Below are 107,986 nucleotides of genomic sequence, written 5' to 3'. Positions count from 1 at the left end.
TGCCTCCACACCATGCCCCTACAGGCCTGGGGGAGCTGGGCAGCCACACACCCTGCAATTAGCGTCCAGCTGGTTAATTAAACCCCAGGAGGAGGGGTGTGCACGGTGTACCAGGGACATGGTGGTCCCCGAGAGCTGGTGGGCTGGGCAGGGGGCTGAGCCCCCACCTGGGGAAGCTCGTCCCACCCCATCCAGGTCCCTGCTGCCCCTCGGCCATGGCATTAAACACACACATAAGAGAGAAGAAAACAAAAAAAAAAAAAAAAAAGAGAGAAAAAAAAAAAAGAAAAAAAGAAAAAAAACAAGATTCGGCCTTAAAATAGACTTCCCAGGGTGGAAAATCGCAGGGGCTAATCTCGGAAACTTTATTAAAAGCAAAAGGGGAGAAAAAGAGAGAGAGGAGGCTTGGGGGGAGAGAGGGAGTAAGTGGTTTCAGCCACTCGAAGGAAAAAAAAAAATCCTGATTTGATTTATCTGGGGAGTGTGAACACTAAATAGAGAACAACGCCTGAAGTGTGAATTATTTCCTATATTAACACAGAGAAAAACTGATAGCCTTTTCATGTCAAGAGAATAGCGCGGAGGGGAGGGGGGGGGGCTGACATTGTTCAATCTCTGGGTTTGCTCACTCTTTATCAGGCTGAGATCAAAATTTATTCCCAGGATGAGGCCTGCGGCCCGGCTGAGGCCCTAGAGATTTTTAAGGGCCTAATTAAGAAAACAGGATGAAAATGGCGAAATAAGAGGGCAATTTACTTCTTGCAGAATAGGGAGATCAAATCAACTTATGAGCAATTAATGTGCACAAGGAGAGAATAAAGGGATGCCGGGATATGGTAGAGGGCCTCATTTTAATGACATGCTCTGGTGTTGGCATAGAGGATTACTCTGAAGGTCAGATGTAGATTGAAACGACCTTGCAGATTCTTAACCCTCCTTCCAATTAACAGAACCAACTCAGAAATGCAAAAGAGCCTGGCTTGGAGCACTGTCATCCCTTTATGTTCAGAAGGGAGGAGGGAAAAAAAAAAAATTATAAAGGAGAGAGAGGACGAAAGGGGGTTTCCTTCGCCTCGACAACAGCTGCTGGAGACGGGGCTCGGGCGGGCGGGAGAGAAGGGCTCTTAATTACAGCGTGCGAGCCACCCGCAGAAAGAAACCGGTGTCGGGGCTGCGAGTGGGATAGAAAGGGAAGGAGGGAGGGGATGGAGGGATGGAGCCAGCCGGGCTGCGATGAGCTGCAAAGGGGCTCTGCGCATGGGCTGGGATGGATGGATGGATGGACGGACGGACGGACGGACGGACAGATGGGTGGACAGGCTGGCAGAGCAGTGGGGATGGGCTGCAGGGCTGCTGCTGCTCCTGGTGCTGCCCGTTTGGGTGTAGCCAAATTTATTTTTAATTTATTTAGCCAAGTGTTCGGGTGTAGCCGAAGCTGTCTCAGCACCCGCTTGGATGTCCTCGAGCCCTGCAGTGGTACCGCTGGCTTTGCTCTCTTTGGGACTGTTTTCCATCACCCCACGCGATATCCCGGGGTGTTTTTTTGGGGGGTAGGAGGGAGGGCAGGCTGCAAATAGCCCCAGCAGTGCTGTGCCCCACTTGTGTTTCCCATGGGCATCGCCTGGGTCCTTTGGGGACAGCCGTGTCCCCCAGCTCTAAAGGGGCTCTCAACATGGGGCTCATCCCCTGGTTACCCTAAAAAGAGAGAAGAGGAGAGGTGATCCCTCATCCCCAGGTTCAGGGCAGGTTCAGGAGCATCTGAGAACACCCATGGGGGCTCGCAGGGCTGGGGGACGAGGGCTGCATTTGGGGGGACGTGGTGCTGGTGGCTGGGCAGGAGCAGGAAGGCTGCACAGGGCCTGAGCAGCCACAAGAGAGAGCCAGACTGTTGCTGGAGAGCCCCAGCTCCCTGCCGAGCCCAGCTCTGCCTCCAGGTTTGGCTGGGGAGGGAGCCCAAAAAAGCATCCCTGGCTCCCCAGGCTGGGGTGCACCTGGAGGTGCTCAGGGGTGGCAGCATGTCCCCGGCTCTCCGTCCCCATGAGGCATCCACCCAGCAGTGAATCCTCTCCTCCTCTCTCTGGGATGCTTTGGGGCTGCAGAGGGACCTGTCAGGACGAGGCACAGCCGGTGAGCCACGGTCCTGGCCCAGGACGTGCCACCCCGGGTGCCACCTCTGCTGCCACCAGCGCCCTGTGCCAAGGCCTCCCTGCAGGTCCCTCAGCGCTGCCAACAAACTTGCCCGGGTTTTAAAGCCCCTTGAAGCTGCAAATGTGACTTTCTGAACGCCTAAAGCCCTTTTACCTCTGGGCTGAGCCACAAACTGAGCTGCAGCAGCTCGGTGGGCAGCCAGGACAGGATAAAACCCCCTGCGAGGCTGAGCTGTGGGCACCGAGCCCCACGGGAGGACGCGGCCGTGTCCTCCCTGCTCTGCTCTGTGGGCAGGGGGCTGGGGCTGGGGGGGGCTCTGCTGGGTTTTTGGCCAAGCTGGGTTTGTCTGAGAGCAGCAAGGTTCCTCGTCCAGAGCCCTGTGACTTCCCCAGCACCACCCTTCACGTGCAGCTGGCCAGGCGTGCGTCCAGGTCCCCTCGCCAGTGGCGCTGGGAGGTTCCCAAGTCACAGGAATTTTCCTAAAAAAAGTTTGCTCGAAGAAGGCGGGGAGGGAAACTTTAATAAAACAGAAGGTTGGCTTGCTCCTGGCCCCAGCCCCGAGCAGGGCAGCCCTTCCCCAGGATGGAAGCAGAAGAGCAGCAAGGAGCCTGCGATGGGAGCTGGGGGTGGGCGGTCGGGGGCTTTCCCTGCTCCACCCCAAATCTCAGCCTCTATGGGATGGGTGTGGGGCTCGGCAGCAAGCCTGGCACGGGCCCAGCCGGCCCTGCAGTCTGGAAGCCATCCCCTGTCTCGCTGCTGGGCTGGTGCTGAGTTTTCCTTCCCCCCCCCCCATCTCCTTTCATTTCCTTTCTGGCTCTCGCCGAGCTCCTCCCGTGCTCCGAGCTCCTGGGGCTGCTCCTGCGCCTCCGTTCCCACCTGGAGCCCGAGCCGGTGACGTGCTTCGGCCGGGGGTGGTTGTGGCAACGGTTGGGATGAGCTCAGAAGGAAGGGCTGGCTTTTTTTCAGGTGGGGGAATAGGCAGCTTGGCTTCCAGAACCCCATACAGCTCTTTGCAAGCCAATCTGTGCGTGCAATAAAGGGTGGGAGAGGGGGAAAGCTGTGATGTCCGTCCAGGAACAGCATCCAAGGGGAGGGGGCGAGGTTGGTCCCTGCTTCTGAAGGGTTACCCTGGATGTGTTTGGCCTGTTGTTTTTCCTCCAGCAGCTTTTCAGAGCTGCGGGGAGCCCTTGCAGAGGGTGGGATCGCTGCTGGGATGCCTGGTGCCTCGGCGGGAGCAGCCGTGTGCCATAAGCCAAGGGGCAGGAGAACCTGGGCAGAAGGACAGGGGCTGGCTGGGCGAAGCACTGCAGGGAAAAAAACACCTTGGGAAGACATAAATGAGGTGCAGGAGGCAGATTGCAACTTGCGGGGAAGGCCATGGCATGCCTCAGTTTCCCTGCAGCCGGGATGGTGATGCAGAGGCTGACACGGGGGCAATGCCACGGCGCTCGCTGTGGTGCAGAAGGCAGCTCATGTTGGTTTGGGGGTGCCAATCCTCCAGGTTTGAGTCCTGCAGAGCGAAAACCCAAGCCCCTGGTCATGTACAGCCCCATATGCTGCATTTAGTTGAGACGAGCTGGGCTCCCCCTCCCTGGTGAGGAGCAGAGCAGCAGGAATTTGCCCCCCTCCCAGGTCTCCGCCGCAGCCAAGTGGCCCCGCTCCAGAGGCAGAGTTGGCCCAGGATCCCCAGTGGGCTCAGGAGCAGCAGCCCAGCTGGATTTTCCATGCCTGACGCTGAATTTACAGCACTGGATGCTGGAGATGTTGTGGGCTGGCTGGTGGCTCGAGCGCAGTGTCCCTGAGACAGCAGCAGAGCCCGGTCCCTGCACCCAGAGCTTGGCACAGCGTGGCCCCGAAATGGGGAAGGGGCAGCGGCTGCAGGAGGGGTGGTTCGAGGCATGGAGGTGTCGGGATCCAAGGGGCTGGGACCAGTTGCACCCCGTTTGTCCCAGCGTTTAGAAACCCCCTTGGAAACCCAGTCCCCTCGTGCAATTCCTGCAACCCCCACCCCCCGAAGTGACCACCACGGGCACGCGGGGTGCCCCTCTTCCAACAAACCCAACCCCAAAGCCTTTGGCAGCCTGCTTTTCCCAAGGATGCTCCGTTTGGGATTCCCCTGGATCCTGCCCTCGGATCCCTGGGCTTTGGGCTGTGGGGACCTTGGAAATTGGGAATTCCTTGTCCCGAGCCCCTTTGGGGTCCTGCTTTGGGTTCGTGCATCTCTCAGGCCACTGCGGAGTTCTGCCTCTTCCCCCGTGCTCCGAGCTGGTTTAATCAGCTCACAGTTTTCATTTCGTGCCTTTCTCTCTCTCCTTTTTTTGAGGGGGCAGTGAAATTTATACAATATTTAAGCAGCATAGTAGAGTCCTGGAAGATATTATTAATGTAAAAGGGACAGGCTGGAAATGCACTTGAACCTGGTTACAATTAGAGGGTGATTTTTCTAAAGGTCAATGAATTCAGATAATATCCACAGGGGGGAAAAGAAATTTAATACCTTTTTAGTGAATTAATTAATTATAATATTATATCGGCTTGGGGTTCTTTTCCAGAGTGATTAAGGGAACGATCTGTCTTCGGAGAGGCTGGGGGAAGTCAGCGAGCAAACCAAAGACTGACAGAGGGGAAGGGAGAGGGGGAGAGCCGGGGAGAGTTTAATGGGAGAATAATGGAGCCTTTTCTTCCCTTTCAAAACTTACTGTATTTCCAGGCCACATGATCCCTGCCTGCTGGGTCCAGACCCTTTCCTCGCAGCCTCTCCAAAGGCCGTCCGAGGGATTATTTTGTAGTTTTATCTTTCCAGAGTGGGTTTGGATGCTTCAGTTGCATTAAGTCTCGGAAGACCTACGTGGCACCCCTGTCCCTCGCGCCACCACCTCCGTGTCCCTCAGAGGGGGTCTTGGTGGGTCCGTGCTGGGGACACGAGGTCCCCCGGAGCCCCCCGAAGCTGTGTCCACAGCATGGGGCTGCTCCCAGCAGGGCTGGTTTATCCGCAGCCCGAGCTGAGGCTGGAATTTACACTCAGCTAATCCAGCCAGCCCCAGAAATTAATTACAGTCTTGTACATTAAAAATTAACATAACCTTTCTGGATATATGTTCTTAGAGCACAGGAGCGGGCCAGAGTCCCTCAGCCGCCTGTAATTGGAGCTGCTTTCCTTCTCGTTCTTTCTTTTTTTTTTTTTTTTCGCCCCCCTGTTTTTTTTTTTTTAAAGATGTGGACATTTCGAGTCATTAATCACGGAGCCTGGTGGCTGGTAAAGTTGAAGAGGTTTGTAATTGCCTTGTGTCCTGGCTGCGGGAAGGGGTGGGAGGGAAGAGGGGCGCGCCTGCCCTCGGAGGGGCAACCCCGGGCATGTGGAGGTGCCAAAATCCCAGCAGGATTTTGGAGCTACCCCCGGGAGGTGAGCTGGAGGTGGTGCTGCTGCAGAATCGCTCGGCCATCTCTGCAGATACGATTCCATCAGGAAGGGGGAAGAAAGACCAAAGAAACTTGGGAGGATCTAATGGGTTTCTGTGCCGTGGGCTGCAGGCATCCGGCCCCAGGAGATGCAGTTTGGGGTAGGAGTGAAGCTGGGGGGTGATGGATTTGGGGGCTGAGCACCGGCAGGATGCGCCCCCATCGCTCCTCTCACAGCTCTGCTTGTGCATGGTGTGGTGGGGGGGTGCTTAGGGTGGTTTGTGCCTATCTTTATCATGCTTCCAAGCACGGTGTGTGATAAGGGCCAGCAGGGCATCCCCGCAGGGGATTTGCTCTCACGCAGCAGCAACGCGTGCACGGGGCTCTGCTCTCCTCCCCACCTCCCTTGACCAACATCTCCCTTACTGGCCGAGACCTCCCAGCAAAACCCAACCCAAACCCAAGCATCGTTCAGCCCTCGGCCAATTCCATCCCCTCCAACGGGGCAAAGCTCCTGCCAGGCCCCTGGGCATGTTTTCTCTCCTCTTTCCCCATCTCAAACCCCCCTCATCCTCTTTCCCCAACACCTCAAACTCCCCTCACCCTCTCCCAAACCATCCCTTTTTGCCTTCCTCCCCCCCCCAGCATCACCACCACCACCACCACCTCCCTCAGCCAGCCCGCCACTGCCGGGAGAGCCGGCTGGCTCCCATTGTGCTATCTTTGGGTCCTAAATTAAAATTTATGACATCTTGAAATGAGCAGTGAGGGTAATTTTGCTTCTGAGCGAAGATGCTAATGAGTCCCCTTAATGGCGTGAATAAGGAGTTGACGGGTCGTGTGTCACTTTGCGCAGCCCGTGCTGGTGGTGTAATGGCCGCAGTAAGTGTCTGTAATTATACCCTGTCTCGCTGTATTTTGGCAGCCGTTGTGGGAGAGCAGGCGGCTCGGCGGCGTGCGAGGCTGGGGGCAGGGAGAAGGGAAAAATCCCAGCCCCTCCCGAGCTCGTCCCCTCTGCCTGGGGGCCTCGATGGGCGCAGCTCCATGGGGGTGAGCGCTCTGCTGCTGTCCTGTGTTGTCTTTTCCCCTGGGAAACAAGGGCACGGTCCTACACGTCCCTGTCCTCATCGCCAGGGCTGCAGCAAGGTGCTGGGATGGTGACAACCTGTTGGACCCGAGCGTGGGACAACCCTGCTCAAAGCCACGGGGTGACGCAGGGTTTATTCTCACCTACCCCAAAATGCAGGGGTCTGGCTCTGCCTGGGGCATTCCCTCCACTGAGACCCCCGGGTGCTCGGTGCTGCCCTGGTCTTTGCTTCCTGGCTGAGGTCTGATTTCATCCCTGGGGTTATTTGGGGTGATTGGCCTGACCCTGCTTTAGTTCCTTGGGTACGTTTGGTTCTTCCACGTACTTCTGAAAGCCTCCCGTGGAGATGCAATCCTTGTAGGGACAATAAATTGGCTCCTGGTGCTCTAGGGGGTATAAAACCACCCGGGTTCCCCTGGGCAGAAGCAGAGCGAGGGAGGGCTCCATCTCCTCCATCTCCTAGGGATGCTCTGCTCCTTCTGCCCTGCTCCAGCCCTGTCCTGTGGCCTGGCAGAGATGCTGCCTCTGCCTCTCACTCTCAAAACTCCCAGAGACAATAAAACCTTCCAGTCCACAGCTGAGTTTATCATTTCGTGGTGATATCTGCTTGGGAAGGGGTTGGCTGGTGGCTGCTGGGGCCAGCTGCCAGGTTCGGGAGCTGCTTCTCCTCCCAGCTGCCGCGCTGACACATCGGAGCTTGCGCGCCACAAGCGCACCTTTGAGACGGGGCGAGCTGAGAAATCGCGAGCAGCTGGCTCTGTTTCTCGCGTCTCTGGGCTCGTCAGCCTTCGAGCTGCTTGCTCGAGGATGATTTACAAGCTGCAGACTTTCCCTGGTTTGTTTCTCTAGGCGGGTTTTTGTTTGTGTGCCTCCTGGAGCCCTGAGAGCCCTGGACGTATTTCTTCCTCTCCTCCCCCTGCCTCATCCCACACCTCCCCTGGCGTGAGGAATCCCGGGGTGATCCCAGCCCTCGGATGGGGGCACTGGGGGCAGCAGATGGGACCCCTCACTTGGGGGGGCACGGCTGCTGCTGCTGTGGGTGGTGGGGATGGGAATTATTCGCCCCCCATCTCCCCATCCCTCCTTTATGTCTCTGTTCTGCTGTGCCATCACCAGGCACCACCTTTGGCTCCCCAGGACTTTTGGGGACCCCATGCTGTCCAGGACTTTTGGGGACTCTTTGCTGTCCCCTCCTTGTGGCAGGGGGGAATTGGAGCTCAGAGAAATGACCAAAGCTGCCCCGAGGTGTCCCATGGGGACACGGGGGGTGCCCAGGGGGAAGCACAGGTCACCAATCTGGAAGGACGTGGGTTCAGCTCCGGCACCGATGTGGCCGTAAGCAAGTCACCGCTGTCCTCAGTCATAAGAGAGACAGATATGAGAATTAAAGCACTTGGGAGCACAAATTACTGCAGCTGCGGGGGCTGCGTGCTTGCTTTAAAGGAGCTGGGAGCTCCTGGCAGGCGAGGAGGCTGCGCGGGGGTGCCGGTGATGCCCAAAGCCAGGAGGGCATCGGGGGCCCTGCACCACGCAGCCACGGCGAGGGGGCTTCAGCACCCCCCGGGGGAAGCCGAGCTGTGCCACGTCACCGCCTGCAGCATCCAGAAACGTGCCTGGTCCGGGGCTCCGAGCGACGGCGGTGGATTAAAGGACGATATCAATAAACCCCGGCGAGCTGTGAGCAGGCTCCGACGAGGGCTGCTGGCAAGCTGGCTGCTTCCCTGCGCCGGGGAGAGATCATGACCACTGAAATATTGAAGTACTTGCATATAAACTGCGCTTTCAAGTATTTTTGACAAGGGTACTAATTAAATCTTAATTGACACTGCACTAATTAGCTTCTTAATTACATGGAACCACATAATTAGCAGCACACTCTGTGCTAATTGTTAATTAGGAAAACCAGGCTTCCCCCTATGTCCCCCCTTCCCCTCCCAATCCCTCCCCTCCTGTTGTCGCTTTTAACTAAAGAGCCTCTGGTGGGAGGAAGAGGAGGAGGAGGAGGAAGGGGGGAGGCTGTGCCCCCAGCACCCGGGTGCTGGGGCTGGGGCTGGGGCTGGGACTGGGACTGGGGCTGGGACTGGGGCTGGGACTGGGGCTGGGACTGGGACTGGGACTGGGACGCGTGACTCCAGGTGGAGCTTGGGCAGGGGATGGGGCCGTGCCCAGCCAGGGGTGAGAGGGCACCGAGCGCTCGTTAGGGGTTGTTAATGATCAGGCACGAGTGACGTGGCATGACCACACTGGGGATGTCCCCAGGAGGTGCTGTGCAAGCCACGTTCCTGCACCTTGCTCCTGGCATCCTTCCCCCAAGAGGCAACTTTTCCCTTTTGGCAAGTCCGTCCCCTTGCTCCCTTCATCCCCTTTGGTTTTTCTCCTTTTCCTTCCTTGCTCCACCTCTCCCTGCCAGGCAGCAGTGCTTGCTTGCCTGTTATCACAGGGGCAGCGCCGCTTTGCCTCAAGCAGACCTTTCTCAGCCCAAATTCCCCCTGAGCTCAGCTGGCCGCCTGCTTTGGGGATGCTTCAAGCAGCACGCTTCCCTGCTGCGTGCCCACCTCAGCTGTGGTGGCTTTGCTCCCCTGGAGGATTTTCATTTTTTGGCTGCTCTGTGCCCCTCTGGCGTGCAGGGGCAGGGTTTGTGTGTGCCTTAGAGCCAGGCTGGGCACCGTGATGAAGCTCCCTGCTTGGTTTGGGAGAGGGATTGTTCTGTATCTGGTTGTGCCACTGCCACACGGGATGATGCTCTGCAAAGTTTCGCTGCTCCAGAGCCTGCTGCACCTTGCTGTGCTTGTTACCCTGCCCAGCTGCTCCCCAAAACCCTTTGGCCACCCGTGGATCACAGCCATGAGGCGATGCCCTGAACCCCAGTTTGCCATGCCCCAAATCTGCTGCCTTTGACTCGTCTCCCTGCCCTAAAACTGCCCCACCAGCACCCAGCCTCACCCACCAGCACCCATCCTCATGGCCGGAGCGAAGCCCAAACCCCCAGGCTGCAGTTTTGCCAGGTCTCTCCCTCTCTCTTGTTTAATATATATATTTTTTTATTTTTTATTTTTTTTAATAGTGCAGTTTTCCAGGAATTTTTAAAGCAGCTTAACACCTGCCGTGGAGTTCGTCTTTCACGAGAGCCCAGAGGAGCGCGGTGCAGCTGGGAGGGCACAGCCCCCTGTTTATGGGGAGAGAGGCGGAGGGGAAAGGAAAATATCTGTGTTTTCACCAGGGAAAAAGAGGAGGAAAAGGGAAAAAAAAAATGAAGAGGTGAGAAAATTGCTCACATTTGACAAATCTTTCTAATTAGGGGCCAATTATGTCCTCAGATTCCTAATTGGGATTCCGGCAGGTTTTCAGGCTTGTAGGGTAATTACAGGCTCGTAATTCTATTAAGATGGAAATTTGGGAGAAATACCTTATCATAACATTTAGATTTTGCCATCTGTGTTGACGGGCGGGAAGGGGGGTGCTCGCACTCTGCGTTTGGGAGCCCGATGCTGCACTGCTGCCTGCCAGCGCTGCCAGGGGCTGAGCCTGGCTCTGGGGGACAAAACCAAGCGGGGCAGAGGGGGCTCAGCACCTCCTCGGTGCCTTGGGGGCTTGCTGGGCTCTGCAGGGTGCTGGGAGCGTGGATTTAAGCACAGATCCCCAGGGTTGTGCTGGGATGAATGTGCTGAGAGCCATCCCTGTCTCATCCATCTCCACCTCCCTCATCTCTGAGCATCGCCTGGGTGTTTCTAAACAGAAATAACCGCGATGATCCCCCTGCCTCCTTCCCCATCTGGAGAAGAAAAGGGCTCAATTAGTCCCCAGGCAGTCCCGATTTTCATTTGCACTGATGTTCACTTGGCTGGTGGGACCGCAGCTTTAACCCATCCCCACGCAGGGCTGGTGCCTCCTGGAGCATCACCGACCTGGCAGCCAAAACCTGGAAAATGCTTTTAAAAAAAATGCTTTATTTAAAATAAAAAATAATGATCGCCGACATATTTTGTTTCAACAACTGCAATATTTCCCCTTTTTTTTCCCCTGCTATATTATTTGCAGGAGCTGTGTGACCTGGCTCAGGCTCACCAATGGTTAGGGTTGCTGTGCCAGCACCCTATACCATGGGGAATTAGGGGGCTGGGGGTCCAGCTGCAGGGGCACAGGATGCAGGGTGAGGTGCCAGGGATTGATGCCCATGGCACGGACAAGTGCCTGGAGCCCCCGGGGACCCCGTGTGCAGCCCCAAATCCAAAACATGCCAGAAAATCCAAGTTTCTCAGTGGGAAATTCCCTCCTCTCTCCCAGAGCGGAGGCTGAGCTGGCGCTGAAGCTGCATTTTCTGGCTGGTGCCGTTGCAAACCGGGGGGCTCCTGCTCCGTAGGGGGAAATACTGAAGGTGGGAGCTTCAGGGTGGAAGCAGGAGCCTTCTGCTCCATCAGTGGGTGCAGCAGCCCCGGCGGAGAGGACAAAGACCCGCGTTGTTTCCTGCCCTGATTCGGAGAGGTGCAGCTGCACGTGCCGTGGAGCCGTGCCCAGGTGGGTGATGGGGACGTGGGACAGGGGTAAAAGATTTCACCCAGCTGCTGGGACACCTCTGCCACCCACCCTGCTGCAGGGCCGGGGACGTTCGGTGCCAGCCGGGGCTGCCAGGTCCCCACGAGGGCACAGCTGCAGTTTGGGGCTCCCCGCGTTGCGGCGCTGATATTTCTTTCCCCTTGGCTCGTGAAGCCAGCTGTGGGTAATTATTTTAATCTGTGTTACTGGGCGGGAACGCAGCTTCTTCGGGATCTGCGAATTTATACTAACACTGAAAAAAAAAAAAAAAAAAGAGAGAAAAAGGAAGAAAGAAGAGAAGAAAACCCTCCTCGCCGTAAGAGCCTTGCTTGCTTTGATCTTTTGTCTAAGGCCTCTTATCGGGACGAGAGTAGGTTTACATGCTGGAAGATAGGGGAATAATACTCAGCAGAGATAAGCTGCAGCCCTGGCTCGCCTTTGTGTGGCAAATTTGATAGTACTGGGAAAATGTTTACTGGGAGACTCTGGGAGAGAATTAGTCCCCGGTGCAGCTGAGAAAAATAATTGCTTTGCATTGTAATTAACGGGTTCGGGCTCTGCCCCCTGCCCCCGGCTGGGGTTGCGGGGAGGCTTTGCTTTGCGGGGAACCCTTTGGCATTCCTGGTGGAGCCCAGGGTGTGGTGATGGATGTGTCAGGGTGCCCCCACCGCTGTGGGGACACAGCCAAAAATCCTACAGAATGGCTGGAGGGAGCTGCAGCCCCTCAGGGCATCGCTGGTGCTCAGCGGGACCACCTGCAGCTCTGCTCCGTGGGCACGGGGAGATGGAAGCGTTGGGTTATTTTGGTAAGGATGAATGGGGAAAGGGAAATGTTGGCATCTAGATACAATCCCTGGAGCGTTGTCACCAGCTCCAGGGTTGCAGCAGGAGCCACGTGTCGGAGCAGGGCTTGAGGTTTCCCTTTGGCCACGTGCAGCCCCGCTGGAGCATCCCCAGCAGCTCCCAAACATCCACAGAAAAATCCGGAGATGAGGGAGGAGGAAAGAAAATCCTGCTGAATGTCTGCAGTCCCCTCTGAAGCGAGTTTCCCAACTCTTACAGGTGCCAGGAGGAGTTTCCAGCTGGCTCCATCAGCATCTCCAGGCATTGCCTGGCAAGGACATCATCCCCCCAGGGGTGGGGGCTCAAGGGGATGCCCAGGGGTCACCGAGGAATGGTCCCCCCCTGCCCGCCACCACGTAATCGGTTCCCTATTAATCTGGCATTTTATTATTATTATTATTGTTATTATTATTAAACATCTCTCTTCTCCCAAATCATCTCATAGCTGTGGCGAGGTCCCTGGTAATAGCTCCATAAATTTCAGCCATAAAAAGTAATGGAGGGAGACAAATGAGATAATTAGGAATAAATCTTGGCGAGGTCTCTATTCATCAACATCCCCCAGAACCGGCCAATATTCCAAATCATTAGCAAAGCCCGTAATTAACAAAGAGCCAAGGCTTCCAACGTTAATAAAGCTCTCTCAACTCTATATTATCAGGTAGCGGCTGACGAATCAGCCCTGTTAATATTATGGCCTTTGTTAAGGATCTTCTTTCTTTCTCCCTCTTTTTTTTTTTAAAGCTAAGAACTGTGTCTTTTTTATTATTGTTATTCTGCTAAATTTTAATTAGATTTTGCATGCGCATCTGTAGCGGGGAAGCAAGGGGACAAAAGGACAGGGTTTTTTTTTTGTTTTCTGTTTGGGGATAGCAGCAAAAGAACTTGATAGATTATTTTTTTCCCCCATCTTACTACTTTTATCCATTGCTCTGCACCCCCACCCTTCTGCAGGGAGCAGTCCTCATGGTAGCAGCCAACTTTTTTCCGTTCAACCTGGCACCAGATGCCCAGAAACCCCCCCAAAACCATCTCCAGGAGGGGTAGCTGCAGAGCAGCAGCAGCAGCATGAGGACAAGTCCCTCTTTAACCCCCCTCTTTAAAAATGCTGGTGGGTTTATGCCCCATCAGCGTTTTTATTTTATTAACCAGAGCGCTGCTGTGCTTACGCAAACAGCAACAGGAAAAGGGAGAGGGGTGGGGAGGGCGGGTGGCTTCGTGCTTCAGGCTTGCACAGGGGAGCACAGCAGTGCAGGTGAGGATGGGGCTGTAGGAAACGCTCCTCCCTGCCCTCCAGCTTTCCCCTCATGCCTGGACGAGCTCCTTTTAAGAGCTGGTGATGCCTGAGGTTACCCCTGGGAAAGGAGAGAGCTGTTCTTAGGGATTTTGATGCTCCCCCAACACTGCTGCCTGCACAGGGCAGCTACGTTTGTCCCTTTTTGCTTGGTTTGCTGGGATGATGCAGAGGGGGGCTGCTTCGTGCTGTCTGAAAGCCACAGAGGGAAAGAAGAAAGTGAGAAAACGCGGTACGTGTCCTGGCAAAACTCTTCACAGGACAAAAGTCAAAACTCCCCAGATCTGGAAAAAGCAGCAGCAAGGAGCTGAGCCAGCCCCCAGCCAGCCCCAGGGGCGCAGGGCACCCCTATCTCAAAAGCCAAAGCCCTGAGGTGTTACGTGCTCTGAGAGCATTTCTCACCTCTCTGCAGGGGGGTTTGTTAAGTGAGAATTTATCAAGGGCTTTTTTTTTTTTTTTTTTGTACTTTGTGCAACCATATCGGGAACGGGCGTTTCGTTACGTTCCTGCCCTTTTTACAGCACCAGATCGAGCCATCGCCAACAGCAGCCTCTGTTGAACGTGAAATAGTCGGGACAATAAAAAAAAAAAAAAAAAACTTTATTGAAAATAATTCAATGTAAACATAAAACCAAGGGGACATAAACCACAGCCTGGAACAGAGCAAGCTTTACAGGGCGTTACCGTGTTATGCACGCCCAGCAAACCCCAAACAGGGCTCAAAGGGACCAAGGGGCGCCCAGCAGGGACAGTCCCAGACCCCAGCACGTTCTGCTTTGTGCCCAGCGAGTCCTTGCAGAGGCCACGGTGATCTCTGGAGCAAGCCAGCCCGTTAGAGTAGGGGTATTAAGCATGAGGGGTGTTCGTGTCCTCCCTGGAAGGAAGGGGTATCGATACTCCTCCCAGGAGGGGGGGATCGGAGGTGCTTATGGGCAGCACAGAGGAGCATTGACCCAAAAATGGTCCCTGGGGGGTCCGAGCCAGGATGTGCCCTGCCAGGCAGCCGGGGCTGCTGCTGGGCTGCTCAAAACTGTAAGTAGGAAAATAATCAAAGGGCTATTTATGTGCCGTGGCCACAACAGCTTCCCCTTTACAGCCAGGAAATACTGCCTGGGATGTAAATGTTCACCTCCCTTATTTGCTTCCTTTCTCCCATGGGCGAGTGTTTGCTCTCAATTAGGAGGCTGTAGGAGAGCCAAAGGCTGGTCTGGCAGAAGGACTGCGGGACTGGGGCACCGAGAGGGGTTTTGGGGAGAGGTTTCCTCCTGGCACAGCTCAGGGTCATCCCTGCACAGCCTGGAGCAGAGGGGCTACCCTGTGCTAGGTGCTCTGCGGGGCCTGGATGCCAACACCGATATTTTTAATTAAAAGAGGTTGGGTGGGAAGGGGAGAGGGGTTTTCAGTCCTACTTGGTGCCTGAGTGAGGTGAAAGGAGCTGGCTCTGCTGTCTGCCATTCGGAGCTGTGTCCACAAGGCCAGCCTTGCTCTGCGCTCCGGTACGAGGGGATAACGGTGGCTGGAGCATGCACGGAGCTGCTCTCACTGCAGGCTTGGAAAGCACCATGTAAATCAAAAAACCTCTGGAACAGCCCCACTACAGGCAGCGGTGGCTGTGTGGTTGACACAGAGGTGCTCAGTCCCCCAGTACAAGACGTGGGGATGGAGGATGCAGAGCTGGGGGCCGTGGGCACCTGGTGTGGTCCTGCACACCAGCCAGGTGAGGGGAGCCCCAGATCTCTACTGCTTTGGAAACAGCCCTGAGGTCAAGCTAGTTTGGCAAAACAGCCCATGAGCAGACCTGTAACAGGCACTCGGGGAACCCCAGGTCCTTCCAGAGGCTGAAGTTTTCCAGGAGAACAGAGCCACGGGGCACCACAGGAACCTGAGTGTGCCCCCAGCCACCCTCCCCTGCTTTACAGGGGGAAGGGGAGCACGTGCTTACCTTGGCCGCTCACTGCAGTCCATCCCACTGACCCCAGCAAAGAGAGCCTTGCCTTGCCGAGACCCTTTTATACCCCAGTCCCTGGGCAGGTGGCTCAATGCAGCCTCCAACATCTTTTTTAATGTCTCTTACAAGGATTTCCCCCAACAAGGGAATTGTCTTTTGGGCTAGAGGCTGCTTCAGATCAAATGCTGTGACGTCTTGGCTGACCTGATGGATGGCACCGAGCGGGGCAGATGCTGAGCAGTAAAAATGGGACGCTCGTGCCCTGATTTCCCCCATGAGGAACCGACCAGAGGCCGGGCAACTGGGCCCAGTACGAGCGTGACTGGGAGCAGAGGCCAGCCCTTCACTAGAGGGCAGCAGCATGCCAATAACTTCAGCTCCAAATCCGTGCGATTGGGGATTAAACAGGTGGGAGCGCCCAAGGAACTTCACACCTTGGTCAAGCTGGCATCGAAAGGCAGCGGCTCGGGTGGAAAAGGCCAGGTCTGGGATGCCCAAAAAGCCCGGCTGTGATCTCAGAGCGTGGCCGAGCCCGTGTTGGGTGCGAGGGACAGCCTTTTGCTTTGGGAAGGAGCCCTGGAGCAACGTGGTCCGGTTGCTCACGACATCTGGAAACCATCTCGGAGCAGCTGATGCGCAGCGAGGGGCGAGCGGCGCGATGCTCGCACGGCCAGCAGAGGCTGAGCACAAATGAAAGGCAGCGCGGCGATGGCCGGGGTTGGATTTATTGCAAAGCAAAAAAAAAAAAAAAAAAAAAAGAAAAGAAAAGAAAAAGGCAGCTCGGAGGCGTGAGGTTACTCGGGTAATCGCCAGCACAGGCTGCTCACCCAGCAGCATGTGCGTGTTATGAGAGTTCCCTTCTTGCTGCCAGAGTCTTGAGTAAAATGACTACGATGAGCAGCAGCGAGATGCCTTTCTGCCCAAAAAGTGGCACGAATTACACAGCCTCAAGCAGCACCCGGACACCCGGCGGTGCTGAGCACGCAGGCACACTGAAACCCTGATCCTTAAATGCAAAATATTTTGTGGTCCATAGTCTGGAAGAGGCACAGGCACTAAAGAACTTGAGAATCAACAGGGCTTGGGTGGAAATGGAGCTTGGAGCCACCAGCCCCATCTCCCTCCAGCACCAGCAGTGCTGGCAAATAATTAACACCGAATGGTGCAGGGGTTGGCTCCCGGATTGCTGAGGGGCTGCTGAGCCCTGGTAATTGCAAACGAGAGGGCAAAGGGGACGTCTCCAGCACGGGGAGGGGAAAGCAAACAAGGCTGGGGCATCCCAGTGCTCGGGAAAGCCACCCAGAGCCAGATGAAATCCAGAGCCTGCTGCTGGGACGAAGCCTCCAACAGCAAGATAACGCGGATAGCAGCACCGGGGAGGGCGCGTAAAAATGTGCACGAGCAGATGAATGCATAAAAATATCTCTGTGTGTGTATATGTGTGTGTGTTTGGCTGTATATGTGTGTGTGTTTGGCTATATATGTGTGTGTGTGTCTATATATATGCAGAAAGGGAAATATATATATAAATACGTGTCTGTCTGTATACACACACACCCCTGCCAGACTCTCTGGCATCTCGCTGGGTCCGTCTCACGCACACACACGAATGGATGGAGGAGGCAGGGGGCTCGGCTCGCCACCCCCCCGACATCTGTGCACACAGAGAAGTGCAGTGGGTGTGAGCCGGAGCCCACACGAGGCCGAGCACGTAAAGAGGAGCGAATTTAATGCGTGGGAGGCGCCCGGCTGCCTCCTGCTCTGTCACGCACGTGTGCGCGGCGTGTGCCAACTTTCCCTGCTCTGGGAGGGACGAGCGCTTTGGTCTCAAAAAAAAATAATAAAATAAAACAAAATAAAAAAAATGGTGCCGCTTTTTTCACTCTATAACTCACCGCGGCCGTTCGGTGCGTTTCGGTGTGGGGTTAAAGGTAGGGCTGGATTTTCCTCCCCAGATATTCCCGTTAATGGCTTTCAAATGTTGGCATCCCCAGCGGGTGCCTGCGCATGTGTGTGTGTGTGTTGGCTGCCGGCGCTGTCTCCCGGCACGGCGAGCTCCCCAGCTCCCAGATATTTCAGCTAACTCCGTCTCCTCTCCGGTTTCAGCTGCGTTTTTAAAGAAAACAACTCCCACCGACTGCAGCAGGAAATCACTATTTGGGTTTATGAGGCACCTCTTCCTGACGGGCTGCGTGGAGACGGCTCTGCTGGCTCTGCGAGGTTGGTCCCTGGCCCGACAGTGTCACACGTGGACCCTCAGCATCGGAGAGGGACAGGGGGACACGGGGAAGCCACTCCTGCAAGGGCTGCAGCTTCTGCCAGCAGGAAAGAAGGAGATGCTTGAGCTGATCGAGCTTGTATCAGCTCCTCAGATGAAATAGGGGAGAGGAGAGGCACAGCGGTGCCTTTGGTGCACAGAGCTGTGTGCATCGAGGCACTGAAGGTGTGAGAAACGTTAGTCAAACGAAAATAAACTCACTCTGAATTTTGTTGGCCACCTTTCCCCTGCTCTGCACTTACAGAGGACCCAGGACGTGGCTCTTAGGTAGGGACCTGGGGGATGCAACCAGCCCGGGACAGGACGTGTAGCAGCAGCGCTGCTGGGGCAGGATCCGGCCACCCCGTGGCTGCTCCCTGGGTGTCTGTGCCCATGGGGACCTTGGTCCGGCTGTGCTGCACACCCTGCCTTCATCCCATGGTGTGTCCCTGGGGTCTTGGTGGTTTTTTTGGGGGGCAAAGCCCTTTCCTGCCCTCCCTGCTGGGTGTCTAGCAGCGTGCGAGAGGCTCGCGGGGCTGCTCGGCTCCGCTCCGCTCCTCCGCAGGCACCCAGCAGAGGGTTAACACAACCCCTCCTGCATTTTCCTTCTCCAACTTGGTAGCAAGGCAGAATGTGGAGATATATGGTCTCCGCTTGGGTCCTGGCCCCCGAGGCTGGCTGGAGGAGGCAGTGCTTGCAGGCAGCTTGCTCTTTGGCAGCGAAACCCTCCAGTGGTGGCCAATTCTGCACTGCTGCACATATCGCCGAGCTCAGACGGCTTCTGCACCCCCCTTCCCCAGGGAAAAGAGACATTTCTGGGTAATCCCCGCTGGCAACAGCAGCGTGGGGCTGTCACACCCTGCTCCCAAAACCCACCATCACGTGGAACAAAGGGGCTGGCACCCCAGGAACCGGCACCGAGGGCCCCCCTTGGCACAGGTACGTGCACGGCACCAGGACACCGAGCAGTGATGGTGAACACAGGCTCCTAGGGGGGGTCACTGCCCAATAAACTCTTTCCAGCACCTTGCACTCATGCAGGATGGCAGTGGTTAGCCATCACTGAAGGTCCTGGGATTTTTCCTCCCGCTCCTTGCAGGTTTGGGATCAAAGGCGAAAGCAGCGCCGAGCAGATCCCGCGGGACGCCAGGGATCTTGGAAAGCGGGGAAAAAGTGATGCTGTCAGGCCCGCGGCCTCAAGCTGCTTTTTTGGGGAAGGGTGAAAGCGAGGAGAGGAGCTGGTGGACCTGCAAAGCTAATTCCTTCCAGCTGTTGTCAGTCTGGCAGGCTCTCAAAGGAAGTTTAATAGACTGCAGTTGGCTCCCCTCGGCCCGTCCCCCCATCGCCGCACTACGAAGGCAGCCCAGCAGAATTGGGGATTACACGAGCTGCCGCATCTTCCAGAGCCCTAGTTCTAGGGTGGTTTTTTTTTTTTTGGTTTTGGCTCTGGCAGGGTTTTCGTGTGTGTGTGTGTGTGTGCACGCATGCACACGTGCGATGCTGTCCTCTCGCTTCCTGCCAAACCTGCCCCTGTGGTTGCGGTGTGTTAGATGGGGCAGGGATTGCACGGGGCTGGGATGGGGAGCGTGGAGCAGGAGTGGGATCAGGAGCAGGAGTGGGATCAGGAGCAGGAGCAGGAGTGGGAGCAGGAGTGGGAGCAGGGACAGGACTGGTGGTGAGGAGGAAGGAGGAGACGGCTCCGTGGGCCTCCTTGCTGGAGCGCGCCCCAGTCCGCCGTGTGAACAGGGAGGAAACAGGATGAAGAAAGCATTTGGAGTGGAAAAATAAAAACCCTCTCACTTGCTTTATTGATTGTGATTGTAGACAGAAATAGCCCGGGCTGCTGAAAGCAATCACCACCGAAGGAGCAGAGGCGCATCCGCGCCGCCCGTCCCCCCCCCAGCATCCTCCTGCTGCCCTCAGCTATGGGGCCAGAGGGGCTCAGCCGTATCCTGATGGGTGCTGCGTCCCTACACACCGTGCTGCCCGCTGACAACGCTTGATAATAAACTTCCTTGAGTAATATGTTAAATGTCCCAGCCATAATAAATTGCCTGCAGAGAGAGGCAAACGAAAGCCCCGAAGGCAACGAGTGTTGCAGCTCTCCCTGCCCTGGGTGAGGTTTTGGGGAGACGCTTTGGGTTATCAGCAAAGGGATCAGGGAGCAGGGAGGGCAGGGGTTACCCCAGCAGCACAGCCCCATATGGGATGAACAATACACCCACCACGTACTCCCCAAACAGACCCAAGTCACTTTGGGAGCCGGTCACCGAGCTTTAACAGAGTGAAGCTATTACAGGCACTCAATAGTTTAATGAATTTTAGCCCATTTCAGTGAATTCCTTCGGTGAGGACCCCATTTGGGCTGGGGGGAGGACACGGATGAGCCCGGGCACCCAGCACAGCCCAGTCTGCAGGGCCAGCACCTGCCTGGGCACGGTGTGACGGCGCCCAGCTCCCAGCAGCTTGCAAGGGAAGCGTGAAAACCAAGTGCTGGCAGGAGAGTAATTAGTTAAAAACTGAGCACATCTGCTGTTAATTAATTCCCAGGCAGGAGGGTTAACCCCTGCCTCCCCCTGGTGCTCTGCAAGGTGCACGGCCAGCAGCAGCTCGCATCCAGAGGAAGGTTTGCACTTTGCTTCCCGAGCCCTTGCCAGGCGCTTGGGCAGCTCAGCTCCCTCATTGCCACATCCCCGTGCCCCCGAGCCAATTTTCAGGAGCAGCTGGGGTATGAGCAGAGCAGCCAGCGCTGCCCAGGGTAGCACATGCTTTTTTTTTTCCAAACCCAGGCTTGGAAAAAAAAGGGTTTAAAATAAAAATCTGGCCGTGCCCCTGCCAGTGCCCAATAAAGCCAGCGGACGTCGGCCTCCTGGGGGCAGAGCATCACTTGGCAGGGCTGAGCTGTGCCTTTGGGTAGCCCTGCGGAGTCACCGGGTGCTCTTTTATTTGCATTTTTTTGGAAGCAGCCCTCACTAAAGTACATTTGTAGGCGTGAATATCACATACACTCAGCAGCACATCATGCTCCGCGCAGAGCCTGGCACTGCTCCCCCCCTCCAGCGGTTGAAGACCTGCTCCTGGGGGGCAGCGTGGGATCGCTCCCAGTTCCAAAGGGCTTTTGGAACTGGGGAAACTGGGGGCGTGGGGTGCGTGCCACCCTCCCCACAGGGAGAAGGAGGATCTGGGACACATGCGTGCACGGCACTGCCAGCCGCGGGGCCCTCCCGCACCGGGGAATCTGTTCCCCATTAAGCGGCTCCGGCAGCAGCGCTCGTTACCGCGGCTGGTGGGGTGCTGCCAGCTCCAGCCTCCCTAATTAACACCACGAGTGAGGCCAGGCTGGGGAAGGCCGGCGCCTCCGTCCCTCCTTGCCAAGGATGCGAACGGCTTGGAGCCGAGCCGCAGCCAGAGCCTGTGGCAAAGCTCCCACCGGCTCCGCGATGGGGCCCCGCTCCCGTCCGCGTCCCGGGGCAGGCAGCAAAGTGCAGCCCCCCCCCAGTTCTTCGTCCTGGGGCTCAGCTGAATTTTGGGAAGGGTTTGAGGCTGGATTTGCCACCCTGAGTCCCATGGGTGGGGTGGAGGAAGGCTGCTCGCACCGTCCTCTTCCCCTCCATGCACTTGCCCTGCGCTGGGCTCCGGCCGCCTTGCGCTCACCACTAAAAATAGGTTTCATGGCTGAGCCGCAGCCCCGGAGGGCAGGCAGCCCAGATCCCAAACCAGCCTGTGTCACCGTGACCAACTGACCCATTTGGCCTCGGCTTTTAAGCATTTTTCCCTCCTTGCTCAGCTGCAGCCCAGCCAGAAGCCTCGCCGGGGCTGTCGGGACCCCGAGGGGCCACGAGACTTTGGGGGGGGTCAAAATCTCTTGCTGGCACGGCACGGCACGGCATGGCAAAGCGTGGCATGGCACGGCACGGCACGGCATGCTCCACGGTCCCTAGACAGGGCTGGGTGGGTGGCACGAGAGCACCCAGGCCACCAAATTTGGCTGGCTGCCACCTCCCGCAGCACCCCCCAAACCCCGGGCCCTCTGCGCCCTCCCAGCCCCACAGCTGGGAATTGGCATTTTGATTTTCTCCTGTAAGGACCCCGTGCCCCTGCGGGAAGTGAGGGGTGAAGGGCAGAGCTCCAGGGCTGTCACCGAGCCATCTCAGGGGCTGGAAAGCCTTGCAGCCCCTGCCCGAGCCCCCATGCCCTGTGGTGGGACGAGGGGACACGGCACAGATGAGGGGACACGGTGCAGGGATGGGGGGCACGGTCCCCCCTGGGAGCACCTCGAGGAGCGCATGATGCAGCAGCCCCTGGTCAGAAATGAAGAAAGACCTTTATTTACAGTAACAAAAGGGACCAAAAAAAATATATATATAATAATAATACCATGACACTTATTCTCCCTCCCCTTCTCCCCAGCTCTCCAAGGGGACGTGCTCCACCCTCACCCAGCCACGAGCCCCGTCCTTGGGGTGACGGCAGCTGGGGGTCATTTGGCCCCAATAGACCCACCGAGGGATGCTCATGGGGTTGGTGCCAGCTTGGCACAGCTGCACCGGCCCCGCAGGAAGGGACCAGGCAGGGGTGAAGGCACTCGGCTGCAGGGGGATCCCCGCCGTGGGCCGTTTATTGCACTTGGCTGCCGATCTCAGCACTGGGGAGGTGCTGGGGGGCGGCGCTGCGTCCCCGTAACACCAGTCCCGCAGCCTGGCTGAAGGTTTTGGTGTCCGTGGGGTCCCCCCGGGGAGCTGCACCCAGTCTTGGAGGGTCCCAGGGGTGAGGATGCTGCAGGCTCCCCTTTGTCGCCGTGCCCGGAGCAGCTTCCTCGGGCAGCGGGGGCGCGGGATGGGAGCTCCTGCGCTCGGCTCAGGTGGCAGGGTGCTCCCGCGACCCTTGGCGTGTGGGGAAGAGGTAGAGCCCGAAGGCACTGTCCCCAGACAGGGTCTGAGCGGGCTCAGAGGCTCCAAGGACGAGGTTTGCAACGGGGGAATTGCGCTCTCCTCCCTCACCAGGCTTGGCTCTGCCTCGCGCCCGGCTTTCCCCACCGGCGAGGCTCAGGGGCTCTGCAGGAGGGGGAATCCCGCTCCTGCTCGTCCTCCCTCCCGCTGCCCCCAGCCCTCAGGAGGAGAAGCAGAGCCCGCAGCACTCCATGCAGATCTCCAGGCAGTCGGCTGACTCGCAGCAGGCGTCGATGATGCCGCAGTCCATGTCGCAGGGCAGGTCGCAGTCCGCGCACTCGCCCGAGTTGCAGCAGCAGCAGCAGATGCAGGAGTCCTCGGAGGTGCAGGAGCCGCAGGTGGCGCAGTCCAGCACGATGTTGCAGAGGGTCAGGAACTCGCAGAAGAGGCAGGAGAGGATGCAGTGGACGCAGCAGTCTGCAGGGGAACAGGGCAGGGAGGTGCTGACACCCCAAGATGGGCCGGGGCAGCACCCGGTGAGCAGACGCTGAGCCCCCAGAGGATGGAAATTCTCCCCTGGGAATTAAGGGATGGGAAGGGGCCGGGAGCCCAGCACCGCTCTAGGGATCTGCCTCAATGCCTGGGCACCAGCTCTGCTGCCTGGGACATGCCCAGACCCCAAAAGAGACCGATTTTGGGGGATATGAAATGACCCGGTCAGCGCCAACCCTGGGGAAGAGCAAGAGGTGCAGACGCAGTGGGGTCCCAGGAGGGGAGCAGGGCTGACACCCGGGGTCCCGGTGAGCTGGAAGGGTGCTGCACGAGAAACCCCAAGGGATGCGGGGCTGGAGGAAACCAGCTGGGAAGGGCCCCCCCTTGGGGAGAGCCGGTACCTTCTTGCGCCTCGATAGGGATGTGGGACGAAGCCGACTTGGAGCTGCCCTTGCTCTTCTTGCTGCTCTGGCTGTTGATGGAGTGGTGGGACTGCAGCTTACGGTGAGGCTTCTGCGAGCTGGGCAGGGGGCGGAAGACCCCGTTCCCCGCGTCCCCGAGGGCACCTCCCGGATCCGGCCCTCGCCCGGCCCCGTTCTGCAGCAGGTGGGTGCAGGGGCCGGGGGGCTGCGGGGCTGCTCGCACCTGGGGCTGGCCTGGAGGGGAAAGCAGTGCGTTACCATCGGTCCTGCCGCCCCTGCAGCACTGTGAGGGGGAAAAAAACGTGGTCCTGGTCCCCGTTCCCTGCCACTACACGGGGACCTGGTCCCCAGCTGGGCACGGTGCGGCCCCGTAGCGGTCTGAGAGGAGGGAGAGGGAAAAGGAGCCGCTGGCTGGAGGGAAGGAGGGAGAAGCAGAGCAAGAAAGGGAGGGAGGGATGAAAAAACAGAGCAAGAAATAAAGGCTTGGCGTGCAGGACGTGGCGCAGCTGCCAAAACTCAGCGGAGGACTTGGGGAGGAGGTCCCCAGGGTCCCGGCATCGCCAGCGCAGGCAGCAGGGATGGAGCCACCGGGGGGGGGTGACCGGCGGCACGGAGCGACGAGCTCCCCTCGTGCCGAGCAGGGAAAAGAAGCATCAGCCCCTGCTAGCACCAAAAGGAACCCCAGGGCCATGCCGCCGTCCCATGGCACAGCCCCCGTGCTGCCCGTGGCCGTCCCCAGCGCGCTGCGGGCAGCCAGATAAGGCGAAGCTGGAGAGCTCAGCACCACGGCCGCCTCATGAATGGGCTCCCCAGCCTCTGGCTGAACTTTTCTGCTGGAGGAGGGAACAAAGATCTGCTCCGGCTGCCTCTGCCTCCAGCCCTCGCATGCTGGTCCTCGCTCCTGCCCGGTGCCGTGTCCCCCCCGCGGACACGAGGCCCAAGGAAGGGGGCTCGAGCGCTCGCCCCCCGGCGCAGCAGCTCCACTCGGAGGCACAAATCACCCCCTGCTTTTGCCAAACTTTGATTTTTTTTTCCTCTCCTGCGCCAGTAAACAAGGGATGATTCAGCCCAGAGGCTCGAGGGCAAAGGCACCTCTGGCCGCCGGGGAACAGTAGCTGCTTTCTGCGAACCGTGGCCACGGGGGTCCCACAGGAGGAGGGGGCACGGCCGAGCTCCCCCCTAGCACAGCCCCACCACCTCTGTCTGCACTGGCAAAAATAGATGGAGGCTCGAAAACCACAAGTGTGTGCCCCTGCCCCTTCCAAAAAGGGAGCTGGGCTCAGACCGCGGAGGGAAGTTTATGGGAGTTTGGGTGAAAACTGCACGAAACGCGCTGGGGAGGGAGCTGGAAATAGGCAGGGCTGAGCTGGAAGATCGGGCTGAAAGCAGGAGGGGAGAAAGAGTAAATGGACCTTGGATAAAACGGGACGTTTCTCCCCAAAACCTCCCGAGGCCCCAAGTAGATTCCTTTGGTTTCCAAGGGGCACCCCCCAAGGTGCCATCGTGCACAGGGCTGGGGGGGATGGTGGCACCTGGGGCTGGCCAGAGCCATGGGGAGGGGACAGGGACAGAGCCCAGTGCAGCCACTCACTGGCCCGCAGGTTTGCCTGCTGTTCTTTATGTTATGATATATATATATTCTTTTTTTTGAGAAGCAGCAGGGCTTACGGCAGCACGGAGTGTGCTGGGTTTGGCGTTCTCCATTTCGCTGCATTCCTCAGATTAAACTGTTTGTAAATCAAAATCACGCTCCGGCTCCAGCCAGCAGCAGTGAGGGCCAGCCAGCCGTCCCCCCCCCCACCTCTTCAAGCCACGAAAAAGAGCTCCCATTTCTCAGGGGGGCCTACAGCTCAGAAAGCTCTTCTGACATCTTCAGCCTGGGGCCACCAGGAGCGATGCGGGATGCTCTGTAAGGCGGTGGCACGGCTGGGAGGAGCAGCCCATGGGACAGATCCTGCCTGTGCTTAACCAAAACCCTCCTGGAAGGGCGAAACTTCGTGTTTCACACCAGGGGGATGCTCCTTGGGGTGGCAGTGGCCCCGCATGGGCACACCACCAGCGTGGTTTGGACACCCTGGAGGATCCCTGGGGCTTGGTGGGTGGATGTCTGACCCGTAGCCGTCCTCACCCCGCTGCCACCCAGCTCTGCCAGAGGTCCAGAGGTGCCACCAGCAGGGCTTGGAGCACCTGGCACGGCACCGATGGGGAAAATTGCCCTCCAAAATCAATGACAGCCCCACCGACCACAGCCCCAGCCCTCCCTTTGCACCCGAGCAGGCTGCAAAGCGAGGGCTGCCGGCGACGATGCAGGGAGCTGAACCTCCTGGGGAGGAGATGGGAAGGAGCCGGGGGGGGTTCCCTGCACCCCACGCCCCCGGGTGCCTGCGCTCCTCCCGGCCCCGGGGCCCGCGGCGTGGGGAGGGGGCTGCGCGGGGCCGCACCACGCGGGGCGCAGCGGCTGCGGCGTGACTCAGAGGTGCAGAATGTCTGTGGGCAGCCGGCCCAGCTCCCAGATGCTTGCAAGGGCTCGAGCTGGGGCTGAGGAAACGTGCGCTCGCCTCGCTCCACGTACGCCGCGCCGGCAGGAGCGCCCGCGGTGCGCCGCTCCCCCACCTCCTCCTGCCCGCTCGGCGAAGTTTGTGGCCCCCTTCCCACTTTCTGCTCGCCCCCTTTCCACCTTCTCCTCTCTCCCCCTTTTCCCACCCTCTCCTCTTGCCCCGCGGGGAAGCATCAACCCGCTTTCCGCCCCTTGGAAGGGAAAGCTGCGCGCTCGCGTCCAGCGATCGGGGAACGGCCGCGTGCGCCATGGGCAGCCTGGGAGCAAAATCCCAGCAGCCAGGCTGGGAGCCAGGGAAGGGCTGGATGGCGTGGCTGCAGGAGGGGCTGGCCCCCAGCCTCCCCCCTCGGCCAGCTCTGCTCTCCCAGCCCCGTAACGGGACCCAGAGCCATGGCCCCCAGCCCTGCTGTTAACCCGGTGCGCCCCAAATCTCCTCTCAGCCCCCATTTCTCCCCAAAACCAGGGGCTGCTCGCTGCCACCCTCGGCTTTCCCCAGCTCCCGGTGACTCACGCTCAGCCCCAGCCTTTTCCTTTGATGTGGGGAAGAACAGAGCGAGGAGGAGCCGGCTTCCCACCGCCGCTGCCCGCCTCGTTAATCAGCCCCATCGCTCATTAACGGGCCGAGCCCTGCCGGGGAGCGTCGTGGAGGGAGCACTCACATGTCACAGCTTCGGGAGCGCCCGCGAGCTCGGTCCTGGCCGGTGCCGTGCCGTTTGTCAGCACTTTGTGGGATTCCTCCTCGTCTTCTGGGCACTTCTCCTGCCTGGGGGCCGCGGGGCGGGCGGGGGGCCGGGGCTCCGCTGAGGGGGCCGCTGGCGAAGGGCGCGAGGTCTCGCCCGCCTCTGCAAGAGAAACGGGGTTGGAGCCGAGCGCCTCGGGGTGCCACCAGGATGCGCCCCCCTTGCCATCACGCCCGCTGTGCCAGACCACGCCAGGGGTTGTGTTTTGGGGCATAAAGCAGAGCCATCTGCCCCCAGTACACGGCTGGGGGGACAGAGGGACCGTCGTGAAGGATTTGGGGGGCCACTCACCCTGCTGCAACACCAGCGGTGTGCGGGCACCCTCCCCAAACTCCCCAAAGTCACAGATTCCTTCTCCAAAAAAGAGGGGAGCAGGTTACACGCAGCCTCCCAAGCAGTTTCTCCCCCCATTCCCATGAAAACGGTGCTGTCTTCCCCACGGGGAGCTGGCTGCCACCCCCCCCCCCAGTCACATCCCATTGCTCTGGGACAGGAGCAGCCCCCAGGGACTGCAAGCAAAACCCCAAAAGCTGGGGATAACCCCAGCAGCCTCACGGGGACAAACCCCAGCATCCCACATCCTCTTGCAGAAGCGGTGTGCCCGGGGGGGGCTGCACGGGGCTCGGCGCAGAGCTCTGAGCCCCCCCAAGCCCCCTCCTCCTCCCCGGCCCAGGAATAGCTCCCGCTTGCACCACAGGGGCTGGGCTGCACTTTTTATAAAACTAAATTATAGCCTGGGCGAAGGGAGGGAGACCAAACACCCGTCATTTTCCCAGCTATAACAAGAGGCCCTACATGCAGGCAGGCAAGGAGGGGGGGGGAAGACGGAGAGCTGGGCTGCTTCGTGATGCTCGATATAACGAGCAAAATATTCCTGCAGGCAGGAGCTGGGCAGGAAGGCGAGCAGACCGCACACGTATAATTATAGGGACTATAACAAGAGGCCCTACAAGGGAAGGGGGGGCACCACCCGCAGTCCTGGGGGGGCAGGAGGAGCCCGGGGTTGTCACAGAGGGGCTGCAAGGAGCTGGCAGCGACGCTCGCCCAGCCCCACGCGTGCATCCCCCTGCCTCAGTTTCCCCCCTGCAGAGCTCGGTGATCCAGCCCCAGCTTGGTTTCGGGTTTCCTCCCCAAGACAAAAATCCCCTGACGGAACAGCTTGATGCGACTTGGCAGGAAAGGACGAACCTGCCTTGGGTTTTTGTTTTACAAACCACCTCCCGGAGCTCCAGCACAGAACTGCTCCCTGGCCCCAAAAGTCACCTGGTGGAGGAGGTTTTTTTTTGCTGAGTAAAACCTGCAGAGCCCTGAGCGTGGCTCTCCTGCAACCGTTCCCACAGGGGTGGCGATTTTGGTGCTCGACCGAGGCAAACCCACCAGTTCCAGCTGAATTTGTCACAGAAACCCAAAAGGAGTGGGAGCAAGCAAGCCCCGGAAAGAAACACGTTCCCTGAGAAAGCCCGGGGTGAAAGGGAAGGGAGCAGGCTGTCCTCTACCCCCAGGTATTTGGGCATAGGCGTGGTGAGAAGGTGAATAATAACCACAGGTTGCTGCATCCGAGTCCTCTGTCATGCCCCGACCTGGACCGGCCTGAGTCAGCCCCGCAGGGTTTGGCCCACGCCTGATCTCACGCCTCTTAGCACCAGACACGAACGCCCCGATATCTGGGCAGCTCCAGACAGAGCCCTGAGCCCGAGATGTGCGATTTGGAGCCGTGGATGGAGGGCACGGCTCCAAAAAGTCCCCGGGAAGGGGGTCGAGGTGCTGAGCATCGCTGCGGCCGAGCTCTCTGCAGGCAACGCTTCCCCTCCGGGTAATTACCCCGCACACGCGACCGCAGCGAAGGAGGGAGGAAGCTGGCGATGAAATTACCTCCCACTGGAACGAGCTGGCCAGGAGAGGGACAGAAATAGACGGGAGAGAAATTCAGGTAAAGCTGGTCCCATCCCTACTGCCCCAGTCCGTGGGGTGAGGAGCACGAGGAAGCCTCCTGGAAAATCCCTGGGGGAAACGGAGGTGACACGGGGAGCTCGCCCCGGGGGCTTTAGGAGAGCAGAGGTGACACGGTGTTTAAAATACCAGCTGGGGCTTCAGTAAATCACTGCAGTGCCATCGGGTACACGTGGATTTAGGGAGGCCGACGGATGTGGAGCTCCTCTGCAAAAGCCCCAGGAAACCGCTGAGCTCCGGTGCCCACCGAACAGCCCAGGGCTTGGGAAAAAAAAAAAAAAAAGGAGGGAGAAGGGGAAAGAGCTGGTGGATGTCAGAGAGCTGTGAGCTCCCCTGGCCTTTCACCGAGGATCTCACAAGACTTTCACAAAGCTAAAGGCACAAAATGAGAGTTTTGGGACCAAGGGGAAACCGGGATTGGGATGGACCCCGTGCAGCACCTCTGTGCTGGCTAGGGGTGAGCACACGCATGCCTTGGAAACGCGTTTTGTTCCCAACAAGCTCTCAGGCCTGAGCTGACCCATCTGCAAAATCCCTGGGCACAAGCAGGAGGACACGGCAGCATCACAGCAGCCGCCCAGCAGCACAAACAAGAACCACTGAGCCCAGGGTGACTGCGGGTGTCCCATGGGTGGCTTTCCTTCGTCCCCGTGGTGCTCAGCCCCCCAGCTGGCAGGCACGGAGGATGTGGGAAGAGGCGACGCCGCAGCTGCATTTTTGGGTTAAATCCTCCCAGGTTTTCCCATGGCTCCCCCTTGGGTTTTCTCAGCTGCAGCCGAGCGCTAGGGACGAGCTGTTCCCCCCGCCGGCTGAGCGGTGCCTTTGGCTGCAGAAAGGGAGAAATCTGGTGGCAGGAGAGGGCCTCGGACACATCTGGAGCCACATCTGAGCTCTTCGGGATCTGAGGAGCACCCAAAGCTGGCACCGGCTGACGTGGAGGAGCTCAGGAGCCTCGTGTCTCCTCTCCCTTTCATGTCCCAGGGCAGGGAAGTGATGGTGTTGGACGGAGACACAAACAGAGACGGTCTAGTGAGGCATTTGCCATGAACAACACGCTACCTCGCAGCAATATTTAGTTTGGGAGCTGTCTAATCTGCTTCGTGCAGATAAAACGGGCGTGTAATCTCTCTTGGTTTTCCCTTACACGCCGCCTGTCCCAATCAGGTGCCTGTCTGACCTATTCGGGGGATATTTCAGAGCTTGATTAAGTGGTTTCAAGTGCAGAAGAGACAGCGCTGAAGCAAATCCTTCCAATCCCACGAGCCAGGCTGGCGGAGAGGAAAGCAAAATCCTGGTTTGAGAGTTTGCTCGACTGGGAGAAGTCCAAATGGCTTATTTACATTCAGTCTGAAATTAATGCACTAAAGCATTTCGCATTCAATGATATTCAGGGAAAGGAAGAGGAGGGCGAGGGGGAGGAAAGGCCCAGAAGTCGAGATGCTCCTGTGCAAGCCCTGGCCGCATCCAGCAGAGCTCAGCTCCCAGCTTCACCCCCCTGCAGCTCCCCATTTGCCCCCGCGCTCACCTGGGCCGTGCTTTGTAAAAACATTTCAGTCCCGGGACAATGAGGAATCCGGTGAGAAAAAAAAAATAAAAATATTGGTTTCTATGAAAAGTTACTTCCTAAATGCAAAAAAGCAAAACAAAGCAGGAAAACCCACAAAACCCCAAATAGCTTGCCAGCCTGGGAGATGTTATTATTTGTTATTTATAGCCAGTGGGTGGGTAGGAAGAGAGGAATTTTGGGCTGGCCAGACGGGCAGGAGCAGCGTCCATCCCGTCCATCCTCCTGGCACAAGGCAGGGTCACAGCACCTGGGCAGGAGCAGGGACAAAACCCCACAGGTCCCACTCGTGGCCAGGACCACGCTCAGCAGCCTCGGACCTGGGCTGAAAGCACACCACCAAGCCTCTTCTCCAGCTGCAAAACCCTCCTGAGAGTTTGGGGCACAGAGCCTGGGCCTGGCTGTGCCTACAAACCCGTCACCCAAAGGGCACCGTCCACCCAAATGGCTCCTGCCAAGGAGGCACCGACCACCCTAAATCCCTCCTGGAGTACCTGCTCCTGCCCAAAATCTGCTGGTGAGGATGCGATGGTGGGGCAGGAGTGATCCCTTGTCTCCTAAAGAGAGGAAGAGCATGACTTGGAGCCGCGTCACACAACCAACCTGCCCGAATATCTGCAAGAAGGGAGCCCAGGGAGGGTGAGAAATAAATCACTGCAGGAAGCATCCGTCACTGTGAGCAACGCTGGGGAAATATGCCTCAAGAATATATTTAACATATATGTAAAAGGTGGCATTCAAGACCCCTCAGGGGCTGCAGATCCAAGGGAAGAAGCAGTCTCCAAGCCCCAAAGCCCTCGGACTAAACTGGAAGCCGTGGGAGAACGCAGCTTGCCAAGGACACCCACGGACCCAGCAGGATTAGGTTCCTGCCCCAGCTCTGCCTACGGAAACCAAAGAGCATCGTGTTGCATCCCAAACATGTTGTGGGGTCTAGGAGTGGAGAAAAAGGATGGAGAACAACAAAGGGTGAAGGAACCAGTCTGGGATCGAGTCAGCTTTCATGGACACCAAGGAGCACCGTGGTGGCTCAGTGCTTCCTCACTGAGCTGGCCAAGGGGACTTTGAAGCCTTGTAGGATGGGGAGGAGGTCCTGAGACGTGCAAAGTGTCCCTAAGAGCAAGCAATTATCCCTGAAGCCTGGAAAGCAGCGAAGGCGATGCCTATCAGATCCAAGGAGATTCTGGGAATTACAGAGCAGCGAGCCACACCGCTGTGCCGGGGAAAATTATGGAGAGTCTAATTAAGGACCATGCCAGTACAGTAATTGCGTAACCTTACGGGGTCAAACCAGCACAGGTTCTGCCAGGAAAAATTTGTGTCTTTCTAACCTGTTAAGAGTCCTTAAAAAAAAGTTAATTGAAGAGCAGATAAATGCGAGCTGGTGGACATCATTATTAACAAGAATAATAAATTTGCACTTATGCAGCACCTTTCATCCGGAGATCTGCCCAGCCTACAGTTTTAAGCCTGTGCCCATCACACGTTCCCCAGTCTTGATGAACCTCATTTTAGCACAGCCACAGCTCTAAGGCAGCATGAAATAGCCTTAACGCTGCTTGGCTCAACAGGGAAGCTGAGGCAGAAGGGATTTGCTCAAGGCAACACCGTACGGTGACGGAGCCCAAAATGTTGCAGTCGTGGTGCGCAGTCCTTGCAGCGGGCTGCGTGCTTGCAAGGTTGGGGCTTTTCCTAAGCACAGACACTAAAGCAGCTTTGAAGGAGCTGCAGCGAGGTGAGAACAAGCTCTTCTGCAGAGGTCAGGGCACGGCACACGGGGCAGCAGCGTGCTGGCTCGGCGAGGCCGTCCAACGATGAGCCATTTGGGTGGAGCGAGTAATTAACAGCTCCTGGAGCCGGCGAGCCGACCCGCTCCTCGTGAGGTGGCCCTTTGGGAGAACACGCCGCCCCAGCAGCCCAGCCCTGGCACTGAAAGTGGCTGAACCGGGCGGGAGCTGTCCCGTCCCGTCCCTTCCCATCCCGTCCCGTCCCTTCCCATCCCGTCCCGTCCCTTCCCATCCCGTCCCACCCCGTGCGCCGCATCCCGCACCAGGGAAGGAGTCGGTGCTGCAGCCAAGAGCCTCCTGTGCTCATGGGGGGTGACCCAAGGGAAAACAGGACTGGGATGGAAGCACGTCCAGAAGCTGCTGCGTGCTCCCTGATATGTCCCACTGCAGAGCAGGACACTCGTCCCAGCAGGACAGCACTGGAGCGAGGGGGTGACCGTCCCCAAAGTCAAGCGCACGAGGCTCAAGCGGGGAAGACGCTGCCAAAGCCTGGCTGAAGGTGAAGCAGAGCTGTGGCTGTGGTGGCTGAGGAAAGCCTCAAGATGGATATTTGGGGCACAAAAAAAGTCCCATTAACCCATTTCTGCTGATACCCAACAACTCATTTCCACCAGCACAGCCTGAGCGGGCAGCACAGCGCCCGGAGCATGTGGGAAGGACCGAGGTGTCCACATGTGGAGCCTCTCCCACCCCAAACCCAACACCCTGGGTGCTGCTGCCCGCACCAGGAGGTATGGCACGAGCCAGGCAGAGTTCTGGGAAAAAATCAGGAAAATCACAGCAAATGCCCAGAGGAGAGTTGAGGTTTCTGCAGCTAACAGGCTCGGGCGAGCGCTTTCCAAGGAAATTCAATTAGGGGCTGGAGCAGCAACGGGATGCTCGGGTGGCAAGCGGCACAGCCCCGAAGGGCCTGCTTTGTTTTGCTCCAAATGAGAAACATTTGAAAAAAGCCAGAAATCTGATTCTTGGCTCTTTTTTTTTTTTTTTTTTTTTTTTTTAAAGATTTTCTTTTTTTCTGTTTAAAGAAAAAGGAAAAAATCGAGTGTTTTCATGAGCAGACAAGTAACTATAAAAGAAAAGAGAAATGAATCTTTGGGTGAAAAAAAATGAATCTAGGATTTAAAAAAAAATCTTTGGGGGCTTTTTTTTTTCCCCTCCTTTTTCTCCTTTGCATTTGCTGTGCACAAATCTGCAACGAGTTTCATTTAAATCAGTGCTAGGATTAACACAAACCCTTTTATATTGACCTCGGGGGGAGGGGGGGGGCTTTGTTTCTCCCACCTCTCCGTGCAGGACTGAGCCCCAGCTCCTGCCTGGCCGGGGGGCTTGGGACAGCACCCAGGGACAGCGCCCAGCACCCTGGGCTCACCGAGTGGAGCTTTGCTGCCGTGAGAGCTGCCTTGTTTGGGGCTCGGCCTCATGTTCCACCTCGGGGCAAACTCCTCGGGAACAGGCAGAAAGAATTAAAAAACAAAACCAACCAAAAAGAAAAAAAAAAAAAAGAAGAAACACAACAACGAGAAGTGCCTGTGTGCGAGCAACGAGGCGCAGAGCTGCTGGCGCCTGCGGCTGAGCCTGGACGTGGGCACGGAGGGGGGGACGTGGAGGTGGCCCCACGCAGAGTTTGTCCCGCTGGGAAGGGTGGTGGGAGGGAGGAGAGGCAGCCTGCAGGGCAAGCTGTTCCTCCTGGAGGCAGTTTTGGGTCCAGCATCCTCACATCTCTTTGCTCCCCTAAGGGCAGCCCCGCTCACTGACCCCCGTCCCCCTTCTTCTGCCTCCCCGCAAAGGGAAGGAAGCACAAACCCAGTCCCGTCAGCCAGAGGGGTGCTGGTTTCTCCTGTTTTCAGCTAATTCCTCCGGAAAATAATTACACCCCACATACTTCACGTGAGCAGACAATTGCCTCTTCTCTCCGAGGCTCCTCCGCAAACTGCCTGCGGCTATTCCGAGGGCCGGGCTTGCTGCGTGCCCGATCCCCCGGGCAGGAGGAGGCTGCGGTGGCACGGGGCCCATCCCCAGCCATGCCAAGGAATAAAATCCAGGAGCAGAACTTCCTCTCAGGCTGGGAAACGAGACCGAGCACGGCGACACCATCCCAGCTCTGCCCACATCACCCTGGTTTAACCCAAACCCCTCCAGCACCTCGGTTTCCCCGTTGATTTTTCCAGGCTTGGCATCGCCAAATTTTCGGGTCCGATTTGCGAAGGGAGAGGAGCGAAAATTCCCAGGCTCCACGCTGCGTGACAGAGCCCCTGGAAAGGGCCCAAGAGATAACGCCTCTGCGCTGCAGCGTCACGAGGCCAAGCCAGCACCAAGCACAAAACGGCCCGTGTCCATTCATCCCTCAAAAATAATTAATTAATTTAAAAAATGGTGCGAGCAAAAAAGCCCGAGCTCACGCCATGCGCCTGGGAAGCTGCTCTCTGGAGCCCTCCCGCCGGGTGAGGAAGGATGGGGAAGTTCTCTCGGTGTGGGACTGGGTCCCTGGAGCCTGGGGGGGGGTGGAAATTGGGGTGTCCTGGAGACCCCCTCTGCATGCCCCGGCTTTGAGGAGGGTATAAAGGGGGCAACCTTGGAGCAACTCCGCTCAGGTTTCCTCTGTGAGAGGAGCTGGGGAGGAGGAGGGTGGCGTGGGTGCTGGTTTGCACCAGGGTGCACCAGGTTGGGCACCCATGGGTGCCCCCAGGCTCCCTGACGTTGCCCAGCGAGGGCTCACAGCCCAGCTCCTACCCACCCAGCCTCCCCGAGCTCCCCAAACCTCATCGATTTCTAAACCACTGTTTAAAAGCACGCTTGATCTCACAGCACTGAGTGCACGGCGCTCCCTTTAACCCCTGGCAAGGGCACACAAAAAAACCTTTTTGCACGAGGCCGGGGCACGATCGCTTCCCCATTTCCCACCCAGAGGGAGCTGGGGGGTCACCAGCACGGGGCAGCCCCTGCAGCCACTTCACCCCAACCCCTGCAGCACGAGGAGCTCAGCCGGGAAGCGGAGCCAGCAGCAGCCAGCTGGAAACACAGGGGGAAGAGACCAAGAGGACGCGTGCTCCAAAATCTGGGCCCGGTTGTGCCGTGGGCCAAAACCAAGGGGAGCGACCAAGCGGCGCTCGCTTGGGCTCGGCACATCCCCGCGCCCGGTGTCACAGCACCCAGCTCCTGCTGCTCAGCCCCCAGAGCTGCAGCTTTTTTTGGAGAGCAGGCAGAGCCCGTCCCGGGCTGGATTTGGCCCCTTTTGTGTCTGCTCGGACAGCGTGCGGCGGGGAGTTTCACCCCGTGCCGTCGCCTTCCAGCTCTGGCTTTTTTCTCTCCCCGTTTGGGCTTTCGGCACGGGTTTGCCCTTGAGCCCTAGGCAGGGACCGGCCACCACGGGTCACCAGCACAGCTCCCCAGCCCCGACAGTGCCACCCCAGCATCTCGAGGGGCCCAGCTCTGCCCTACAAAAAAAAAAAAAACCGTCCCCCAAACCCTTCCATCCACTTCTCCACAGCCTGATCCTGCCCCGCTGCCTCCTTTTGGCCAGGGGCCCCCAGGGAACTGCTGTGCACCCCCAACCCCTCTCGGGGTGCTGCCATCGGGGCTGCACCACAGCCCTAACCCCTTGCAGCTCCCCCCCTAAGGCACATTTTTAACCCCTTCAGCTTGTGTCGGCCCCAGCCGGGCCCGTGCACTTGGCAAAGTGACAGGAACCGCTGCGAAGTTTGTGCTGCGAGCTCCCCCGGGGGCTCGCCTGCATCAGCTGTGCTCGCACCGAGCCAGGCGTGCACACACGCACGCAGGCGGGAGCGGGGCCACGCGCACGGCCGTGCACGCGCACACGCACACGCACACGCGGACCCTCCTGGAGAAGTCCACGGCCCCCCCCCCTCCCCAGCTGCGTGCACACACGTGTGCGTGCACACGCATGTGCAGACGGACACATGGACACGCTCCCAGCCACACGGCCGCACACGGCCACACGCTTGCACGCGCAGAGCCCTGCACACGCGCACGCTCTGAGCCATGCGCCCCCCCCCCCCCCAGACCACGCACGCCCCGGCCACGCACGCACTTTCCACCCCAGCCCCCCCAGACCATGCACACACCTCACCAGACCCCCCCAGACCACACGCACACACTCCCACACTCTCACACCCAGAAGCCACGCACCCCCTCCAAGCCCTGCAGCTCCTCGCAGCCCCCCCAGCCCACCACCCAGCCCCCCTACCCACGCACACACACACACCTCTGCACGTCCCAGAGCTGTGCAACCCCCCCCCAGACACCCCCAGCCATGCACCCACACACCCATTCCCCCCCCGGACACCCCCAAACACACACCCCTCCCACTCCCCCTACATCTCCACACCCCCCCAACTGCGCACCCAGACACCCCCAACCACACACGCACACACTTTCCCCCCCAGACACCCCCAGCCATGTACCCCAACACCCCCAAACACACCAACACACACTCCCCACTCCCCCTACACCCCTACTCCCCCCCCAAACACCCCCAATTGTGCACCCAGACACCCCCAGCCACACGCGCACGCCCTCCCCACCCCCAGCCACCCCCAGCCACGCACCCCAACACCCCCAAACCAGCATCCTAACACCCCCAAAATCCCCCCCCACTCCCTCTACACCCCCACTCTCCCCCCAGACACCCCCCCATGCACCCAAACGCCCCCCCACACTCTCCCCCACTCCCCCCCCAACTCCTCCTTTCTCTCCCCCCTCCCCAATACCTGCCGGGGGCGGCTCTGCGCGGCGGGGCTCCGGGCGGCTCTGCCGGTGGCTGCTGGCCTGGGACATCGGAGAGGGGCCGGGCGCTGCTCGGGACACTCGGCTCATGCACGGCCCCCCCCGGCCGCCCCCTCCGCGGCCCCCTCTCACCTGGGCCCCCCCCGGGGGGCAGCGGCTCAGCCCCGCACCGCGCTGCGCCCCCCGCGCATCCCTTTGCGCTCCCGGCTGCGCGCACGGGACCCTCGCGAAGCGCTGGTTTTTTTAAAAAAAAAAAAAATGTTTTTTTTTTTTTGTTTTGTTTTGTTTTGTTTTGTTTGTTTGCTTCCCCAATTCCTTAAAAAAAAAAAAAAAAAAAGCCGCGAGAACAACCAACCAACCAACCAACCACCCGCGTCAGCCGAGCAGCTCCGTGCAGGAGGAGGAGGAGGAGGAGGAGGAGGAGGAGGAGGAAGAGGAGGGGGAGGAAAAGTTTCTTTGGGGGCTGGAGCCGGGGAGGGGAGAGGCGCAGGGCAGGCAGAGGCTGCCGGGCCCCCGGGGCCAGCCTCCGGCCGGGGATTTTTCGGCCTGGGGGGGGTGGGAAAGCGGTGGGAAGAAACTTTTGGGGCTGGGGTTGGGGAGGTGCCCCCGCCCCGCGGCCCGGCTGCGGAGCCAGGAGGGTCCCAGCGCCTGGCCGCAGGAACACAGCCCCCGGAGAGCCCCCCCCGACCCCCCCGTGCCTCAGTTTCCCCACGTGGAAGCAGCCCCCAGAGCGAGCCGGGCTTTGGGGCTCCCCCCTCCCAGCATCAGGATTTTCCAAGGGGGACAAACCAGGGTGTGCTGCGTCCCTGCAGCGACCATTCCCCTGCAAGACCCGGGGGGGACATTTTGAAGGTTGATTTTTTTTTCTTTAACAGCCTCACTTTTTGCTGCTTTCTATCCCCAAAGCGTAGGGCTCCATTTTGCAGTCTGGAGCTATGGCTGCAGGATGCTGGAGCAGGGCCGATGGAGCGGGGTGACACCCGTCCCCATCCCTCATCCCACTGCCTGGCGCTGCCATCGCCCCGCTGCCATCCCCTGCCCCGTGCGTGCAGCTTTTAGGGTGTAGAGGGGTCGGGGGGAGGTGCTGGGACATCACCACCGCAGCCACATGTAAAGGAAAGGACTTGGGAAGGGGAAATGAGGGGGGCTGGAGGGACCTGAGCAGCTCAGGCACTTTGTGAACACCCGGAGGATGGAGAGGGGGCGAGACCGCAAAAATCCACTCTGCTCGAAGGCAAGTTGGCACTACCAGGGTTTGTGCTCCTTCCAGGCCTGCACCCTACAAAACGGCCCTAAAACCCTCACCAGCAGCATCCTGCCCACCCCGCTGTGCAAGGCACTGCACGTCGTGCAGGGTGCCCTGGGGAGATGGGCACCCTGACACCGACCCCCCACGCACAGGGTGCAGCGTGGGGAGCACCACGGGGCCACACGCCCACCCTCCTGCCCTCTGCACCTTCACCGGGGGCGCAGCGTCTAATGGCACCGTGCTGCCCCATCCTTGCCCCCCCCGTTAAACCCCGATTTCCACGTGCAAGCAGCACCCAAGCTGGGATCAGGGTGTGCTCACACCGGTGCATGGGGCCGTGGGGTGTGCCGGCATCGCCGGCTTCTGAGGCAGTGCCTGAGTCACGGAGCGGCCCCGCCAGCCCCGCACGCTGCCGTCGCACATTCCTGCCTGTTTCCCTGCCCTCTGACACCCGCCAGCCCCAGGGGATGTGGCACAGGCCAGCACCCAGCAGGGCCCAGCAGCCCCAGCATGGCCCAGGAGCAGCCGGCGGGGAGGGGGGAAAGAGGAGGGCGGCTGCGATGCTCTGTCTGGGGGGGCGCCCGGATTTGGGAACCCCGGGGCCACGTGCTTGGCTGAGGATACGAGGCTGCAGCTCAGCACTTGCCTCCGTGCTGACAGCTGGGGCTGATAACCCACAGGAAGGAATTTGGGAGTGCTGGCGAGGCTGAGCCACGGCTTCGGTGGCCCAGCACCACCCCTGGGTCCCCGCGGTGGCTGCGCAGGCACCAGGGCTTTGTAGGGTTGCTTTGTAGGGTTGCTTTAACTTAGGGACTGCAGCAAGGTGGGGGAGAGCGCTGACTCGAAAGCTTCTTTGAGGACACAGAAACACGAACCTGACTTTGGGGCTCCTGGGGCCTGATAACCACCCCCCATGGGCTGATTACTGGGATTTAGGGGTGAGCAGCCCCAAGGCTGGGTGCACCCTGGGCAGCTTTAGTGTGAGGGGACATGAAGGGCACCCACTGGATGGAGGGGACAGGGCTTTACCCAGAGCTGCCCCACAGCCGTGCTGCTGCCTGCCTCCTCTCCTGGGCATCCCTCAGATCCTCGGTGCCCCTTGCAGGGACGTGGGGACACGGGGACAGAGCCCTGCTCCCCTTCCTAACGACACCAAAACCAAAGGCAGGATCCGACACCCCACACCAGCCCTGCACCCTCCTTTCTTCCACCACCCAAATCCCTTAGCCACAAGGCGAGCTGCCTCCCCAGTACCTGCTCCTGGTGCCTGGGCAGGATACATCCCATCTCCGTGCTGCCGACACGAGGGCTGGCAGCGGGGCTGCTCCCTGCTGCCTTACCCCAAGGCTCTGCCCTCCTCTGCCAGCCCCCAGGCTGCTCTGCCTCCTCCCCTTGGGCTTTCCAAACTTCTCTCTCCATCCCACGTTCACCCAGCAGCACGCAGGAGGTGACATTTGGCCAGCACAGCCCCAGCCTTCCCCAGACCTCTCATTAGGGCTGCGGCGGTGACGGTTTGAGCACGTCACCGAAGGCACCCGGTGGGGCGAGCGGCTCGGCCGGCCCTGCCACCACTCTCCCACGGGGCACCCTATAAAAAAAAAAACAACCATGGCCACTCTGCACTGCAGTTGCCCAACGGTGACAAAACCGGCCCCAAAATCCCTCCCTTGCCTCGGGCAGGGCCGTGTACCCCACGGGCCCGTCCCCGTGCTGCAAAGCCCTGGGGAGAGGCGCGGAGCCGTCCTCGTCCCAGCGGATGCAGGCGGGCAGGAGGCGTGCAAACGAGTCCAGCCTGTTCTCGCTCCTGGGTTAGCTTTACTCCGCGGTGCCAAGCACTCAGCGAGCCGACGGGAGTGTTTTCTTCCCGTAAAAAACAAGTATTTTTGCTCGGAGCGTTGTCCCCTCTAAAGAAAACATCCCCTGAGCAGTTGTTGGCAGGGCGCTGGGGTGGGCAGGGGGAGGTTTGCGGGCGCCGTGCCGCAGCAAAGTCAAATCCTGCAGGGAAAATACACCCGGGGCTGCTGCGCCCCGAGGAGCTGGCTGGATTTTGGAAAACAAGGCCGGTTATGTAGGTGTGGGACTTCACTGACCCACATTCACAAGCATCTGGCAGCAGCCTCCGCGCCGGGCTCGCACGGGGCGGCCGCGGCCAAAATAAATCCTCCCCAGCGCTCCCGGCTACGGGGTCTGCACCCCAGCTTCTGCCCCACTCCACCCAAAAAATAACCCAGTGAGGGGAAAGGGAGAGGAGATTTTGGGCAGCTGAAAAGCCCCCCCTGACCTTTCCGACTCGGCAAGGATTTAGAGCTAAGCCCCAGCTTCGCAGCTCACCGGGGAGGTTTTGCAACACCCGCGGGCGGCTGTCCCGCGGCGGGCCCCGTGCTGGTCCGAAAGAAAAACAAATAAATAAGAGAAAAAATGCGTGGATCTGAAAACAACAACCAAAAAAAAAAAAAAAAAAAACCAACCCAACGCCCCCCTGAGCCGCGCCGTGCGGTCAACCTGCCGTGAATGGGGCCGTAGATTTCGGCTGGGTCGCAGCACAGAGCCGGGCTGTGCAGCCCGAGCCGTGTTTGCTCAGGGCCCAAGCCACAACCCCCCGATCTGCCGAGCAGAATTACCCGCGGCTGGGCTCATACACACACACACAAAAAAAATATCTCGGCAAAATAACCTTCCCAAAAGCAGGCGGGAAGGGGAGGAGGGGAGCCCGCTCCGCTGGGTCCGCAGTGAATGACCCCACTGTTTCACATTTGCTGCTGAAAGATTTTTGATGAGTCACGAGCTATTTCTGTAAATAATAAAAAAAAAAAAAAAAAAAGGAAATGGACATTTTTTAAAAAAATAAATAAATAAAAAAAAAAAAAAAAGAAGAAGGGCCCCACGAACATTCATCTTTTGAAGATGGAAAAATTAAAGACTTCCCCCTCCCCTCCGCGCCGCGCTCCGGCCCCGGGGGCTTTGTGTGCAGCCTGCTGCTGGCAGGGACGCAGCGGCACGCGAGGGTCCGGGTCGGGCAGCAGCGTGCTGCACGTCTTGGAGAGACCCCACCGCTGCCACCCCTTTGGGGAACCTCAGGGGACCATGGCTGGGGGCTCCCGCTGTTGTCACCCCTTTGGGGACCACAGGGGATTTGTGGTTGGGGCTCACCGGGGCAGGGGGCTCAGCTGCTTGGGCTGCCCGGGCTTTGAGCAGCTCCGGGGGTCCTACGGGTGGCCAGATTTGCTCCTGCTCCCCAACAAGCCCCCTTTGTTCTCCCTCCCCATCCTGGTGCGCAGGGAAGCGCAGGTTCCTGGTGAGGTTTGTGGGTTTTTTGCCCGGCCCTGTAAAAGGTGAGGTGCTCGGAGAGGGCAGCGTGGCAATAGCGGGCGCGTGCAGCCAGCCAGGCAGCGTGCTCCGCCGCTTACAGGTTGTCTTCTTCTTGGCTGCTGAAGCCCAAATTACTCTTCCCATCACTTTTTTATTTCAGCAATCCTGACCCTCAGGCTGAAATCCTCAGGTTGTTCCAAAACTGCCACCAAGCCTGGGTGACGGTGACACCGAGGTTGGGGTGCGCCTCGCACCCATCCTGGCACACAGCAGCGAGGAGCTGAGCCCCCTTTGCCCCTCGGACCCCCCCCGTAATCCCCCTGCTGTGAAGGGCTCCCAGCTCCGGACACGCCGTGACACTGGTACTGAATTGGCCGCGCTCTCCATCTCTCCGCAGGGAATACTTTGCTGTCTGAGTGGCAAGAGGAAAATAAATCAGCTGCGCGCAGTCAGAGCATGTCCGTGGTCTGCTCTTACAGTAACTCGTTTGTGCCCTGTCTGGGGTGTAAAAGGCCAGGGGCGTGCACAGGCCGAGAAGCAAAACCAGTGCAAAAGAGACGAAAAAGCACGGCGCAAAGCCGCTCGCCGCTCCTTTGGCCACATCCCTTCCTGACCGCAGTCGTTGCAGTTCCTTAATGCTGATTTAAGAAAACGCAACAAAACACCCCAAAGCGTTCCCTCCTTTTTTTTGGTTCTTTTTAACTATTCGAAAGCCGGCCCAGCCGTGCATATCCAGATTCGTTTGTTACTGGTGGCAGCCTTTTAATTTAACAGTGGCAGGGATGAAGTGGAGTAACTGGGGCGGCGATGGGAGCGTGGTGCAAGTTCAGGGACAAACACACTCACTCCGAGGCAGCCACTCACCTATGGCACATCCCAAAACGGGGCTCAGCTCCCAGCAGAAAAGTCCGTTTTGTGCTCCAGGACTGGATAAACTCCCCCAGATTTCGGGCAGAGCATCAGGGTGGTGGGAGAGGAGCACCCAGCAGCACCCAGGAGGGGAGAGCCGCGAGGAGGAGCGGGCTGGGTGCCTCCTGCTGTGTGCTTGGGGTTGCTCCGGACCGGGGTGGCTGCTCCCAGTCTCTTTCCCCGGCCACTCACTGGTTTAGCAATCAAACCAAGCCAGCTTTCATGTTCCTAGCAAAGGGAAACAAAACAGAAAGAAACAACAAACACACACACAAAAAAAGTTAAAAAAAAAAAGGGGGGGGGGAAATGTTTCAGCTTGAAAAGCTACGAGCTCTTTCTCCAAGTGTTAAATCAATCAAAGCCACATGCTCCCCCCAGCGATCCGCAGCCCGTGCCGAGCCCCAGGCGCTGTGGGAGTTGAGGATGGGGTCGGGGTCTCTGCGTGGCTCCTGCACCCATGGGTGCTGGCTGGGGGCCGTGTGGGGGGGGGTCCTGTTGGCACAGGCACGTTCAGCGCGCCCCAAGGAAGACACCGGCGAGCTGGCTGCGGTTCAAAGAGCCCTGGAAAAGGCCCACTGGAAAAAAGATTAAGGAAGTTTGGCCGAGACGGAGCAGCGGAGGGAAAGGGGATATAGCAGTCTATTAATATTGGCAGGGTCTAGACGCAGATGGGAGCGAGCCATCTCGCTGCGCAGCGGAGCAGGGGGGCTGCGAGCCGGCCGGGGGCCACGGCGGTGGCCAAAACCTGCTCCCAGCCCCATCCCTGTCCCTCTTGGTGCTGCAGCTCCAGCTGGGACTCGGAGCAAGGAGATTCAGGGAGAAAAAAAAAAAGAATACGATGGCCTAAAGCTCCTGGTGGCAATGGGTTCCCCGTGAAGTCGATTCCCCGGTGGCGGTGCCAAAATCTCCCCGCTGTTGCTGCGTTTTGGAAAGGGCAGATCCCGAGGCTGCACATCTGGCCCTCGTTTCGGAGATGCGTGCCGAAAGCTTTCAAAAAAAAAAAACCTTCTGCTCCTCCAGCAGCGGGTGCCGAGGCGTCAGAGCTGCCCCTCGCTCGGTGTCGGGATGAACCCAGCTCCGTGTGTCCCCCTGGATGGCCCTGGGGAGACGTGGGGGCTGTGGGGTGGGTGGGTGCTGGGTGCCCGCTGCTGCTGCTGCTGAGTTCAAAAAGCCTCCAAAAACCAAGCACTGAAGCTACTGAAGGTGCTGGTGGAGGTGCTTTGGTGCACAACTGGTCTTTAACAACAAAAAAAAAAAAGAGCAGGAAAATTTCCTAAGGGCAGAGGCAACAGCTCTGCCTTACCAGTTGTTAACTTCTCAATTATTGGTTTTCTGTTTGGTTTTTGTACTGGCAGATCCCCCACTGCAAGGTAACTCCAGCGCCCATCCTACCACTCACCTTCTTCCCAGCCTTTGGAAAAACCCTTCCCGTACCAGCGGGATGGAGCAGGGGCTGCTTGGTGCACGGGGTGAGGAAGAGGAGGGACACCACTGCTTGAGCTGTGATTTTCTTGGGGCCGCTGCTGCTTCATCCCATCCCATCCCATCCCATCCCATCCCATCCCATCCCATCCCATCCCATCCCATCCCATCCCATCCCATCCCATCGACTTGAACCTGCAGAGAAATCCCGAGTCAGCTTGTGCTGGGAACCACCAATCCCTCTGTTTTCGGCAGCTCACACCGACTGCACCCACAGACTTTGGGGGGGGGGGAATTAAAACAATAATTTAAACAATCAGGCGGCGTGATAGGTAATTTCTTTTATTGCATTTTATAATGCCGTTGTCCATACAGATTACATGCAGCTAGACCTACTGTACAAGGGTTTACCGTCTGCCAAAGCAGACACACGGAAGTTCGGAGTACAAATACACAGCAATGCTATTTCCTTTATACAGCACGAGGGAGGCGGCGGCGGGAGGGGAAGGGGGCTTTATACACGTCCCCCCCCCTCCGCCTCCCCTCCGGCCCCAGCCCTCGGCGCCCCCCCGGCCCCCTCTGTGGGGTCGCCGTCCCACCCGGCGCTGAGGAGGAGGACGGGGGCAAAAAAAATGGGGGAGAAAAAGGAAAAGGAGGCGGCGGGCACGGTGCTTCCCAGCCCGACGAGTTGGGGGCAGCGCCGGGACCCCCCCTCCCCGCGTCCCCTCGCCCCTCCTGGGCTGCACCAAGCGCGGCCCCGTGCCCGTCAAGGGGTTTCGCTGGGGCTCAGGGGGGTCCCCAAGCCCCCGGTTCTGGCCCCGTTCCCCACCTTGCACAACTTTTCCAGGACAAAAACCTAGATTTGGGGCTTTTTCTGGCGCGGGACGGTCATGTAAACAAAGCAAAGAAACCCTTTGGTTTAATGCAGTTGGGGCTCCCCTCCCGGCAGCACCCCAGCCCCTGCCCCTTGGGCTCCCTTCCCCACCCCGGCTCTACCAATTCTAGCTATCCTGCGACAAAAAAAAATAAAATAAAATAAAATAAAATAATAAATCATTAAAATAAAATAAAACAAAATAAAAAAAAAGAAAGGCCGACACAGAAAACGGAGTGATTCCTTCAGGACACCAGTGAGAGAGACCAGCAAAATGCCTTTACTTACAGAGAAGTGCCCACACCGCTCTGCTCAGCGACGCCCCGCCGGGGAAAGCGGCGGCAAACGGAACCCAAAAAAATCCCAAATAAAAAGCAAACAGTCCGCGGTAGTAAGGTTTCAACCCAGTATATATATATCTCAGTATATACAGACGTACAACTCTGCCACACGGTGCGTTTGGTCCTTGATCCTTCCTTCTCTCCCCTCCCCGTGCGCCAGGCGCGTGTTTGAGGTAAGACGAGCAGAATTTGGTACAAATTCACACCGGCAAAAATAAAACACGCGCCTAAGGGCGGCGGGGGCGGGCAGGGGGGGCCGGGGGCTCTGTACCTGTGTGTGGACGTGACCCTGCAGGAGCGGCCGGGGTGGGGGGGGATAGGGGGCACGGGAACGAAACCAATTCACCCCTGAGTATCCAAACGGGCGCGTTTCGCCTCAAATCCCCGGCCGCGATTCCCGTTTCGGCCGGGGGAGAGGCACGACTTGGAGCCACGTGACTTCCCAAATCTGTGCATGTTTAAAAAGAAAAAAAAAAAAAAAAAAAAAAACAAAAAACCCTAAAAACAGAACTCCTTTATATTTATATATTTACTTTCATATATATATAATATATTTATAGTGCTCTCGTGAGCCGGGACCGCGGTAACAACCTAAAGGGCGCGGAGGGGTCCGGGGGTGCCAGCGTGGAGCCCGCAGGCAGGCGGCTCGCCCTGGCTCTGAGGGGGAATTTTGGGGTCTGTACCGCTGGAAAAGGTAAAAAAATAAACCCCACAGCCCGAGCGGGAACCGTGGCGGGTGCTGGAGGGGCTCGCCAGTGCCGGGGGCGCTTCCTGCGTGGACTGCGCTTGGGTTTGGCCACACTTAGGGAAGAAAATGGGGTTGCAGAGGTGCTAACGAATTAAATCCGAAGAGAGGAAGGAGCTTGGTAAAAGAAAAAGAAACTGGGGCAGGTACCAAAACTCCCAGCCTAAACGGAGAGGGGTGCTTTGAACCCATGCACAGCCTGGAGCCAGGTGGATGCCGGGCAGGAGCCACCAGCAAAACGGCTCCAGGGTGGCTGGGGGTAGGGGGGGATGTTTGGGCACCCCCCCTCCTGCCTGGCACCCCCTGGCAGGGCTGGGTGCCCCCGGCCCCATAGGGCTGGGATCAGGACCCCGCTGTTCCCTGCATCCCCTACAGCAGCATCAAAAAGTCCAGCAAAAAGGGATGGAGGGGTGGGAGAGGGGGGAAGGACCCCCAGCGTTTCGATGGATAAAGCGAAAAAAAAAAAATCCCCCGAAGATGGGAGGAAAAAGGTCCGGATGGATGCAGGGAGTCCTGCTGGGGGTGAAACACTCGGGGCCGTCAGAGCTGCAATGGGGAGGGGTCTGGGGGGGGGGTCTGGGGGCACGAAATGCCGCGGAGGCGCCCACCCACCCCTCCGTGCTCCCGCGGGGCAGGGCAGCAAGGCGGCGGCTGTAAACTCGGCTAAAACAATAACTTAAAAAGCCAAAAGCTGGGAAAAAAATTAAAAAAAATAATAAAAAAAATACAACAAGAAGAAAAAAAGGGAGCGGGGAAACCCCCCCCCCCCCCAGGCTTGGCCCCTCTTTGGTGGGGAGCGGGGTGGGCGAGCAGGGAGGCTGAAATTTGGGTTGTGCGCCTGCGATTTTGGCAGCGGCGATGGAGCGAGCGGGGCTGCTGGCGCAGGGAGAAACAGGGGGAGAGTGGAGACACCTAGCGAAGGCCGGCACGGCACGGCACGGCGAGCTGGGGAGGATTTTGCAGCTTTTTTTGTTTGTTTCGTCTCGTTTTTTTGAAGGAATTTGGGGCAGGGGAAGCGGAGGGGAGGATGGCGGTGACCCCCCGTCGCGGTCCCCAGCGGGGTGAGCCCACGGGTCTCAGCATCCCCTGGGTGGTGTGGGGGGGTCACGGGGGAACCCCCCCATCTCTGCAGCCGCCCGGTGCTGAGGCTGCAGTGGGCAGAGAGGAGAGGTCGGGGTGATCCCAAATAGGGGTGCACCCCGGGGGCGCACGCTGCAGGGTCACGGAGCACCTCGGGAACACCACGGAGGTGACGCAGGGGGGGGCAAAGAAGCGCCCCCCAAATCCTGCTGGTCCCGGCCCTCCCTCCTGCTGCTGTGCCGAGGGCCCCCGTGCCCCACTTCCAACCCAAAACGCAGCTCCTGGGGCACCAGGCTCCCCCCCCAGGACCTGCAGGGGGCCAAGGACCCCCAGTCCCAGAGCGCATCCCCACACCACACTACCGGGGTGCCCCACGCAGCCCTGGCTCTGCCTGCTGTGAGGTTTGCAGGCAGAGAGGGGGCAAAAAGATTTGGGGGGGGGGGGGGGGGACACCAGGACCGCTCTGGGGGCTCCAGCTCCCAACCCCGTGCTCCCTGCCACACACGTTTATGCCCCGCAGCAGAGGAAAACGGTCTGACCCTACAGAAATGCTGGAGCCAGGTGGCACCAAGAGTCATGTCCCTCTCCAAAATACAGCCCGCAGCCCGGCTCAGCACCCCCTGGGCACGAGGGGGGGGGAATAACTGGTCCCCAAGGCCAGTACGGGGCCCTGGGGGGAGCACAGCCCGGCCCCGGGTACCCCCATCACCACCAGAGAAAGAAAGAGCAGGGAGAAGAGGGGTGTTTGGTTGTGTCGTTCTCGTTATTATTAACATTTCTTTTTGGCATCAACACCATCTGGTCACCTGAACTACGGCCCTTCCGGCTCTGGACATCTTTTGGTATCTCCCCACCGGGACGCAGACGCTCGACGCGCACAAAAAGGAGAACGGAAAAGGGGAGAAATGAAGGAACGGGGAGAGCCCGGGCTCCTGAGGGCACAGCACCGAGCACCCACATCGCCCCAGGACCCTTGGGGCACCCCGGCTGGGGTTTCCCAGCTGGATTCTGCACGCCAGCCTCCTCGTGGGGGTCCTGCAGGACCACAGCCTCCCCTGGAGAACCTGGCACGGCTTCGGAGGAGGAACGGGGTGCACGGAGGACACGGGAGCCGTTCCCTGAAGCCCAACTCGCCCTCAAAACCATCTCAGCCTTTCGCAGCGGGGTTTGGGCTGGGCAAGCTGCCCCCAGCGCCGAGGAGGAGCCGAAATTTTGTCCTTGCTGCCCGGCCAGGGACGGTCATCGTTGTCGGGATGCCACCGGCCCCTGGTGGTGCTGGGGACCGGAGGGCTCGGGGAGGACGGCACGCAGGGGTCGGGGACCTGGCGGTGGTGACCACGGGGTGACACGAGCCAGGTGGCACACGCAGGGTGAGGGTCCCACCGACGCTGCTCCTCATCCTTCCCCAACGCGAGGCGCAGGAGAGCGGCGTAAAGCTGCAGCAGAGGGCTCGGCCCCGTTTCTGCGGATTCTTCCCCCAAAAGCTGGCTGGAAGGGGAAGATCCCCAGGTCCTCCTAGTGCAAAACCCGCCGGGGAACGGGGCTCGAGAGCGGGCTCCGGCCTCCTCGGGGTGCTCGATGGCAGAGGGTGGCACACGGGGTGCGCAGGGGACGTCCTGGAGCTGCGTGGTGCCGGCCCCCGCCACGCGCCACGGGGCCAGGGGATGGAGGAGCCTTCCTCGGGGCACGGGGAGGGAAGGAGGGACAATTTCGGACAGAAACAACCTACCATCCTCGTTCGCCAGTTACTAACCAAGGGAGGAAGGGAGACAAAAGTTCACCTCTGGGGGTCTTTCGTTTCTCGTTTTCGCTGCACGTTTCCCCGCGCCGGGGACCTGTCAGCCGGGGAGGGGATGCGCCGGCAGCGGCAGCTTGCACCGAGGAAACCCTTCTGGAAACCTTTTTGCTTTGTGGAAGTGCCTCGAAGAAAACGGGTCGGCGCCGGAGGTCACCTTGGGGAGGTGGGAGCCGTGGCTTTGTGTCTCCAGGAGGGACAGGGTGGGGACGCGCTCGCCCCTCGGGCGGGAGGAAGGGGTCCTTAGGACAAGTCTTCCACCGGCATCTCCTCCTCCAGGTCCCTGTCGTCGGCGATCGTCACATTCTGGTTGGTGGTGGCCAGGAGCGAGACGGGCCTGCTGTCGTCCTCGGCCTCGGCTGGTTCTTCCTTCACGTGCACTGGGTGGCTGCTGGGAGGGAGGAGAGCGGGGCTGAAAGCCTTCAGCCTCGGGGACGGGGTCCTGATGGCCACAGCAAGAGGGTCGCCCACTCTTTGGGACCCCGTGCTGCCCCTTGCCAGGGGGACACAAACCACAGGAGGCAACGAGCAGCTCCCAAACCCCAAAACGCCACGCTACCACCACTCTTCAACCCCAAACCCTTCTTCCCCTTGCACCCAGAGGGGACACGGGTGTCCCTCGTGCCCCCAACGGACCTGTACTGCTGCGGGGACAGGCGGGGGCTGTTGCTGCCGTTGCTGTTGACCTGCTCCACCGTGCTGCTCACGTCGTCGTGGCCCACGTGCAGCATCCCGCTGGCGGAGCTGGTGTTGATCATGGTGGGGCTGTTGAGCAGGGGGAAGCTGCTCTCCGCCAGCGCAGCCTGCAACAGAAAGCGGCTCGAGGGGTGGCTCAGGCTAGGGGCGAGTGGGGGCAAGGGGGGAAATCGCCCAAAAATGGGGTTGCTACGGAGCAGCAGAGGCTTGGTGCTCTGCTAGGATGTGATGGGGGTCACAGGATTTTGGAGCCAAGATGGGCAAATGGGGTGAAATTGCTCTTGGGGCACAGCTGGCCGCATGCTCCCGGGGTTGGGGACGAGCCAGAGCATCCTCACCTGGTAACTCGCGTTAAGTGCTCCGTAACCGAGTCCTGAAATCATGTTTTTGACTAAAGTCGGACTCCTGCAGAAGACACAAAGCAGACCCATGCCTGTCTGAGCACGCCTGACCCCGAGGCGTGCCGGCTCGGCACCAGGGGGGGACACCCAAACCCGCACCCACCCCGTCATCTTTGGTGGCCTTCGCTTTTGGTACTCGTGCTCGTCGACGGTCCAGACGGCTCCCTTGACGTTCTCCACGCGCACGAAGCACTTGTGCAGGCTCAGGTTGTGGCGGACGGCGTTCTGCGGGTGCAGGAGGTGTCAGAGCTCGTAGCACAGCCCACGCCCTGCTGCCCACCCCCTTTCGCCTCCTCCTCTTCCTCCTCTTCCTCCCCCAGCCCTGGTGGTGCCACCACGGCCACCTGCAACTTGGCGGCTGCGGCGAAACGCTCGCCCTGTGAGCACCCGGAGGGTTTTAGGAGCCCAGGTCCTGAGCCAAACACAAGCCACGGCCCCGTTTCGTGAACCCTGGCCCAACACCGGGCACCGAGGAAGATGGGACAAGGCACAGGGACAAGGGACAGGGACAAGGGACACGTCACGGCACCAAGGACCCCGGGGTACGGCCACTGTCTCCGCCGCAGCTCGCTGGGAGATGCTGAGCGAAGCTGGCTGATCTTCTCCTTTCTTTTCTTTCCCCCCCCCACCCTCCCTCCTTTTTTTTTTTTTTTGGTCCTTTCCCTCCCTTTCTTCTTTACGTCGACCATCTTTACATTTCTAAATGTAAAATAAAGAGACGCACACGTAGGCAGACAGCGCAGCCCCGAGAGATACCAGCTCCCTTTTCCCCTTCCAACTCCCTGCCATTTGCTACTGCCCCTATTTCATTACCAATTTTAATTTGCCTCTAATTAAATCCTGTGTATTTTTCCGACTCACTTGCTAATCCATGAGGGAGGCAGGAGGCTGGAGTGGAATCTCTCCGAGCTATAATTACAAAGGGCCTAATCACGCCGGGGCTCTGCCTTTGAATAAATTTCCTTGCATTAAGGGTCTCAGATTCTCTGCCTTGCAAATGAGAATGACCCCAATTTCAGGAAGTTGGCCTCGGAGGGTTTTTTTTTTTTCTTTCTTTCTTTTTTTTTTTTTTTTTTTTTTATTTCGAGTCCTGATTCGTGATGAGAGACTAATTCGTTACGCTAAAACATTAACAGCAATTTAAAAGGTCGGACGGGGGCTGTATAAACAAAGGAGGCGGCCAACACAACAAGGCGAAAGGAGCCACCAGGACCGAACCCCCCGTGCTGGGAAGTGGTCGAGTTCCTGGAAACTCACCCGATTGCACTGTGTCCCCCCCCCCCCTTTTTCTTACTCATCTAAGGATAAAACCAAAGCTCGGCTCCTTCCCAAATCCTCCATCCTCCTGTCCACTGACTCTGTGTCCCCGTGGTCACGGTGGCCACCGGTGGCCTCGGCCGTGCCATGGTGCTGTGGCCAGCAGCCAGGGCCCCCCAGGGGATGCTCGGAGTGGGGCAAAGCCGGGTTCCCCCATCCCATCCTGCTGCCACCGCTGCTCTCCCTGGGTTTGGGACATGCCCTGCATCAGAGCAGCTCTCCTCAAGCTGCCATCACCCCGAACCAAACGGACCGAGCTGGAAATCCCAAAAGGGAACCCCAAAAAAAACCACTTTGAGGCCAGAGCCAAAAGGGAACCCCAAAAAAAAACCCACTTCGAGGCCAGAACCGAGGTGAGGACGCAGCACCCAGCCCCCCCCCGTGCGCCCCCAACCCAGGTCCCAGCGCCGGGGCCAGGATCCGGCCGCTGCCCTTGAACCCCCATCCCCTGGCGAGCAAACACAGGACTTCCTCCCCCCTGCCGGGGCCGGATCCTGCCCCACGGCCCCCTTCTTCCTTCCTGTGCACGCTGGGGGCTCCCCGTCCAAACAAAGCTGATTAAAGGCAGCGCCGAAGTCACCCCCCCCTCCGTGTGTGTCCCCCTCCCGGACACCCCGGTGCCACCGAGGCATCGTCGGGGACCAGTCTGCAAGGGCAGAGGTGGAGAGCAAAGCACTGCTGGCACCTGGGGGGTTGGAAAATTACCCCCTGGCTGTCCCCAACAAGCAGTGGTGGCCCCCAGACCACAGCAGCAGCCCCCCCCCATGGCACAGGGGACACGCAGGTGGCACCGGCAGGCGGTGGATGTCACCAAAGTGCCACCAAAGCTCAGGCCACCCCGGGCAGGTGACACTGGGGGGTGAGGGGGGGGCTCCTGCCTGGTTTTCCCGTGGTTTTTGTATTTTCTCAGGGTGTTTGTTTAGTGCCAGACTCGGCTGCTCTGTTTGCTTCTCATCTTTGCCTTCTCTAATGATGTTTGCTTTATGCCCCCGGCCCCGTTCCCCCCCACCCCGCAGCGCTGGGCATCCCCCCGGGACCCTCCCCACTGTAGGGACGGGGTCCCCCCCTCTTCCCCTGCCTCATCCCGGGGGGGCAGTGAAGGTAGGAGACGAGGGAGGAGCCAAAATGGTTTTTTTTTGGGGAGAGGAAATATGTTTTTTTTTTTTTTTTTTTTTTTTTTTTTTTCCTGCGCATCCCCCTCCTTCAAAAGGAACCTGGCCTTGGGCACGGAAAGTTGCGAGGGGAATCGGCCACCCCCGGGCCCTTCTGAATCCCCCCCCCGTCCCTTTTGGTGACCAAACAGGAAAAAACAAAGCAAAAAAGGGAAATACACGGGATGGGGGCAGCCCCCCTCGGAGACCACTGTGGTCCCTGCTGTGCCCCACGGCCAGACACCGTCCTGGGGGCAATGGGACACATCCTACCGGCCCCATGCAACGTCCCCAAATCTTCCCATCCTGTCCCCAAACTGGGGACGGCTGCAGGGGGCTCAGGGGGTTGCAGGGCCCCGTGCACAGCAGGGACACGGTGCAGCACGGCTGGGCTTGCAGTGCTGCCTGTGTGCCGTGAGGGGGACTCCAGGCTGCCACCGGGCTCGGCGAGCACCGGCAGCGGCCGCCGAGGTGCTCGGGGTGAGCTGGGCGAGCCGGCGGCCCTTGGAGCCAAAACGCTCCTTTTTCACCCCAAGTTTGCTGCCGAGACCCACGCTCCTGCTCCCGTCGGCTCCGCTCTTCAGGAGCAACGCACGGGGACCCCGGGCTCCAGAGTCACCAATTCCTCCTTCCCAACCTCGTTTGCTCCAATTTTGTGTCTTAATCCATCCAAGTTTTAGTCGCTTTGCTTCGTGTTACTGTGCCGCGGGAGACAACAAATAAATCTCCCTGGTCAGGGCAATAACCCCTCTTTTCACAATAACCCCTTTCATCTGTAACATGTCTTTTTTTTTTTTTTTCTAATTCTTTCCAATTTGGTGCTTTCTAAACAACCAGCAAGCTGCACGATCCACGCGTGCCAGCCCAGACGGGTTGCACCATGCCCAAACCGCCCCCAGCACCCTGCCCCGGGATGCTGAGGGGTGCCCGCACCCTCCAGCACCCCGCGGGTCCTCCAAGAGGGGCAACGGGGCCAAGGGACCCCTCCGGCTCCCTCCTTGCACCACACGGCCCCAAAAACCACGACGGGAAGCTCCACGGGGGAGGAAGGAAAGGCACCCGTTGGGGTCCTGCTGCTGGCCCCATCCCATCCACCCCTCGCCCAGCACCCGCGTCCCTGTCCCCGAGCCCCACGCCGCCTTTCACCAGCTGCCGTTCGCTGCGTGCCGCCAGCCCCCGGGTTATCATTAACCTCGTTTGCTATTTCGAGTGCCTCGCTCTCCTCTCTCTCCCCTTCTCCTGGCGCTGAGACGTGCTGGCTCTGCTCACCCCCCCTCCCCGGCTCCTCGCCCTGCAAAGAGCCGCTGCTTCCCAAAACACGGCCCTTGGGGCGCTGGGACGGATCCCACCACACGGCCAAAACCTCCCCAGAGTCCAGGGATGGATTTCAGGGGGGCAAAACCGCTTGAATTTATCCATAAAATCATTTCCTACGTGATTTCAGAGCTCGGCAACGAACCAGTCCTCGAGCACGGGGTGGTGCCTGCACAAACCGGTGCAGCAGGGGACCCGGCCACCCCGCGCGGGGGACACGCGAGCCCCGTGCCCGAGCGGGGGCTGCGCTCACCTTCCAGGTGGCCGTGTTCCTCCTGAAGTAGGCGAACATCCGCGTGAACCAGTTGTAGATTTCATTCAACGTTAGCTGCCTGTCGGGGGTCTCCAGGATGGCCTGGGGAACCAGAGAGAAGGACGAGAGCATCACTCGCGCAGCCCGAGCGCGCCCGGGGGCAGGATTTAGGGTTTGGGGAGGGGGTCCCTGGGGACTCCTCTCTTGGTACGGGGGCTCCCCCTGTACCAAGAAGGCAGGAAGAGGGCAGCTTGCCCGCAGCAAGGTTTTGGGAGCAGGAGCTGAACCAGCACGGCGCAGGGAAGCACTCACCTGCCGGATGAGCGAGGCGTACGTGAAGGGCGGCCGGACGTCGGCGTTTTTGTAAAACTCGTGATTCTGTGCAAGTTCTGCCGGGGAAGGGACAAAAAAGGGGACAGGGGAAAGGTGAAGGGCTCCGATATCGGACCCGGGGAGGGTGCCGGTCCCCAGGGCCCCGTGGCGATGCCCACCTGAGGATATCGGGGTGCAGAACTTCTCCGAGTTCCTCCTGCGGATGGGCCCCACGTTGTGTAAAGTGGAAGAGCTGATGACGGAGGGGCCCTGCCGCAGTGGGGTGATGGGCGCCGTGGCGGAGGTGGGGGGATGAGGTAAACCGTCGGGGAACGTGTCCGAAGTGCTCTTGGAGAGGGTGGCACTCGAGACCAGGTTCAGCTGCGGGAAGGGAGAGGGGCTGGGCACCGGCACGGGGCAGGCGCGGGGCTGGGTGGGCTGCGGGAGCCCCCCCTGTGTGCCAGGAGGGGGTGCACAACGCAGGGCTTGCTGTGGGGGTGTGACACGGCTGAGGGATGGGGATGGAGCCATGGGATGGGGACACGGCCCTGGGATGGGGACGCAGCCATGGAGTGGGGATGCAGCTATGGGATGGGGCTGGAGCCGCAGGATGGGGATAAAATCATGGAATGGGGGCACAGCTGTGGGATGGGGACACAACCATGGGACAGGGACACAGCCACGGGATGGGAATAAACCCATGGGATGGGGATGCAACCATGGTTTGGGGCCACAGCCATGGGATGGGGACACAGCCACAGGATGGGGATGCAACCGCAGGACAGGGACACCAAGCAACCTCAGCCGAAGGGGCAGCCGTGGGGGGAAATATGGGGGGGGACACGGGCGCAGGGAGGGGAACGCAGGCTTACAGGTTGGCTGAAAGGCTTTGGCTCTGAAGGTCTCATGTGAAGGTGAGCCATCATTGCTTGGAGGCGCTCGCTCTCCTTCGCCAGCTGAGGCAGGCAAGCGGCAGAGGGACGGGGTTAGGAGGTGCTGGGGGGGGCACTGGGGGTGCCCCCCCGCCACCCGCCCAAGCCCCCAAATCCTGCTTTGCGCAGGGAGCATCCTCCAGCGTCCCTGCACGTGGCTGTGAGCCACCAGAGCCCCCCTCCCTGCCACCTCCTGCCTGGTGCTGAGCCCCCCCCTCAGCCCCAGCGGGGAGCTCCTGCGCCGTGGGGGGGCCGCTGCTGCTCCAGCTCCGCGTGTGCAGCCGGATGAAAAATCTCTTGTGAAACGGAGCCAGCGCGGTGGGGGCCATCAGCACATCCCCATCCTGTCCGTCTGTCCCTCCCTGTCCTCCCCAGGTCCCTGCTGTCCCTCGTGCCAGCTGGGGGGGGGCAGGACAGGCCCCCTCCCCGTCCCCTTGGGTCCCTCCAGCATCGTGCTCAGCCCCCTGCGTGCCCACCCATCCATCGGTCTGCCCACCCATCCATCCATCCACCTGTCCATCTGTCCATCCATCCACCCGGACGGACGACATCGCTTTAATTGTGTCCCCCCCCCGGCCGCCTGTTTACCCTCCCCGCAGCGTGGGGACGGGTGAAAGATTCGCCGTGGCACCGGGAGGGATTTTGAGCTCGGCGGAGCCGATGGGACCTGACACCCGCTCCCTTCCCATCACCTCCCCTCCCCGCTGCGCCCCCTCAAACCCGCGCCCCCCCCAGCGTTCCCGACCAAGGCATCGTGGCCGGGTGACGAAGGGGTTAAAGGCAGGAGCCGGAGCAGAGTTTGCAGCAAGTTTGGAGCAGCTCTGATGCCTTCGCGCTGTCGCAGCGCTCATTAGAGCTGACAGCTCGCCCCTCGTGATGCAGACGCCCTCCGCCGACACAGCGGGAGCTCCGCGCTGAAAACTTTATAATTGGTAGCTCTGGTGGCAGGTTCTCCTCTCTCTCCTCTCCGCAGCTTTCTGCGAGCCCTTCAGGTATTTTTTTTTTTATTTTTTTTTTTCCCTCCCTCCCCTCTTTAAGCCCCGGTAATTGCTTTCAACCTCGTGCTTCGGCGAGGGCTGGGGAAGAGGATGCGAGCGCACGGCACCGCGCAGGCGGCTCTGCAGCCCCCCTGGCAAGGGGAAAGGGGGGGTTGGGGGCTTTGCTGAGTGTCCCCTCCCAGCTTCACAGCCCGTTTTGTGCCCACCTTGATGGGCACAAACTGCTCCGAGCCCCTGGCAGCCCTCAAATCCAGGAGCTGAGGCTGCCAGGAGAGAAGCGAGAACACCGGTCCCTGTGTCCCCCATCTTTTTGCCCCCCCCCACGCCAGCAGGGGCTTCATGAGCCACCCCAGGCAGGGACAATGTGCAGAGCCCTGTCCAGCCCTCCAGCATCCTTCACAGCATCCAATCCTCAGGAGGAAAAACCTCCGAAATCTCCGTTTCCTCCCACTCCGTCTCCTCCCGTCCCCATTCAGTGAATTACGCGCGGCACTTTGGGGAGCCGGAGGTGGTGGGGAAAGCTCTATTTCAAGAACCGTTTTTTCCAGAAATAGCACCCCGAAGCCAGGCTCCAGAGACCACGCTCGGGCACCTCAGCGAGCAGCCTGATTTCCAGCAGCACGGGCAGCGAGGCAAGCACAGGGCTGGGGGCACAGGCACTCGGCATCACCACCAAGGAGCACGTGGCTTATAGGACTTGGGCATCTCCTTGTACCCCCAGAAGGAATTTGGGGTGCTTTGGGCTGGCTCATCCCTTCCTCCAACACCAATATAACCGTGCGGGGATGCTGGTATTGATCGGGGAGAGGTTTTAGGGTCTCCATGCCCTGATGCCCACCAAGAAGACCACTGTGGGACCAGCCAAGAGCATGGCACTATTGGGGAAAGCCGCTTAAAAGGAGCCCCGTGACACCAGGGCTGGCTGCTTGTCCTGCTGGAGGGCCCTGACCTGGCTGCTCCCCTCCTGCAGGGAGCAGCCGAGACCCAGCACGTGGAGCCGGAGAGGAGATGGCCTCCAAAACACCCAGCCCTGGAGGCTCCCCGGCAGCACCCACCTGGATTTCCAGCTGCTGGACCACTTGCATCTGAACTCGACACTGGGCCGTGCTCCGGTCATCGAGTGCGTGTTCTGTGTTGAGGTGTCTGCGGAGGAGAAGAGGGAGAGGGTAAAACTGGCAAGCAGGAGGGAAACTGAGGCACGGAGGCGGCCCAGCGCCCCTCCTCCCCATCTCCTTATTTCGGGCTGCAGCTCGCCTTCGAGAGGAGGTTCGGAGGTGAGCCATGTCCACGGCAGCCCCACCGAACTGGGACCAGCACCCGAGGTCTTTGGGAGCTTAAAACTCCCGGAGAAACCCCACTGCTGGCAGGAGGCAGCCAGCAGCACCCACGGGACCTGAGGAGCAGGTTTCCAGCACAAAGGCAGCATTATGGGGCCCTGTTTACGCCCTCAAAGGAAAGCCCCGAAGGCAGGAGGTGACATTTCCAGGTTGCTCCTCATCCTACCACCTCGGTGCCTTATGTTTACCGGGCAATTTGTGTTCATTAAACGCGGGGACCTTGGGTTTTTGCCTCCCTTTCCTTCCCCTGCTAGCAGCCGGGCCCCTCCTGACGCTCTCCGCTCCCGAGCAAGCCCAAGCCCAAGCCAATTTTTGCTCAGAAAAAGGTGCCCAAAGAGCACTGCCCCTCGTTTCGGATGTGGAAGGCGGCGGGGAGGCTCGGCGGGCTGTTTGCGAGAGGTTTCCAGCCCCAACTTGCAGAAAGGAGTTAGGTAACCGGGCCCGGCTGCCAAGCCCGCCGTGCTCCTGCCTTCCTGCACTGCAGGCCCCGGGCACGGCCGCTTGTCCAAGCAGAAAACCACCCCCAGAGCCTCAAATGTATGGGAACGGAGACATCTCCCCCTGACACCCCACAGGTTTTAATAAATCAGAGCCCCACGGAGGTGCTCTCTTTTTCCCCGAGCTGCCTCTCCGCCGTGCCATGGAGCCACCCAGCGCTGGGTCCCCTGGTTCAAGGCGAGCTCCTCGCTGGGGCCGTGCTGAGCCTTTGGGGCTGGACGCTTTCTGTGTGTCCGTCCCACACCCAGACACACGCTCACATTCGCAGAGAGGGGGCAGAAACACCTCACGAGTGCTTCCAGGGCACAGGCTGAAGTCTTTTCTCCAGCCTCAGCCCGGCGCACAAGCACCGGGTGCGTTTTGGGGGGGCTTTGTAGGATGGGTGCAGGCCCCCTCAGGTCCCTGGGGGCACGGCAGGGCTCTGCTGGCACCTCCACCCAGCCCTTGGACACCCCCTGGCAGCCCCAGCTCCGGTTTCCGAATTTCCAAAGCGGAGTTTGACTCATCTGCCCCGCGCAAACATGCCCCGAGAGCCGCGGCGCTGCCTTATCGAGGCTCACCCGGTGAGTCAGGGGAAGGAGCCCACAGCAGCCGGGCTCACCAGCTCCCTGCACAGCCCCCAGGCATCGCCCTGCCACCCCCGGCCTCCTTCACACCTCCTCCGGCCTCCCCCTGCTGCCTTCACACCTCCTCCTCCTCCTCCTCTTCCTCCCCAGAGGGCTCTGCCCCGCTTCCATCCCTGGGAGCAGGGAGGTTGCTGCGGTCCGAGCTGCCTCTGCCGTGCCCAAGACCCCAAAACCCAAAACTTTTTTCCCCAAAAAACCCCAAAACGTGGCCGAGGCAGAGCCCGGGGCCTGCCCCATGCCTCTCGCCTCAGCAGCACGCGGAGCAGACAGCAGGGAGGAGAGGGGGGGGGGGGGACAGCAGCGAGCCCGTCACTTCCTTCTGATGTCTTTGCTAAAAATCCCGGCTACAAAGAGATCTAATTGCAAATGAACTAATTAAGTAAACCTCTGACGAAGCGTGAAAACAATTTGTTTGACCCTGACGCTGGCAGAGGGCTCCTCGACAGCCGAGTTAATCAGTCAGCGGCGGGGCCCACGAGCGGTGTCAGCGGCTGCCGCGCTGCCATCTGCTTCCTCCCCTCCTCTTCCTCCCCCTGCTCTGCCCCCCAGGAGGGAGCCGCCAGCCCCCCTCGCCTCCTGCCGGGGGCTTTTCTCCTCCAGCATCGAGGCCTGGCACGTTTTTCCCTTTTTCCCCAGGGTTTTCTCCTTTTTGGATAGCCGAGCCTGGGGGGCCGCACCTAGTTTTAGGGTCCCCCCCCCCCGGTGCTGCAGTTTTTGGGGGTGACCCCATGAGCTCGGCTGGCCCCTTCTCGCCCCAAAAAGCGGCAGCACTTACTTGACAAACTGTCCCAGGTCCTCACAGAGGGTTTCGCAGCCGGGCCACTTGCACTCTCCGTGGCCGTAGAGCGGGTGAGAGCCGGGGGTCTCTTCGTGGGAAGAGCTGCAAAAAAAAAAAATAGAGGGAAGAGCCCCAAAAGAGGGAAAAGCCCCGTCAGGAGAAGAAGCTGGGGGGGGTTCAGGGATTTCCACGCGTGGGGCCAGCCCTCGAGACCTTCCCAAAGCACCGTGGGGACCTGCAGCCTCCCTGGGGATGGCTTTGGGGGGGGGATAAAAGCCCGAGGGGCCGGAGCTCGGCTCTACCTGTCCCTTCTCGGCGTGTGCATGGTGCTCTGCCCATTGGGCAGAGGGTGGTGGGAAATGGGAGGCGAGACCTTGGCGGCCGAAAACGAGGTAGAGTTGGAGGTGTTGGTGGTGAGGTCGAGCCCCTCTTGTTTGATGCTGTCCTCGACGGGCTGGGCGGCCGTGACCTCCTTCCAGAGCTGCTGGAGGTCCGAGGGGCACACGGCTGAGGGGGGCAGAACAAGAAAAAACAGGGCCATCAGCAGCAGGGGGGGCAGAGGACGGCAGCACCCACGTGCTGGGCTCACTCAGGACCCGATAAAACCCCCCCAGCCCCGCCGAGGAGCCCTCACCACCCTCAAACCCCAAACTTTTGGGGTAGGGGAAGCGCCAAAGCCCGCACCGCTCCTCGGCACCGCTCCCGGCCTTGCTGCTGCAGCCTCCCCTCGCCGCTTTTTGGGGGAAAAACCGCAGCCGTGGGGGCGTCCCCCGGTGCCCCCCAACCCCGTGCCTTACCTTGGGGAAGGGTCTGCAGGGGCACGGTGCCCTGGCCGGGCGGGAGGCTCACCAGCCCCTGGCGCTGCAGGTTTAACAGGTGCTGCTGCTGGAGCTGCTGCATCTGCAGGAGCTGCTGCTGGAACGCCAGCTGCTTATTCCCTAACGGCTGCTGGGAGACAAAAGGGAGGAAAAGAAAAACCCCGTTAGCGCCGGCATGGCAGGGGGGGCCTGCCGGGGAGCAGGGGGCACGGCTGCACGGCTTGCCGGTGCCGGCGGTGCGCGCCGCGGCCCCGCGCCTCCATCGTCCTGCCCGCGCTCAGCTCGCGGCCGAGGCAGGCAGAGGCTTTGATCTATCGGAAGAGGAGGGGAAGAGAAGGAGAAAAGGGAAGAGAGAGAGAGAGAAAAAAAAAAAAAAAAAAAGGCATTGAAAAGAGAGGGAGCGAGCGGGAGCCGGGGGGGTTTGCTCGGCGCGCCGAGAGCCGGCTCCGCTCGCCAAGCGCACGGTGCCCGCACGCCGGGGCTCGGCCACGGGGCAGCGCCGAAGGAGAGGGGGGCTCCAGCTCCCAAAATGCATCCTAACGCTACCCGGATGTACAACGCCCTTCGTCAAGCACGGAAACAATCCCTCTTCACCCAAAATGATTCGCACGAGCCCCTCTTTGGGGGAAGGAGGGGGGGCACAAAACGGGCGCCGCAAGGGAGCAGGCGCCCAGCGCTCCCGGCCAGCGGGCGCCAGCCCCGATTTCCCCCCCCGCGTGGGGGGCACGGCCCCGAGCATCCCGGGGGGGCTCTCCCACCCACTGGGGGGGGGGAGCCGGCCGTGTTCTGCCCGGCATAAGCGGCCCTAAACTTGTTAGGCAGGACGGGTCTCTGGGGAGGCCCCGAGAAATCCATGAGAATTAACTGAAGGGGAGAGAATTCAATTAGGGATGGGGAAAGGCAGCTGCTAATCCGAGCCGGCCACGAGAGGGGAGCTGCCCCGGGCTCGGCCGGCCTCATTAGCGGGGCAGGCGGCTCGGTAACCCCTTGAACCCCTCTGTTTGCTCAGACGTTGTTTGCAGGTTGCGAGGAGCCGGGCTGGCAGCAGCGCCCTGACCTCCCCCAGCTCCAGCCCTGCCCTGCAGCTCCGGGGAGGGGTGGGGGTGAGCAGGATGGGGCCCTGCTCGGAAATCCAAGCCCCCGTGCCAACGTGCTGCCCTTATCCCCCTTCCCACAGCTCTCCCCAGCTAGATGGCATTTTTTTCTGCTCCTGGCTGGGGCTGAGCGTTGTGGGATTTGGGCCCCGAGCCCCCTGCCCGGTGCTCGGGGATCCCATGGCACCCCCCAGCCTGTTCCTGCTGGGTGCAACGATCCCCGAGCCCGGCCACCAGGCACAGCCCCCATCCCCACACCCTACAGACGCTGCTGATGCTCGGCCTTGGCTCTGAAATGGAGCAAGGACAGGCTCCAGGCACTGCCCTGCAAATCCCTGTTGGGCCGCGATGTAAGGCACGACCGCGAGCCCTCAGCGGGGCACAGAGCGTCGAAATCTGGTCTCTGAGCCTCCGAGGGATGCCCCAAGCCCTCCCTGCCCCGCAGCCAGCCCCAGGAGCCATTTCCAGGACCGACTCCTCTCCGATCTCCCCCCAGCCGTGCACCTCTGGAGATGGAGGCGCCCGAATCCGAGCCAGTTCTGCTTGGAAAAAAAGAAAACCCTGCAAAAAGCCGAGCGGTGAGGAGCCAGGAGGATACCTGGAGACCGTGACCCCGCAGGGCCATGAGTGATATGGGGAAGGAAACGGGGCCAGGGCTGCGTGACAGACACACACACACGTGTCCCCAAACCGGAGCGGGGCCGGGCTCTTCCTCCTCTTGCCCCGCTCTGCCACCGCCCTCTCCAGTGGCCCTGGAAAAACCCAGGCTCCCCAAACACTGCCTCATCCACAGCCCTTCCCGGCTGGAAGCAGGGGGAAATTGGGATGGGTGAAGCCAGTAGGGTCCCCGGCACGGTGTCCCCGAGCTGTGGAGGCTGCTGGTGGAGCCACAGCACCCCGGGGCCGTGGGGGACCCACGTGTGGTTCTGCGCCTTCGCACGGCTTAAAGCACCGCATGCGTCCTTCCAGCTCTGCCAGACCACGAGCACAGAACCCAGAGGGGGAAAACGAGCCCGGGAGCTCAGCACGGAGCCTTGGGGGGTTGGAAAATTGGGGTTCACCCACAGCACGGCACGCTGCTGTCTGCCAGGCCCCAGGGAGGATCCAAATCCTGATGGGCTCAAACCTGCTGAGCACAGCGTGGGTGGAGGGGACCCGTCCAAGGCACCCAACGGCAAGGGGTCCCCGAGGATCAGCCACACAGGGGTGCAGGAGCAGACCCTATTCACCTGCCCTAAGGGCTATAGGGCAAGCCCTGGGGTCAAGGCTTGCAGTCTGACCACGAGCAAAGCCCTGAGCCCGGCCTGAGGGCCAAATCCTGCCCAAACAGCCACCGCCACGCACGGGAGCATCCTAAATCCCAGCTCAAAAACTGGAAAAAAAGCCAAGCAGCGAGGTCACTGGTTTGCTCTGGAGAAGGCAGAGCCTGAATTCCCCCCCAGCTCAGTCTCCCTGATAGGTGCTGAGCCCGGCACCGCCGGCTCCTCTCCCCCAGCCCTCCTGGGGGGCTCCCCTGGCTTCTGGGGGTCAGGGCGCAGCACTGGGAGAAGCAGAGAAAAACCCCAAAACGCACAGAAAGCAGTGACCCATCCTCGTTAGGACGGCTCCTCGTTAGGGCCTTCAGCCCCAAAGTGTCCCCCCTTGCTGCCAGCGACCCCCCTGGTGCTGGGTGGGGGCTCCGAGCCTGTTTTTTCGCCCCCCCTGTGCTCCGTTTACATTAGACGCAGCTGAGTGGGTGCAGCTACCGGGGCAAGAGGCGCCGTCACTTTGATTTATGAGCACATCAAGAGGACTTTCGGCGTGACACTGGGGACTGACAGGAGCAGTTCATTAAGCTGACGCCGAGGTCAGGCAGCAGGCAGCCCCCCGCCGCCCCCCTCCCCGGCCCCAATGGACTCGGGGGGCGCTGCCGGAGCTGGGGGGACCCCGCGCAGCTGGTACCAGCGGGGAGAGCCGGGTGCCTGCACCCCAGCTGGGTTTGGGGTGAAAAAAGGGAAAAGAGGGAGGGCAGCTGCTCGGCAGCCCCCTGCCACCAGGTTAAGGGGCGGCACGGAGCCGTCCCGGTGCTGCGCTGCACCCAGGGTGCTGCTGGGGCCGTGCCTTCACCCTTACAAAGCCACGTGGTAAAAGGCTATGGGGTGGCTGGGACGTGCCACAGCCGTCCCCCTAATGTCCCACCCTGCTGCCCTGCTCGCCCCGAGCCCCCCCCGGCGTGCCACAGCTCCCACCAGCCACACACGCCGAGCACCCCCCTGCATCCTCCCGGCCAGGATGCTGCCGACGGGCGCTTCCCGGCACGCTTCCACCCTCTGCTCTCCTGCTTTTCCTGCTCTCCCCCCAGCCCCCACTTTCCCCGCGGGGGCTCCTGCCGGGGAGATCTGAGCCGCTGCTCCTCCGCAGCCTGCCAGAGGCTCCCGGCACGACGCCGTGCCCACCTGCTGCTCCCCCCGCGGCGCTCCGAGCCGAGCCGAGCCGCCGGCATCCAGCCACGGCGAGGCGAGCCCTCGGAATCAGAAGAGGGAAAGCAGAGCGCGCCGGGTTCACAAACCTCGCGGTGGCCTGTAATTAAAGACCGCCGTGGATTTCCATGAAGGAGCCCCAAGGCCGGCCAAAAGCGGCTCTGCGGCGGCATCCCAGACACGCCAGCGATCCCCTGCGCCGTCGGGGGAAGCGACGGCACCGCCGCTCCCAGCAGGCGCGCGCGGCTGCCAGATGCAGGCTTTATTAATAGCAGCCGGGTGAACCCGCAGTGGGGGGAGCTGACCCCGCTTTACGGGGCTCGCCGCAGCCCCCCCCGGGGCCGATCCGCCTGCCCAGAGCCAAGGAGAGCTCCCTGAATGGGGCCAGGGCCGCTTTTCACGCAGTGCTCTCCTCCTGCGAGCAGCTCGGAGCTGGCTGGGGGATGCTTTGCCTCTTTGCTCTGTTTTTTGGGGAGGGGGGATGCCGTGGCAGGCACCCCGGGGACCCCTCACTGTTTGTCCGGGGTGCAGGGAGCTGGACAAGCAGCCCTTCAGCAGCACCCCTGCGTGCTCCTTCTGCCCTCCAGCCTGCTCCGACACTCTCAGCAGATAAATTTCTTGCTTCCCCTGCACTGTTTCACCCAAACACGCGCTTTTCAGACCAGGAGCCCGCTCCGCGATCCCTTTGGAGGAGCTTAATTACCTCCTAGCCAGTTGCTGCAATCTAACATCGCCCCGGCCAAGAGGGAAGTCCTTGAGGAAGCCCAGATTTATGCCTCCCCCGTTCCTGGAGCGCAAGCAGCTCCTCCAGCTCCTGGAGATGGCTCCGATAAAGCCTGACCCCGCACACACTGCGTAAATACGGCAACAGCCCGCAATGAAAGCCCGGGTCAAAGCCTATTGAAGGCTCGAGTGGGCGCCAGCACGACCCCGAGGCGCTCGAGGCTCCCCGCTCGCCCCGCGCCGACGCGTGCGCTCGCAAGCTGCAGCCTGAAGTCGTGCACGGGCTTCGGCGCTTTCTTCCTCAAAGCCAGCTGGGATTTTTTTATTTTTACGTTTTTAATGCAATTCGCTTAAATTGGGGAGGTTTTCCAGGAGTTGAGGTTGCAACACACGGCCCCAGCACCCTCACGTGCTGATGCTGAGCTAGGGACAGGGGTTGAGCAGCTCGGGTCCACGTCCCCCTGCACCATGGGGCAAGGAAGGAGCCGAGGGATGGCCCCACGGCGATGCTGCAGGCACAGCACCACGCAAAACCCCCTCTTGCAGCACCAGGTGCACTGATCGGGGAGGAGAGGGGTGAAAATATCTGGGGTTTGGGAAGAAAACAAAGGGAGAGGCGATGTCTGACTGCAGGTCAGGGCTGACCCCACAACGCCGTGCCAGCGCATCCCCAAAAGTGGGCCCAGGGGAAGAGCTCTGAGTGTGTTCCTACGGTCAGGGACAGGAAAACCTGTTGTGGGAATGGAGTTATTATACACGATCGATGCGATCCTGCTAGCATGAACGCTCCCATATCCCCAAATTCCCTCCCCAGCCAAGGGCCCAGCACGGCACAGCGCCGCCGACCGCTCGCTGCGCGCTGCCGCCAGCCCCTGCCCGAGCCTCTCCCTCCAGAAAACCTCCTTGCTGGAAACGCTGCGATTTCACACAGTGCCTTGGCGTCGTCAGAACCGCCTTTCCTGGCACGAAAAGCCTTGTTTTGGGTTCCTACCTGACCAGCCCTGCCTGCCTACCTGCCAGGGTGCTGCCGCGCTGGTTAGATCAGGACTGCGCCGCCCGACCCAAGCCGTGCCGAGAGCCCGCTCTGCCCTCACCCCACAAGGAGCATTTGGGGGGCCCCCCTGTGTCCCGGGGGGGGGCCGATCCCGTGCCCCACGTCCCCTTGGACATCCCCTGTCGGCTCCCAGCCGGCTGCCAGGATCCGCACACGCCTTGTTGTTTTGCTGCTGGTCCCCCTTTCATTCGCAGCCAGATCTGATGGCAGCCGGAGGCTGGGCCCAGCACCCATCTGCGTGAGCTCACCTCTTTGGGCTGCTGCTTTCCAGCTTGCTGTTGTGTCAATAGCTGCAGGTGAAGCTGCTCCTGTTGCTTCTTGTAGTATTCCTGCAACTGGGAGGGAGAGGGGGAGGAGAGAGAGAGAGCGGGACGGATCAGCAGCAGGAACACCCGCTCGGCTTCCTGTGTCTTGGTGCCACCCCGTTCCCGGTGCCACCCCATTCCCGGTGCCACCCCATGCCCACCAGCTCCCGGAGCTTTGCTTCAAGCCCTCTGTGAGGAGCTCCACCACCTCCCATCAGTTCCTGGCTTCGAGTTCAGAGGAAAAGCCCCTCTCCGAGGCCATCCCAAAACCTGGGAGCCCACTCCAAGAGCCTCCCGAGCGCTCCGGATCCCCACAGCAAATTAAATCCCCCAAAGCGCAGCAAATCCCCAACCTGCTGTGCCTTTTACCCTGCCTGGTGCCACCGGTTTGGGATCCTCCACTTGTCTATCACCCACCGAGGGGGTTCCAAGCCCCAGCTGAAGGAAGGAACGTGCACCCCGGGGATTTTCCAGCTGCTCTGGGGGGGGGTTGTCTGATGGGGCAGAGACGAGGAGGCGAGCAGCCCCTTTGCAGCACGATTTTTTAGGGAGAGATGCCCCAAACACCTCATAAAAAGCGCTGCTGAACTGGGGGGGCTCCCGGTGGGCACAGCTTTGCCTGGTGCAACCCCACAAGCAGCACCACAGACGTTGCCCCATCCCCTCTGGGGGCACGGGGGGGACCTTGGGGCACCCGGCCATGCTGGCACAGCGCAGACACCCCACGTCCTCGCAGCACCCCATCTCCCGAGCTGGGAAAACAGCCCGAAACAAACCACCGGGGAGGCTCCCAGCCCCCATCACCACGGGAGGGATGCTCTCACCCCGGCCCCAAAATAAACTCCTGCGGGCTGGATTTGCTGCGCGCAGGAGGGGCCGGAGGCACGGGGAGGTCAGCGCAGGCAGGCAGCCCTCGCCCCGCGCAGGGGCGACGGCGGCGGCTCAGGAATGCCCCTTTGGATGCCGGGAAGCCTTTATCAGCTCGGGGCTGACAGCGCTGACAGCAGCAACTTTGCTTTTTCTGTCGGCGAACAGGTTTGGAAAGGCTCGGTGTTTACCCGAAAGCCAATCAAAGCCGGGGCTCTGCAACATGGTCGAGCGAGGCTGCGGGAACATTGGGTCAGGGGTGAGAGGTGTGATGTTTGGTTTTCTGCTGGTGGAGAATGCGAGCTATTCCGGCCTGGGTTGTTTAATTTGCAGTCAAACGTGTTTCTTTATCCGGCTCCAAAGAGGCTCGGAGAAGGACCCACCCAGGGTAGTGTTTACCCTTTGTTCTTTCCCTGGGGCCAACCTTGAGTCCTTATCAGCCTGTTTGGAGTAAACAGGTACTGGAGGCAGGAGGAAGGGTGTGGAGGATGCTTGTGGGATTTCTCCTTCCCTCTCTCCCGCCAGCGGGAGGTGTTTACCCAAGCAGCCCTGCTTTGTTTCGGAGGTTGGAGTTGTTTTTTTGTGTTTTTTTTTTTTTTTTTTTTCCTGGCCTCCCTTTTGCTTCCCTCCCTGCTCCTTTGACGCTGGGGAACGCCGTGAGAGGCAAACCCAGGTCTGGATCCCGACCCGTGGGGAGGTCTCCAGCAGCCACCCCAACTCCCGGCCCTCCCCAGGAACCGACCAGCCCCAAACTGGCCCCTTGGTGTGCTCTGAAATCCCGAATCGCAGCCGGCTGTGCACCATCAGCACGCACAGCACCCTTCACCCCTTGGTGCTGGACACTCTGGGGATCCCCAGGGAAACACAGGGGGAACACAGAAGCTACGGGGGACGGGTTCCAGACCCTCTGCCTGTGCCAACTGAGCTCCAGCACTCAAGGGGAAGAGAAATGGTGTGGCAGGACCCGGGCGATGCCCAGGCGGGGTGGGAGCAGCCTTACCTGCTGCAGCATTATCGCCTGCTGCTGCTGCAGGAGGGCCTGGAGCTGGGGCGGGGAGAGGATCTGCTGCATCTGCTGCGGGGTGATCATCTGCGGGGACATCATGGCCACGGACACGGGGACCTGCGGAGAGGAGAGATGTGTCACGCCAGGCCTGGGGAGCTCAGGGTGGCATCACCCTGCCAGGCTCCCCGTTCCAGCCTCAAAAGCCTTCCCCCAAATGCCTCCCGTCCCTAAATCCTCTGCCACCTGCTTGACCCGCTCCCACCACGCCTTCCCCATCTGGGCACGCCGAGGTCACCGCAGGGGATGTGGTGGGGAGGTGGCAATGGCACGGAGACGCTTCCTTCACCACTGCAGGAATTGGGCATCGAGAGCACCCAGTGGCACCTGGCTTCCCAACCCCAACCCCAGCCCCTTCCTCTCCTGCAAGGGCACGAAAAGCCCCCGAGAGCTGGGACTGGGCTCCTTCCCTTAGGGTTTGGGGAGGAGAAGCACCGCGGGAAGCAGGGCAGGTCACTGCTCACCCAAGTAACTCTGCACAGCAGAGGAAGAGGTGACCAAGGTTCTCCGCAGGCACATCAAAGCTTCACCTCCAGCTGACACCAGTAACTCACCTCGTTACCATGCCAAGCGTAGAGAGGGCTCAGAAAACCTGCCAGCCCCTGCCTTTTGGTCAGCCTAACGCGGGCGCACGCCCCCGCGACGATGCGGGGAAGGTGTCGGTGACGGATCCCAGGCCGGCCGCGAGCAGGTCCTGCCCAGGTGGGGCAATGCCGCCTTCCTCAGGGCAGGCAGACGGCCTCCCTTATGCAGCCCCCGTGATCCTGGTGGCCAGAAACCAGCCCCAGTCCCTTTTCCCAGCCCGTAGGAAGGTTTACGGCCCTGCTGTCAGTGCGTAATGCTCCCTGGATGCTGCTTCTTGTAGGAAAGCAGCCTGGCTCCGCCGTGCAAGCCAAGCGCCAGGCACCTCACCCCTCCGCTTGAGGATCCCAACACATCAAGCACCAAGAGACAGAGAAATAAAGCCACCAGCCCCAGCTCACCCAGCAAATCCCAAAGCAGAGCCTGGGATCCTGCAGCCCCAGGGCTCCTGAGCGATGCCCAAAGCCCCCTGGCTCCTGACCCGCCTCCCCCCTGCGGCACCCCGTGGCAGGCGTTGGGCCGCGCCGCAGCGCGCTGACCTTCAAGGGAGATTGCAGAGGCTTATCTGTTTACTCAGGCATTTTGCTGGAGGGAGGCGAGCGGGCCGAGGCCCATTTGTCACCGGCGAGCCCCCCCAGCTGCCGCCGGGTCCGAGTTATTTATTAATTGCTGCCTGTTCACACCCAGGGCTGCTGCTGGGGCGCCCTCGGCGAAACCAGCCTGGGTGGCGGCGATGGGGATGCCTGCGGGCACGAAGCTTGCCGCTGCCCTGGTGTCCCTGCAGGGACGCTGGCCACCCTAAATCAGACTCCCCCTTCCACGTAGAAAAGGGACCAACCAAACTATCCCATCCCAAGAATTAGAAAACCAGGAGCATCCCCAGCACAGAGCTGCAAAACCCAACGCCTGCAGCACCGTCGACACCGACTACAGCAGCATCAATTCTGGCCAGAGAAACCCAAACCACGGCAAATCCCCCTTGCAAAACAGGCAAGGAGCTGCTGTTCGGGCGCTCCATCTCCGTGCACGAGTGCTGAGGGCGGCCAGGTGCCGGCAGACAGCTGTGCACAGCGCTCGGTGAACATCTGGCCAGGAGGGATGCCGGCGGGGACGGCAGCCCACGCGGCGGCACCGGCACGGCGAGTGTGCTCGAGGTCCGCGCCCGCTCGCCGGGAGCTAAGCATCCTGCTAATTTCCCTTTGCCAATTCATCAGCTGGCAACGTGCTCGGAATGAGAGCCCTTAATTAATTGCTCATCCGCATCCCCCCCATCCGGGCTGCCTCCCCGCCCCCCGGCGCCGCGCGGCCTCTCGTACACGTTTGCTGGCATTTTCAAATCGGAGGCATCCTAATTACCGGAGAGTTATAACACCTTCCATTTCTCGCCCAACGGACTGACACCCTGTCAAGAGCAAAGAGAATTGCCAGAGGTTTTGACAACACTAATTGCCCCTATAATCTAAAAACACAAAGGAGAGGCGATTAGTCGAGAGGGCCCCAGCTCTCGATCCGACACGAGGTTTTCACAATGTTACAAGAAAACAAAAGCGACGCTTTTTAGAGTTTGATGGCTGCTAACAAAAGCAGAATTATATTTTCATACAACCTTTGTCTGCATTAAATGGCTTTTTCTTTCCGCGCTCAGATGCGGGGTTTGACACGGGGAAATGGCGGCGGCGCCGAGGTGTGAACGGGGCGCGCGCGCGCGGGCGCCGGGAGCAGCAGCACGCGGCGCCTTCGCCGGCTCCCCAAGCCCTGCTGGCCAAGGCCGAATTTCCCCCCACCCTCTGCCAACGCCCCCCTCCTCGCCGAGGTTTCCAGGGAGGGCAGGAACTCGAAGCAAAACGGGAAATTCCCGCATGCAGCAAGTTTTCGCTCCTGCTGCGGTCGCTCATCCGGTTACAGCCCCAGCTGCCTCCAGCGCCTCGTGGGGACGGTGACAGCTGCTGCCTGGCACGGAGACCCCGAGGAAACGGCTCCCCCCAGCCTGGCTGAAAGCCCCCGGGGGCACCCGCTGGCTGCTGACCCTCTTGAGGGGGGGGACAGCATGTGGCAGCCCCTGGTGCGCCGAGGAGCGCGGTGCCTTGGGGTGCTTGCGGGAGGCGCACGGTGAGTGAGCTCCACTGCAGCTGGGGACGGGCAGCCCATGTGTAGGGGGGATTTTGGGGTCCAACACCCCCAGGAAGGCCAAAGGGAAGGCGCTGAGGAGCTCAGCACACTGTAAGGACGGTGTGTGAGCATCCCCCAAGCTGGCTTTTCATCTCCCACGCACCCAGCAGCGAAGTCTCCTCCACGCAGCAAAGCCCAACCTTGCACGCGGGACGAGCCGCAGCACCCACACCGCTCTGCGCAGCCCCAAACCCACACTAAGGCAACACCAGCAGCAGAATTTGGGGGTTTTCCCTTCTTCTGCATCCCCCACTTTGGGAACCGACCCCGCAGCGCCCAGCGTAGTGGCTCAGGGTCTCGTCCCCGGCCGCGTCTCTCCGTGAGCGGCGCGGGCGGCGTGCGACGAGCGGGCATCTGCCAGACACGGCGCTGGAGAAGGGCTTGACTCACTCCTTGGCCTCCTGCCACCCCGCAAAACTGCTTACTAACAGCTTTGGCTGCCTCACAAAAAGCCCCGACGCTGTATCTCCGCTTCGCGAACACAATCTCGAGGGGGTGATTTTCCAGGCGGTCGGGGTTGTAATCCCGCCGTGCCGGAGGACAGGGGCGGCCGGCGAGGGGGCGGATAAAGCAGGCGGCGGGTGGAAAACAAGACGGGTATTAAAGGGGGAGCTCGGCGCTCGCTGTAAGCCCGGAGCAGCCCTGCCAAAGCCGGCTGCGCGAAACGGGATTTGGCCGGGCGTAAAACGCAGCGGGATTGGGGAGCGATGCCTTTTTTTTATTATTATTATTAATTTTTTATTTATTTATTTATTTTTTTTTACGGGAAGCGGATCGCAGGGAACGCGCCGTCCTCTGTACCAGGGGAACGCCGCTGCCGGCTCGGGGGATGAGGCAGAGCGAGGGATGCCGCAGACCAAAGGCTGGGCTGGGCTTGGCCGCCTGCTCGCAGCACCTCACAATGGGGCCAGGGGAGCCCCCGGCAGCCCCAGAGTGCCAGAAACCCCACAGCCTGCCAGAAACCCCCCCGGAGTGCCAAAATCCCCCCAGCGGCTCAGCCTCGAAGCATCCCTGCACCCTCTGGCACCGTCACGCCGAGCCATCGCTCCCACCAGGAGCCACCTTGGCCACCCGGGAGGTAGAGTCTGGGTTTCCACACCTAAAGCCCCATTTCCAAGCGCGTCCCAAACCCTGCCACCTTCTTGACCTGGGGGGTTTTGGGGTTGTGGGGACAGAGCAAAGCTCTCGTCCCGCTGTGGCACGGCGCACGCCAGCTCCCCGCTGCCCGCAGAGCCCAAGGCGCTGCGCATCCTTGTCTCTGATCTAATCTCGGGTTTTAACTCCCAATTAGAAACAACAGCAAACACGCTGGCGCTGTTTGTCTTTTTTTTTTTTTTTAAAGCACCCATTTCAAATCCAAAACCAACAGAAACAAGCCCGGGACGTCTGCTCAGGAGGCGGGGAGCTGGGAACGGCAGGAGGAGCGAGGGAAGGAGCCACAACCAAGAGCAGCCTCGCATCTGCTGTTGTCGGGGGCCAGGGATGAGAGCAAACACCCGGGTGGACCCCCCAGCACCCCCTTCCCATGGGTGGAAGCAAGCAAACCGCTCGCTTCCAGCCCCTCTAGGGCAAGCAGGTGCTTGCACCCAACCCCTCCAGCCCCCAGCCCTGATCCTGCACCACGAACCCCGAGGCCGAGCGGGCTCCAACCATCTGCAAGAGCTTCAGGTGCCCGTGGCCAGGCAGCCACCCATGGGTGTAAGCCCAGCACCATCACCCGGGCTCCCCTGCTTTACACCAGGCTGGGGAGAGAGGAATCGGACACGCGCAGTCCTGCGAGGGAACCCCCAGCTCCACGCTCAGGCTGGAGCCAGGGGCTGTGGGGTTATTTTGTGCCCACCCAGGAGATGCAATGCCCCCGGAGAGGACAGGGTGCTGCGCCCTCCGGGTCAGAGCACGGCATTAGGGCCTTGCCCCCGCTGTCCAGCTGCACGGGAAGAAAAGGAGGACTCAATCCCCTGCGTGCGCAACCCGACGCGCATCCTCATTAGCGCCGCGCCCCGCCGGGGAGCACTAATCGCGCATAATTGGGCTGCGAGTTGCTGGAAGTTGAAAGGAGCTGGCTGGGGGATGCGGCGGTGGTGGAAGGGGGCTCCCGGGCTTGGAGAGCCGGGGTTCGGGAAGGAAAAGGGGCAGAAGTGGGGGTGAGCAGGGGATGGACCCTGAGGCCGCAAGTTCGAATGGAAAACCCAGCGCGGCGCGAGCCCAGCCGGCCGGGCTGCTGTGTTTTTTTTTTTTTCCTGGATGGGAACGCAGAAGGGCTGGTATTGATCTGTCTTCATTACCCATTTCACTCAAGTTTCAAATCAACAAAATACACTTTTCCGCTCCGCTGCCCTCCCCGCCACAGCAGACAAAAGAAAAGCAATTTCCCGCAGTTTGCTCCAAACTCCTCGCCCCTTCCCTCGGCGCCCTTCGTCCCTTCTCCCCTTTCAGAGGCTCCGTTACCGCAGCGAGTCGCTCGCCGGTGGCTCGGAGACCCCAAATCCGTGCGCAAGGGACCCCAGAAAGCCAACTTCCATGGACACCCCGTGATTCAGCAGCGTCTCAGAGCCAGAAAGTGGCCCAGCACCAAAACCCCACAGCATCCCACGTGCACGTGCAGCCTCCCTGCTCCCAAACACCCCAGGTTCACGCAGGAGGAGCAACGCGCCAACCATCCCCGGCAAAGCCCTCAGCCACGGGGCTCCGGCAGCCCTCCGCCGACGAGCCGAATGGTTTTGAAGTTGCAAGGAAACCAAATCATTTAAAAAACGTTTCAGGGTGTTGTTTTTTTTTTTGTTTTGTTTTGTTTTGTTTTTCCAGGCGCAGCTGCAGTCCCAGCGTCAGCTGCGGGGCTCGGCGCACAGCTACACCTCCAGGCATCTGGGGGCAGAGAGGGTTCATAGTAAAAAAAAAAAAAAAAAAAAAAAAGGGGAAAAAAAAAAAAAAAACAACCATAACCCAAGATCCCTATCGAGCCCAGCAGCTCCTTGTTTGTTTTTAGGAGCGTGCCGTTGCCGACTGTCATTAATATTCCTGCTGGCGTGGTGCCCCACAAACGTCCCGTCCCCTCGGCACGGTGGCAGCGAGGGCACGGTGAGAGCGGGGACCCCGCAGGGCTCCTGGGGTCCGAGTGCTCGGCACGGGGCCGCTGCGGGGATGCTCCACCGGGGAGCTGGGGGGGGCTACGAGCCAGCTTCACCCCCCCAAAAAAAAATCCCTGGTGGTGTGGAAGTCGAGCACTTGGTCCTTTAGCAGGCTCAGCCACCGGCTCGCGCGGTTATCGGGGATCCTGGGCGCTCACCTCCCAGCCAGCCTTCCTCCTCCTCCTCCTCCTCCTCCCCGAGCGGCCGTCCTGGCCAGTCTCATCCACACCACGGCCGTCAGATAAACTTCCTTTCAAAGGAGCCTGCTTAATCCTCTATCTCCCCTCGTTCAGATCCCGCTCCAGCTGCCGGGCAGGGGGAGGAAGAGGCCGGCGGCTGAGTTATGAGCTATTTCTGACTCACGTCTACAACTTTCACAAGTTCTTTTGCAACACAAAAAAAGGGAGGAGGGGGGTGGGGGGGGGGGGGGGTGAAAGAGGGCGGCAGATCCAGTTAACTCTGGCAAAGCCGGGCCAGATGGACGGCAGGACGGCCGGGACGGACGGACGGAGGTGGGAGAAGGGAGGCGAGGGCACGAGGAGGCGCCGGGGGGCCGGGGAGGCTGCGGGCGCAGCGCGGCCGGGGGAGCGGGGCGCCGGTTCCCGGAATCTGACTTCACTCTTACTGCCTTTGTCCTTCGCAGATATTTTCCATGCAGTGACTGCATTTCCTTCCTGAAAACGCTGCTGGAAAAAAGCCGCCCGGTTTGTGTGCCGCAGAAGCCCTGAGTAATTAGCGCTGCTCAGCCCCAGCTGCGGCTTTCCCTGGTGCTTCCCAACCCTGCGGGTCCCCCCATTCGGGGCAGGTTGGGGGCACCGGGGGCTCCCCCGGTCCCAGCGAGGACAGGGTGGCATCCACACGGCTCCACCAGCACCTCACACACGCCGAAATCGAGCCGTTTCGTGAATTTTTGGGGGAAATTCATATTTCCCCCAAACGGAGCTTGGCAAGGCCACGCGTCTCGGCTGCCGGCCAGGAGCACAGGGGCGCACGGGGGCTGCCCCCAGCCCCCCAAAAAAGCCAACCCGGTGATATTGGGGGGGGAAAAGCAACTTCAGACTCGCATCCGAGATGCAATTCTGCAGCTTGGGGAGAAATAAATGGGAAGTGTGCCGGGGGGAGCTTTTAATCCCCCAGGTTTGGGGAGGAGAGGAGCCTGGCCCCAGCCCCGCTCGCCTCCTCCCCGCTGCCTGCGCCTGGCATGGGCAGGACCTCCAGCTCTGAGAGCGCGCGTGCTAATTACTTTCCTTTGTTAATTAAGCCCACGTGGCTCTAATAAGGTAACCTGCTGTTCTCCGATAAATTTAATTAGCCTGAAGGGAGAGCCCCTCCGCACAGCTATTTAAATTGTCACTTCCCATTCGCTCGGGCTTTGCTTCTTTCCGCCTGGCCCCCTCTCCGGGTTCATACCCCTTCGCTGCCCCTTTTCTCGCTGTTTTTTGCCCCATTTGGCTGGCCGAGGGAGGGAGCAGCAGGACGGTTCCCCTTCCACCAAGGGTGCAGGGTGCAGCCTGTGGGTGCTGTGCCCACCCAAAGCTGGGTTTTCCTCTCCAGCCCCACACAACGCTGGACCCCGTGCCGAGGCCAAGGGGGCCACCAAATGGGCCACCAAGTGGGCCACCAAGGGTCCCCATCCCCCCAAAAAAACACACAACCTTGGTCCCCAAGAGCACTTCCCTCCCGAGCTGCTCTTACAGAGGAAAACCTAAAGGAAAGGGATGTGCATGCAGCCCGGGGCCGACACTAAAAAACAAAAAAACAAAAACCACAACAAATTTCTGGAGGTTTACAGGGGATTTAACTCTTTGTGGGCGCGCTGCGGCCATCCCGAAGGGGGAGGCGATGCGTGCTGGTGCCTGCGCTGCCCCCCCCCCCAGCATCAGCACCAGTTTGCAGCCGAGCCCTTCCCGAAAAAGCAGGGGGAGGTCCCTGGGGCTCACCTGCACCGCCGGCTGCTTGCCCTCATTGCTGCTGGGGGAGCTCAGCCCCGTGGCCTGCTGCAGCAGGAACTGGCGTGCCACCTGGAGAGCCTGCAAAAGAGACACACTGGGGTGGGCAGGAGGAAGAGGCCCCCCCCTTTCCCCATGCCTTCGTCCCTCTTCCTCCTCCTCCTCCTCCTCCTCCTCCTCCTCCTCCTCCCTCTGGGCACGCTCGCCCTCCAGCTCCGGGGGCAGCCGCACGGGGTCTCCGCGGGTTTTTGTTCCTGGGGTGTGAGCAAGAGGCTGGAAAGGAGGGCAGAACCCCCGGCACGCTCTCCTGCAACACCAGTATGACCAGTACATCCCATTGCAAACCCCGCTGTGCCCCCAGGCATTCAGGGCATGGCTTGGGGCCAGCCTCAGCCCCGTTCCAATTCCCTCCTCCGGCCACGCGCAGCCTGCCCCAAGCAAAGGGTGCCCAAACTGCGCAAGGGAGAGCTGCAGGAAGGGTCTGGCTCCCTGCTGGGCTATTCCACGGGGCCACCAGGAGGATTTTTTGCTGAACCTGATGGCCCACGTGTCTAAAGACAGAGCGTGTGTTTAATGACACCGCTGGTCATCACCCTGCAGCACCAAAATGTCCCAGGCACCACCCAAATTCGGGTCATGGCCAGCGCAGGATTACACCCGAATTAATAACCTGTGAGCACGTCTGCATGGAGTTCACGAAGATACCAAAGGAGTTTAGCAAGCGGCACAAGCGACCGAGATAAAACCTGCTCCTTTTTATGGGTGTTTGCCTTCAAGTTATTAATTTCCTTAACACGCACTTGTTTGCAGGGATAAGGGTGTCTCGCTGCGAAGTCGCGCAACAGGCAAAAGAGGTAGAAACCCAAGGAAATCAATAAAAAAAAAACCCTGGTGGAAACACACGTAGGCACCAGCACTGAGCAAGCCACACATAAGGAAAATCCCTTTCCCATAAGGCAAATCCCACAAGGAGACTCGGAGCAGAGAGGAGTCCGGGCGAACACGCGAATGGGCCGGCACCGTGCAAAAAGGGCTTCGTCGGGAAGGGGGAACAAAGCTCCAACAAAACCAACCCCCTAGCATTCTAAAAAGTTGCTTATAAAGCACCTTTTTTTTTTTTGGAGGGGGCACATTTCCCTACAACCAAGCCCTCGTGGTCCTGCCTGCCCACCAGGGTTTTATTATGGCGGGGGGTGGCCCAGTGTGGGGGTTCCCTGGCTGTCAGCGCCCCCCCGGCCGTAAATCACCACGTGCACCCTGAGGAAGGGCTGCTGGATAATTCAGAGGAAGGGCCGCTGGTTAATTTGTCACATTTCCAGCTCTAAAGAACAAAGTCGTGCCCTGGCTGGTGGCCCCGTGCTGCCTCCATGAATCCGAATGCAAACTGGAGCGGCGCGCACAGTGTGAACGCGCCCCAGCGCACAGCCCCGCTCCGCTTCCCCATTTATTTCCCCCCTGCTCACCCCGTGCCCCTCTTACACTGCTGCTCAGTGCAGCACCCACCAGGACTCATTACCCACTTTTCCACCCAAAGCTCCCCTTTAGCACTTCTCCCCGTGGCGGGGTCGCTCGGGAACGGCGCACGCGACGGATTTAGCACCAAGATGTCTGGGTTGTGCCACAACTTTTTGGTTTGGTGGATAAAAGCCCCCTGCACAGGGACAGCGCGCTCCAGGAACGAGGTAAATTTTAGAAGCAAGCTGAAGTTTTGGCTGCAGAGGTTTTGGCTGCGGTCTGGGAATCTCAAAACCGGAGGGAGCCCTAAAGGAGAGCCCGCGATGGGGGCTGCTGGATTTGAAGGAAAACAAATGAAAAAGCAATTTCCCTGCCTTGGACCTTGCTGCTGGGGCCAGGGTCCTGGCCAGCATCTTGTTTAGCAGCTCCCCGAGGGCTTTGCCACTCCCAGCTTGCAAAGCCCCAAATTTTAATGCCACCCCCCTGAAGTTTGCCAAGCCCCCGCGCTTGGCGTGGGCACCCCGGCACCCGCACCAAAGCTCTCCCATTGCCACCACTTCTTCCCCTGCATCCCATGAGGGCTGCTGGGGATGCTCGGGAACTTCATGACCAATAACTCACCAACTCCTCGCTTTACCCAAATGATGAAATAAATAAAATAAAACCCCCTCAGCTCCCGCTGCTGGCGGAGCCGGCGCAGCCCCAGCGCAGGGCGCGCTTCTCCACGGGCACGTTATTTCCCTGTTATTACCCCTAATAGATGTGCATCGGTAATAGGAACACAAAGCCGTGTGACAGTTATGACAGCTCCAGGTCTGATATTTTAATTACTTTTTGAAATGAAAACAGTAATTCCAGTTAAAAGCCAAGGGTGGAGGAAGTCAATCTAAGGCTGCTCAGCACCCGCGCGGCTTCTCCTGGCAGGGGAGAGCCGGGCACCCACCCGGGACGGGTGCTGGATCACCCACCGACCCCAGCCACGTGTGCACACCGGCTGCCCGAGCTCTGAGGATCTCTCCAGGTGTCCGTTTGACGGCGCTTTGCAGGGATTTGCTTTCTCCAAAGTTCCTCTGCAGCTTGCAAGGGCTGCGCAGAGCTGCTGGAAGCGGCTTGCGCGCAACGAAGGGGTGAAGGAAGGCAAGCCCCGGGTGTTGTGGCGAGCCCTGGGCACTGCTGGGGATGGGGACACCGGTGCCACACTGCCACTGCTTTGCAAACGAGCTGCCTGCTGCTTGTCACCCAGCCAGAGAGCTTTCCTGCTTGCCCTGGGGCACACCATCACTGCTTTCCTCCAGGGAAAGGCAACTTTGGTTCTGGAGCACGGAGATGTCACCTCTGCTCAGGGACAGCCCCGTGCCGAGGGCTGCCACGTCCCTGCTGGCCAACAGGGACGGATGCCACCGCGCTAAAGGCAGCGGGATGGGGTGAGGTGGTGAGGCAGGTCCCCCAAAACCCGGGCAAAAATCAGCACGGAGGTGGAGAAAACACAGCCAAGGCCGAGCAGAGACTCACTACAGCGCAGGTGATGCGCAAGGCAGAGCTGCTCCCAGAATCTCTCTTTCTAAACCCAAATAATCCCTGGGACATAACAGGGGACAGAAACCCCCCGAGAGCTGATATTGGCGATGCCACCCCCAAGCCCTGTTTGTTGGGGTTTTATTAATATTTTTTTTTTTGCATAGGCAGCAAGCAGCAGCGCTGCTGGTGGGGAGCTGTGGGGCAGCCCCCAGTTTTTAGGAGTCTCCATGGTCCCTGCAAACTCCACGCTGAGTTTTATTCGAGCTGGCAAATGACTGGTGGCAGAAGGTGGCTCGTGCCAGCGCCGGGGAGGGGACAGGAGCCCGGCTGGCACGGGTGCCACCGAGCCCCCAGCAACCGGGGCCACGGGGGGCCCGGCCGCCCGCCCTGCTCCGCATCTCAGGGGGGAATTTAATTCACTCCCCGCTGGCTCCCTCACTTTGTTGTGCTCTGAAGCACGAAATTACAAGATTTACAGGAAAAAATGACATGGCCTTACAATCGCACACGGGGGCCTCCCCGGCTGCCCCCCTCCCCTCCCTCCCTGCCGCCTGGCAGCGATCCCAAGCAAAGCCCAAATCGGGCTCGGCCGCGGACCAAAGGATGCTGCAGACATGGTGTGCACGGGGAGCCCCGAAAATGTCATACCAGGGGAAGATCAAAGGTAAAAGGCGCTCAGGAGCTGATAGTTGGGAAGAAATTAGGGCACCCTCGGTACCTGCAGGCATTAATCTCCCTCCCCCAAGGCAGGAGGAACAGCCCCAGGTGCCCCCCAGGGGGGATAAGCACAGAGGGTGTCGTCCACAATCTGTCCTCCTGGCTCAAAACACGAGAAAGCAGAGGGAAGAAAGTCTTCTCCCCTAAAAGCAGATGTGCTTTCACCTCCTGGGTCTACGAACTGGAGAAAAAATGATTTTTCTTAAATTGTATCCTGCTGCATGGTGTTATTCAAGAGTCATTAGCACGTTACCCGTAATTAGGAACGAATGGGTTGTGTCAAATTCATCATGCTCCTGGATGGCTCCCTTTGATCAGCAAATTATCCCATAAAAAAAGTTTGTAATGTCTCAGACACTTACGTCAAGAGCTGATGCCGTTCAGCTTTGCCCTCCTCAAGAGCAGCAGGGCTCGGGGCTGAGGAAGAGGATGAGGAAGGGGACGGTGACCCTGCCCCATGGAGGGGCAGCTCGCACCGAGAGCCCCCAGACCCACTGGATGCCTGGGGCAGGAAGGATTTGAACCTCGAATCTTGCATTTTGCTCGTTTCATTATTCTAGCTTTTTGCCTTCCTCTTTTAAGCATGAAAAACTCCGTTGCACCATTTTGGACGCGGTTTCGCCAGCGCCTCGATACATTCTGCACTACTGCTCTAATGAGGCAGCACAGGGCCCGTAATAAAACAACCTGTAGCTACCCTGGTTTCCACACAAGCATTTTTAAAGCTGACCACAAACCTGGGAAGTACCCGGACAAGCTGGCAGCACGCTGGAGGAAGCCCCCCCCAAATTCAGCGCTCCCATCTCCATCCACTTTTGGTGCTGCCCCATCCGCGAGCTGCTCTGCAGCTGAGCTCCCAAGCACCAGGAAGGCTAAAAGAAGCAGGGGAGGGTAAAAAAAACACGCCTCGGATGTGCCCACAGAGGGGACGCCCCCAGCCCCATGATGCACGGAGATGGAGGCTGCACCAGCCGGCACGGAGAGGCTGCTTTTGGCTGCCTCCCCCCGGCAAGGATCGCAAAATTCACTTTTTTCCCCTGGGGAAACAAAGTTTGCACCAGGCCCAGGTGATGGAGGAGGCAGGGAGAGAAAAGCAGGGCTCACCAGCAGCGGTTGGGATGCCTGAATCCCACTTCAGCCCCTGTGTTATCCCCTTGTCCTTTATCTTCCACCTTTTAGTCCACGAAAGCTGCCAGCGCCGAACCTCTCCAAGATCATCGCCGCCTGCTCCGACGGAGAAGCAGCAGGTGAAGAGCTTCCAAAGTTTGGCGAGGACGGAGACACCCCTGGGTCTAAAAGCACTCCTTAAAAACCCGACAGCTCAATGGAAAGATCTCTGCCGGGGTATTTTGTAGCTCCCTTACCCCAGCAGGTATTTCGTTTCGCAGCGTTGCCGGTGCTGGGATGCCGCAGCTGCCGGAGCCAAAAGCGCAGCCACTGCTCCCTGCCCAGCCCAGGGTGGGACCCGCCACCCAAAAATAGTGGAGGGAGTTTCCACCTGGACGGGATCAAAGCTTCGCACGGGGTTTTAACCTCCAGCGCCTTAAAAACCGCCCTAAAAATTACACCAAGCCCAGGATTTTGCGAGGAAAGGGGGCAGAGCATCGGCAGCCTCCATCTCCTCTTTTCCCTCCACTCCTTTTGGAAGATAAAAAGAGGTCGGGAAGGGATGAAAAAATTAAAACAGACTTTTTACACTAGCCTCATAAAAAATGACATCGTCGCATTCCAGAATTAGAGCCATTAAAACAACACACACACACGGATATTTTTAGCTGGATATTAGCAGTAAATGATGCCATATTGAAAAGCACTTCCACCCGGCCCAGCCCCGGTCTGGCTTAACCAGAACCAAATGGCTCGAAGAGATCAGAATTAACAAAATGACACAATTCTTCACAGGGAGAGAAGAAAAAAAAAAATAAAGAAGAAAAAAAAAGGCCTTTTTGCAACCAGCTCCGTGCCTCTCTCCCGGCCCCAGCTGTTCTCCCTTTCGCGGCACACACTAATACTTCTGGACTTTATTCCTCCACTCTTGACTCTTCGATCCTCCCAGGCGAGGGGTTAAACCCATTTCCACTAATGAAGAACACAAGGAACAAGCTCCCGACAATCCCACCCCTCCCTCCGCCCCACAAAAAAGCAGGAAAAAAAGGAAAAAAAAAAAAAACACAAAAAAAACACCAAACCCTCCTGCATTCGTAGTCAGTAAAATATGAAATACGAATCGAGGAACCTAATAGAGAGATGAGTTTCACTTAAGTGCTCCAGTCTCGTTTTTATCTTAAATACCCTAATAATAGCGGATTACACAATATATTTGAGATGTGATCACATGTTTTATGGAACGGTATCTTTCCCATCGCGGCAAAGTGCCTCTCCTCCCCCCATCCACACCCTTCTCCAACTGCAGAAAAAGTCCGATTCGCTTCTTTTAAAAGCCTCAGTTTTGTTTAATAACTTACCACTGATTTTACATGCATCTGCAATAAACTGTAAATATATATATATATTTTTTTTTTTCTTACTTTCTGCCTAATAAAAAAACCCCAGAGCAATGCTGGAGCCGCTGGGTTTTCCAGATGGCTCCCTTTCCATAGGGCTGCAAGTTGGGAAGCGCTACCGTGCAGGCCTGCACAGTCGGATTTTAGGGTGGAATTTGAAAAAAAACAAACAAAAACCACACCAACACACCCCAGCGCCAAGGAAACCCGAGCCAGGCGCGCTTTGCTCAGCACCCTGCGGCACCGTGCAAGGTGTCCTGAGTTTGTGTGGCCTCTGCTTTCCTTGGGGACACCGGGGAGGCTCTGAATGTCCCTATTTAACAGCGGGGGGGGGCAAACCCTACGTTGTTTTTTTTTTTTTTTTTTTGCGGCCCTACTTTGGGCAACAAATGCAAATAAATCCGGGCAGTGATGGCTGAGCAAGGTGCCATGAGCACGTGGGGGACCCCAGATTTCCGCAGCCATTTGGGGACGCCCCCACACCCCAAAAACCCCAACCCATCGGGATTTGCCTCAGCGTGGCCCCAAACATCACCCATCAACGGGGGGGTCCCCAAACCCCTGTCATCCCCCCCAAAACCCCCGTCTTGAAGCCGGGCCGGGTCGGTGCCGTGCCCCCCGCTTCCTGCCCGGCGAGGATTAACGGGGAGGGGGCCGGGGCCTGCCCCCACCTCCCAAAAACTCATTCATGCGCCCAGGCGGCGGGCCCTTTGGAGGCCGGGTGCGGGATGGCGGCTCGCTGGAGGTCTCCTGCCCGTTCCCACAGCAACGGTGCTGGGAGATGCCGGGGGGCCGGGCAGCCCTCCCATGCCCCCGGCCGACCTCTCCCCTCCGCCAGCCCCGGCACAATGCGAGCCCTGCGGCCTATTCAAGTTTTTCAGCCCTGGGGCCCCCTCCATTGAAATCCAGGGATTTAACCCCAAACGCCGAGTCCCTCGAGGCCTGGCCCGCTTCTGGAGGAGCTGGGGAGTAAAAGGGAGGGGGGCTGGAATGGCTGCTGGGGGGGACAGACGGACGGCAGAGGGCTGGGATGTGGGGACGGACACGCATGGCAGCCCCAAGTGGGTTGTGAGCACCCCACAGCTTGCAAATCCCTCCCCAAAAAGTCCCTCTCCTGCCCACGTGAATCCAAGCGGCCTCCACAGGGATGCATTTTAATCCCAAACTTCTCCCCCCAGCCCCGGTTTGGGACACTGTGGCACCCGTGGGAGCCGGGTGCCCACGGACCTCAGGCACCAAAGGTCCAAGCCACCCCTCCTTGCACCAGAAGGTACAAAACTGGCCCCAAAATCCATGGGCAGAGCATGAGCCCCCCTTGGGGACCACCCCATTCAACCAACCCCTTGAGCTTTAAGCCACCAGTGGCTCCTCGAGCTCAGGTGGGGGCACTCGGGTGGGTTTCTGACCCCCACCCCACAGTGTTCACACACAATTAATTAAGAAAAAGCAGCACGAGGCGACATTTCGGGAGCCGGGCCGGGGGGAGATGTCAGACAGGAGCACCCAAGGGTGCAGGAGCGCCGAGGGGCGAATGCTGGATGCTCATCGGATGGTGTAAGGCCTCCATGAGGCACCTAATTGTGCAAAACTCCCTGTACGGGGCCATTTATCCCTGACCCCAGCTGCAGCTCAGCCCCGTGCCCTGGAGCATGAAGATTGATGGTCCTCGGGATGTCCCCGTCCCCCCCCGGCCCCGAGGTGCTGTCATTGCGGATGTCATTCGGGTTTGGAAGTTCACCAAAGCCTCTCCCTTCATAACAACACGTGCCAGAGACTTTCCCAGGGTCATTACAGCGGGAGCCCCAAGGGAGAGACACCAAACGAAGCCCAGGTGCCGGGCAGGGCAGGATTTGGGGGCTGAGCTGAGAGAAAACCCACAAGGATTTGGGGACACAGCACCAGAGGACAACCACGGGGACGAGCCAAAAGCACCAGCACACCCCACAGAAAACCCTATTTTCCCCTTTCCTACGGACCAGGCAACCACTTTGCCAGCGTGCCACCCGCTCACGCTGCCTTGGCCATATAGGAACAAGCGTCCCCAATTCCTCCTGGCTCCAGAAAAGGGAAATTCGGGGCCGTCCCCCGCGCGGGGAGGGAGGGGAGCGCGGCAGCGCGTTCGGCAGGGGTGACTTGCAGCAGCATTACACGCATGATTACCCTTCAGATCAGGGGAACAGGGGCTTAACTGCGTGAGAAACGGCTGTTATTCAGGTAATGGATTTACAGCACTCACTACTAAAGTATCAGACACAGCAATTTTTTACAGCTTTCACGCTGGAATTTATGGCTCAGGGAGGCGATCTCCATACGAGGCAGGGATCATTGCCTTATTTAGTATCCGAGGAGGAAAATTTATGTTTTCGCCCAAGTTTGTTTTGAAAGGTAACCTGCAGGCACGCACACGCAGCCCCCTTCCCCGCGGGCGCGCAGGCAGAGCACCGGGTGCCCCGGGGGGGGACACGCACCGAAAGGGCTCCTGCGAGGTGCACACGTGTGCGTGCAAGGACAGAGCTCATGCACGCGGCTGCCACACACGTTTTAGGCTGTCACACATGTTTTAGGCTGTTCTGTGTATTTTAAACCACACGCACAAGGTTAATTCTTCATCTTAACGCACCGTGAGCCCCAAAAACTGGGGGAGCGCCTCTGCTCGCCCACCTGGATGCCCGAATGCTGCTCAGATCAAAACCTGTCCTTATTTTGATCATCAATGGGTCTTTATCTTGTCCCCAGAGCCCTCCTGCATCACACCAAGGGGGTCAGAGCGTGCTGACCCCACCAGCACAGGCAGGACCTGCTCCCCCCCCCCCAAAACACAGCCACCTGCAGCAGGGACGGCCAGGGCACCACCTCCAGCACCTGCAGCCCTCAACAAGGATGGGTGCAAAGAGACCGGGGCTGCTGCAACCAGCCCTGGGGACACGGGGAGGGTAGAAACTAGAATTGCCCCAACCCTAAATACTCAGAAAACCCCCCAAAAGCTTGTCTAGAGAGGTTGTGGAGGCTCCTCCTCGGAGATCTCCAAAAGCTGCTTGGACGTGGTGCTGGGCACCCTGCTCAGGGGTGGCCCTGGTGGCAAACGGGGTGGCCCGGGTGGCCCCAGATGTCCCTGAACCTTTTCCATATTTTGGGATGAGCTCATGGAGGCACCATAGCGCGCCGGGGCGTCCGTCCTACCTGCTGCTGCTGGAAGTGCAGGAGCTCCACCGGGCTCATCTCTCCGTTGGCCTCCCCGCTGGCGGCTCCTTCTCTCCCCCCGCCGCCCCCACCGCCATCGGGCTGGTTGGTGAGGCTGCTGACCCCGTTCTGGCCGGAGGGAGTGGAGCGTATCGTCTCCGAGGCGGATTCAACCATCATGACTTGCTAGCAGGACCTGAGGAGCGAGGAGGGAGAAAAGTTGAGGCTGAGAAGAGAAACCGAGCATCCCCCCCCGCTGGCACCCCGACTTCTGCCCCCGTGCCTGTTCTGTGGTCAGGCTACACACAGTTTTAGCTGAGGTCACTGCACTCCAAAAAAATAAAAATAATTTTTTAAAAAAGGGGAAAAAAAAAGAAAAAAAGTTCTCGGAAAATCAAATGTGGGGCAGGTGGGTGCAGGCAGTGGCACGAGCTGTCCCCAAGGCACTGCCAGCCAGGGTTGCCCCATCCCCTGGGGAACCGCTGTGCTTTTTGGCTTTCCCCCTGCCTGACGGAAACCCTGCAAGCTGCGAATTTTTCACAGAACCAGGAATTCCAAAATGTTTCGCTCGGCGAAGGCAGAAGTGGCAAAGTTGCAGAGTTTTGATGTGGCCGAAAACCGAGCACGTGGAGCCTGCGCTGCGCGTTTCGCCCTGAAAACCTCGACGATCTCCACCGAGCCCCCGCGGAGCATCTCAGCTCCGGCACCCAGCACCCTCTTTCCCTGCTCCAGCCCCTGGCAGCAGCGTTTGTGTCTCTTGAGCTTCGTTTCCCCCAAATACAGGCTCTAGGAAGGCACACCACTTTTCTGCATCCAGGGCTTTTATCCCTGAGCACCGTCCCGTGACGCAGGGCAGAGGATCAGGGTGCTGCGTCCCACTCCAGCCATCTCAGGGACCATCCAGGGCTCGGTTTCCCCAGCACGAGCACCCGAAGCACCGCAGGGAGGTGGGGGAGCACCAGCTGGAGCAGGAGAGGCCGCGGGCCGGGGAATTTGGTGGTGCTGGGGCGTCACGGCCGGCTGCACAAGCACCGAGTGCTCGCCGCCGAGCGTCCCGCGGAGCCGCTTTGTAAAGCAGCGCAGCCTGGCTAGGGGAGGGACTCCCGAGGAGTTGCAGGGAGTGGTTTCGGAGAGACCTCAGTTGGGTTTAATTAGTGGGTACCTCGTTAGCTGTAAAGCTCAGGGTCCCCCCGTGCAAAGCGCAGGACATTTGCAGGATCCCCTCCGGTGAAAGCCCCACGCATCCTCGTGTCCCCCCCGGGCTCTGCGCAGGAGCAGCGTGGGGACGCTGCGGGACTCGGGGATGGGATCCACCTGCAGGAGTGCCGGGTCCAAGGGGAAGGAAAACCCTTGGGATTTGGGAACAATGAACACCCCCAGCCCCAGCCTGCAGAGCTGCAACCCCCTGGCTCCCAGGGGCCACATCCAGCCCCAAGCGGCTGGGAGCAGGCAGGAGGCAGGGTGCTGGGTCTCTCCCTCCCTCCCAAGACACATTTTGCCCTGCAGAAGGGCAGAGGATGCAGTTTTACCCCCACTTTTCTCTCCTTTTTCCCCACATCAGAACCAAAACGGCGTCGACCACCACCGCTCAGAGCCAGCCCGCGACTTCGAAACAGGAGGGGAACAAATAAAGCAAGAGGGACGGGGAGAAGGAACACCATTTCTCCCTTTTTTTTCTTCTCTTTTTTCCCCCCTTCTTCCCCCACCCCGCCCCAAAAGACAGAACGACAAACCGCGAACAACATAATTGCTGAAATGTGGCGTGTAATAATAGCTATTCAGGAGCTGATCATTCATATTAAACAGGGTGAAGCAAGCTTCTCATTTGCATGTTTGAGATTATATGCATTTCAAAAGTCATTTCCGCAGGGTATATGACTGACATTAATTCCCATGCGGAGCTGCTGGCTCCCTCTCCGCAGCCCGCGCGCCGCAAGCACGCGCGTGTGCACATTGCACGGGGACGCACCGGCAGCCCCGGGAGAGCTCAAGGTTAAGGGGATTACGGCGTTCCAGCTGCCTCCGAAGGGCAAGGCGAAGGAAAGGATGCTCGCCTGCAGGTGCTGAGTTGAGGAGAGAAAAAGCTGCAGGAGACAGAGCCCCCGTTTGCTCCGATTTTGCCCCAAATTCCTCCCTCCGAGCACCACGGGGCTTTCAGCCCTGTTAGCGAAGGTGCCCAGAAGGGAAGGGAGCCCTTGAAGGCAAGAAAACACCTTTTGCCCTTGAAAACCATGTTTGCTCGCTGGCCCCTCAACGCCCCACAAGAGCCTTTAGAAAAAATAAATTTGGTTTTGTTACTTTTCTCGTTTTCCTTCAGAAAAGCCCCAGCTCCGAAGGCGCGCAGCCCCGCAGGGAAAAGCAAAGCGGTGACCGGGCCCCGTCCCGGAGTCACAAGGTATCACCACGGCCAAAAAACTCAGCAGGATTCAAAAAAAAAAAAAAAAAGAAGGATTTGACTTTTATATGGAGAACAAGAATATCCAGAGTTACAACAGGAAGTATTAAAAAAGGCCAAAAAAAAAAAAAAAAAAAAAATAGAGGAAGAAAAAAGTTTTGGAAAGGATATAAACTTTCCTGGCTTCGGGGCATAAATTGAAGCCTAACTATTGGGAATTAGGAGGAAATCTCTTCCCATCGAGGAGCTGGAGCCGGGGGCTTGCTTCGCCTTCCCCCAGCAGGGCCGGGATGCTGCAGCAGAGCCGGGCGAATCCCGCAGCCAGCGCCGGTCCCTTTCCAAGCCTAGTAAAGTCGCCTTCCCGCTCGCAAACCCAACCGGGACGCGGGTGTGTTTGGGTTCCCAGCGCCGCGAGGGAAGTCATAAAAGCAAGCAATAATAATAACCATGAAAATATTTCCATTCACATAAAACTTTTACAAAACCTTAAAGGAAAAAAAAATAATAATATATATATATATATGTGATGTAGCCAAGGGCTGCGGAGCTGCTGTGATTTAGGAAGGAGCAGGCGCTGGGCTCCGTAAGTGCCCCGGCACATGTGCGGCCCCGCGCGCGGACGGAGGTCTGTGCAGCATCACAGCGCCGGCTTTTCATCTATTTTCGTTCGCCCCAGACAGGCAATATTTTAGGGATTCTCCTTCACGCCGGGATCCGGAGGGTCTAATCGGGATCAGACCTTCCCCCAGGCACCAAGGCATGGCCCCTGGCCAGACCGGCCCCGCCGCCGGCAGATCCGACAGCCAGATAAAGTACAAAATGATGGTTTTACTTAAAAGGGGAGGGGAGGGGACCCCTCTAATGGCAATGAGCAACAGAAGCTGCGCAAATGGATCGCTAATTACCATCGCAGACTCAAAACCATTTCACTGAAGAGCGCTCTTCCTTTTTTTTTTTTCCCCCCCCTTTTACTTAAGTGCGCACCTTTCGCAGGACAAAGAAAGAGAAGTGGAATTGCAAATAAAGAATCCCCCAGCCTTTAGCAGGACCATATGGCGATGAGAGTATATTAATTACGGTCGCTTTTAATTAACAATTGCTTCATCTGAGCGGTAACATTTCCTTGACATCCCCTGACTTGCCGCTAACCTGCAAAGCGCCCGCGCCACGCCAAGTCATCAATTCAGTTTTATTGACCCACCCCCCCCTCCAAAACAGGCACGATACCAGGGCTTTCCAATTAACACCTCCACACTCTCTAATTAGCACAATTAACAGCCTGATAGATGCCCACAGCTTCCCCGGGAGGGCAGGCACGGATCAGGGGGTTTGCTGCCGGACAGGGTGCGCACGTGGCCATCCCGTGGGGGCCCGCGCACCACAACACAAAGCATTTGGGACCCTCGGTGGCCAGGGGAGGATGAACTTGGGGCAAAGACTCGTGCAGGAGGACGTGGGAGCCACGCTCAGGGCTCACGGGTCTTTATAAGGGACGAGGCATCTGCTCCGGAGGACTTTTGGGACACCCCAACCCGCCCACCGCGGTGAGGCTGCTTCTCCTCCTCCCAACTCAGCGCAACGGATGCAAACCCAAATAACGCTGCTCAGCCCCCGGGGACACACACAAAAGCAGGCACATCCCAGGCCGCGAGCTCCTAAGAAGCCCGAACACCTATTTTAGCTGCCTCCCCTAGTTTATGTACCCTTATTACAGCGGTCCTCGGGGGCTCCGTAACTTTGCGCCGCCCTTCACGGGCTGCGCTCGTGCTGCTGCCACCCCAAACCAGAGCCTGGCATGGGTGGGGAAACGAAGGGCACAGCCCCCAATAGCATCCAAATGCCCAAACCGAAGCAGGGCAAGAGCAGAAGCAAGCAAGGAATTATTCCCAGGGGGGGCGAGGGAAGTTACGGCACGGTTTTGTGGGATCTCATCGTGCCAGCACAGAACAAGCCGATGACACCAGTTATTTGCAAGCAAACCCCAATCGCGCTGCTCCGGAGGCTTTTTCCACCCTTCTCTCCACCCCCAACCCCAAAACGATCTCCCCAACCCTTTTATCCAGCTCCATCCTCGCCAGGCTGCAGAGACGAGGACGGGGGCACCCCGCGGCACCGCAGCTCGCCGCCAACCTCTCCGGCGGGCACCGGCAGCATCGGCACGAGCCGAGCAAATCCCCCAAAGGCTGGGCAGCAGCGGGGACAGATCCAGGACTGCCACGAATCCGGCTAAACCAGGACCTTCAGGGATCCCCACGCCGTGGTGGGATGCTCCCCGTGCTGCTGGGAGCAGGCGCGCGCGTGCACGAGGCTGGGGCGCAGGCGGTGGATTTGCTCCGAGCCATGGGAAGTTGAGCAACTTGCCTGGCTGGATCCGGCACCGAGCGAGGCTCGGGGAAGTGGCTGGCTAATCTTAAAAAGGCTTTGGCTCGGCGAGGAGAAGCAGCAGCCGGGATTGCTCGGAGAATGGCTTTTTACCCTTTAATTAACACATAAACACATGGAAATGTGGAAAGGGGATTAAAATACAAGTCTAGGGGAGCTAAAATGAATCTAAAGCATTACTGTAAATTAGAAGAGATTTAAGGAACCAAGGATTGGCTAAGCCCAGGCACCGCTTTAATGGGATCACACCTCTGGGCACTTTCATCTCCCACTTTCATCTTGCTCCCAGCAACTTCCCTGGGCAGGACCGCGAGCTCTGGGTGCTGCTCCCCATCCGCAGCTCTCCCCGGGGCCACCCCAAAGCCTCCCTCACCCCAGCTGGGTTCACGAGCACCCCGGGGCCATCAGGCAGCGGCGAGCATTTGCCGCTACTCGGAAATTGAGCAAGAACAACCCCGGAGAGGTTTGCCTCCTCCCCGAAAAGCTGGCTCGCCCTACTCACTGTACATCTGGAAAGCTGAGTGTCACCACCAAGAAAAGTCCTTAGGAGAGCGCTGGGCACGGTGCAGCTCCTCCTCAGCTCCAAAATAACTCCTTTCGAGCAAGCTTCGCTCTCCAGACCTCGCTCCAGCAGCGTTGAGGATGCTCCAACAGCACCGAGGATGCTCCAGGAGCACCGAGGACGCTCCAGGAGCACCGAGGATGTCCCAACTGCTGCAAACCCCACAGGCGATCCTCCCCGGTACCCCAGCCCGCTCCCACCCGTGGCAGCACCCAGGGTGGGCAGCGGCCCCGGCTGCTCCCCGCCGAGCTCCGGGACGGCCAAAACCCCTCCGGTGGGGCCGGGCACGCGCCGGGGCCGCGGCTCCATCCTGCGCTTCCCTCCGCTGTGCTCTTGAAAAGATTAAAAAAAAAAAAAAAAGAAAAAAAAAAAGAGAGAGCCCCACTCCATCTCATTAAGAAAGTAAACACAAGAGCCGTCTAAGTGTCTAATTAAGCTTCTAATTAGTCCCTGCTTGTTACTAATGCAAATTAGATTACGCCGCTTAACTACAGCATGTCCACAACACCCTTGTTAATTGCGGCCTTTTGAAATTAAATTACTCCCTAATTAGCATATCAAAGCCATTGATTCGGAGCCAGGAAAGATGAGGGCAGGAGGAAGCCGAACGCCAAGTTTTGTTAATCAGGGACGTCTAATTAAATAGTGACGTGGCGCACGGGGGCTCCGGTCGCGCTGCTCGAGAGCCGCATGTGGGGGTCCCGGGGGAGCCCGAGCTGGGCAGCACCCAGGGAGCTGCCAGCACCCACCCATGGGTGCCCACCACCTGCACCCAGCATCCCGGCGGGTCCAGCAGCCGCGTCCCTGCAGGTGGAAGCTGCTGGAGAGAGCTGGGGGTCAGGGGGATGGAGGAGCCCAAAAGCAGCAGCGTTGGGGCAGAGCACGAGGAATCGGAGAGCCCCTGGTGTGCCCGTGCTGAAATAGGGCCCGGAATGGTGCCGGGATAAAGCAGACCCCAGAAATAGCCACTTGATTCCCTTCTGCTCGATGTAAAGGGGAATCTAAAGGAAAAATGCGCGGCGGGGCAGCCTCTGAAACCCTCGGCATCCCCAGGGAGCAGAACTGGCACCAAAGCCGGGACAGCTCTGGAAGCAGGCAACGACATCTCCCACCTGCAGGACCCACAGCAAGCCACGTCGAGGAAAAAAATACACCCAAAGGCCCCCTACACTCGTGGAGAGGGGGATGTGACCGCCCCCAGAAGCATCCCACAAGGGGCACCGAGCGCCTGGCGTGGGTTTGGTCCTTGGAGGAAACCAAGCGCGTCCGCGACCCCATCAACCAGAAGCGGGGATGCGCTCGCTCGAGTTACCCAAAGCCCTAAAAACCCCACGAGGGGACATAAAGGGGGCACTAGGGGAGAGCCTGTACCTAAAGGCAGCCAGGTAGATTCCCTCCACGGAGAGTTACGCTCAAACTAATGCCTAATTTTTTTTTTTTTCCTAAGTTATTGAAATAACTTCCTGAATGACCCAGTTCCCTCGATCGTATAACTTTTCCTCTCCTCCTTTTTTTTTTTTTTTTGTTTAAAGAGGTGGGAAGGAAAAAAAAAAAAATAAAGGGACGAAGATTGGAAAAGTTTAATAGAGGGAGAAAAAGTCTATTAAAAAAAAAAAACGCAGGCAGCCCGTCTCGGGGGAAGAGTTGAAATATTAAAGAAAGGAAAATCGCTTCTCCGGCTGCAGAGACAGAGGAGGAGAATAGAGCGGGCTTAAGAGAAGGAGCCGTGCACTTTTAATTGAAAAGAGGGAGATTCAAATGAAATATCCAATATCCCCAGTTAAAGAAAGGAAGAAAGACGGACCCCGGCCGCTTTGCTACGCCGAGAAATTGCTAAAGCCCGAACTTTCTTTCTCTCCCCCTGCCTCGTAAGTTATAGGAGAGAGGGATGAGAGAAAGAGCGAAAAAAAGGGTCTTTCATAGACGAGGAACTCAAGGGAATGGGGGAGGAGGGTGGGAAGAGAGACCAAGTTTTATTCATTTATTTTATTTTATGAGATGAGTTAAAAATAATAAGAAAAGGCCGAGTTTTATAATGTCACAGTGTTTGGAAGCAGCAGCAGAAGGGAGAAGAGAGGGGGGAAAGCAACTAAGAACAGAAGGGCCAGCTCCAACCACCCGCCGCACGAGCCTCTCTCCCAACGAGATTCAATTAATTGATAACAAGAGGCATCAAATTAATTTTTCAAGGATGTTAGATTTTGATGAAGGAAAAAATCTCTCTGATTTTAATCGGGGCGGCGTTTAAAAGGCATAAATGAATATCCCTTTCTAATCATCTGAGGCGCCGAGGAAGCACCAAGCGGTTAACGTGAAAATTCAAATCGTTTAATTAGGGGGGGGGGACCCGGGGGGGCCGGATGGGGGAAGGGTAACCGGGTTTTTCTTTTAAAGAGCTTTATGAAGAAATTATTTTTAAAATGATTTCTTTCAAGCATCCTTGCTCCCCCCCCCCCCCCGAAACACGCACGCTCGTCCAAACATATCTCAGAGGTTTTTTCCTTTGAATAGAGACCATTCCCATCACAATCTAATTAACAAAAATGATAATGAATAGGGTGGGGAAAAAAAAAAAAAATCACAGGGAAGAAAAAATGCTCCAAACTCCCAGGAAAAAAAAAAAAAAGAAAAGAAAAACACAGGAGGAGAACCCGGCTGATTTCCCAACACGCACAGCTCGCTGTCAGAACCGCTCCGTGCCTCCACACGGGACGAAGCCTTTAAGATTTGCAGCCCGAGCGCGCTCCTTCCTCAAAATCCTATTAAAATAATTAAAAGCACCTCCCCTCGCTGCTCTTCCAGGGGAAGAACTTGCAGCCCAAGCCCCGGAGGAGAGCGGCGTGCACACCCACGTGCGTGCGCACGTCCGCCCGTGCACGCGTGCGCGCCCCGCAGCCTTGCACCCGCGGCCCCGTGCGGCACCCACGGCCCTGTGTAGCACCCACCAGCCACACATCGATGTTTCCAGCCACGGGGACACGCAGACATCTCGCAGAATAAAGCCAGCCTGAGGGTTAAGGCTCTGCCTGATTGTGGTGCACGCGGCTCTTTTTGCTCGTTGCCAACCCAAGCGCGCACGGCGGGGAGGCACGGACGTGGCGCACGCATCCTGCCCGCTGCAGAGCCCCAGGCCAGCCTCTGGGGCACACACAACGCGTGCCCAACGTGCCAGGCACCCAACACATCCCAAACCCAACGTGTCACTCACCCGAGTCGCCACGTGCTGCGATCCCTTCCCTCCCTGTTGCACACCAACAGCCTGAAGCCACCTGCGCCCGCGGGTGTCTCTCCGAGGCACCCACCTACCGCAGCCTCCAGCCGGTGCCGAGGAAGAGGAGGGCTCTTCCTCCTGGACAGAGCCACTGACAGCATCGTGTCCCACGCCTGCCCCACGGTGAGATGAGGAAGAGGAGGGCAGGGAAGTGTCCGGATGTGTCTGGGGTTGAGAAAGGCACCCACGGCACGGGAGTGGCACCCGGCAGCCCTGGGAGCTGGAAGGGCAGCGCCGGGGCGGAGGAAGGCTCCTGGTGACGGCGTGTTTATGGGGAAAATAAAAAATAAAATAAAAAAAAAAGAAAACCAGTTTGAGGCTGAGCAGGGTGAGGACACAGCCAAGAAGGGAGAAAATGAACTGGAAGCAGGCGAGAGCCAGACGGGACCAGGAAAAGGAGCAACGGGGGCGCGCGGGCGTACCGACGCCACCAGCCCCGAGGGATGCGGTGCTGGGACACACGGCCCCGAGCAAAATTTTCCAGCTGAGTTTGCATGAAGTCAGGCTGGAGGTTGCTAAAAGTCTCTTCTGGCCTTTAAATAATCCAGAGGGTGGAAATAATAAAAAAAAAAACAACGCGGTGCCTATTAAATGCGAGGGAAGAACTCAGATGCTGCAAGTTTTCCCAGACTCGGTCATGTTTGTGCAAAAATTCATCCAGAAACGCTCTACTTAACGCACTCCCCGCTGCACAGTGATGCTTTCCACTGCAAGTCCCATTTCTATTCAGGAAGAGGCCTGGTTTTCATCCAGAAATTATGCTGCTCACGAGGAGAAAGAAGAAAAAAGGCGGTGGGGGGGGAGAACTATCCTTGGGCATTTTCAAACTCTCGGTCTGAAGTCCTTTTTTTGCATCCGAATCAGAGGCAGGCATGACCTGAGGCCGGCTCCCCGTCTTGCCAGCACCCCTGGAGCAGGGCTCGGCTGTTTCGAACCCCTTCCCGATGCTGTTTCTACACGGCTCGGCTGCCCTGCATGGGTTCAGCACCTCCTGCCTGGTTCCAGCACACCCCGAGGACAAACACGGCTCCCGACAGCAGCACCGGGAGCCGCGGCTGGAGGAACGCGAGCAGGTTCAGGAGTTGCCTTAAAACGTGGGAAGCGGCACCCGAAGATGGCATCAGCGCAGGGAGGGAGGTGTGCTGGAAGTTTCGGGCGTGCAGAAGAGGGTTCAGAGGCTCAGAGCATCCCCACAAGCCGGGGAAGCACCTCCCCACGCCAGGGTCCCCCACGCGCCGCGGTCCTTGGTGGGCGACCCGGGATGAGCCGCGTTCAGCTGCTGCATCCTCTTCAATCCTGAACTGAGCGGGGCCGGGGAGAGCCCCCCCCTGCACCCTTTCCAGGGTGCCATGTGCAGGGATGGAGCAGGAGCTCGTCTCCTTTCCCGGCAGGGACTGCGTTGCACGGCCGCGTTTCCAGCATCCCTCTGACCAGGCCGGCGAGCTGGTCCCGCAGCACCACCCCCGGCATCTCCAGACCACGCTGGGCTCCGGAACCCCGCTGCGAACCCAAGAGCTCAGCCCTGAAAGCACGCAGCGGGACTCAGCACCCTCCCAAATCCCAGCAGCGTGTCCCTGCTGTGCAAACTGGGACAGAGCTATGGAAGGACTGCGGGGACTGATAGAGGCGCAATAAAGCTGTGCCAGAAGGGGTCCGCACCCCCAAATCCCTGATAATCACCGCCAACGGGTGATGCTTCCTCCTGGAAGACCCCAAACTCATCCAGCCGTGGGGTGCACACACACAGCAGCAGCAGCAGGCAGGGCACTGCTGAGGCTCCAGCCAGAAGTGACCGCGGTTCGGTGGCCGAGTGCCACTGGGGGCATCCCCGGTGGCATGGGACAGATGGTGCTGCGCTAGGGAGGTGGTGTGAGATGCAGCCTCATTGCAGAGCACATCTGGAATGCTGTGGGGTTTTCTCCCCTCCGTCCCTCTTTAAAAAAGCAAAAAATCCTTGTTCTTTACGATATTAATTTAGGATTCACTGCCAGGGCAGAGGGGGCACGGTGGGACCGGTGCCCACCCCAAGCTGGGTGCAGGCAAAGCTCCGGCACAGCCTCTGCTGCTGTGGGGTCTGTCACGTCCCCGGTGAAGCAGGCAGCTGGGGCAGCCCCCGCCTGCCCCAAAAATGCATCCCCCAGAGGTGGAGATGGAGCACCTCGCTCCGGGGGCATTGGGCAGGGTGTGTTGGGGACATGGGCCCAGCAGCGCCTTTCCTCGCCGTCCCTGGAACTGGCGGGTTTCACCCCAAAGCAGCGTGGCTGTCCCAGATCAGGACATTCCTTGTGAGCACACTGCTGTGGCCACGCTGAAGTGCTCCTGAGCAGCACGGGCCTCGTCAGCAGCCACGCCGAGCAGGGCACATCCCTAAAACAACCACGGCAGGACAAGGGACGGCAAAGACACCGGGACGCAGCGCGGTCACCATCCAGGTCACCAAAACTCCACCAGCCAAGAGCCCCTGGGTGCCCCACGTGGACCAACGCTCCTAACCCTAGCCGTAATCCTGCAGACAACTTTAAAGATGTCTGTCTGTCTGTCCGTGTGTCCCAAACCTGCCCCCGAGCACAGGGATGGAGCTCAGCAGCATCGTGGGCTCCTCGCGCATCACCGCAGATAATCAACCAGCTGGCCCCGACCTTCCCCAAATCCCTCTCCGATCCCCAAACGCTTCCCCTCGGCCCGGCAGCTTTCCCTCATCACATTTCTAAACGGGCTGCCCTTTCCAGCAGAGTTTTCAAAGGCTCTGTAACCCGAGGGGCGTCGGGGGGACCTTTGTGCTACCTGCGAGGAACAATGCGGCGTTTGATCCCGGACGGGGCTGCTCCGACAGCCCCCGAGTTTGACCCAGATTCGGAGCGGCGGCTCCTCTTCCCACAGACAAGGACGTTTGTTCAGGCTACAGCCCGCCAGCATCAAGGGAAAGACTTCAAGGGATTTGGAAGCGGAGCCTAAAAGCGGAATGTGCCACGCTAGGTATAAATAAAAACCTGGGTTAAAAGAGGAAGAGAGAATAACCCGACCGGAGCCGTGCCGAGCAGGGAGCGAGTGACCTTTGGGGATGGATCCGGAGAGCCCCGAGCATCCTCCAGGGCAGGCAGGGATCAGCCCCAGGACCTGTCCCGTTCACACCGGGTCCCTGCCACATCCCCCGGTGATGGGGGAACTCGGACCCGAATTTCGGCAGGGCTGAAGCCAGCACAAACCTTCCGCCTGCAGCTCCAGCAAAAGAGGAACGAAGCAAACCTCGTGCCACGCCGCGAGAGGGAAGCTCGGCCGGCAATCCCTGCTCCGGGACGCTTACACACACCTCGCCCTCGAAGGGATTTTAGGACTTCTTCCCTATTTCTCTTCCCTTCCCCGCAGCAGCAGCTTTGCAGGGTTTCCCCATCGCCCGGCTGCTCCACGGCTTTCATCCCAGCCCTCCGAAATGCTGCAGGAACCGGGGTGGCTCTGCCGACCCCCAAAAAAGCCTTGTCCTGGTGCAGGATGCGGCCTGACACCCAGCCTGCCTATCTGCTCTCCGTTGCCCATTTCTCTCCTTTTTCCCCCCATTCCCACCTTGCACCTGCCTACAGGAGGGACCCGGCTCCGCTCCCCCTGCTGCAAACCCAAGCCCAGCACTGCCACAACCCCCAGCTCAGGTTTTCCAGCGGGGCAGGAGCTGAGCATCCCTTTTGCATCCCAGCAGAAAAATCCTGGCCCTTTGGGGGGGTCATTTACACGCAAACAGTCGAGGCTGAGAGCAGGGCACAGCGGCGCAATTCAGGCACAGGAGTGAGCAAAACCCAACCCAGAGCCCCCGTGCAGAAGAGAAGTGGCACGGCTCCGGTTGGGAAGGGATTTCCCTGCAGGGAAAGCAGCCTGGGGAGCAGAGGAGAAGGCATAAATACTTTGGAGACAATATCAGAGAAGGGCAAAGCTGGAAACGTTGTTTTATAAAAGCCACTTCACCGGCTTTTTTTTTTTTTCCAGCCACCCAAATCCGTGGAGGCAAAAGAAGTGGGGTTTGCGGCTGCGCCCGGGACAGCAGATTTTCAAAATCCACATTTCCTGCCGCAGAAGTTACGGGACTTTGTCCCCAGGCACGCTTTTTTATTTTCTCTCCTCCTTCCGTTTCCAATAAGCCGAACGTGGCTGCATTTGGGAATTTCCCTCCCGGCCTCAGGTCTGGCCGCATCCAGGAGGGATCGGCCGCGGACTTTGGACGCCGGGGGCCGGCCGCCCACCGGCGCAGCACCGAGCATCTCACTGCCACCTCTTGCCCCTGCTAGGAGCCCAGAGGTCCCGTCGGAGGGGGAGATGCCCCAGATGGGACACGTGTGGTTAAAGGTTTGGGTTTGGGTCCAGGCATCGCCGTCCCGCTCTGCTTCCACACCTCGGGGTGCAGCCACAACAGTGCCTCTGCAGGGTGGCCACCAGGACAGAGTAGGTGGCACCCGGAGGGGACATGACGCTACCTGGGGACCCTCAGGCTTGGCCAGGCTGTGGCAGGGGGTCTTTACCCGAAATCTCTTCGCAAAACCAGGCCCAGGAGAGCCCAAACCTGCCGATGCTCACCAAGGAACCGCTCCAGCTGACAATTCTTGCCATACACCACCCCCTTGCCCAGTGTCAGGGGCAGCTCCAACACCCTTGGGACCACCCCACGTCCCGGACAGCCCCACAGCTTCTGCCCATGCAGAGAGGGGGCAGCTTCCCCCTCCTGGGGCCTGCTCTGCCAAGCTGGGCTGGGGACAGTCATCCTCATCTTCATCCTCCTGCCACGAGGACCCCCCCAGCGTGGCCAAAGCGGGGTTATCCATCCTGGAAACCCCATCCCACAGCAGCCGACCCCAGCACGTGGTGCCACACATCCAAGCGAGCCACCAGCCCAGCTGCAAGCCACCAGCGAGCCAGCCCCGGGCAAAATGTGAGCCACCAAGAGGAGACGTCCCCAGGTGGATGGGACCTGTGCGCATCCCTCGCTCCCGAGCACAAGCCCTGGCTGCAGCACGCTCCTGGGGCTGGAGACAGCATTTATCCAGCCCGTGACAGCTCCTCCGAGGTGGTCCCCATCCCGATCTCACTACACACAGCGCAGTCCCCGGCTTGCACGTTCACATCAGGCAGGCAAAAACAGCTACTCACCACTGATCCCCGGCGCACGGAATAAACTCGGAGGTCTCGAGTGAGCCGCCGAGGCTCATGCAGGGAGGGCAGGACGGAGCCGGGCTCTGACACCGTTTGGCACGATGCTCGGCGAGGCACACGCTGCCCCGGATGGCAGCAGGGAGCACGCCCCGCTGCCGTTTTCTCCCTCTGCTCGCCCCAGCCCGGTTAAATCCCACCGGATAAACCCAGTCCTGCGAGCGCCCGGGGAAGGTGTGTTGAAACGAGCCCTTTCGACACCGCCCGCCGCCAGCGGGGCCGCTCATCCCGGCCGATCCCTGCCGCGGCCCCTTTCTCCTCCTGTTTGCTTAACCAGCACCAGCGGTGCCCGAGCAAACGCCCAGCCCCGTGCCGGCGTCACCCCAAATCCCCGAGCCTCTTGGCACCGATCCAGCCCCGGCACACGAAACCCTCGACGGCTCCTCCTCGGTGCCACCACCACCGCCACCACCAGCACGCGGTGAGCGGCTCGAGCTGGCCCCCACCCCTCCAAACCCACCCCCCCTAAACATCCACTGGGGGGGGGGAATCGGGGGTCCCCAACACGTACCCAAACGCCCCTTGGAGCGCGCAGCCCTCGCAGGCGCCCCGCTGGCAGCGTGGAGCCCGCGGCCCAGCCGGGAGCAGCCCCAGGCGCCCGGATCCGGCCGGCAGCTTCCCCATCGGCCCGTGCCAGCTCCCGACCAAACACGGTCACGTGGAAGAGGTTTGCCAATGAGGCAGAATAAACAGCTTTCAAACTGCCTCCGAAGCAGGGCCCCCGACGGGATTTTCTTCCCCCTCTAGTACCTTAAAAAGGATTTTTTTTTTTTTTTTTGTGTGTGTGTGTGCGCGCGCGTGTTTTCACAGCTGCCCGCATTTCGGAGAGCAGAGCAATCCCCCCCCTCCCCACCCCAATCCAAAAAAAAAAAAAAAAAAAAGAAAGAAAAAAGAAAAAAGTTTTGTTAGTGCACCTTTCGCTCCTGATAAAACGCACGCAGGATCTGCCGGGACCGGGAGAAATTTCCTCCCCCTTCGCGGCCACCCTCCTCTCCCTGCTTTGCTTACAGAAAATACAGACGTAGAAAAAAAAAATAAAAAACTGAAAGTGCTTTTGCTGCTGATCCGGACCCGACAACCGCGGCACAGGAGAAGGATTTCCGTTTGAGCACGAAGCAAAAAGACTTTTTTTTTTTTTTTTTTTTTTTTCTTGCCAACTTGCCAGGGCATGAAAGCCAGGCAGCGAGCGTCGCCTGGGGCCGGCGAGCGCCGACACCGGCTTGCTTCAACCGAGCTAACAACCCAGCTAACAACTCCGAGCACATCTCCAACGCAGGCTTTTATATTTTTTTTTTCCCCTTTAAAAAAAAAAAAAAAAAAGGAAAAAAAAAAAAAAAAAAGACAAGCGGATGGAGACAGCCCGTGCCAAGTGCTTCGAGCATGCAGGGTTCATTTGTTTCGGTATCCAGGTACCGTTAGGGCCGGCCCCGTACCCACGTCTGCGCTCCCGGCACAAGGCATCGTAATCCCTTAATGACTTCCCTTCAGCTCCGTCCCCAGATCTAATCTCTGCGGGCAGGGAGCGAGATCTTTATGAAATAAAACGCGGACGGACGGGCTCAGCATCTCGCTGCAGACCTCCGAGGGAAGGTGGATTTTTGCCTCCCAATTCTCCCCCCCCTGCCCTGGTGCTGCTGCGTTTTTGCCAGCGCGTTTTTGTCGCGAGCGTCGCGCTTCAGCACAGCAACTCGGTCGCCAAAAGGGCTTTAAATCAGAGCAGGAAAAAGTTTTCAAGAAAACCTCCCCGGCGGCGCTTCCGCTGCGCATCACACAACTGCAAAATGCTCTCGGGGTGAGAAGAATTGGGAAGTTTTTCCAGCTCCGACCACCCCTACCCCGAGCCACAGGTCTTGGTGCCGCACGCGGTGTCCCCCCGAGTGCCGGGAGCCCCTTCCCACTCTGTCCCCGTGCTGCCTGGCAGTGGGGCCGAGCTGCCAGCCAGGAATCCCCAGCAGGCAAGGGTATTTTTTTTTTCTGGAAAAATCAAAATACAGCGAGGGGAGGCGACGTCGAAGGGCAGAGGCAGGCAGCACTTCTCTCAGGTGCGCCAGGGTGCCCAGAAGCCGCACGTTGTCGTGTTTTTACATCTCCTGAGACGCACGGGTGGCTTTCCGAGTGCTTTTAGGGCTTTATTCCCCCCGTTTTTCCTCTCCCTCTCTGGGTATCACCACGCTCGCCCCTCCAAGGGGCAGATGCCAGCAGCTCCCCCCCGGGGGGGGGGGCACAGCCGAGCCCCCGGCTTCAAGGTGCCCTCCTGCGAGCGGCTGCGCCGGAGGAGATGGAAATGAAAGCGGACAGGGCAGGAAATTTCACGTTTCCACTTCCAGAAACGGCAGGTGACAGCGGCGCAGCGGCAAGCAGAAGGAAGGGGGGGGGGGGAAAGGGGAAATCGCCCCCGGCCCCGAGGGCTGGGAGCTGTTGGGAGGCAGCGGGGAGCATCCCCCGGAGCCCCCGCACCACCCGCGGCCGGGGCTCAGCGCTTTGGAAACACCACGGCCAAGGGGGGCAAACGGCCCCTGCCACGAATAAAAAGGATTTCCCGAACCCTTCCAGCCGCCAAAGCCCGCTCTGCGGTGGGAAACGAGGTGCCAAAAAGATAGAGCCGTGCCTTCCTTTTAAATGAACCGTGGGGGGGGTGAAAGAAAGGAGGGGGGCTCGGCGCTGTCCTGCCTTTCTTGGGGAAGAAGAATGGGACGCGTCCCCGCGTGGGGCTCGCCCCCCACATTGCCACCACAAAAGCGAAGCCGGCCCCGCACCTCCAGCCCCTCTGCCCCCCGCGGGACGGCCGAGAAGGAGCCGAGGAGGTGGAGGGAGGGAGGGGGGGGGGGAAGAGGAATAAAATAATGAAAAAAAAAAAAAAAAAGCAGAGAAAAAAAAAAAACACAACTCAAAGCCGGAGCCTCGCCGCCCCCCTCCCCAGCCCCACTGCGTGACACAAACAGCCTCAAAGCGTCCCCCTCTCCGGCGGCAGAAAAGAAAAGCTGCCGGGCTCTCCGGGCAGCAACTTCACAAGTGAGTGCACTCGCATTCCTGCCGGGTTATGAGGAGGGAGAAGAAGGGGCACGGGCCCGCAGCGGGGATTTCGGCGGCGCTGGGTTTTACGGGGTGCGCTCCTTGCCCAAACCCTCTCCGGCCGTGGCACCAGGACGTGTCCTCGGAGGGCAGGGAGGGGAGCGGGGCTGCTGATGTTCCCCCCCTCTGCACGCTCTCAGCCCCCCTCCTCGCCTCCCCCCGCCCCCAAACCACAACTTTTCAGCCCTTTTCATCCCATTTCTCCACCGGTTTTCTCAGCTTTCTGCCCCCCTCCCCAAAGCAAACCTGCCCCAAAAGGCGCCCGGGTGCTTCCCAGAGCATCCTCCTCACCCGGCCCCTTCCCCACGGGGGGCAACCAAGGCTCCCCCCCCCGGGGCCCAGGACCCTGCAGCACCTTCCTGGGGCCGAGGGGGAGAATTTCCCACTTTTTCCCCAAAAACCAAGCCCGAGTTTGGGCTCTGCACCAGGTCACAGCAGCGTTTGCTTCTCCCAGCGATGCTCAGCCCCCTGCTTCGGGCTCAAATGGACTTGGAGGGGGGGGACCCCAACAACAACAACAACAAAAAAACCCAACAACTAATAAATTCTAATAATTTTTTTTTAAAAAGCAGCATCTCCGAGCCGGGATGATCCCCAGCACTACTCCAAGTCCCGGCCCCCCCCCGGCCCCCAGCCCCGCACCACAAAGGGCCAGGCAGGAGCCGGAGCCACCCCAGGGCTCCGCAGCCCTGACAAAAGCCTCGGCACACGAAATTTCCTCCCTGCTTTTCGTCACATTTCTCCCCCCAACGCATCCCCACCCCCCCCCCGCCTTTTGCAGTTTGATTTGAGCAACCTGAAGGGGGGAAAAAAAAAAAAAAATTAAAAAAGCAAAGAAAAAAAGGGGGGTAAATTTTACGAACCCGGTGATTTTTCCCTGTCCACCCACCCCCGGGGGCTCGTCGGGTTTTAAAAAGACCCGAAGAGGGGGTGGGAATTAAAAAAATAAATTCAGAGCTGGGTTTCGCAGCAGCCTGAGACTTTCACCGTGTTTAATTGACAAGCTGGGGAGGACGAAGGGGGACGAGGTCCCCAGGAACCCACAGCGACCAGGGGCGCGAGCCCCACGTTGTGATTTCCCCACCGAACGCCTGCTCCCAGCCCAACGCGGTGCTCGCGTAAAATTGCTTCGCACACAAGCAGAAATTTGTAAAAAGCAAATCCTCCTTCTGGTTCGGGTTAAGGAACAACCCGGGCTTTTTAATACAGAAACTAATAACGTTTTTATGGTGTGCCCCACAGCTTTACGACGCTCGCGGAAAAGCCAGGGCTTAACCCGGTGCTAAGTTGGGTCCGACCGTGGCAAGAGGCAACCTCGGGAGCCCGCGGCCGCCGAGCGGAGCCGGTGGAGCTGCCTAAATCCGAAAAGGGGTCCAGGGGAGGAATCCGGACCCAAATCCCTTTAGGACTACATTAAGAGGAGGAAAAACCCAGGGCAAGTTTTTCACAGCGTGCGCTTCGCCCGCTCCGAGCGAAGTTGAGCTTGCGGGCGGCCGCGATTTATTCCTGCTCTCCCCCACGCGGGTTTTCATTCGATTTAGAAAGCGCACGGGGGGAGAAGACAAGGCGACAGCCCTTCACTTTGCTTTTTTTTTTTAAAAAAAATAAAAAATAAAAAGGGGGGGGGGGGGGGGGAAGAACAAAAAAGAATCAATCCCAAATGGCCAAAGCAAACCCAATTACGCTCCACTTGTTCTCCCCTACACACACCTTCGGACCGCGCCTGCCAACTCGAACCAGATTTCCAACCACCGACAGAAATTATTCGGAGCGATCTGCTGCTAGCACGGCACTTTGTGGAGAGCCTTTCTTTTTTTTTTTTTTTTTTTCCGGGGGGGAGCGGGAGAGAAGAGACAGAGCCGCGTTTGTTTCGGACACGGACGAGGGAGAGGGCTCGGGGAAGAATAGGAGCGAGCGAACTTTGCCGGGGCAGCATCGCGCCACCGAGCCGGGACCGCGCCGAGCCAGGCTGAGCCGAAACAGCCCCGGGGGAGGGGGGGGGCTCTCAGTGGGCTCTGAGGCTTCGCCACCCCCATTTTAATTTTTTAGGTTGTTCCCCAGCAATTTCCGACCCCCCAGAAGGCGACGGCTCCGTCCGCAACAACTCTTCGCCAAGGCGCCCCCGATCGCCGCCGTCACCACCCGCGGCAGGCACCCCCCCGAGCCCTCCCGCGGGCTGTGGGCATCACACCGCAGCCCCCAACCCCCCCTAAAACCTCACAGGACCCCCCCCCCTAGGCCAAACCACCCCATCTCCCACCCCAAACAAAGGCGCACCGAAGACTCCCAAACTTCTCAGCCGGGCGCACGGCGGGCACGGATTCGGGTCGGGGCGCGCGGCGGTGGCCCCCACCCCGGTGCCAAACCCGCGGCCGGTTCCTCCGGCTCCCTGCAACGGGGTTTGAATTTTTTGGCGGTGCGGGTGGGTTTTCTCCTCCTCTCCCTCACCTTGTGGGTTTTCTAGAGGGTTTCCCAGGGCGCCGGGCGATCTGGCTGCAGGTTGACGGCGGCGGCGGCTGCTGCTTTCCTCCCAGCAATTGGAAAAACTTGGGGCCGCTCGGCCGCCCGACTTAATTTATCTCGAGCGAGGAGCGGCGGCGGGGCTGGGGGGGGGGCGAGTTGGAAAAGTGGGGTTGGGTGGGAGGAAGGGGGGAAAAAATAATAATAATAAAAAAAAAAATTAAAAAAAAATAAAATAAAATACAAAAGAGCCCACCCCGAGCCCCCCCGGCGAGCAGCTGGTGTTAAAGCAAAACTGCCAGCGGGGGAAGAAAGAAGGGGGAAAAAGGCGAAGCCCCAACAAAGGGAGCGCGGCGGAGGCTCGGCATGGCGGGGGCCGTGTGTCTGGGTGTCTGTCTGTGTCTGTCTGTCCCCCCCCCCCACCTCGGTGCTGGGACCCCCGGCCCGCCGGGGAGCGGCACCTCCGGAGCCCGGCTCGGCTCAGCCCAGCTCGCCCCGTGTGTGTGTGTGTGTCCCCCCCCCCAACCCACCCCCCCCCAAGCCCCAACCCGCCCCGAGGGGGCTGCCGGGGGCCGCCTTCCTCCTCCTCCTCCTCCTCCTCCTCCTCTTCCTCCTCCGGCCGGGGAACGCCTCGAGGGGGGGGGCGGCGGAGACCCCCGAGCCCCCCCCCCCCCCATCACCACCACCAAGAGAGGGGCGCAATGGGGACCCCCCCACACCCCACCGGGATCCCCCCCACCCCCTTCGGGACCCCCCCCTCCTCATTAAGCTCCCTTCCTAATTAATGTCGTCGTCCCCCCCCCCCCCCAATTCAGCCCCCCCCCCCACGCTGCCTTTGTCCCGGCTCCGCAGCAAACTTCCGAGGAGGGGGGGGAATAAGGGGAAAAAAAAGGGGAAAGGGGGGAAAAATGGGGAGAAAAGGGGGTAAAGGGGGGGTGAAGGGGGAAAAGAGGGGGTAAAAGGGGGGAATGGGGGGAATGGGGGGAGAAAAGGGGAAAAGGGGGGGGAAAAGGGGGGGTGGAGGGGGGGGAAGAGGGGAAAAATGGGGGGAAAGAGGGGAAAAGAGAGAGGGAGAATGGGGGGGGGAAGGGGAAAAAGAGGGAAAAGTGGGGGGAAATGGGAGGAAAGGGGGGGCATAAGGGGGAAAAAAAAGGGGGAAATTGGGGAAAAAAGAGGGAAAAGGGGGAAAAAAAAGGAAAAGGGGGGAAAAAGGGAAAAAGGGGAGAAAAAAAAAGGGGAAAAGGGGGAAAAAAAGGGGGAAAGGGGGGGTCCTGTCGAAGCTCCCCGATGGGGGGGGGGCGGCACCGGGACCCCCCCCCCCCCAAAGCCCCGCTCCGCTCTCACCCACCTGGTAGCGCGGGGGCCGCGGCGGGCATGCGGCCGCCTCCTCTTCCTCCCCTTCCTCCTCCTCCTCCTCCTCCTCCTCCTCCTCCTCCTTCCTCCCCCCCAAAGTTGGACGGGGCGCGCCTCTAGGACGGCCGCTGCATGGCACGAGGAGGCGGCTGCTGCTGTTAAACGAGTCGCGGGAAGGGGGGGGGGGGGGGGGAGACCGGCACCGGCGCCCTCTTGGCGCTTCCCCCCCCCCCTTGTAATTTTTTTGGGACCCCCCCCCCCTCCACGGGACCCCCGAAGGCTGTGGGGAGGCTGCGGGGCCGGGCAGGGCTCCGGGGGCCGCCCCTGTCCCGGTTGGGCTCGGCTCGGCGCGGGCGCGGTGGAGCGGGGCGGGAGGCGGCCGCCCTACCATAGTTCCTCTAAAGCAGGTGCAGCCGCTTTCCTTGCCCCCCCCCCGCCTCCTCTTGGGCCCGAGGAAGAGGAGGAGGAAGGCTACGGAGAGAGGGGGGGTGGCCCCGTGCTGTCCCCGTGCCCCCACACCCGCCCGCTTGGTCGGTGGTGTGAGGGGTGCGGTGGGTTCACCGCCACCGTCACCCTCCAAGTGGGGCTTGCTGCCCCCCCTCTGTGTGTTCCCCGTGGTCCTAATTAGCGCCAGCGCTAATTGTGGGATTCCCCAAGCCCAGGAGGAACGTATCGGCTGGGGGGCGCACGGGGAAACTGAGGCACGGGGGATGGGGTGGTTGTGGGGCGAAGCGCTGCCGGGGGGAGCGGAGGTGGTGTGGGGTCGCTGAGCCCATTTTACAGATGGGAAAGGTGAGGCCCTGAGCCAGCAGCCCCCCCAAACCCACTCCGTGACACCCCACAGCCGCATCCAGCCAGGCAATGAGGGTCCCCAGGGCCTGAACCGGGGCGCTGAACCCAAACTGGCACCCGGCTGCTGACCCCACACGTCTGGATTTGGCCCCCAACCTCCATACAGCTGCTGGACCCCAAACACTGCCCGGCTGCAAGACCCCAAATCCTTCCCCACACCCCAAAAACACCCTCCCTTGGGTGCCAGGGCTGACCCTGAGCAGGGCAGGGGGACGCGGTGATGTGCCCGGCCGGGTGCTGTCCCCACCAGGCCCACGGGGTGGGCACAACCTCACATGGACACAGCAAAAGGAAGATTTTTGGGATGTCCCATGGGCACTTTGTTTCACTAGCACCAATTCCATGTTCTTTTTTTCACTTCTGAAGCAGCTTTTTAGACATTTCTGGGGTTTGGGCAGATGAAATAGCTTTAAAAAGTGAAATTGGGATGAAAAGTGGTTTAATACAGCCAGATTATTTTATTCTTTACCATTTCATTTTATTTTTTATTTTTTTTTTAGTTATTCTTGAATGAAAATTCCCCTACACCTGGAATTTCCACGTGGCAGAAAAGCCCCCTCCCGCCAGCCTCAAGCTCTGGTGCCCCCAGCAAACATCCCGGTGACCCCATTAGTGGCATCCCCCCAAAAATCTTTCCAGGGGGGGCAAAGAGATCGTGGTGAGGGCAGGGTGGTGCTGAGCCTCCAGCCCTTCTCCCACCTCCTCTGGAGGCCTGGGATTTCCCGGAGGGCTCCCCTCGGCCGTGTGTTTGCTGCGCACCCGCTTCTGCACAGCCTTCCCCTCCAAGGGGCTGGCTTTCTTGGAAGGGGCCCCCCGGGACGGGGTTCTCTGAAATGCCATGCCCCGACCCCGCTGTGGTGAGGGGAGGGCTTCGTTTCCTGCTGGCAAACTTTTCTTTGGTGCAGGACGGCCTCCCCCGTTCCCTCATGGTGAAAAACCCCAAGCAGCCCTCTCCCTGCTCCCAGGTTTCGGCACCGTGTGCTCCCTCATGGGGTTTCCTGCGAGGCTCAGTCCCCTGTGCTGTGTCCCCGCAGCTCCGCACCCCAAAAACACCCCCAGGCCACCCGCAGCCACGTGGCCTCTCTTTAGCTCTTTGCTCCAAGGGGAAATTTTCCCAAAAGTGGTGGAAAAGGGCAGTTCTGTGCTCATCACAGCAAGCGATTCCCATGCACGGTGCGCTTGGAAGGATGCTGGAGCCCCCCCCTTGATTTGGGGTGCAGGGGATGAGCACAGCCTGGCGCACGGTGCTCGGGCAGAGGGTTTGCTCCGGGGGTGGCCGTGACCCACAGAGGCACCACAAGTCGTTGCCTGCCCCTGGCTTCACTAAGAGCCAATTTTCCCAAGGTGTTTTTGTGGGTTCACGGAGCTTTGTTTCACCCCCCCGGGTACGTGAAGGCTGTTTTCCTGCTTCCTCCCCAGGTTTGTAGCTTACGAGAGCCCCAGCGTTCTGCCTTTTCGAGCTTTTCGCCCCAATATCAGGCTGCGAGCACCAGGCTGTTTTTTTTCAATCCCGAACTGGCACTCTTCGGAGTGAAAAATAGCTTTGCTTTGAGTGAAGAGCCTCGTCAAACCCGCGCCTGCCCTCTTTTCTCAACATAAGAATAGCCCCTTTGAAGACATCAAATAGCATCCGAGTGGGAAGGATTTGCACAAAAAGACATGGGCAGACTTCCACCGAGGGGAGTTTGTGAATTGAGCGTGGCCCAAAGATCCCTCTTTGTTCGTCTGTGTCAGCCAGGAAGAAAATATTAGGAACGGGACCTGGGTGAGGTCCCAAAGCGGGGCTCGCCACGGCACCTTGCGGGCTCCGATCCTGCTCCCAGGGGCTGCCTCGCTCCTGCCTCATTTCTGGGGGGACTTTGGGGCTGCTGCAG

The 107,986-nt window shown here is 59.4% G+C and overlaps 2 protein-coding genes across 2 annotated transcripts; both read right to left on the bottom strand.

Moving 5' to 3' along the window:
- Positions 1-22,618: 22,618 nt before the first annotated feature.
- MDFI (MyoD family inhibitor) lies at positions 22,619-39,206 on the bottom strand. The gene is made up of 4 exons (XM_032203451.1): positions 39,157-39,206; positions 26,529-26,711; positions 23,292-23,546; positions 22,619-22,875 (listed from the first exon to the last, which is right to left on the bottom strand). The coding sequence occupies exons 1-4, from the start codon at positions 39,182-39,184 to the stop codon at positions 22,619-22,621; spliced, it is 723 nt and encodes a 240-aa protein (XP_032059342.1). The 5' UTR covers positions 39,185-39,206.
- Positions 39,207-48,131: 8,925 nt separating this feature from the next.
- On the bottom strand, positions 48,132-105,305 carry FOXP4 (forkhead box P4). Its single transcript, XM_032203163.1, has 17 exons — positions 105,256-105,305; positions 84,576-84,771; positions 75,193-75,282; positions 67,311-67,433; positions 65,387-65,473; positions 59,788-59,935; positions 59,293-59,497; positions 58,988-59,092; positions 56,807-56,894; positions 54,694-54,777; positions 54,001-54,202; positions 53,822-53,898; positions 53,510-53,611; positions 49,578-49,699; positions 49,412-49,478; positions 49,014-49,180; positions 48,132-48,768 (listed from the first exon to the last, which is right to left on the bottom strand). The coding sequence occupies exons 2-17, from the start codon at positions 84,753-84,755 to the stop codon at positions 48,621-48,623; spliced, it is 1,995 nt and encodes a 664-aa protein (XP_032059054.1). The 5' UTR covers positions 84,756-84,771; positions 105,256-105,305; the 3' UTR covers positions 48,132-48,620.
- Between the last annotated feature and the right edge of the window lie 2,681 nt (positions 105,306-107,986).

Source organism: Aythya fuligula, chromosome 25 (assembly GCF_009819795.1).
Source record: "Aythya fuligula isolate bAytFul2 chromosome 25, bAytFul2.pri, whole genome shotgun sequence".
NCBI classification, from domain to species: Eukaryota; Metazoa; Chordata; class Aves; order Anseriformes; family Anatidae; genus Aythya; species Aythya fuligula.
Note: the sequence above shows the minus strand (reverse complement) of the source record. Positions and strands in the feature narration are given on the sequence as shown.

Bases quoted from the DNA above. Each gene is read 5' to 3' on its own strand.
- MDFI (XM_032203451.1), bottom strand. From the start codon at position 39,184: ATGTATCCTGCCCAGGCACCAGGAGCAG. The intron at 26,712-39,156 runs GTACTGGGGAGG...TTTCTCTTGCAG, and splicing joins TGCCCAGGCACCAGGAGCAG to AGGCGGGCGAGACCTCGCGC. The intron at 22,876-23,291 runs GTACCGGCTCTC...GTTCCCCTGCAG, and splicing joins CCCTATCGAGGCGCAAGAAG to ACTGCTGCGTCCACTGCATC.
- FOXP4 (XM_032203163.1), bottom strand. From the start codon at position 84,755: ATGATGGTTGAATCCGCCTCGGAGACGATACGCTCCACTCCCTCCGGC. The intron at 54,203-54,693 runs GTAAGCCTGCGT...CCCTTCCCGCAG, and splicing joins CAAAGCCTTTCAGCCAACCT to CTGAACCTGGTCTCGAGTGC. The intron at 53,612-53,821 runs GTGAGTGCTTCC...CTGGTTCCCCAG, and splicing joins ACGCCTCGCTCATCCGGCAG to GCCATCCTGGAGACCCCCGA.